We start from the raw sequence: 121,896 nt of genomic DNA, 5'->3' as shown, positions 1-121,896 counted from the left end.
TAGGGAAAGCTAATGGACATTGATAAATGATGCACAGAGGACTCAACTACAAGGGTTTTATATACTCAGTCTGGCCATCAACCTTTGCTGAAGAGCTGCATTGTTTAAAACCCACCTCCAGACCAAGTCTGTTTCTTGCCGTGCTCATCTTCACATTACAGCCAAACATCTGTTGCCTCAACTTGTAGCCCTCTGTTCATCCACTAAGTAGAGGTATTTGTATTTGCTTGCCTCTCCCACAGGCTTGCTTTCCTCATAGGTGTGACCTCCTACCCAATGAAAGTCTGATTCATCTATCATCCCCTAGTTAGTATGAAGTCTTTAGTCCCTTTGGACCAATTTTGCCCTCATACTGGTGTGATGTTTTCATGTGGACAGCCAGGGCCTAAGGAGCATTGCCCTGTCCCACTCTGGGCTTCCTTTCCACCCTTCTCCTGGAGAGTAATCAAGATGTTAAAGGTATAGCACCCTCATTTCTCGGGGTGCTAAAAGGTCTTCTGAACATACCTTGAAGGGCCACCAGGCTGGTGACCAGCATCATCCAGATCTTTTCTTGCAGGAAGCCTGAACTGAGAGCACCTTTACTGTGGCCAAACTTGGGATGTCCTGTTTCAATCCCATTACTGTGTAGTTCAGTCTCTGGTTCAGAAGAGAATCAATGGATCAGGAGAGAGTTTTGGAAATTACTAATACCTCCTTTTGCATAATCTCAGGACATCTTTTTTATGATCCCCAAGGATACCTCTCAGTAAAATCCGTTGCCCACATAAGTATTTTTTAACATTTGTGGGTGGTGATGATGACGTACTTAAGTGGCAATAAATAAATACAGAATCTATGTGTGTCACAGTGGGGATGCAAATAGGCCTACCTTGAAGGAACTCAAGTCTTGCCAGAGAGACAGCTAAAATAGCTTAGTTACTTTGGAGTTGGGTGTCTCCAAGTCTCACTTAAAAACCATCTTCTGGAGTGGGTCAAGCAGTTTAGTCTAAGTTAAAATCGTGGGTTTTGGGCTTCCCTGGTGGTGCAGTGGTTAAGAATCCGCCTGCAAATGCAGGGGACACGGGTTCGAGCCCTGGTCTGGGAAGATCCCACATGCCATGGAGCAACTAAGCCCGTGCACCACAACTACTGAGCCTGCGCTCTAGAGCCCATGAGCCACAACTACTGAGCCCACGTGCTACAACTACTGAAGCCTGCGTGCCTGTGCTCCACAACAGGAGAAGCCACCGCAATGAGAAGCTGTGCACTGCAACGAAGAGTAGCCCTGCTCGTGGCAACTAGAGAAAGACTGGGTGCAGCAACAAAGACCCAACACAGCCAAAAATAAATAAATTAATTAAAAATAAATAAAATCTTGGGTTTTGTAATAGATACGGATTTTTGTCCATTATTTACTAGCTGAGTGAACTTACACAAATTACCTTTGAGCCTGATTGTCACAGGACAAGAATAGTACCTAACTCAAAAGGCCATGAAGATTAAATGAAATAATGTATCACTTAGCACAATGCCTGGCACGCAGTAAACACTCAGTAAATGGTAGACATTGCTTATTGATATTATCTGTTACCTGTTTGGTCTTATTAGTTTCATGTTCCAAAAGGAACCTTATCTCCACATTTGGTGAGCATCCATATTTACTGACTCTAATACTTAAATATGCTGAGAGGATGATAAAGGCTTTCTATCTTAGAACCATCGCAAGTAGAAATACTTAAGGTGTATTAGGAGAACATCAATACTGGATTATAAGGAGCAGCGGCTTTGTCGTACTCCCATTCTATTCTCCAAGACTTAGCACCGTGCCTGGGATACGCAATCAATAAGTTTAGATGAATGAAAGAGGAGTTTCCATTAGTGAGATCAACCGGAACAGTATTCACATAAGTAGTAGAATGAAATTTTATAGAGCGCCTTCAGTGCCACGCTAAACTAATCACTGTCACGTAGACAGTGAAAAGCCATTAAAACTCTGGGGTGGTATGTACAAATCAGCATTTTAGAAAGATGTCTGGTGGCAGTATGGATTAGAGGCAGAGACAGTATCTAGTTGATGGACCACTTACTAGGCAATAGCTCAGTGCCAGACTCTGAGGTAGGTGTGGGAGGTATAAAGATGAGTAAAACATGGGCAGATTTGAGATCTGGGGCTTACCACTTAGGAGACTATTGGAATATTTTAAGTGTGAGATGATGAAGACCTGGAAAACACCTTTGGAAAGAATGGAATGAATGTGGGAAAGAACTAGTAGTACTTAGTAACTGACTGGATGGGGGAAGAAAAAAAGGAGGAACCAAGGTTTTGACTGTGAATCATGAACAGAAATATGGTCTCAGGAGGATAGGTTTGATTTTGAGTGATTTGGTTTTTTTTTTTAAAAGACTTTATTTTTTGACCCGGGCCCACGTTGGTGAAAGTGCTGAGTCCTAACCACTGGACCACCAGGGAGTTGCCAAGACTTTATTATTTTGTATTTTTAAATTTTGGGGGGGCTGCGCCACACAGCATACAGAATCTTAGTTCCCCAACTGGGGTCAAACCCGTGCCCCTTGCGTTGGAAGCGGGGAGTCTTAACCACTGGACCACCAGGGAAGTCCCAGGAGGTGCAGGTTTAAATCATGAGGGTAGATCAGAAATTGGGAGAGATAGTAGAGAGAAAAGATTGAAGGAGTGGGGAATGAGTCTTGAGGAATGAACTTTCATGTTTGAGAGGTGGGAGGAGGAAACAGGCAGAGAAGGAGAGAAAAGAACAGCCAGAAAAGTAGAAAAACCAGGGGGGAACAGAGTCACAGAAGCCAATAAAGATGAGAGTTTGATAAGGAAGAGAATGAAGTGCTGAACGCTAAGCTAGTTAGGTCAGATGGGAAGACACCAGGAAGCAAGGAAGAAAATAGAAATCAACCTAGACTGAAGTAGAAAATTTGGATTAACTACTAACCGTAGGTGATGATGAAAACATTTGTTAAAAGGCTCTGGGACAGGTTTTTATTTGGGGGTGGGTGGGTGTAATTTACATCTATTTTTCTTAAAGTCAAAAAGATAGTATTTGAAAGTTCATAAAAGGTAATAGCAGTGTCTTTTTATTCTCAGAGACAACCACTATCAACTCTTTGAGGTGTTTTACCACATTCCTACATAAAATGCTAATATTACCACTCTTGATGATAAAGTTTAGACGTTATCTATTGATTTTCTGTTATAGAAGATGAGGATATGGTTCTCTTAACCCCTACCCTTCTCTGCATCTTTCAAAAAAAATCATTATATTATAAATTTTAGTTAATTATTACATAATTTGGATTCCATAAATGTTACTTATTACAGAGCCAAGTTGTGTACTATGATTATGTTTCCTTTTGTAAAATTTAGTGTTTTCCCTGGAGATGATGATCACCTTAATTTTTTTAAACAGGCAGAGTTTTCCATATCCATATTTTTTTTTAAAAGAAAGTTAGACAACTGTGTTATTATTATTTTTTAAATGTATTTATTTATTTTTTATTTTTGGCTGTGTTGGGTCTTCGTTTCTGTGCGAGGGCTTTCTCTAGTTGCGGCAAGCGGGGGCCACTCTTCATCGCAGTGCGCGGGCCTCTCACTATCGCGGTCTCTCTTGTTGTGGAGCACAGGCTCCAGATGCTCAGGCTCAGTAGTTGTGGCTCACGGGCCCAGTTGCTCCGTGGCATGTGGGATCTTCCCAGGCCAGGGCTTGAACCCGTGTCCCCTGCATTGGCAGGCAGATTCTCAACCACTGCGCCACCAGGGAAGCCCTCCATATCCATATCTTTAATCCCTCATCAGATCTGTCATGGGCCATCAGAGAGATGATCTGTCAATTCCATTTTCACCCCCTAGAGATCTTTCAGAGTCCTGTATCTTTTGCTTTCTTCAGGACTAACTGCCCTTTTTGGCCCTTTTTAATTCTAGAATTTCTTTATCCCCTCCCCCTGTTAGATTTCTTGTTTCCTGGATCCCATTTTATCCACTCTACCAATTCACTTTCTTGTTTTACTGAAGCACATCCTCTGGTAGCTCCTTAAGAAAGGTCATATGAAAGGCAATTTTTTTTTTTTGGAGTCACTGTGTGTCTGACAGTGTCTTCATTCTTTCCTCATGTTTGATTGGTAGTTTGGGTATAGAATTCTAAGTAGAACATAATTTTCAATTTTGAAGACTTGCTCCATTGTCTAGGAGTATGAAGAAGTCATATACATAAAGCTGAGGCTGCAGTGGCCATATTTAGGCTGTGCCAAAGTAGTAACAGAGCAGGGGAGCATGCACAAAATGAGGAAATATGCAGAGATGGGAGGCCTTGCTGCCCCAGAGAGGAGACAGTGACTGTTTTGGGTTCTTTTGACTTTCTGGTTTCTGATTCCAGAAACCAGAACTCATGAGGGCTAGCTATACTTCTTCTTTATTATTTTTCCCCCATTAATCTATGGCAATTTGAGTGGGTTTCTGTTTCTTATGACTAAATGCTCTTTAAGACAACTATCCATTTTATCCACCTTTCTTTCCCAGCCTGAAGGCTCAGTGCCTATATTTAGAAATATAGCCACATCTCTGAGAGACTGAATTGGGAATCGGGAGGCCTAAATTCCAGACCTTTCTGCTTTTACTGGCACTGCTCAGTGAGTGGCTTTGGATAAGTTGCTTTTCCTGCTGTGATTCAGTCTGTGTCAATAAAAATGGGATGGCTACCTCAGAAGGATTTTTTAAATTAAAGACAAAATGAGATACCTTTGTATCCATGCTTTAGGGAAGGGCAGCATTTGCCAATGGGAGTGATGGCAAAGGATTTGAGTAATGGGAAGGACTCTTCTCCAAGGAGACTGCCTATCCAGGACCTGAAATAACTACTTCTGTCTTTAGCTGTTGACCCTGCTTACTGTCCCACCTGGTGGCATTGGGGATACCAGGAGACCACCTGTGACTCAAACAGAGAAATAATGGCCCTGAAGGCAGATATCCAGCTTCTGGCTTCTGGCACACCGCTGGTAGGTCTCACTGTCCAATGCCATGGCTTGGTTTATGGTGAACACCAACTGAGATGATATTTCACTGATACCATCTCTCCCAGGATCCAATTTAAGTCTCAGTTGCTCCAAGCTAGTCTCAGGGGAACAGTCTCAAGACTTGTCCTTGCACAAAAACACCATACCCGCCTCAGCCTCTTCTTTTTTAAGCAACACAGTTGCTTTCCCTCCTGGGAAGTTGAGCTGAGGATGTGCATTCATCCTGGAATAGGAAGGGAAGTGTTAGCCATGGAAGTCGGGTGTATACATGGTAATCTAAATTCACTCACATATAAATGTTGAGGCAGAGATGAGGGCCGCTCCATAGACATTAAATACCACCCTCTTAGAAGAGCAGCCTACAGGCTATACCCGTATCTGAGGGAGATCTGCAATCCCAGTTCTTCATTAATTCAGAATTGGTTTATATTTTGTTTCTACTCTTCAACTGGAACTTCTTTTGTATACATCTAATCTTTGGTATAGCCCTAGCGACAGGTATTATTGTTCCCATTTTACAGTTAAACTGAGGCACAGAGTGGTTAAGTGGGTTGCTAAAGTTGACAAATATTGTAGTATCTAGATGTCAAACCTGGATTTCATAAATTTATAGTGTGTAAGAGCCTGAGGGCCAAATTACCAGGCTTTTTTGCAACATATAGCAGAGGCAGAATGTCTGGTGGGGAGGGCAATAGTATTCGTTCTAACAAAAAAGAAAAAGAAACTATATTTTTCACCCTTTCATTAGTGTCAAGAAGAATGGGTCCTTTTCTTCCCCACCAGAAAAAAATCATGGGATCCATCCCTCATGAGCTCAGGATTTTCCCTGATGGCTGTCTCTGCTCTGGGGATCTTGGGATGGGCTGTCCTCACGACCAAGCTTGTTCTCCACAATTGCCAGCAGAATGGCCAGGGCAAAGCAGCCTCTGCCAGGTGCTGCATGTTGTCAAGAGCCCCAGGAACTCGAAGCAGATGTTGGCTCTGCTGATGTCCTTGGCCTCACTCTTCTGAAAGCACAAGGGGAACTCCTAGACAAGGCCTTACAGGGATCCAAGACCATCTCCCTAATTCAGGCAGTAGCCTCGGTTGGCTAGAGTCTAATGGAGGTGGAGGAGGGCTTGGACATGACAGTCCAGCTGACTGGGAAGTAACACAGTTAATTAAATGAGGTGTACTGGAGAGAAGATAGGGGAAAAGAGAGAAAGAGAGAAGAGGCATAGAGAGACACTAAAGGCTATATTTTCAGATTTTTTTCCCCTAAATTAAGTTGGGTTGCTGGGTCAAAGAATATGAACATTAAAATTTTTTTCTACTATGTTATCGGATTGCTCTCCAAAAAGATGGTTGAGATTCAGATGTTCAGCAAGAATATTTAATGTACATTTCTTCATGAACTTGCCAATACTGGTTATTATCTTTTACATTTTTGCCAATCTGATGGATGAAAAATTAGACCTCACTGTTGTTTTGCCTTCGAAACTATGACTAGTGAGGGTGAGGATCTCGTCGTACATTTATTGGTCATTAGTATTTCCTCTTCTATGAATTGCCTGTTCATATTCTTTGCATGTTTTTAAAAAAATCAACTTCTAGGAACTTTCTCTATATTAGAGATATTAACCTGTTGCCATTTTTTCTTTCTTTCTTTTTTTTTTAAACAGTTTCTTTCACTTCGTTGTCTCTTGACTTTATTTTTTTCCGTAAGGAAAATTTACATTTGTATGTAGTTAAATACAATACACTTCTTTTTCCTAAGTCATTTGTGTTTCCTTTATTGTTTAAGTAAGTTACCCTCAGGCTGAGGTTATAATTTTCTTCTAATATTTTTATTATTTTACCTTTATATTTATATCTTCTAATTTTAGCTAAGAAAAATTATTTTCACGTCAAAAAACCCATACTGAACAAAAACCAAAACCAAGAAAATACCTGAATTTTCATCAAAAGGGAAATGGTTGAATAAATTTTGATTAATTTACACAATAGAATATTATATATTAAAAAGAATGAGTTCTATAAATATGGGCCTAAAGGCAGATGTCCATAATATAACATCATGTCAAAAAAAGGCAAATTGCAGAGCTATGTATATAAAATAAATATTTTTATTTGAAAAAATCCTCTCTCTGTGTAGATGTTAAAAATATATTTAAGCACTTTTGTAGTTTGTAACCAAACTACAATGGGATAGGATTTTTGAATAGGTAATTACATCCACAGGGTTTAAAATTCAAAGAGTAGAGAGGGGTATACAGTTAAAAGTTTTCTTCCTACTCCCACTCCCCAGTGATCTATTATTGACCAATGTTGCTTTGTTGTTGTGGACCCTTCTACAGATATTCTGTGCATATATAAGCAATTCCTTATTTTTCCTTTTTTAAAACAACAACAATAATAACAACAACGAATGATGTTCTACATTTTGCTTTTTCTCTTACCAGTATGTCATGGAGACCATTCCATATCAGTACATAAAGCGCTTTCCCTCTTTAAAAATTGCTGCACAGTATTTATAATTATGTGAATTTATTGACATGGATTTCCATCAGTGAGCATTTTGATTATTTACAATTTTTTCTTTTCTAAACCCTACCCTGTACATACATCATTTTGCAAATGATGAATCTCTAGAAATGGCATTGCTGGTGAAAGGGTATATGCATTTGCAATTTTGAGAAATATTGCCATATTTTCCTCCATAGAGGTTGCACCAGCATACCTTTCCACCAGCAACATATGAAATGCTTCCTCATACCCATGCCAACAATATGATGTTAATTTGAGAAGTGAAAAATGGCGTTAATGTAGTTTTAATTTATAGTTATCTTATCATGACCGAGGTTAAGCACATTTTTACATGTTCAAGAGACATTTGTTTTTCCCTTTCCATAAAGTTGCCCGTTTCCTATTGGGTTGATGTCTTTGGTGGTGTTTTCAGATTGATTTGTAGGTGCTCTTTATATACTCAAAAAATTAGTCCTTTGTGATAGGAGGTAGAAATATTTTTCTAGTTTGCCATTCATCTTTCCCTATGGTAGTTTTTGTTTTTCAGGAATCTTTTTGTTTTCATATAATTATGTGACATGTATACAGACCATCTCCACCCCAAGACTGAAAAAATTCTCCCATGGTTTCTTCCAGTATTCGTATTTTTTCATTTTTTACGTTAAATTTTTTGGTCTTCATGAAATTTATTTTGGTGGAAGGTGTGAGGTACAGAATCAACTTAATTTTTCAAGTTGTCTACCAGTCATTCCAGTACCTTTAGTTGAGTGAAACTTCTTTTCACGGTTGACTTGAAATGCTTTGTCATATATTCAATACATCTGTGTGTATGCATGCCTATTTCTGTACATTCATTCTGTTTATATATGTGCCTGACAAATTTTAGATTTATATTTTAATTCCTAGAAAATAGTAATTTATATATTTGTTAATATTTTTAAATGTCTAATCATTTTTATAGATTTAGAATATTTTAATATTTAGTCCCCCTCTTTACTTTTTCAGAATTTTTCTATTAACTTAATTTTCTATCTAATTTTTATAATCTGCTTATCTGGTCTCTCCCTTCCCACCATCTACCAACAAGAAGACCTACTGGTATTTTTAAAATTGGGTTATGTTCTATTTATATTTTAACTTAGAATTGAAATTTTTGTGACATTGATTTTTTTGATCCAAGAACATGATATTCCTTACCATTTTTAAAGTCTTGTGTTTTGATACGTGTGTAGCTCGGCCATGTTTAGAAGTTTTTTCATAAAGGTCTTGTCCATTTCTTAAGCTTATTTCTGAGTATTTAATATTTTATGTCACTGCTGAAAATATTATCTCTTTCCCATTGCATCTTTTATGTTTGTATCTTTATATCATTTTAATTTATATCATTCATTATATCTTTAACTCTTCATTGTTTTTCACACCTGAAAGATAACTGATGATTAAATATTAATTTCATACCCAGTTATCTTCTCTTACTCAATTCTGTAATTGTTTTTAATAATTTTTCAGTTGTTTCTCTTGGATTTTCTAGTCATGCAATCATATTATTTGTAAATAATGATAATTACTTCCTTTTCTATTTTTATATCTCTAATTTCTTTCTCTTGTCTAATTGTATTGGTTAATATCTCCAGAAAATATTAAATAATAGTGGTGATAATGAGTCCTGTCTTTTTTCTTAGTTTAATGGGGGATTCGTCAGTTGTTTCCTTATTAAGCGTTGTGCTAGCTTTGGGGATGAGATATATTTTATTATGTTAGGGAATATATATTTATTTCTATTTTATTGAGTTTTTAAGATATCTAGAATAAATACTGAATGCTTTTAAATTGGCTTTAAAACATCAACAAAAATGACCCTATGATTTTTCTTTATTCACATATTAGTATGGTGGTCAATGTTAATAGATTTCCTAAAATTGATGCATCCTTGCAATCCTAAAAAACAAAACAAAAACAAAAATAACATTTGGTCTTGGTATATTAGTCTTTTAATATGCTGCTGGCTTCTGTTTCATAATATTTAAAAAAAATTTATTGGAGTATAGTTGATTTACAATGTTGTGTTACTTTATGCTGTACAGCAAAGTGAATCAGTTATACATATACATATATCCACTCTTTTTTAGATTATTTTCCTATATAGGTCATTACAGAGTACTGAGTAGAGTTCCCCGTGCTATACAATAGGTCCTTATTAGTTACCTATTTTATATAGTAGTGTGTGTATATGTCAATCCCAATCTCCCAATTTATCCCTCCCCACCTTTTTTCTTTCTCTGTCTGACTCACTTCACTCAGTATGACAATCTGTAGGTCCATCCATGTTGCTGCATATGGCATTATTTCATTCTTCTTTAATGGCTGAGTAATATTCCATTGTATATATGTACCACATCTTCTTTATCCACTCCTGTGTCGATGGACATTTAGGTTGCTTCCATGTCTTGGCTATTGTAAATAATACTGCAGTGAACATTGGGATGCATGTATCTTTTTGAATTATGGTTTTCTCGGGATATATGCCTTGGAGTGGGATTATTGAATCATATGGTAGTTCTATATTTAGTTTTTTAAGGAACCTCTGTACTGTTCTCCATAATGGTTGTACCAATTTACATTCCCACCAACAGTGTAGGAGGGTTCCCTTTTCTCCCCACCCTCTCCAGCATTTATTGTTTGTAGATTTTTTGTTGATGGCCATTCTGTTGATGGTGTGAGGTGATACCACATTGTAGTTTTGATTTGCATTTCTCTAATAATTAGTGAGGTTGAACATCTTTTCATGTGTTTTTTGGCCATCTGTATGTCTTTTTTTTTTTTAAAGGAGTACATACTATATCTACATCCCTCTCATAGGAAGTTCTAAACTAGGCAAATCTGCTACCTGGTGCTGGAAATCAGATCATGTTTAGCAGGGGTGGCAGTGACTGCAAAGGGCTTGGGCCTTCATGGGGGATTCTTGGCTCCATATGAACTCAGTCTTAATTGGTTTGTTTGTTTGTTTGTTTGTTTAATTTTATTTATTTATTTATGGCTGTGTTGGGTCTTCGTTTCTGTGCGATGGCTTTCTCTAGTCGCGGCAAGTGGGGGCCACTCTTCATCGCGGTGCGCGGGCCTCTCACTATCGCGGCCCCTCTTGTTGCAGAGCACCATGCAGGCTCAGTAATTGTGGCTCACGGGCCTAGTTGCTCCGCGGCATGTGGGATCTTCCCAGACCAGGGCTCGAACCCGTGTCCCCTGCATTGGCAGGCAGATTCTCAACCACTGCGCCACCAGGGAAGCCCTGTATGTCTTCTTTGGAGAAATGTCTATTTAGATCTTCTGCCCATTTTTATTTTAAAAGCATATGTACTGGGGCTTCCCTGGTGGCGCAGTGGTTCAGAGTCTGCCTGCCAATGCAGGGGACACGGGTTTGAGCCCTGGTCTGGGAAGATCCCACATGCCACGGAGCAACTGGGCCCGTGAGCCACAATTACTGAGCCTGCGCGTCTGGAGCCTGTGCTCCGCAACAAGAGAGGCCGCGATAGTGAGAGGCCCGCGCACCGCGATGAAGAGTGGCCCCTACTTGCCACGACTAGAAGAAAGCCCTCACACAGAAACGAAGACCCAACACAGCCATAAATAAAAAAAAAAAAAAAAAAAAAAGCATATGTACTTTTTAAAAAATTAATTAATTTATTTATTTTTGGCTGCGTTGGGTCTTTGTTGCTGCACGTGGGCTTTCTCTAGTTGCGGTGAGTGGGGGCTACTCTTTGTTGCGGTGCACGGGCTTCTCACTGCAGTGGCTTCTCTTGTTGCGGAGCATGGGCTCTAGGCACGCGGGCTTCAGTAGTTGTGGCACGCGGGCTCAGTAGTTGTGGCTCGTGGGCTCTAGAGCGCAGACTCAGTAGTTGTGGCACACGGGCTTAGTTGCTCCATGGCATGTGGGATCTTCCCGGACCAGGGTTTGAACCCGTGTCCCCTGCATTGGCAGACGGATTCTCAACCACTGCGCCACCAGGGAAATCCCTCTGCCCATTTTTTGATTGGGTTGTTTGTTTTTTTGATGTTGAGCTGCATGAGCTGTTTTGTTTGTATACTTTGGAGAGTAATCCCTTGTTGGTTGCTTCATTTGCAAATATTTTCTCCCATTTTGTGGGTTGTATTTTCATTTTGTTTATGATTTCCTTTGCTATGCAAAAGCTTTTAAGTTTTATTAGGTCATATTTGTTTATTTTTATTTTTATTTTCATTGCTCTAGGAGGTGGATCAAAAAAGATATTGCTGCAATTTATGTCAGAGAGTGTTCTGCCTGTGTTTCTCTCTAAGAGTTTTATAGTTTCCAGCGTTATGTTTAGTTCTTTAATCCATTTTAAGTTTATTTTTTTGTATGGTGTTAGTGTTCTGATTTCATTCTTTTACATGTAGCTGTCCAGTTTTCCCAGCACTACTTATTGAAGAGACTGTCTTTTCTCCACTGTATATCCTTGCCTCCTTTGTCATAGATTAGTTGACCATAAGTGCGTGGGTTTATCTCTGGACTTTCTATCCTGTTCCATTGATCTATATTTCTGGTTTTGTGCCAGTGCCATACTGTTTTGATGACTGTAGCTTTGTAGTATAACCTGAAGTCAGGGAGTCTGATTCCTCCAGCTCCGTTTTTCTTTCCCAAGATTGCTTTGGCTATTTGGGGTCATTTGTATGGAAACACAAAAGACCCTGAATAGCCAAAGCAATCTTGTTTCATAGTATTTTATTTAAGACTTTTGCTTCAATATTCTTCAATAAGATTGATTTTTTAAATTTTTGGTGTTACTTTTATTGGGTTTTGGAATAAATGTTATGCTCACTTCACAAAAAGAATTTGGAAACTTCTTTTTTAAGCTCAGGAACAATTTCAATAGCATTGGAATAATCTGTTTTTTAAAGGTTTAGTAGAATTCTCCAGTGATACTAACTGGGCAAATATTTAGGGGGAAAGTTAGGCCATAATAATTTTTGTCTATTTCTTGTTGAGTAATTATTCTATTTAGTATTTTTTCTTTACTGGAAACAGTTTTTGTGCATTGAAATTTTTTTTAGAAAATTATCTGCTTTGTCTATGATTTATATTCATAGAATTGAGAAAAGGGGTTTTTATGGTTCTTTAAATTTCCTCTGCATTCATAGTTCTTTCTTTTTATTTTTTTATTTTGTGTATTTGTGTTTTCTTTCCTTTTTCCTTGATTACATTAGTTAATTATCTATTTTATTGCTTGTTTTTCCTGAATAAACTGCTCAACTTACTTAATAGTTCTATCATTTTCTATTGTTGATTTCCACATTTAACTTGATTCTTTCCTTCTACTTTCCTTAGATTTATTTATTACAAAATTGATTATGTACTAGCCAATAAAGCAAATATCAAAGAATCTTTGTCAAAAAGATCACATTCTCTGCCATAATGCAATTAGCATATGGTCCCCTTTGGTAACCATAAGTTTGTTTTCTATGTCTGTGGGTCTATTTCTGTTTTGTAAGTAATTTCATTTGTATCATTATTTTTTTTAGATCTCACATATAAGTGATATCATATGATGCTTTTCTTTCTCTGTCTTTAACAAGACTTCTATTAGGACCTATAGGATAAAAACTATAAAGTACTATTAAGGAACATGAAAGAAAATCTAAATGGAGATAATTGTTAATTTTCTTTATATTTACCTATAAATTTGTCACAATCCTAATAAAAAATCCCAGCAGCAACAGCAGCTCAGTGATCTGGCCCCCAGTGCTGCTGCCTTAGCCTTGACCTCTTGTTCCCTCTCCTATGTTGTTACACTTTCGTGCTTCACCATGTCTCTAACAGAATGTCCTGCTGACTCTTGATACAAAACATGGAAAGTTTAGTGATATGCTTTTGTGTCTCACTACAAGCATTATCTGATTTGAAAAGAAAGAGAAAGAGGATTGCAATTATTCCTTCAGCCAAGGGGTGTGGTTAAAAGCATAGACTCTGGAGCCAGACAGCTTGTGTCCAAGTCCTGGTCCCAAAACTTACTTGGTGACAAGCAAATTTCTTAGGCTCCTGGGACAGGCACTATGCTCAGCCCTTAATAAATGAATGTCTTTGACAAACACTGGGCAACTATGACGTGTCAGGAGACACAGGGCACGGAGAGATAACTAAAACAGCAGAGACAGACTATTTTAGTGGTTAAATGCAGCCTCTAAAATCAGAAAGACAGGTTTGTAATCTGGCTTTGACAATTATTAGCTGTATAATGTTCGGCAAGTTTTTTAACCTCTTTGAAAATCTGCTTATTGATCTATAAAATGGTGATGATAATATTCTCTTCCCAGGGTTGTTGTGTAGGTTACATGAAGCAACCTATGTAAACTACTTAGTATAGTGCCTGGCATAGAGTCAGGGCTCAGTAAATGTTAGCTATGATTATTTTTATGGTTCCTCATATTTGAGACAATTTACAGTGTCTCAAGCACATCCACACACATGATTGTGTTTAGTTCTTATAAAACACTAAGCTATTATGGTTATTTAAAAATCTGTTATTTGAACTAAGCATATGGAGACTTAGGCATTGTGACCAGCTTAAAATCACAGCTTCTAAGTGCGGGAGCAAGGATTTTAACCCCCAAGTTATGGGGTCTTTCTCTTGGAATTTCCTTTGCCTCTTTTCTCACACCCATCCAGCCATTCAGGAACAGCTGCAACACAAGCTGATAACGATAATAAGGTCATAAAGTATATCAAGGAATAGGGAAGGAGAAATTCTAAATGAGGGATCTGGAAAGGCTGCAAGATGGCAGTGGAGTTAGGCCTTGACAGATGTTTGCTGACTTTGGGGAGCTGGTGCCTTACAGGCACAACGGTGGGTGTGCTGGGGAGATTTGGCTTCCTGTCCTGGCTCTGCACTAGCTAGCTGTGAGATATTGAGAGGGTCATATGCCTTTTCCCGGCGTGGTTCCTTAGGGACTGGTGCAGCGGGATGGGAGGGGGCAGGGTAGGGACTGCTTCCAAGAAAAGAGCGGCAGACAGGCTGGCCGTCTCGCAGGCGCTGATGCAAGAGTGGCCGGGCTTTGCGGTGCCTAGGGCCGAGCTGAAGCAGAGCGTGTAAGTCTGTCGTGGGCCGTTGTGGAGGGCTGTGGGCAGGTGGGGTCCATGGGACAAGGATGCTCCTGGAATAGGTGACCTTTGTGCTCCGGACGGGGAGCACCCTGGTGTGGTGCAGACTGGGCCCTGCTGCTTCTGCACTCTGACCGCTAGAGGGCGCTGCCTTCCAGTTGAAGCCTTCCTGAGACCAACCTTTGGCCCCCTGAACTGCCGGGGCTCGGTGGGGTGGGGGGAGGGGGGGCGGGCCGGCCAGGGAAAACCTAAACTAGCAGCGGAGGTCTGGGGGGTGCAAGATCGGGTCTGGTGGGTCCTGGGGTCACAGCCTGTACTAGGGCGGCAGCTGGCCCTCACTAGCAGGAAGAGGTGGTGGGGAGGGAAGTCTGGGGACTTTCTGGGTCCACCAGGCGCCGGAGGCAGTCTCCTCTCCCTCATAAAATGTGGCCAGCGCCGGAGCGGGCAAGGATGAGGGTGCAGACTAGGTTGGCACCAGGCTGGCACCCTCACCTTTCAGCCTTTTCCCGGGGATTCCGGAACTCCGTTGGCTGCCCGGGGCCTGTGGACTCTCAGTACGGAGAGCTCGCAGCCGCAGCCGACAGGACACGCCCGCCTTTCCCCGACCTTTTAAAGCGGGAGGCACCTGGGTTCAGATCCAAGCTTCGTGTGGTTTCGGGCACGTTCGTAAAATTGCTCAGCCACACATTCCTCTTGTGTTTAAAGCTGCGTCATGGGAATGTTGTGACGATTAAATGACACATGAAGCTGTGCCCAAGGGTTTCTGGTGGGGACAAGATTGTAAAGAAGAGGTTCCATTCTCTCCTCTACCAAAGCCCAGACCTAGCCTGTCAGAGGAGCTGGAACAGTAGCAATCCGCTCCACAAATACCTCTGTTTGCAGATCTCCCACAAAAGTGAAAAAGATGCCTCAGGCCCAGAGACGAGATCTCAGTAATCACCGGAACACCACATTCCTTAGAGTAGAGCCAGATTTGTAGGTAAGCCAAAGTTAGGGTCAGGAGGCCCTTGGAGCGCTTGTCTGCTTTCTCAGGCCTCCGGCCCTGACCCCTCTCAACACACTAGAGCAGGGCTTCTCAACCTTAACATAACTGTGCTGTGGACACTTCTGTTGTCTCGTGAAGCCTGTGGAGTCTCTTCTCAGAGTAACATTAAAAAATTCATAAAATAAAATACATAAGATAACAAAAGAAACAAATTATTTCAAAATCGTTGTCCAAACATTAGAAGAATGTGTGATAGAGTAGTATACATGCTTCTTTAGATGTGGCATCAACCTAATGAACTATTGTAATTTCATAGTAGTGATGAGCATATAGGACATTTTGAGAAATCTGTAACAACCGTAAGGAGATTTGAAAGTAACCAATTTCTATTGATGGCAAGTTCTAATGTAGTTTGTTGCCTACATTCATGGTTGAAGCAAATGCTTTTAACTAGAGACTGGTGAAAATAAAGATGTGATGTTTCCCCCCGATTCACGATCCCATGGACCCTCAGCTAAGAGCTCCTGAAGGACAGGGTCCTCATTTATATGTAGGGAAACTGAGGCAACCAGGTCTCCTGATTCCTAGGTAAAGGGTCTTCCCACTAAAGTGTATAACTCTGGAACTTGGGGAAAACTATCTCCAAACCATTATCTTCACCCTGGAATTCCCAGGTTTACTCTGCCAAAAACATGCCAGTGGCCCAAAGTCTCCCTTTTTTGCATCACCCCCAGAGCATGCATCTGGGATGTGAGCTTCCCTCAAGGTGCCTCACACACGGTGAGCACCAAGCTCCATGGAGCCCAGTGGCTTTTCCCATGCCAGGCTTTGAGGGATCCAGAGGAGAGCTGAGTCAAACCTTGGTAATTTTCCTCTGGTAACTATCTCCTTTTTATTGATAAGAACAACCATTTGTCATTCATCCTCCATGAAGACCGAACAGAAGAAAGTAGCCTGGAGGATTTAAAACAGCACAAGGAATTTAGGCTTTGTCAGGTACAGTTACTTCAAGGAGTTCACCTGGATTTCCCTCCCATGAACACACAGTCTGGTTCTTTCCCATTTGAGGATATTGTCAGAACAGGCTGTATCCCTGAAAGCCCCCTGGAGAAGAGCGAGCATGCCAGCCCCGTGGGCACAAGGAACACTTCTCTTCCCAGGCTCCTGAGGGCAAAGAACATTTCAAGAAATGGGGTTTTTCAGGGACCTCACTGGAAGCTTGTCCTTGCCTGAGCAGTCCTGTCAACTGTCCCATATCCCTGCTCCCAGACCCCAGGTCCCCAGTGGGGCTCTTTACCTCGGGACAGAAATTCTTCTTTCCTGCTCTCAGGCTGGGGGCTCTGGTGAAAGCACTTTGAATGAGCTCTCAGCCCTTGACTTGTTCTTCATTTTTGTTCAAACTCCATCTCCCACTTCTGTCATTGCTGGTACCTTCATTACTGGTAGTTTTGGTCTTTGAAAGCCAGAGAATGGGTTCTTTTTTAGCAGTCAGGGGTCTTCCTGCTGTTCTCCTCCTCTTCCACCCTCACTGTGAAATTTTTTCTCCTCTCTCTCCTCCACGTCCCCCTCTGCCACTTTCTCCTTTTCCTTTTCCTCTTTTTTTTTTTTTTTTTTTGTTGCATGTTAGAAATAGACTAAGGTGCTGAAAGGGCTGAGAAAAACCACTCTTTGAAATTGTTTTCTTCACCTTGGGGGAGAAAGCTTTTTCACTTGATAGTTCATAATAAGGATAAGACTGATAATAGAATAACTAGAAGATATAAGGACAGAATGTGCCCTCAAGTATAAAGAAAGGTGCCTCGTCTTTTCTTGAGAGAAGACTTTGCTTAGAAGTAGGGCAGAGAACAGAGCTGCTGCAGGATGAAGGGGAAGATGGGCTAGGAGCGATGCAGGGAGGCTGGGGGAGCAGGGGAGATGAGGGGTGAGGGCGGCCAAAATGGTCCTGTATGTACGGGTGAAGGGATGGATGACTGACCTTATTTCTTCACTTGTGACCCCCTCACCCATTTCTATTCTGTTCTGTTCCTCCTTGGTTGTTGATGGCTGGGGAGATTGCAACGATTATTCCTAAATTCTAGGGTTGCGCACTTTGGTGGAAAGAGCATTGGTCTGAGAATGAGAAGCTTTGGGCTCTAACCTCTGCAAGAGTGGGCCAGGCTCTCTGCCAGAGGGGACCCAGCATAACAGGAAATCTCCTGGTTCTGCAGCAAACACCTGTCATGATTGCCAACCAGTGCTGTGCTACCCAGGAGGCCAACTGGGGTTGGGGGAAATTTTTCATGACTAATCTGGAGTCCCTTTCACCCTTGTGTGGACAGGGAATTCCTGTTTTGTAGTGCTCTGTGCCCCCCTGCTCCAAAATTGTAACAGGACCTCTGGGGTTTGAGGTCCTTTCACGTGGCCCCATTGAAGTCATCATCCTAAGTGTTGTCAGGTGAGACAGACATCAGGAACACCTCGTTACTCCACCCAAGTATTCAGGTTTCACAATAGAATGAGTCAATTCCAGGGGCCTGGGGTATAGATACCCTTGTTGGGGAGGGGGGTCTTTCATCCCATTTCCCTGTCTCTCACCAGCATCCTGGTCACAGGGCCAGTCCACCACAGCCCACAGGACACCTGGCCCTGCCGACATAAGCTGTTCAACTGGGCCTGGTATCTGGTGACCCAGTATCCTTCTTTGCTGTCCTTACACTAGTGGTCTAATTTATGACCTCTCTGTTCTCTAAAAAGGAGCTTTGTCCATGCTTGTCTCTGTGGGATACTTGGAAGGTTGGCTGAGAGGGCATTCAGTATTTCACATCATCCAGGGATCATGCAACGAGGATTGTTACGAACATGAAGAGGAGTTGAAGATAACAGGGCTGTAGCTGCGTGAAGGTGGGGTACCTTCATCCCGGCGGCGCACACATGCATTCACAGTGGTTATTGCAAAAACCTCAAAGTTCTGCAAAGACCTCAGGCCTTGAAACTGAATCACAGAGGGCTCCCTTCTCACCAGTCAGGCAGCGTCGGTTCATCCTGTAAATAGTTGCATGCATCATTTTCCTAAAATGCTGCCTCTGACCCCTCCTCACTGAGCAGCATCGTACGGTAGGCGCGGGGGGGCTGACGTGACTGAGCGCCAGGACAACGCCGCTCTGCTGAGAGGCTCCAGCCCCGTGAGACGAGGCTGACCGCTCGAGGTGCTGCGAGGTGGCCAGAAGTGAGAGGACACCCAGGAAGGAGAGAGGGAAGGAAGGCTGCCCTGTGCACCAGATACTGTCGGCACCTTTCACGGACAGTGACATTTGAATTGAGCTTTCAGAGAAGGGAGGATTTCAAAAGGTAAGTGTTTTTCAGATAGAGGAACGATAGGAACGAACAAGGAGTGGGGACGTACGTACGGGGCTTGTTTGGAAACCCGTGGAGCGACAGGTGGCCAGAATGTAGGCTGCTTCCTGGTCGGGGTGGGGGTGGGGGACTAGAGGGGCAGCCCCTTGCCCACAGCCTTCCAAATATTTATTTTGTCAGCCTTGGGATGTCTTAAGTTACCTGAGTCCAATCACACAATTTAGCAGCTGGTATATTGTTTCCAAGATATTACTAGAAAGCGCTCAACGTTAAAAGAAAATCGGGTTAGTTGTTAAATTATATTTGTATCTCGCCTCTATAGAACTGTGAGGTCTTACAGACAGAAGAGACTAACACCGTCAGCCAGTCCAGTCCCTCGCCGGGCGCAGAAACTTCTACGCCAGTGGTTCTCAAACTTGAGCGTGTATCAGAATTACCTGGACGGCTTGTTAAAATACAGGTGTCTGGGCCCAGTCACTGAGTTTCTGATTCAGTAGGGCTGCAGTGGGGTCCAGGGATTTGTACTCCTAGCGAGTTCCCAGGTGCTGTTGCCGCCTCTGTAATTCTCCTTGCAAACTGTCTTACGTAACACCTCTTGCCCGCCCTGCTTTCATCTTTCTAGTGGTGTGTAGCTCATGACCACCCAAAGCACCCGCCCACTGTTCTTCGTTGCCTCCAGTTGTTTAAAAATTCTTTCTCATGTTGCCTTCAGATCTGCCTCCCTTTCACTTCCAACCACTGCGTCTCGCTCTGCCGAGGGCTCCACACAGAACATGTCCCTGGATGGTGGTTAAGTCGCAGGCCTGGCTCATCTGCTGCCTCTGCCACTAGGTATGTGACCTTGGGCAAGACTCTCAACCTCTCCGAATTTTCCTCATCTGTAGAGTGGGGATAATAATAGCACTGATGTTTAGATTAAATGACAAAATGTGTGTAAAATAATTAGCCTGGTGCTTGGCACATAGTAAGTACTCAGTAAATGTTGGCTATTAGCATCACCTGGTTTTCCTTTTCTACATGGGGTCTCATCAAATCTGTGAAGAAAGCTAATCATTCTAGCTAACATTTCTCCCTTCTGGGCTAAATATCCTGTTCCTTCAACTATTCCTTATGGCATAGTGTCAATATTTCCTTCATCCTGGTTACGCTCCTCCAGAGTCTAGTTTGTAAAGTTCCCTTGTCAAGTGTGTGTGGGCCTCAGACCTGCCACCGGCCTCAGCATAGTCAGAGCTTAGTATATTCACTGCAGCCAAAGATCACTTTAGCTTTGGTGACTAATTTCCACGTTTCACTCCACCACGTCAGACTTTTAGGCAATGAAGATGCCTGAGACCACATCTGCATGTAGAGGAAATTTTGTTATTCTGGCACATTTCCCCTTGAAGCTCACCTGGCTGCATCCACACGTGGCTCTTACCGTGTGTGAGTGTGTGGGATGTTGGGTGGGGAGAGCACCTCTGAACCTTGGTCTGATCTGGGGCTTACACTTGCTTTGTGACGGGCGTGACAGTCGGCAATCTGGGTGACAGGCCATGTAAGGAAGCACGTCAGAGGCTGACAGAGAAAAGGGATCTACTCCCCTTCTCTGCCTTGCCCTCAAGCCTTTCCTGGCTCCACGGGCCTGGTGGGAGACCCAGAGTCTCCCCTGGGAAAGGGCGAACTGACCCCTCTGGCACAGCCAATAGTTTTCTGGAAGGAAACCAAACCTCAGGGCCAGAGGGCACTTAGAACAAAGCCGTGTAGGCATTTCAATCCCGCCGCTGTCTCCACTGGCCTCTTGCCCAGAGTCCTTGGTAATATCATATGAGGAAGGAGTCAGGGCTGTGTTATTGTGGGGACGTGGTGGCAACTTCAGGGGTGTGGGTATCACGGCGACAGGGCAGGCCCTGAGAACAACACGTCTCAGTTTCAATTCTAACTTCCAGCCTGTAGTGAATGGCTCACTGGGAATATTGACCTCAAGTTCTGTCTTTTAAATAGAAGGCAGAGAAAAATCTGTCTGCCCAGCTCACTGGTATGCGGGAGAGTCTGTTTTGTCTCTTCCTGGTCACAGAGGACAGCAGCTCCTTTGCAGCCAGGCCTCCCTCCTGCAGAACTGCTGGCTCGGCAGCCCAAACACTGCCACCTGCTCTACACGCGGATCTGTGTGGGGCTAACCTGAGCTTCTCCAGGACACAACAGCTTGATGACAGAAATGGCTGCAGTTGCAGCTCTGTCTGTTTTCTGGGCTGGGATGTCCCCTCACCGCCACCACAAAGCCACACTGTGCTGTGTGAGCAAATAGGAAGATGGTTCCTCTCGGCAGCTCCCTGCCTGTTGGACGCCAACGTCATGTGGCACGTGGCTCTAGAGCTGCAGATCCCCGCCCTCCTCCGATTATCGCCCCTTGAGAGCTGCCCCACAAGCTGCAGGCTTGTGAGTCCCAGTGCCGATCTCCTCGCTAAGCCTCCTGCCAAGCTTTGTCTTTGGCCAAGGGAGCTGAGGAAAGTAGCCTCACACATTTTGTGACATCTGCACTTCTTCAGCCTTCCCACAGCTGCTAGGAATCCCAGGCCTTCCTGATGCCCAAGTCTTTGAATCAGGGACTTCACATTTTGTCCTCTGGAATATTTCCAGTCTGATGTAGGGGAAAGGAAAAGATAGTGTTTAGCAAAGGATCCACTGCTGAGGGTAGAATTTCAGCACTCCCGTAGCTGGCTGGGGACACAGAGGCTGTACTCCACCTTGAGGCAGATCAGATGGGCTCATCCTTAATCTGGCTTGGGCTTTTAAGAAGATGTACTGTCTTCAGTGGATAATGAGTATTGTGTTTTTTTGTTTTTTCTGGCATGTTAGAATTCTAAGCAATGGGGAAAAACAGGGTGTACATGAATTTGTTTGTTCTCCAAACTAGAGTGTCAGGAAGTCCTGGGACCACCCTGAAGGAGGCAGTACTTTGAGGCAGGGGTGTCTTTTAAATCATGCCACAGACTTGGGCCCACTAGGCTGTTCCTTGTCTTGATTCTCTCTCACTGACCTTTCACCCATGGATGGGATGGTCCCCAGTCTCTCTGTGAGGGCTGGAGTCAGGCTGAGGCTGTGGCCTTGAGATCCCTGGCACTTTCCTTGCTGTTTCCCTATCCCTAAGCTTGTCCCTTTGGGACCCCTGAGAAACTGGCTCTTTCAGACAGGGTCCGAACTTCCCAAGGACCATTGATCCTCCATTTCTGTGTCTTTCAGAAAGAGGCAAGTAGAGACCCTAATCCATACTCCGAAGTGCCCAAACTTTGGTACATTCCGGAACCCAGGACATGGCCTGTTCTCTCTCTGCACGTCAGTTTTTTTCCCCCCAGTGGAAAAATACTGTGTGTTCTGACCCCTCAGCTGGCAAAAGGAAGAGGGAGGGAATGACTACTAAAGTATCCTTTGCAGCCAGCTTGCAAGTATTAATAAGTCACAGCTCTCCAGGGGTCCTCATGCCTGCCCTGACCTGCTACCTGGTTGCTGAAAAAAACTAGAAAGTTTAGATCAGCAATCATGTGGGGCCACAATGTGTGAACCAGCTGAGGACCACGGCTTTGCCCTTCCTCCTGCCCATTGCCTCTCACTGCTGTAAAACATTTATCTCAGTTCTGCATCTGGACCCTGGCCTAGTAAATCCCTCCAAAGGCATGCAGACTACACAGACTGCTTCTTCAGAGTAACATAGGGAGTAAAAGGGGAGATTGTCATAAACATTGACTCAGGTCAGGGACAGAAAACCACTGGAGCTTAAAATGTCAGGCTCTGAGTAAGTTAATGAGCTACTAAAAAGACAAGGATAATCAGATCTGAAGTTGGAGTAAAAATTTGAGCATATCAGGGAATATCTCAAATGTGAAGGGTGGCGGCTAGAATCTTGTACTAAACCAGGCAGACTGGTGTAGTAGAAAGGGCATTGGCCTTGGAATTTTTTTTTTAATTGAACTACAGTTGATTTACAATATTATATTTGTTTCTGGTATACAACATAGTGATTCAATATGTTTATAGATTATATGCCATTTAAAGTTATTATGTGGGGCTTCCCTGGTGGCCCGGTGGTTAAGACTCTGCGCTTCCACTACAGGGGACACCAGTTAGATCCTTGGTCAGGGAACTAAGATCCCACATGCCGCCAAAAGAAAAAAGAAAAAAAGATAAAGTTGTTACAAAATAATGGCTATCTTGCCCTGTGCTGTATAATATATTCTTTTTTTTTTTTTTTTATAAATTTACTTTTATTTATTTTTGGCTTCGTTGGGTCTTCATTGCCGCGTGCCGACTTTCTCTAGTTGCGGCGAGTGGGGGCTACTCTTTGTTGCGGTGCGCGGGCTTCTTACTGCAGTGGCTTCTCTTGTTGCGGAGCATGGGCTCTAGGTGCGCAGGCTTCAGTAGTTGTGGTGTGCGGGCTCAGTAGTTGTGGCTTGCAGGCTCTAGAGTATAGGCTCAGTAGTTGTGACGCATGGGCTTAGTTGCTCCACAGCATGTGGGATCTTCCCAGACCAGGGCTTGAACCTGTGTCCCCTGCATTGGCAGGCGGATTCTTAACCACTGAGCCACCAGGGAAGTCCCTGTACAATATATTCTTGTCACTTATTTATTTTATACATAGTAGTTTGTAACTCTTAATCCCATACCCCTATCTTGCCCCTCTCCCCTTTCGTCTCCCCACTAGTAACCACTAATTTGTTCTCTATATCTGTGAGTCTGTTTCTGTTTTGTTATATTCATTTATTTGTTTTATTTTTTAGATTCTGCATATAAGTGATAACATACAGAATTTGTCTTTCTCTGACTTATTTCACAAAGCATAATGCCCTCTAGGTCCATCCACATTGTTGCAAATGTCAGAATTTCATTCTTTTTTATGGCTGAATAACATTCCATTATCTATACTACATCTTCTTTTTTCCTGCATCTGTTGATGGATACTTAGGTTGCTTCCATATCTTGGCTATATTAATAATGCTGCTATGAACATTGGGGTGCATGTATCCTTCAGATTAATATTTTCATTCTCTTCAAATATATGCCTAGCAGTGGAATTGCTGTATCATAGGATAGTTCTATTTTTAATTTTTTGAGGAACCTCCTACTGTTGTCCATAGTGGCTGCACCAATTTACATTCCCACCAACAGTGTAGAGAGTTCCCTTTTCCCCACACCCTCTTCAGCATTTATTATTTGTAGACTTTTTGATGATGGCCATTCTGACTGGTATGAGGTGACACCTCATTGTAGTTTTGATTTGCATTTCTCTAATAATTAGCGATGTTGAGCATCTTTTCATGTGCTTTTTGGCTATCTGTAGGTCTTCTTTGGAGAAATGTCTATTTAAGTCTTCTGCCCATATTTTGATTGGGTTGTTTGTTTTTTTTTTGATATTAAGCTGTATAAGCTGTTTGTATATTTTGGAAATTGAGCCCTTGTCAGTTGCATCATTTGTAAATATTTTCTCCCAGTCTGTAGGTTGTCTGTTCATTTTGTTTATGGTTTCCTTTGCTGTGCAAAAGCTTATAAGTTTGATTAGGTCCCATTTGTTTATTTTTGCTTTTATTTCTTTTGCTTTGGGAGGCTGACCTAAGAATACATTGCTATGATTTATGTCTGAGAATATTTTGCCTATGTTCTCTTCTAGGAATTTTATGGTGTCATGTCTTATATTTAAGTCTTTAAGCCATTTTGAGTTTATTTTTGTGTATGGTGTGAGACTGTGTTCTAACTTCATTGAATTGCATGCGGCTGTCCTGCTTTCCCAACACCATTTGCTGAAGAGACTGTCTTTTCCCTACTGTATATTCTTGCCTCCTTTGTTGAAGATTAATTGACCATAGGTGTGTGGGTTATTTCTGGGCTCTCTAGTCTGTTCCATTGATCCATATGTTTGTTTTTGTGTCAACGTCATGCTGTTTTGATTACTGTAGCTTTGTAGTATTGTCTAAAGCTGGAGTTTTGAGAGGCAAAGTAACTGCTAAGTGATAGAATCATTTCTGGAAACATGGCAGACTAGATAATCTGAAAACCCTTTCTCTACAAAGTTTGTAGAAATACTGGGTAAAATATACCAAACTTTTTTTTCAAATAGGTAGTTGAACGTGGACAAAAGGAAAGAAATCTCTAAGTTCCAGAAGTGAAGAGAAAGCTGAAAACCAGTAACCAAGCAGTCTGTTGTGCAGGGTCACTTTGGGACAAGAGAAAAGACCTAGAAACTGAGACCCTGCATGGACACCAGACCCTCAGGAGGCTACACTCTCAGTGAAAGGGTGGGATAAAAAGCAGTCCTGTTGACAAAAGGAGATTCATTTATTCACTCACTCATTCAATTCATTTTTGGAAAGCTTGCTATAAGCTAGGCTTATATTCCAGGCGCTTGGGATACAGTGACAAAACAAGTACAAATCCCTACCCCTGGGGAATTTATATTCTGGTGGGGAAGAGACAGAAAATAATTAATAAACATATTATAATAATATGATAAAAGGAGATATGTTTATGGAAAAAACAGGACAGGGTAAAGCGGATCAGGAATAAAAAGGAAACCATCTGTCTTGGCCTGGACTCTGGAGAGAAAAAAGAATCCTCTCTTGCAAATTCCTAACCACAGATCTGCCTTTAGGAGGTGCTAGCGCTGTAACTGACATTAATTATTTTCATGATCTGGAAACACTAAGGCAAGTAACTAACATAACTTGACCCCAGGTTTTTGGTGCCTTTCCTCATCATTCTAGGGGTATGGAGAGGTGCTGCTTGACAAAAACAACAGAAAACCCTCCACCCAAGCTGCCAAGGTTTCCAGAGATAAAGCCCAGACAAACTTGAGCTCACAATAAAAAATATAAAGCTATTAATGGCAGATTTAAGATCTTAAATCTACCATTAATGGCATCAGCATCTGATGCCGAATCCCATGCTCGTAACTCTTATCTGCATGTCCTCTACGCACACACCAGGGCAGGACTAAACTATACTGTCATGGGCAGGACCCACAGCATTTAGGTTCACAGAATCTTAAAGTTGGAAGCAATCCAAGAAATCACCTACTCCAGTCTCCTAACAATGCAAGACATCTTTCTGTAACATGACACAGGTCAACATCAGCCTCTGCTTGAGTACCTCTAGGGAAGTAGAGCACATTCCTTCCCTGGATAGTGGGAGGCCTTATTGTAGAGGCAAAACAGTACTACCTAAGGAGACAGACAGGCTCTTTAAGCCTTCTGAGCCAGGAGATCTCAGACAGGATAATTAACCAGATGAATTTAAGCCTTCTTATCTGTAAAATGGGGATATTGTCTCATAAGATCATGCTGAGTGTTAACAGAATAATAGATATAAAGGCTTACCAGACACACAATAGACAATGTTATTTTCCCTTCTGCGTTAACCAGATCAGAGCCACTGATCTGGTAAATCTCATTCAGTTCCACATAACAGTGGGAAAGAGTTTTGTCATTAAAAAAAACAAACAAACAATTGCTTATTTCTATTTAATTTTGAACCAGCACTGTCTCTATATTTCAAGGCCTCTTCTATTCCCAGTTTGAAGGCTTGTGGTTATTTATCCCATCTGGACTGGGGTAAAGGGTGAGTCTGAGAAGTCTCTTGATTGGGGACTGAGTGTAAGCTCCACTGTGAAGGCTGCCTTTTTATTTTTTTGACCCCGTGGCGTGTGGGATCTTAGTTCCCCGACCAGGGATTGAACCTGTGCCCCCTGCATTGCAAGCGCAGAGTCTTAAACACTGGACCACCAGGGAAGTCCTGCCTTTTCTTTTGATCATCCAACTTTTTTCATTTTAAAAGTTTCAAGAATAAATTCTACTGATTTCGGCTCCTTAATTAAAAAATTAAGGCATTATTTAAATGCAATACAATTCACCCATTTTAGGTGTATAGTTTGGTGAAATTTGGTAATCGTAGACAATTGCATAGGCGCCCCACACTCAAGTTATAGGACAATTCCCTCACCTTCAAGTTTTCCCTTTAGGCCTTTGACTTTAAAAGGGACATTGACAAGTTGGCTGGGACCCAGGGCAAGAAGTCTTGAAGTCATGACATAGGCAAACCACCTGAAGGAATGAGGGGCATCCATTGCTACCCAGAGAAAAGAAGGCTTATGGGGGATACATCAGCCTTCAAATAGTTGAAGAGCTGCTATGTAGAATAAAGAGTAGGCTTAGTGTAGCTCAGAGGGAGCCATCAGGACTCAGGGACAGAAGTGAGAGATATTTTGATTCAATATAAAAAAGTTTCTAAAAACAATATTATAACAACTATTTATAGATGATGAAGGTGAGACACAGTTAAAAATGAATTCTTCAGCGAAACTGGCACAGCAGTGTAAAGCAACTATACTCCAATTAAAAAAAAAAAAAAAGAATTCCTGTAGATCAAACACTTGGGAAGTGATGGAGTCAAAATTTGAACCCAGGTGTTCACATCTTTTTTAAAAATTTATTTATTTATCTATTTATTTATTTTTGGCTGCATTGGGTCTTCGTTGCTGTGTGTGGGCTTTCTCTAGTTGTGGCGAGCGGGGGCTACTCTTCATTGTGGTGCACAGGCTTCTCATTGAGGTGACTTCTCTTGTTGTGGAGCATGGGCTCTAGGCATGCGGGCTTCAGTAGTTGTGGCACGTGGGCTCAGTATTTGTGACTTGCGGGCTCTAGAGCTCAGGCTCAGTAGTTGTGGTGCACGGGCTTAGTTGCTCCGTGGCATGTGGGATCTTCCCGGACCAGGGTTCAAACCCGTGTCCGCTGCATTGGCAGGCAGATTCTTAACCACTGTACCACCAGGGAAGTCCCCAGGTGTTCAGATCTTAAATCTAAATTTTTCCCCTTCTACCCTCCACTTTGGAAGATATACAGGAGGCCCAGGGAGTATAGTGTGAAGGTAGAGGTGACCTGGTATGAGTTAGCTGCTCAGATGTTTGTCATTGACCACCATTTACCCCCTGGCTCTGGCCGTGCCTTCACCCGAGGGCAGCCAAGACCCAGCAAGACAAGAGGCCCTTGGAGCATGGGCCACCCTGTGCTCAGCCTGTCGCTCGCTTTGCTTCACTGCTTGGAGCAATCTCTTGCCCTGATTTCCAGTGTGGGCTGAGGATCCAGGTCAGTGAGAAGCCCAGCCCTAGGTTTGCCTGTGTGGGTGCTGCTGACAGGGGTCAGCTGCTCGTGGCTGGGACCGAGCACAGCTGCCAGCCCGCTGCCCAGGCACTGGCCCAGGAGTTGCTGCAAGTGCCTCCACCTGCCCAGCTGGGCTTGCCTGAGAGGTTCTGGGCGTGGACAGGGAAGGCAACTGTTGGAGAATAGAGACAGAGCACCCTCAGGTGAGAGAGAGAGAAAGAAAGAGGAGAGAGTGTCTGAGAAGAGGGAGGGAGCTGGGAAATAAGAGCAGGGGCTTTACTGGCTCAACTTCTAGGGAGCATGCAAGTAAGAACTCGCAGGCAGGCGGAGGAGGAGGAAGGATGGGCGCGAGAGGGGCTTTGCTCCATTGACTGGGACTCCTTGGCCTGCTGGCCTCCTATTGGGTGGGGGTGACACAGGTACTGCTCCCCAGGAAGACCTCAGGGCTCGAGGATGGTCAGGTGATGGTCCTCAGCCCTGCCCTCGCCATGGGGGATGGTGGAGGTTCCTGAGGCTTTGGGTGTTGCTTGGGTGTGACTGAGGCATCTGCCGAGGGGAGAGAGCCGAGGAAGGCCCCTCCTCTCTAGCTGGCCTCCCCCTCTCCCCTCCTTTTCTCCGGGAGGGAGGGAGCGGCGGGTGGGCCAGCAGGGCGCCCGCATCACTAGGCAGGTGGGCCAGAGCGTCGGGTCGAGTTTGCTGAGAGTTTTCCAGGTTTGCCCAGCTCAGGGCCCAGCCAGTTGGCAGGAAGCAGGACAGAGGTCACTTGAACTCAGACCACACGTCCCTGTTAAATACATCAGCTTTTAAATCAACCTTTGTTCAAAGTCCAGCGAGTTCTAAGACTAGAGCTCACCAGCAGAGAGAGAATTCCCTGGTGAACCCAGTGGCTCCTCTTCTTCCAGGACCCAGGTAAGAAATGAGTCGGTTTCCCTGTGACTGAGGGCACTGACCACCGGGCCCGAACCCCCTTCTTTTTCCTTTTCCTTTTCTACACAGTAGCTGGCTGTCCAGGGCAGAAGAAAGGCTGGTGGGGAAGGAGCCAGGTGGTGGTGGGGTTGAGGTGGAGGGATTCTCCACGCTCTGAGGTTCTCTCTGCTTGAGACGCCCCGACTCTGGCAGGCTGGGGTCTGCTTCACAAAGGAATTGGTAAACTGATCCTGAGAAAAAGCTTTCCCAGGGTTGCATGGGGGTTTGATGTGCAGCCAAAGGGAGTGAGACAACAGGCTTCACAGGTCGCGGGGAGATTCTGTCTCACAGGACCTTCCCACTGTACAAGGGCTTTGGGTAGTAAAGATTTTCTTCTGGAAGCAGCCCTTAAAGGATACAACCTAACAACTTTCTCACTGGATAATAAAAACATGCGTCTCTCATCTTTTTTATCACATTATAGTGCTGAGAATTGTGGAGAAACCAGTGGATTTCTAGGCTGGCTGAATTTTAAAACATAGATCCCCAGGCTCTGTCCTTTGGAATGTCTAGTTCTTCGGGTCTTGTGAGGTCCTGAAAAATCTTTTTTTTTTTTTTTTCCCCCAACATCTCCCCTACTCCCTCCCCAGATGATTCTTGTGGGCAGGTAGGTTTGGGAACCACTAGTAGCTTATTTCCTAAGCAGAAGTGGTCAAGGGACTTAAATGTGACTGTCATCTCAGGGCTTCCCAGCTAAGGAGACTCCTGATCTGGGCTGGCTCTGCAGGAACACGTTCCTCTTTAATTATAGTCCCTGCAATGCTGCACCCACGAGCTCTCAGTCCCCTTTCTAAAAGTCACAGGGGCTCTTTGTCTCAGGCCACGGTTGTCTAGTCACCTGGAATCACATGTTCTTTCCTGCAGCAAATAACTCAGGGACTTTGAGTTTGTGTGTTATGACAAAGTAAATTGTTTTTATCTTTGACTCTTTTGTTTGTTCTTTGTATCATAAACCATGAAGTGGCTAGTAATGATGTCCTATGTTCATAGACAACTGGCTAGACAGCCGTTTCTCATCCTGGGGAAAGAACATGGGACTGGAATACAAATAATGGGTTTTGATTCAGTTGTTTGTGACGGGCCATTAGACAAGTCGCTTCACCAACCGGAGCCTCAATTTTATTGTCTATCAAAGACTCTCATCTTTTCCCCAAGGCTGTATTGAAAATAAAATTATAAATATGTGTTCATGCATAACCACAAGTGTGCTTACATTTCTTTTTTTAAAATTTGTTTATTTAATTTATTTATTTTTGACAGTGTTGGGTCTTTGTTGCTGTGCGCGGGCTTTCTCTAGTTGCAGCGACTGGGGGCTACACTTCGTTGCGGTGTGCGGTGGCTTTTGTTGCAGAGCGCAGGCTCTAGGCGCACAGGCTTCAGTAGCTGTGGCACACGGGCTCCGTAGTTGTGGCTCGTGGGCTCTAGAGCGCAGGCTCAGTAGTTGTGGCGCACGGACTTAGTTGCTCCGTGGCATGTGGGATCTTCCCGGAGCAGGGATCGAACCTGTGTTCCCTGCATTGGCAGGCGGATTCTTAACCACTGCACCATGAGGGAGGCCCGTGTGCTTACATTTCAAATGTGTCTTTCCAAGGGCTCTGTGGAACAGTGGGGCAGCCTTGCCGTCAGCTGGGGGATCTTGTCTTGTAATCTCATCGAGCCTCTATTTACTCATTTATCAAGAAAGAGTTGAGACTATATGATCATGAATGTCCTTTTCAGCCCACCAAGTACAATAGATCCTGCAACTTTGAAGGCTGGCTCCTGCTTGTCATTTGGGTAGGAATTAAAATGTTACCTCCCCAGGAATAGCTTTTAAATTTAGCTTCCTCCCTCCACCTCACCACTGCATCTCATCATTTGTAACCTTTATCATCAGAAGTCATGTTCTGCACTTTTCGTCACCTTTGGCAGACGTTAAACTTCAAGAAAGCAGGGGTCTTGTTCTTTGTGTTACCTGCTGTAATCCCAGCTCTTAGAACAATACCTGGCATAGATTAGATGCTTAGCTATTATGATAAATGGAAGTTAGTGTGGCAGGGAGGGAGCTACAGGCATAGAGTCAATATATTTGGATAAAATGCTCTTATCAAAGACGAGGCTGAAGAACTCTGATAGTCTCTCAGGCACCTAAGGTCCCGAGTCTCATCAAGTGGGAATGGGTGTCTCTGGTCACACCTTGGTTAAATGATTTTCACATTTGTTGCATAGGAGTTTGATGAGAGTAGCAAGGTAGAGCTAGATGTATTTTCCTGGAGATCTCAGCAACTCCTTTCCTTGGCCCTTCATGATAATCTCTTTGCCTGGTGGGTATCATGGCTAAATGATTAAGAATCAGAAACCTGAATTCCAGAGCAGATGTATTCTTCCTCTCTTATTTCCTCATTGGTCAAATGGGCATAATAGAACCTAGTTCTTAATGAGGATGAGATTGGAGAAGCTCATAGTGTCTTGTGCACTTTAAGTGCTACTATCCTGATGATCTTCAGACAGCTTTATGACGGGCATGACCCCAGGTAAGGAAGGAGTTTTGATAAATATGAAAGAGAACCCCTCGTCAACTCAATGGCAACTGTGGTCTGAGATGGCCAAGCCTCACAGGACATAAACACTGAAGCGCCTCTGTAGTCTATAGAACTGAGTCTACAGTGCTTCCCAGTCTAACCTGACCTGCTTCTTACTTTCAACATATGCCTATTCTCTGGGCTTTGGGAACCAGTCACCATCCCTGAACATACCTGTGCTACTCCTTTTGCCTGGGATGCCTTCCTCCTCCAAGTCTAACTACTTGGGTTCCCTAACACAGCCCTCAAGGTTGGGAGGCTGGGGGGAGGAACCCAGACTCAACTGGGTTTGAATCCAGGTTCTGTTGCTTATCCAAATAGCTGTGGGAAACCAACTTATATTTTCAGGGACTTTTTTTTCTTGTAAAATGGACCATTAAGATTAAATGAGGGGCTTCCCTGGTGGAGCAGTGGTTGAGAGTCTGCCTGCCAATGCAGGGGACACGGGTTCGAGCCCTGGTCTGGGAGGATCCCACATGCCGCGGAGCAACTGGGCCCGTGAGCCACGACTGCTGAGCCTGCGCGTCTGGAGCCTGTGCTCCGCAGCAGGAGAGGCCGCGACAGTGAGAGGCCCGCGCACCGCGATGAGGAGTGGCCCCCACTTGCCACAACTAGAGAAAGCCCGTGCACAGAAATGAAGACCCAACACAGCCAAAAATAAATAAATTAATTTAAAAAAAAAAAAAAGATTAAATGAGAACTCATAAAAGGTAACCTAGGCTGGCGCTTGGAGCCTAGCAGGAGCTCAATAAGTGTGTATAACAATAACAAACATTTTCTTTTCCATATTCCAGCACCCGTGTTTGGTAGTTGTGTCTATAACTTTCTCCCCTTCACTCCGGGCTCTGTGAGGGCAGAACAGTGTCTAATCTGGGTTGAGCCTCAGTAGTAGGTACTCAATGTAAGTTATTGATTATATAAATGGTACTTGAAATTTAGAGGCTGGAGTGATTCCTCCAGACTGTGGTGGTTGGGAAAGGATTTGTATTTATATAACCTAAAATTTGAACTGAGCCTTGAATAGGTCTTGAATTCATTCACTTGGAAAAAATGTGACCTACTATAAATAAGTAATCGGAGGGTGGGGGGGCAGGTATTTCAGGCAGAGCATGTGGTGTGAGCGAAGGGCAGGCTGGGTGTGGGTGACCACATGTGGGCCAGTTTGGTGTCACTGGGGAGCAGAGGGGGATGGAGTCGGGCTGGATTATGTTGAGCCTCAAAGCCTGAGAAAGGGGTCTGGACTTTAGGTTCTTAAATGTTGTTTTTAGAGACTAACATGGTGAGAGTAAGATCAGGAAGTTTGTCTTGGGGCAGTGGCTGGGACAGCCTAGAGGCTGGATACATAGGAAAAGAGCGAGGGTGCAGAAATGCAAGTTCAAAGGGTCTTGTAAAACAAGATGCCAGTTTTGGGAGATACTCTTGTTCCAGCCAACCCTAGGCTATTTTCAGGTACCAGTTCTATCAGCAGCACAAGGATATCCTTTCTCCGAGAGCACCTCTGTTTCCACACGATATCGACTTCTTCTCTCTCCCAACTTGCAGAACTCTTAGATAAGCAAGTAGAGTGGGGAAGGTCTTGAACTCCAACCAAGAGTCCTACCATATAGGACAAAGTATCATTCATGATGCGTGGGTAGGGGGAAGCGGCATTTAGTACCAGCAGGCCAAATGAACTTCAAGATAAGCAGATTCCATTCCTTAACATAGATGAGAAATAAGAATTACTCACTGGTCCTATGATCACCCTTCTCCATTGGAACACATTTCATTAATTTCCCACACTTGAAATCTATGGCTACCTAAGACCAAACAGTAACCATCACAGTGGGAAAGTATAATTAGCAAAAACATATTTTGGAGCCCCACTTATTTTTCTATTTTTGATACTAATCATTTAAAATTAATAAACTTGAGTGTTTGAATTTCCACACCTCTTGCTTTAAAAAAAAAAATTATTTATTTATTTTTTGGCTGCATCGGGTCTTAGTTGCAGCACGTGGGATCTTTCTTTGCAGCGCGTGGGCTCTTTGCTTCGTTGTGGTACATGCGTGAGCTTCTCTCTAATTGTGGCATGTGGGCTTAGTTGCCCTGTGGCACGTGGGATCTTAGTTCCCGGCCCAGGGATCGAACTGGCATCCCCTGCGTTGCAAGATGGATTCTTAACCACTGGACCACCAGGGAAGTCCCCCACACCTCTTGCTTTTCAAAGGAGGAATCCAGGTGGCTTAAATATAATCTGCAGCAAAGATATTGGATCTGCTCTAGGTAAAATATTTTTGAAGAAGGATGAAATTGAATTGCATTTATCTCCTCCTAGCTCAAGACATCTGTCAACACCAGCTGAGATACACTGGGATTTCTTTTATGTTGTTGGAAGAAACAGCGTGTCCCAAGGCTCTGAGGCAGGCTTTGATAGAAGGCAGACATGCCTGGCCCAGGGCTGGAACCCCTTGATCAGGGCTGATGGTTGCAGGGAATTCACCATCTACAGTTGCTGACTTAACATCACCAGTCTCCACCAGTTGTATTTTTCCAACAAAAGTCTAGTGATTTCTCTGTCTTACTCATGACACGGATGCATGTAAATGCTGAAGGGGCAGCATTTCTCACAAGGGCACGATGTGCAGACATGCCTGGCCAAACTTCCTCCTTGCTGAAGTTCAAAGTGTTTTATAAACCAGCATGGAGTTTAGTGCAAAGTGAGTCACATTCAAGTTGAATGTTACCCGAGAATTCCTGCCCTCTCTTCCCCTCGTGCCTCAATGAAACAGAAATAATTTATCCTATGGTTACATCCTAGGTTATACAAATATCCTTCCCCAGTTGCAGTAACTAGGATTAAACATTATTCCCCACTGTCTTGCTAAGTTTTCACTGTTTAGTTTTTCATGGCTCAGGTGTTGGTTACATAAGTGCCTTGTGAGGAGAGGCTATGTTTTCTTTGTGGTCTGATAATGACTGCACCATTGATTCCTAACTATTAGATAAGATGGTGGTGGGTCCAGAGTACTTGTGACTAACAGTTGTAGGGTTACTGTATTTATAGAATGATCCACTACATCCTGGATTTTGGGAGACAAAGAAGACTATATTGGGGCATTTTCTTTCCTGACGGTAGTCATTGCACCTGGCTGTCACTGATGACAGTGCCCTTCTGATTTTCCCTCTCTAAGAAGAATGCTGTTTATCCCACATCCTTTCTCTAATCTTTTGGAAATCCAGTGATGTTGTCTGGTGAGTGAACCTGTTCACTCATCACTCCCCGGTGACCATGATCCACCCATACATCCGTATATCAGGTGATGCTTCCCTCACTCCATCTTCTCCACCCTTTTCTGTTCCTTGGGTCCCTTGGCTGGTGTATCTTGTACTCACATCTATTAGAGCTCATCTGCTCCAGGTGTTGGGACTCTCTGGTCAGCTTAGCTCTGTAAAAGCTCCCTGGAATCTTATACCTCCTCGCTATATGGCATTTGGTTCTATTTTTTTAATTCCCTAGCTTTCAGACTTACATGATACTTCTGGGTTTAGGGAAATCTGAGTTTATTATTTGAGCTTGATTTCATGGAGAAAAAAATCTCAGCCCTGACTTTTCAGCAGCTAAAACTAACGTTGCAGAGGTGGTCCAGAGTGAGGAGATAGAGAATCCCTGACCTGACAATCAAGATTCCTGCCCATCCCTAGTCCATCACTCAATCTCTTGACTGCTTCAAAAGGAAAATCAGGAACATTGCTCAAATGTCCTCACAGGAAATGGGATTCCCATTGACTCAGGACTCTCACAAGAGAGCAGGGAAGATGGGGCACCTGGAGTGGGCTTCTCTGCTCTACATGCTATGCTTAGATTGCTTTACATGATCCATCTTCAGTAATCTTTGCTGGGTCCATATGCATTTCCTATTTTAGGTGTACTTCTATCTCCAGCTCAGAATTAAGGAAGTCACGCATGTTCTCACAGCTAGCAAGTGGTGACACTGGAATCCAAAAGTGGGTTTGGCTTTAAAACTCTTGTTCTTTCTAATGTATTTACCCAGACTAGAATGCTGAGGGAAGATGGAAATAAAAATACAAACTCCCTTCACATCAGCTGCATACCTATATGGCCACTTTAGACTTTTTGTTAACTGGAAACTACTCTGTTCTAAACATCGTTTAAGAAGACTTTTCCTGTGTCAACCCCTTAATTTGCAAAACTGCTCCTTCAGCCCCTTCTTCTTCCCTCTCTCCATTCATCCTGCGGAGCCAGTCCCTGGAACACTTCATCTTTCCCAGGGGACACTTGTGGCTTGTCTTCCTCGAAATTCACACTGGCCCCACTGTCTCACATTCTAACGAGTTCTGGACTCACTGTGAACGTAGAAACCCTCACCTCCTAACCTTCTGTTTTTAAACATGTCACGCTCCAACTTGGGGTAAAAGTTACCACTTTCTCCTTCTATTCTTGATATATATTATGGTGAGAAAAAGCCATGAGAAACCATGCTGATTGTTCTGCTATAAATTCGTGAGATCTGTTTATCTCTCTAATGAAGAAATATATTTAGCCTAAGTTGTTTCTTAGAAGTTTTTATTCAATGTGTTGACTCATTATAGTGAAACAATGCTTCGGCTTTGGATAGTCTTTTTGCCAGGGTTATAACCTGCCCGTCCAGGGATTCAATTCTGTTACTTTATGTGAAGTTTCTTAAAACTTTGAAATAGCTGCCAGCTTTTAAAAATGGGGACATTTTGCATAAATCTAGACTTCCAGGTTCTCTTGAGACAACGGAAGATCTGGCACACTGGGCTCTTATTTCCTCATAGCAGCTGTCTTTTGGTGGTAAGTACAGCTAATCCACCATCCTCTCCTGGCCACCTTCATGGATTTATCAGTTTGAGCTCAGTGGAGATTTTGGTCCACATTCTTGAAGTTCCTGATTAGTCTTGGTAAATTGACCTTGTCTTCCTCTTTATCTCATTTTTTCCACTTCTCTCCTGCCTCGGTAGAGGTATTCCATCTCATCAAGGCCAAACCCATTTGCTGTGCTCTCCATATCATCCCTTGATATACAGACATTAAAAATAAAACCAGCCACCAACCCTGCTTTCCCTTTAAGCTGCTATCCCAACTCTCTCATTGATCTGTTTCAAGATGTAACTTTATTCATGGCCTCTGTTATTTACTAGTATTCACTTGCTTCTTAGTCCCTCATCTGTCCTGAACTTGCATTTCCTAAACTTAGTGGCATTTTCTGTTTTCATTCTCTTTACCTCTTAGCATCATTTTGCATTGTTAACTGTCCTGTCTTGAGATTCTTCTTTTAGCTTGCACTGTAAAATCTTGGCCTTCTGATCATTTCTTCTCAGCTTCATCTTCTTGTCGCCTAGATGTCGGTATCACGCAAGGCTTTATCCTCGGCTCTCTTCCTTTCATGTTCTCACTCCCTTGTGTCACCGAGCACTGCCATGAGGACTCTAGTCCATCATCTCCTGAGCTCCAGGCCCACACTTCTGTCTACCTGCAGGATGTTCTGCCAAGTCCTCTGATGTAAAACCACCTCAAACTGACTTTGCCATCTCATTCCTCATAACTACACCATCTTTTTTTTTAATTTAATTTTTAAAATTTTAAATTTATTTTAATGTTTATTTATTTATTCATTCATTCATTTTGGCTGCACCGGGTCATTGTTGTGGCATGCGGGATCTTTTAGTTGCAGCATGTGGATTTCTTAGTTGTGGCATGCATGTGAGATCTAGTTCCCTGACCAGGGATCGAACCTAGGCCCCCTGCATTGGGAGCATGGAGTCTTACCCACTGGTCCACCAGGGAAGTCCCAGCACCATCTTTTATCTTTTTATTTTTATTTATTTATTTATGGCTGCGTTGGGTCTTCGTTGTTGTGCACAGGCTTTCTCTAGTTGCGTCGAGCAGGGGCTACTCTTCGTTGCGGTGTGCGGGCTTCTCATTGCGGCGGCTTCTCTTGTTGTGGAGCACGGCCTCTAGGCACATGGCCTTCAGTATTTGTGGCACATGGGCTCAGCAGTTGTGGCTCGCGGGCTCTAGAGCACAGGCTCAATAGTTGTGGCTCATGGGCTTAGCTGCTTCGCGGCATGTGGGATCTTCCCGGACCATGGATTGAACCCATGTGCCCTGCATTGGCAGGTGGATTCTTAACCACTGAGCCACCAGGGAAGTCTCCTGCATCATCTTTTAATGGTACAACTTTTATGCCAGTCACCAAGGCATGAACTTGTGGGGTTTTGTGTTTTGGGTTTTATTTTGACCTCTTCCTTTCTAACACCCAGCCCAAGTGGGCAGCATTACTTGGAAGATGTATTAAGTCTTGAGCTGCTGTAACAGAATACCACATAACAGAATAACAGAAGCCCATGTGGCTTAAACAGAAATTTATTTCTTCACAGCTCTAGAGGCTAGAAGTCCAAGATCAAGGTGCCAGCATTGTTGGTTTCTCCTGAGGCCTCTCTCCTTGGTTTGCAGATGGTGGCCTTCTTACTGTGTCTTCACATGGCCTCTTCTCTGTGTACATGCACTTCTGTGTCTTCTTATAAAGATGCCAGGCCCCACCTTTGTGACCTTATTTAGCCCTAATTATCTCTTTATAAGGCTCTATCTCCAAACAGTCATAAGGCTTCAACATAGGAATTTTGGGAGTGACAAAACTGATTCCATACAGAAGGGGAGTCTAGGAAAGGTATCAAGGGTGGTTAGTAGAAAAAACTGAGCAAGGGCAATAAATCCAGGGAAAGTATACCACTTATGGGGAAACAGACAGAATGAAAAGATGGCCACAGAATTAGGGTATTCTGGCAACTCAGAGCTGAGAGGAGCCAAAAGCACAGCTATGTTTACACTGAGTGGTGACCTTAGAAGACTGAATTGTGCATGTACCACTCTGTGCAACGAGGCCTCTTGAACCCACAGCAAAACTGTGTGTGAGTGAGGTAAGCATTAATTAGGGAGAATAATAGGGACCTCTTGTATTTCCCGGACACTAGCCACGGTCAGTGTCAATAAATATTTTGGACATCTGTGTTGTACCTGTCCTGTCTGAGGCCATCTCTGCATGGAGAAATCTGAGAGGACAGGATTGAAGAGTTAATACCATATGTCACTCAGTCCTCTCTGTAGTTCCTCCACCTCTGTCACCTCCATTCTATTCTCACAGCTACCGGCTGGGGCAGGCCTTCGTTGCATGTGAGGAGGACTATTACAAGAGCCTCTTTCTTGACTTACCTCCAGTACGTCTTTGCTTCAGGCCATCCCTCTTGGAGCCCAACTCTGATCCTGTCATTCCTCTGCTTATAACCTTTGCGTGGTCCCTGACCACCAAACTAAGGCCAGATCCCTTGGGCTGGTATTTGAGGCCTTTACAGTCTAACTTGTCATCCATGACAAAAGGACATCTTGGTTGTCCTCCTGTTGGCTCTTCTTCAGTCATGTTGAGTTTTAGCTCTTCTTTGACCATACCCAAGAACTTTCCCACTTCCATGCCTGAGGTCCACACTATTCTTTGTGGCTAGAATGTTCTCTTTCTACTTCTGTACCTGTTGAAATCCTACCTATCTGTTGTCAATGTCTAAATCAAATCCTACCTAATTAGTGAAGCTTTCCTTAATTTGTCCCATGTTGTAGGTCTCATGGCACTTATACTCTGCTCATAGTGGTAGCTCTTTTTGTACTAAAACTTTTCCTTCACCCCCACTTAACTATAAAGTCCTTGAGGATAGAGCTGTTGTTTTACTTTATTCCATCAACCACTTAACAGTGTTTTGCGTATAAGTGTGAGGCAAATACTTGTGGCATGGACAAATGAAATCACATTTGGGGTAATATGTCTTCTTGATGTTCAGTAGAATTTTGAGGGACCTGTGTGCATGATCCCAAACAAGCTGCACCCACTCCTGTATGCTAATTGGAGAATCTAATTGATTGGCCTCAGACAGGAATGGAGCTTGGGTTTCCACCCATAGTGTGATGGAGGAGGAGAAATGGCCTCAGCTCTTAAGGTGGTTAGGTTTGCTGGCCAGGGGAGGGCCCCCTCAGACTTAATTCCTTGGACAAAGAGCCCATGGGAGCTGTTAAATGTTGTTTTCAGCTACTGGATTCTGTTTCCTGGCTCAGAACTAGAACGTGGGGAGGGAGGCAGGTCACAGCCTTTAGGTTGCCACACACTTCCATGCTGTTGGCCGGGCAAGACTGTGGGCACAGCTGGATCCTGAGGGCCTCTCCTAACCAGGCTGCCACCTTGGTTTCTCAAGTTGAGTAAAGGTGGGCTCAAGGTAGCCATTAATATTTCACCCAACCTTGACGTTCTTCTCTGACCCATGAGGGTGTTATCCCAAGACTGAGGGGAGAGAAGGGAAGCTGGGAGAAGCAAAGGGTGGTTTTGAGTACTAGTTTCTTAAACTCGTGGGGATTCTAAAAATGCTTATGTTCAGGTTTCAAGCCTGGATTGAGTCAGTAGATCTGAGGTGGGGTTTAAGCATCTGTTTTTATAAATCTCTGCAGGTGATTCTGTGGGCCAGCTGGGATTGAGATTAAATTTGTAAGGTGACTGTGAGGATTAAATGAGATAATGTAGCATGCCTGACATATGGTGAGTTTTTAAACGGTAACGTGATTTATTATTACTGGCATCACTTGATGGTCTATAGATTTATACTGTTAACTAAGTAGATCTGTTCCCTCAGATGAAACCAGCTGCTGACTTTGGGTAGACAGCTCCCAGGGCTGAGGAGACGAATAAATATCTTCTAATTCTTGCTGACTTCGCTTTTCCAGGAGTTGTCTTTTCCTTCCTCAGAAGAATTTGCTCTTCCCTGGCTTGTGTGTTAGCTGATCTATAGCAATTTCAGGATTCTTTTACAAAATAATACCTGGAAGCTTACAGGAGTTAGACAAATAACTCTGCTTCAGAGCAGGAAATAATTCGGAGAACCCTGTGTTCCATTTTGTATCAGGAGATGCTTTGTGTTCTTGTCAGGTTCCCACTGACCTTGAGACTCTCAGATATTTCTCAGGAGATCATGGATTTTTGATGAGCTAGGTGTCTTTAAGATCCCTTCACTCCTAGCCCTCCCCTGTACTGGAGGGGTATGGGGGGGCTTAAAGGCATTCACGCCCATGGTATTTTATTTATTTATTTATTTATGTATTTATGTATTTATTTATTTATTTATTTATTTATGGCTGTGTTGGGTCTTCGTTTCTGTGCGAGGGCTTTCTCTAGTTGCGGCAAGTGGGGGCCACTCTTCATCGCGGTGCGCGGGCCTCTCACTATCGCGGCCTCTTTTGTTGCAGAGCACAGGATCCAGACGCGCAGGCTCAGTAGTTGTGGCTCACGGGCCTAGTTGCTCTGCGGCATGTGGGACCTTCCCAGACCAGGGCTCGAACCTGTGTCCCCTGCATTGGCAGGCGGATTCTCAACCACTGCGCCACCAGGGAAGACCCCCATGGTATTTTTTAATGGGACCTTTCCACTTACAACACCTATCGGAACACAGGGGACTCTGACGTGCCGGGTGACAAGGCAGGCATGCTTCACTACAAGTCCCACTGATGTGGGAATCAACTGAAACGGAGTCTCACTCTTTCTCCAACTAGCCCTGCTGAGGAAGGTCCTGTAGGTTCCAGCCCCAAACACACAAACTGAGGGGAAAATGAGGCTTCCTCTTAGCCTGGGCCAACTAAGCTGAACCCTTCCAGCTGTTTGAGTCTCACTTTTGTGGTTGTGATCCTCTCAGGAACAGCTCCTGCCCAGACTCTTGGCTCTGTGCAGCACCGCTGGGGAAGGTGGGTGTAGACTCGGATCGTGTATGGGTCCATGTTGATGGCTGCCTGGAGCTGGGAGACCTTGGCTACCTTGGCCTTGGGAGAGTCCCCTGGGTCCCACCAGCTATTTTTCTCCTGTGGAAAATAGCCCAGTGGCTTCAGTTCTTTCTTCTCTGGTCACATTCACAGGTCCTACCTACCCTCCTCTGTTGTCATTAGCTAGCCTTCCTAACTTCTAAAATGTACCTACTTTTTCTTCTTGACCTTGGATATATTATTGCCTTTCCTGGTAGCAATCATCTAATCCTTTTACAAGAAGGTGGGGTCTAAAGGTATGATTAATAATAAAGTTTGATTAAAAAAATCTCTTTGGCTCTCACCCCTGAGTCTTTCCTGCCCACCAACACTTTGTTCTCCTTCCCACAGATAAGCAACTTTGTTGCCAAAAATTGACTTTTCCCCACAGAGCTCAGAAATGGTTAGAGCTTTCTTTCATTTCCAGTATTTTATTTTGGCTATTTGAACTGGGGAGTAAGGCCTGCTGAGGGTTTGATGGACTCCAGCTTGAATCAGAAGATCGCTGATATGATATTATGGAAATCCATAGGCCTTCACTAATTGCATATCTCTCCACCATAGGGTTCTGATCTCTGGATTCTCAGGAAGCAGGAGATGGGGGTGGGGGCTGAAGAAATAGGAAACAGTATCCTTTTTTTTTTAAAAAAAAACTATTACCTTACTTATTTTTAATTTTAAAAAATTGAGGTATATTTGATTTACACTATTATATTAGTTTCAGGTATACAACATAGTGATTCAAGATTTTTATAGACTGTACTCCATTTAAAGTTATTATAAAATAATGGCTATATTCCCTATGCTGTACAATATATCCTTGTAGCTTATTTATTTTATACATAGTAGTTTGTACCTCTTAATCCCCTGCCCCTATCTTGCCCCTCCCACCTTCCCTCTCATCACTGGTAACTACTAGTTTGTTCTCTATATCTGTGAGTCTGTTTTAAACAAACAAACAATTCATTTGTTTGTTTTATTTTTTAGATTCCACATATAAGTGATAATACACAGTATTTGTCTTTCTCTGTCTGACTAATTTCACTAAGCACAGTACCCTCCAAGTCCATCCATGTTGTTGCATATGGCTAAATTTCATTCTTTTTATGGCTGAGTAGTGTTCCATTGTGTGTGTGTGTGTGTGTGTGTGTGTGTATCACATCTTCTTTATCCATTCATCTGTTGATGGACACTTGTGTTGCTTCCATATCTTGGCTATTGTAAATAATGCTGCTATGAATATTGGGGTGTGTATCTTTTCAAATTAGTGTTTTCATTTTCTTTGGATATATACCTAGGAGTGGAATTGCTGGATCATAGAGTAGTTCTATTTTTAATTTTTTGAGGAACCTCCATACTGTTTTCTATAGTGGCTGCACCCATTTACATTCCCACCAACAAGTGTACGAGGGTTCCCTTTTCTCCACATCCACATCAACATTTGTTAATTGTGGTCTTTTTTTTTTTTTTTAATTAATTAATTTATTTATTTACTCATGGCTGTGTTGGGTCTTCGTTTCTGCGTGAGGGCTCTCTCCAGTTGTGGCAAGTGGGGACCACTCTTCATCGCGGTGTGTGGGCCTCTCACTATCACGGCCTCTCTTGTTTCGGAGCACAGGCTCCAGACGCACAGGCTCAGTAATTGTGGCTCATGGGCCTAGCTGCTAAGCGGCATGTGGGATCCTCCCAGACCAGGGCTCGAACCCGTGTCCCCTGCATTAGCAGGCAGATTCTCAACCACTGCGCCACCAGGGAAGCCCCTATTGTGGTCTTTTTGATGATAGCCATTCTGACAGGTGTGAGGTGGTATCTCACTGTGGTTTTGATTTGCAGGAAAAGGAGGAAGAAACAGGAAACAGTATCCTTAAATACAGAGATTCTTCCTAGTTAGGCCCTGTGTTCCAGAGTTCCAGGCATCCTTATCACGGAGCAGTGACAGAGTCTTGCTAAAGTGACTGATGCCAGCCCTGATTTAGGGGCCAGTGTAAACCAGGCTGTAGACTAGACACACCCAGGACTGGAGCTGGACCAGAGTCCAGCCCTCTTGATTCCTAGTTGAACTGTCTCTCTACAAGATGACACAGGAAACAAATAGTTTCAGGGCCCTATGTAAGGCCAAGCTTTGGGGGTTTTGATCAGCTTTCTCTATTGGTACAGTTGAGGGTGTTAAATATTTCATCAGTTTGGTGTGGGCAGCAGCATTAATCCTTTAGTGGCTGAATTGTGGGAAGAGCAGACAGGGTGGAAGGACGTAATCTGGGCCTGGGGACAGCAGCTGTTTCCCACCCAGAGTGGTAGCATTTCTATCAGTATTTTTATCGGTGTGAACTGGCTCTAATTCTCTGTGCTTCAACCATAGCTGTGAAAAGAAACTCTGACCTCGAACATCTGAGGCTTCAAAGACATAAGTGCAGATCTGAGTGATTACTGTCTGGCTGTTTGAAACTTTAAAGAAAGAAAGAAACACACAAACAACTTGAGATTTTGCCCAGAAACAGGGATTTGTGTTTCCTCGTATATCAGACTTTCAGGTCTCTGTTGAGATACAGGAAAACTTTGGCTCTTCTCCTCTCCCCAAACACTGGACCGCCCTACGAGCAGGGAGGATTCATCTTCCATCCTTGAGAAAGAGAGTGCGATCCTGAGGCTGCCACTGCAGAGTGTGAGATGGCTGAATTGTAGGGGTGGGCACCTTAGAAGCGAGCATTCATACGCCGATCACAAAGAGACTCATCTCCTGATGAAAACATAGCATCTAATGGCCCTTATTTTGAATAATTTTAAGGACATGTTTCAAATTTTGTAGGATTTGGATGAGGTTTCTCTATAATTATTGATACTTCCAAATTTCAGAGGGCTTTTACTTTTTTTCCCTTCAAGGCTTTTCAGGCCTATGAAATTGAGAGCTGATAGGGATCTAGGGGTAAGTTTCGACATAGATGTGGATTCCAGTTGGAAAACGGAATGCTTGCAGCCTGGATGATCAGCAGAAAGAAAAGTCATGGGTCAGAGTCAGAGGGGCCACACACAGGTTCCTGCATGTGAGGAAGCCCCACTCTGGCGCTGCCCTCTTCTCCCCTAACTCCCTATTTCCCCCCTTTCCTCCCAAAGCAGCATCTTCCTGGCGGTTGGTCATGATAAGGCAGAGCTTCAATGCTCTCCCAGGTGTGGACGGTGATCGTGGTGATTGTGGTTTCACTTTTCTCTGCCCTTGATCCTCATTGGGGTGGGCTTAGGCCTCAGGCCCTCATAAGAGATCACTTGAAACATTGTCTATTTATTTTTTCATTTAAAAAATTTTTTATTGGGGTATAGTTGATTTACAATATTGTGTTAGTTTCGGGTGTACAACAATGTGAATCAGTTTTACATATACATATATCCACTCTTTTTTTTTTATTCTTTTCCCATATAGGCCACTACAGAGTATTGAGTAGAGCTCCCTGTGCTATACAGTAGGTTCTTGTTAGTTATCTATTTTATATAGAGTAGTGTGGAAACATTGTCTATTTATTTCTTGTTTCCTTGGCTTCTTAGTCATTCATGCCCCTGGTGGCTTGGCTGCCAGACTCTGCTGAGAGCAAGTGCAATAGCCAAGGGATCGGGCCGTGGGAGGCTTTCTGCCCCATTTGTACCGTATGTTTCTGTGGGCACAGAAGTCAGAGATGGCCATCTCGAATCACCATGACGTGACTTCTAGGGAGCCTGGAGCACTTTGTTGTCTCTCCTCCGCCCTCCACCCCCATACCCTGTGCGGTCATCTGCTCCTGTCCCTCCAGGAGAAACGGATGGTTTATTCTGAGTTACTGGAGGGAACTGTGACGAGGGGAACATGAGGGCTTGCCGTGCAGGCAGTTTAACCAGCAGAGTCTAGCCTGCTGCTCTCGGGCCTCTGCTCCACACCAGCAGTTCTTGGCCTCTATTCTCCAGTGCTTAAGCCAGGAGGGGTTGGGGACCCCTGGCAGGAATCTTTTTTTTTTTTTTTTTAATTTTATTGAAGCATAGTTGATTTACAGTGTTGTGTTAATTTCTGCTGTACAGCAAAGTGATTCAGTTATACATATTTTTCATATTCTTTTCCATTATGTTTTATCACAGGATATTGAATATAGTTCCCTGTGCCTAGCAGGAATCTGACCCTTAATGACTGGGTGCCAGGGCCCCAAGCTGTTGGTTTTCACACTTTTTCTTTCCTCCTCCTGTGGCCCAGAGCCTTGCTCTTGCAGTGGGGTGAAAGGAGGGGCAGGATGGGTGGAAACGGAAGCGCTTCAGGAGGGAGAAATCTGACGTGGCAGCGGGAATCCTCTCTGTCGGGCATCCCTACTCGGTTCTGACTAGAACTTCAGCGTCCTAGAAACCACTTTTCTGTTTCCAATGTACCAGGTCAGCTCTCAGGCCTGGCTTCTCTGATTTTTCATTGTTTGAGGTCTTCCTTATCTTGTCTCACCTCACCACTCCTACTAATTCTTCAGGTCTTGGAAAAGTCATTTCTCCAGGAAGCCATTCTTAATTCTTCCCACCCCATTCCCTACTCCCAGGACACTGTTATATTCTCCCTTATCACTCTATTCTTCCCTAGTAGATCACTCATCACATGTTTCTGTAGAAACATGTGCTCCCTGATATGAGAGGCAAAGTATAGGTCTGTCTTGTCCACAGATTTATCTTCAATGCCCAGAACTTGGCAAGCTCTTCAAATATTTAAATGAAAGTGGACTTGGATTTTCTTAAAATTTTTAGGTAATGTATTTGGAACTAATTTCTTTTGGTCAGGGGACAAAGGGGAATTTGGTTTTGGAGCTATTGAAACGGAAGCATCTCTGTCCAGTACCTAGCCGAATACATGGGTCTGAAATTCAAGTGAAAGGTCATCTTTGGGGAGAAATAGATTTGGAAGTCACTAGCAAGTCCTGGAAGGTGGCTTCCTATACCCCGAATGTTGCTACCTGAACAGTCTGGATTTGGTGTGACAGAAGAATAGAGGTAGAGGAGATGGAGGACAGATTTCTCACCCCAGTTAGATTTTCTGTCTTGTGGATTTACCCATTTGTTTTTCATAACAGAAATGGCCTCCACCTTCAACCCCCGAGAATGCAAGCTGTCTAAACAGGAAGGGCAAAGCTATGGCTTCTCCCTGCGAATTGAGAAGGACACTGATGGCCACCTGGTCCGGGTGGTTGAGAAGGGTAGCCCAGCAGAGAAGGCAGGTCTCCAGGATGGAGACAGAGTTCTTAGGATCAATGGTGTCTTTGTGGACAAGAAAGAGCATATGCAGGTAAGTGGGACACTTGGGGTTCTTCTGCTTCTAGGATCTCTTCAGCTCCCACGTCTCTGCTGATTCTAGTTTTGGGGGTCAGTGGAGCCTTCCTGGCTGCCACTGGCAAGGCAGGACTCCTTTAAGGCTATGTTCTGCCGGCTAATCAATTCTCCCATGATTAACCAAGAACTGTAAAAATTATTCCTAGGTTTGAATAGTGTCAGGTCTAATATGCATTGCATATTTGCTACATGAAAGGAACTATGCTAGGCAATTTCATATTCATTATTTTGTTAAATCCCCACCACAACTCATGAGGTTCATGTTACTATTTCATAGATGAGGAAGTGGAGGCTCAGTCACCTTAGCTTGCTAATGTGTTCATGTAGTGAACATGGGGGAGGGTCTGACCTTACCCCAATTCTGTCTGCCTCTAAGTGGGTGCTCTTTTCACTGTACTATGCTGTCTCCATAGACCCAGGAGGACCTGTTGTGCTCTAGGGCAGCATTCGTCCCTGGAAAGGACCAGTCCTAGTAAAAGTCCCCTGGGCTAGGGTTGGGCTATACTCTAGATTACAGTAGTGCTAGAGGCCCAGCCTAATCTGTACCTGGATCTCGGGAGGGGCCTGGGCAGAGACGGCTGGGGCACGATCTGCTAACTATTCGGGTGTCAGGGGTCAGCTAGTAGAATCTCCAGGGCCAGATAATGAGCCAGATGGTGAGCCCTCCCCCGGCCCCCACCCCGGTGGTTGATAGAGGGTTATTGGTTAAAGTTAATCTTTTTCTTTCTTCCTCCTAGGTTGTGGATCTGGTCAGAAAAAGTGGGAATTCAGTGACTTTACTGGTCCTGGATGGGGATTCTTATGAGAAAGCTATGAAAAAACAAGTAGATTTGAAAGAGTTGGGTCAAAGTCAGGAGTCGAGTTTGAATGATAAGAAGCTGCCCTCTCTGATGAATGGAGGAGCACAGACTTGGACGCAGCCACGGCTCTGCTACCTGGTGAAGGAGGGGAGTAGCTATGGCTTCTCTCTGAAAACTGTCCAAGGTGAGCTTGAGGGTAGGGCAGGGACAAACAGCTTTCCAGAAGAAAGATACTGTTATCTGTTAATGACTCCTTTGACTAATTTTCAGTTGCTATGGAGATCCAACAGCAGCCTCTCTCTCCCTTTCCCTCCCTGGCCTTTCCCTTGCTTTGCACAGTTGTGCAAAGAGGGATCAGGACATTGGACAGCAGCACTGTGTGGGGGACACTGGGCACTCCGGCCCCCCAGTGTTTGTCAGGCTGAGCCTTTGAGGCCAGAGGGTTAGAGGGTTGATGCTTCTTCGTGGGTAAAGATGGAGGGGAGAATGGAGAAAAAGAGGCAAGAGAAGGGAGGTTCTCCATGATAGCCACTCTTGAATTAGAATGATATCTCTTTTCATCTCTCAGAATGCCCAGGTAGTCACTTATTCAAAAAATTCTTGAGTACCTATTTATGTATCAGCCACTGTTACAGTTGCTGAGGACACTGCAAAAATCCCCACCCTCCTGTGGCATTTAAATAGTACCCTCAGCTGTGGCCAATCTCTGAGGTGACTTCCTGACCTCTAGCTGAGAGGTACAGTGATTTGAGAAATCCCAACCATCAGAAAGCACTAGAAGTTCTGTTTCTAGAATTTCAGAGCTGCAGGCTGACCCACGCTCAGTTGACCATGGTTTTCTAATGATTCTGCTGGGATTGAGGTTGGAACCATAGTTGTGTTAGCCTTTTGGTTCCACCTCTAATGTTGTCCCTTCCCTGTTCTTTCGGGTATTGGAGAGGTACTGATAGTGGGTCATAATTTGGTAAGTGCTAAACAGCAGACCAATAGTAAACATAAAATAGTTCCCAAGGCTTATTTAACCTGTAGCAAGAGAAATAAACTAGCTATAAGAGGTATTTCTCAAGTTTGTCGGTTATTAAAACACAGTGATGTAGATGGTCAAGGGAAGCTTGGCATTTCTCAGAGGTTGGTTATCAGTAAAATGGTAAAAAAAAAAAAAAAAAAGAAAAGAAAAAGAAATTGTAATTCAGACTCTACTCATTTGGCCTTTGTGTAATGTCCATGGTGAATGGTTTAGGTTAGCTTTATGAAGAAAATCTTTTCTTCATGACAAATACATAACAAGGTAACAGGAGAAATGTTAAGTATTTAAGGAAGCAGAGTTTAAATTACTGTTATTCTTTGCAAATTGTTTATGTAGTCATTATGAAGCTACCCTTTGCCTAGGCTGATATATTAATATCTTGAAAGAATTGACAGCATTTCTTTAAGAAGCACCTAAATCATACCACCTACTAATACACAATGACTGTGTGGATACTTTCCTCTCCTCCTGTGTCTCTGCCCTCTTTAGCCTGCATCAGTGAGATTTATTCACTCCACTGGATGTGGTGGTGGGGATAGCATTAATTAAAGAGGACAGAATGGAGCAGACGCCTTCTAATTCTACAAATGCAAAGAAAGGGAGTATGACACAGTGATGCAGTGTGGGCATGATTTAGTACTTTCTGGTTCAAGAAGCCAGTGCTACCTGAGATTGCTTCTTTGCATTTAGTTGGGCTCAGAAATCCTATTCAAATCAACAAAAATCAACTGAGTAATGGCTCTGTCAAGCTTTGCGCTATGAGCTCTAATTGTCATTCTAGATCAGAAGCCAAAGTCTATTTGAGTTAGCCCTAAAATTCGAAGTTCTAATTTTGTATTATTGGGAGAAAACCCTTTGCTGTTGGACTTTCTGTGTAATGGAGTTGTGACGCTTGTTCACCTGCTACCCTCTTTCAGGTAAAAAGGGAGTGTGCATGACTGATATAAAACCTCAAGGTGTGGCTATGAAAGCAGGAGTCCTGGCTGATGATCTCTTGATTGAAGTGAATGGAGAGAATGTAGAGGATGCCACCCATGAGGAGGTGGTTGAAAAGGTATATCCCAAAGGAGTACTTTTCTTACCGTATCTTTCACTCTGCTCTCATTGGAAGTGACAGGAAGACAGGAATGGTAGCTTATGATGGGAGGACTATAATAATGGGAAGCTAACCCTTTGTATTAAGAGCAAACAGACTCACTAGTGGTATAAAGTGTTAATAGAGGGTTTTAGAATAAGGCCTTTGCTAGTTTCATGTTGTCTTGAAGAAAAGTGTTCTAAAGAACCATTAACTTTATCTTTTGGATCTTATTTGTAATTGATTGGAATTAATTCTAATTTGGGGGGGGTGGAATCCCCCTCTAAATTTATAATAAAGTGAATGTTGAGCCAATGTTACTAAAATGTTTTAATACAAGCTGGAAGATCACCAGTGTGATCTACACACTGAGCTACACATGGGGAGTATTTGAAGACCTGTTATATCCCAAATCTTATGTCTAGCATGGTTCCATGACACATGGAAAACACTCAGAGGTTTTTTCTTTTTATAAATGTATTTATTTATAAATTTTTAAAATAAATTATTTATTTTTGGCTGTGTTGAGTCTTCGTTGCTGTGCATGGGCTTTCCCTAGTTGCGGCGACTGGGGGCTATGCTTCGTTGCGGTGTGCGGTGGCTTCTCTTGTTGCGGAGCATGGGCTCTAGGCATGCAGGCTTCAGTAGTTGTGGCATGTGGGCTCAGTAGTTGTGGCTCGTGGGCTCTAGAGCACAGGCTCAGTAGTTGTGGCGCACGGGCTTAGTTGCTCCGCAGCATGTGGGATCTTCCCGGACCAGGGCTCGAACCCGTGTCCCCTGCATTGGCAGGCAGATTCCTAACGACTGCAACACCAGGAAAGTCCGTCAGAAGTTTTCCTTTGGGGTCATATGGAACCTTGAAAACTGACCAACTTTATCTTCTCTTGGTAGAAGGATCTTTCAAAGTAGACCTTTACTTTCTTTTTCAAACTCCTTTCCTAGTCTTCACCTATGTACCTTTCTGGGTACACAGCTTTCACTTGGGTTCAGTTAGCATCTGTGTGGGTGAGGTCATACTTAAGAAGGCGAAAAACAACAACTGTATGAGGGAAGATAGATGAATACCAGTGAGGTGGTAGAAAACAGTATTACAGCTTAAACTCAGGCCTCACATCTCATATTTCCTGTTGAATCTATAGACTATGTGCCTTGATACAGAAACTTTCCTATTTCCCAGTGTCATTCTTGGAGATTGATGTTGGTCCTCACCTGCGCATGTTGTTGCAGGTGAAGAAGTCCGGAAGCCGCATCATGTTCCTGCTGGTGGACAAGGAAACTGACAAGCACCATAGTGAGCAGAAGATAAAATTCAAGAGAGAAACAGCCAGTTTGAAACTGCTACCCCACCATCCCCGGGTTGTGGAGATGAAGAAGGGAAGCAATGGCTATGGTTTCTATCTGAGGGCAGGCCCAGAACAGAAAGGTAAGGCACTAGAAGACCAGAAAACCTGGCAGTGTAACCATCCAATTCCTCATCCCAGTCTGACTCTAGAGTTCCATTAGGCCCCCAACCCCCCATCAGATTCATGAAGGAAGTAGTAAGAAACTAGAAAACATAGCTGGGTCAGTTTAACTCCGTGCATATGGGGGCCTGATGATGGGCATCCCTAGGTTTCCACAGCAGGATTATAAGGCAGAATTTTGGATCTGGGCAGTAGTATGCTGGTAAATTGGCTCGCTGGAAAAAAAAAAAAAAAGCCCTAATTTGTAGCCTGTGTTGTTTTTTGTGGTGTAAATACTCCCATCATGTCTGATTTCAAGCCACCAACATGCTGTCACAGAATGCAAAGTTGAGAAGTGTTTCCATGAGCTGGTGTGAGGCAGCTCCAACACACCCCTAGATCTGAGGCAGAGGTGTGGGTTGGGATCTGGGACTTGAAGAGAACCAGGAGTCTTTCTGGTTCCTTGTAATTCAATAAGGAAAGAACTAAGGTCCTCCTACAGAAGCTGAATACATTAAAAAAATGTAGGTTCAGGCCATGCGAACTGTTATTTACCCAGAAGTTGCTATTTTCTTTTAATCATATATTTATATTAATTTATGAAACATTAATTTGGTTCATTTAATGTAAAAACATCCTCAGGGCCCTTGAGAATATCAAGTGAATCAGACAAGAATTCTTCAGTCAAGAAGCCTCTTGTTTAGTAGAGGGATAAGACATGTGTGTCCATAACTGAAGGTAGATGGTGAGAAGCACCTTAATACAGGGCAGATAGAATACTGTGGAAATTCAATGCTGGAGCAAGTTTTTCTCACTAAAAATGTACTGGGAGGCCTCTTAGTAAAGGCAGCACCTGAGCTCAGGCTTCGTAGTACGAATAGAATTTGGGCAAGTTGATGGAGTGGGGACAGGAAGGCCAGTCCATGAAGACAGGATTGTGTGAATAAAGCAGGAAAACACAGGCACAGTTTTATTGGCATCTAATGTGTAGCACAGAAAACCAAGTTAGAAAGGTTGGTTGGCGAGAAATAATGGACCTTTAGTGCGTGTTGAGGAGTTTGGACTTGTTTCTATAGTCAGTGGGGAGTTAAATGCTTTTTTGAACAGTGTGAGAGAGAAGAAAAATTAAGCCTACAGTGTCTCGGGGGCTTTACACATCTCAATTACTCCTAATAATTCTGCAAGAATTGCTGAAATTGAGGACTTGAAGAAGATAGGATAATTTCTATAAGGTCAAACAGTTAGTTGTGGTACAGCTAGGATCAAATTCAGGTCTGTTTAGTTCCAAAGCCCATGTTCATGCTGTTGCCCTGGGGAGTGACTCGGTCAGACATTGCATCAGGATGAGTCTGGAGGCAGGTCTGCATTGGAGAAGGCGAGCGTTAAGACAGGGAGAGCAACTGGTAAGGTCCTGTGGCAGTTTAGGGAGAATTTCAGGTAGAGGATCTAGGACTCAAGAAGAGGAGATGTATAAAAATATTAAGGTAGCACTGAAGGACTTGGCTGATTAGACACGGGGAGTGGATGCTGAGGAAGAATCAGTTGCTAAGTGTCAGTGCCTGGGGAGATGGTGCTCCCACTAACAGGTGACCAAGATGAGGGAGACGGGCCAAGATGATTTTTGGTTTGGATACATTACATTGGAGGAATCTATGGGATATCCAGTTGGAGATGTCAAGCAGCTAGCTGGAAAAGTGAAACTGGAGCTTGTTAAAACTGAATGAAGGACAAAAAAAAGTGTGAGAGATCTGGAGGCATCTGGCGAAGATAGTTTAAGTCACGAGAATAAGGCTAAAGACACATCCTTGTGGCGTGCACACACAAACACGTTCACAACTGAATTTGCCCAACTGCTACTAAAATGCCAGCATGGGTTTCCTAGGGTCTGAATTCTTTGGTGTTGTTCATCATTCTTCCCTTCCCCCTTTTTTCTTTACGGCAACTTCTACCTAAGATGTACAGATACAAGTATGCACACTGACTTCCTGGGGCCTTGCTGACCCTTCTTACTGCTGAGCATGTTATTTTGTTAAGATTGAATCCCAAACACTTTTAGTAACAACATTCTTTAAAACCCTTTCATTATTAATGGCTGGGTTTGTTCTTGGAATGAGTTCTGACCAAAGAATGAGGCTGGATAGGATGTGTATAGACATCCTAGGGTGCCAGTGGGAAGGACAGGAGTTGTACTCAGCATGCCTTTTATTATCTATTTTATAAGGGCCTTAGGTTCCAGCAGAAATCCCCCAGTTTGTTTTTTAGTGGTCTTTCTGATAATTTTATTAATTTTTTTTTGGTGGGGGGGAGTAGGTCAAATCGTTAAGGACATAGATTCCGGAAGTCCAGCAGAGAAGGCTGGCTTGAAGAAAAATGACCTGGTGGTTGCTGTCAACGGCGAGTCTGTGGAGTCCCTCGATCATGACAGTGTGGTGGAAATGATTAAAAAGGGTGGAGACCAGACTTCACTGTTGGTGGTAGACAAAGAGACGGAAAACATATATAAACTGGTAAGTAATACAAGGCCACATATTCATGAATTAAGGTTGGGTCCATTCAGTCATGCCCTCAAACTTTGGCTAAGTTACCACTTTGATCTTCATACTGGAAGGGGCATAAAATCATCATCAAGGCTGCATTGAAGCTCAAATTGGTAGAGATAAGAGAATGCCAAGTGATTGGTACATGAGTTTTAAGTCCTTAGATTCAAGATTTTGAAAGAATTTGCAAATGTAACTGGAGAATTTCTCTTGGTGACCTGGGAAAAGCCTATGAACAATAGCCTGGAAATAAGCAGATGTAGCCCTAACTTTCCCAAATAGGGAATAATTGGATTTTAAACTATAGACCAATACATTCTATCAATCCCGTGTAAAAGCCTAGAAAGGATTATTAAACAGTTTATAAGCCCTTAGCAAGGGAGTAGAAACACAGATTCACCAAGACCAGTTGGTGTCAAACTAACCTTATTTCCTCTAATCACAACAGCTATTATCTGCACATTTTAAGGTTTTTATAACACTTTTGTCACAAGAACTGAGGTTCACTCTAGCTTAGCAGACATTTGGGGGCCTCCTAAAGCACCATCTGCCTTGCTGGGTGTTGGTCACAAAAATGAACAAAGATGAACTTGTTCTATGTGATATGCAATAATAGAAGCATCCAAAGGTGTATAAGTGATATAGAGGGAGGAATATTATGAGAGGTGGTGGTAGTACTAGCCCCCCTTTTTAGATGAAAAAAATGGAACTTAGAGAGACTAAGTGATGATTGATTGGCGAAAGTCACACAGTTTAGCAGACTGAAGCTGGTGTGTGAATGCAGGTTTTATTATGCCATAATCCCTCCCAGCACAACATTTTGATTAGATATTTCAAGATACTTGTCTTGATGACACTCTGCCCCTATCCAAAAAATGCAACTTAAGGTTACATTAATTGACACTTGGCTTCTGGAGATGGTAGTGTTACTGTACTGAGTTGGTCAGACTATACCTGAAATTACCAGTAATGTAATCTTGGGTAAGTTACCCTCCCTGTGCCTGTTTCTTTCATTGTTAAGATGGGCATAGCTACAGTGAAGGGTGGCTATGAGTGTTAAATGAGTTAATATGTAGAGCATTCAGAATAATGCCTGGCACATATAAATGTTTGTTAAATCAACATTGTCTCCAGTTCTGAGAACCTCACTTTAAGGCCAGTGTCAAGAAAGGTAACCAGGGCAGAGGTTTCGTAAGACACTACGTGAATATTTCGCTTGAATAAGCATAGACTTTGGGGAAGAAAGAACATCTTCAAGAATTTGAAAGGCTAAATGGTAACTATGTAAGGTGATGGATGTGTTAATTTAACTTGATTGTGGTAATCATTTCACAACGTGTATGTCTAGCAAATCATTATGTGTACACCTTGAATATATACAATTTTATTTGTCAATTATACTTCATTAAAGCTGGGAAAATATATGAAGCAAAAATTGACAAAATTGAAAAGAGAAATAGTTCTACAATAATAGTTGGAGACTTCAATATCCCACTCTCAATACTGGACAGAACAACCAGACAGAAGTCAGGAACTAGAGGACTTGACCAACACAAACCAGCCAGATCTAACAGACGTACACTCTATCCAACAACAGAATCCACATTCTTCTCAAGTGCACAAGGGATATTCTCCAGAATAGACAATATGTTAGGCCACAAATTAAGTCACAATAGCCAAAAGATGTAATCAACCCAAGTGTCCACTGACAGATGAATGGATTTAAAAAATGTTATATATATATCTATATACTATCTATCTATATCTATCTATCTATCTAATAAATTTGGAAGGCTATTACGTGCAGGAAGTAGACTTATTTTTGAGGTGTTCTATGGGGCACAGCTTGACCAAACAGAGGAGGCTCAGGGAGCTAGCTTTTGGCTTAAGGACAACTGAAGCTGCCAGGAACAACCTCTGTAGAGCAGGGAGCTCCCAGTTGGTGGAAAAAATCAAGCAGAAGTCAGAAGGTCACTGCTGTAGCTGTTGTAAAGGGAATTCTGGCAACAAGTCCTTTTCAATGCCTCCTAAACTTATGACAGCATGACTGAACTATAATTTTAATGTTTTGGTTAATATGAGGGAAATTGGACCTAAAAAGATGCTTGTTGCCATCTTCTTCCTCCCTCCTCACTACCCCCTCCACCCCAAAGTAAGTTCCATAGATGGGTAGGTGGGAGGTGGTTGGATCTTTGATATATATCAGTGAATAAAACAAACACCTAAAACAGTTCCTGGCACATACTAGACACCCAAATATTTGAGTGAAGAATGAGTAAAAACTCATTAAGTGTTTCATGTTACTGTCCTCTGCCTCAAGATTAGCTGCTACTGTCAGATACAGTTGATTTGCTTGTTTGGGTAGTGACATCAGTGGTATTTTTGCATGTGATGAGTCACTTTGACAGTTTTCCACATTCTATTTTATTTTTTAAATTTATTTATCTTTGGCTGCATTGGGTCTTTGTTGCTGTGCACGGGCTTTCTCTAGCTGCGGCGAGCGGGGGCTACTCTTCATTGTGGTGCACAGGCTTCTCATTGTGGTGGCTTCTCTTGTTGCAGAGCATGGGCTCTAGGCACACAGGCTTCAGTAGCTCTGGCTTGCGGGCTCTAGAAGGCAGGCTCAGTAGTTGTGGCGCATGGGCTTAGTTGCTCCACGGCATGTGGGATCTTCCCAGACCAGGGATTGAACCCATGTCCCCTGCATTGGCAGGCAGATTCTTAACCACTGTGCCACCAGGGTAGTCCCAATTTTCCACATTTTTTTTATTATAGATTTATTTACTTATTTTTATTTTTGGTTGTGTTGGGTCTTCATTGCTGCACGTGGGCTTTCTCTAGTTGCAGCCAGCAGGGGCTACTCTTTGTTGTGGTGCGTGGGCTTCTCATTGTGGTGGCTTCTCTTGTTGCAGAGCACGGGCTCTAGGCACGTGGGCTTCAGTAGTCGTGGCACAAGGGCTCAGTAGTTGTGGTGCACGGACTTAGTTGCTCCGCAGCATGTGGGATCTTCCTGGACCAGAGCTTGAACCCGTGTCCCCTGCATTGGCAGGCAGATTCTTAACCACTGTGCCACCAGGGAAGCCCCCAATTTTCCACATTTTAAAGAGAAAGAAATGTGGGAAGATTTGCAAGTATATCATTGAAAGGTCTGAAGTTAGCTGAATTGGGTAACTAGCAGGTTCTGTGCTGGTGCTACTTTTGATGAGAAAGGAAGATGTGGTCTTGGGGTTAGTAAGACAGATGATACCAGGACCCCAAATCCAGTTTTATCCAGGTTGCTGAACAGCATGATTTGGGGCAGAGCACACGTACTCACCTTCAATTGCTTGATTTTCTACTCATTGCCTAACAAATGTCCTGGACGCTTGTGGGCAATAATTTAACTACTGATCCAAGATCTTACTATACCCAAATATACCCTTTTAATTCTCTCAACTAAAACCCACACTCAGCTAAACTCTTCATTCTGTAGCACAAACCAGTCATATATTTCCTGTTCTCTGCCTCTTATATTTGAGACCATCACTGCCTTCTTCACATGGATGGTCTGGGAGTTGAGATGGATTAGAAGTATTTAAAGATAGTGAGGAGTCTGGCTTAACAGAAGTGTCAGCTAATGGTTACAATAATAAATAGTAAAATAAATTGAGTGCAGCAGATACAGGACTGGAGGGGGAGTGGGAGAAGCAAGTAGCAAATGATTGGAATTGACTTTTGTTACCATATGTGATCACATGATTGCCAACCTCCTCTACCCCCTCCCCCCAATTAATTACTGCGTGTAATTCAAATAGTGATAAAAATAATGTCTCATGTTTCACTTTCTCTAATGTGTTTAAGGAGCTCTGAAGAGTTCTGAAGACCATCTTATTGAAGGGGAAGGGCCAGGTGAACCTGCTCTGCATGAGGTACTGGGCAAGTCACTCAATGTCTATAATCTCCTAACAGGGAGATTGCCTATGGTTTGTGCAGTGACTCGCTCACTATCATGGAATCAGAATAAACTGGCAGTTCTGTTAGACTTATTTTTGGATCCTTGTACAATATTCTATACTGCTTTTATTTTATATACATTTACATTTGTTTACATGTTTACACTCATTACTCTATAACCAAGCTCAATCTTCCTTTATACCTTTTCTGTTTGGGGTAGTAGAGAAATTTTACAGCCCACAGCCAGATGTATCTGGAAGAGGAGTGGAACATGGAGGATACCTTATAAATTAAACCAGCACATTTAATAAAGTGTAACTTCTCATACTTATAATTAATGGGTTTTTTTTTCCCTTTATTTTCAAAAGGCTGGCTTTTCTCCATTACTCTACTATCAAAATCAAGAACTGCCTAATGGGTCTGTCAAGGAGGATCCAGCTCCTACTCCTGCTCCTCTGGAGGTCTCAAGCCCAGATACTACCGAGGAAGTAGCAGATCATAAGCCTAAACTCTGCAGGCTGGTCAAAGGTGAAGATGGCTACGGCTTTCACTTAAATGCGATTCGGGGTCAGCCAGGCTCATTCGTCAAAGAGGTATGGTGATCTGGTTCCGGCAGCCCAATGAACAGTCACAATTAGGAGAGTCCCAGTTTCTCCCACTCACTGATGGCTCAGTAAAAAGGTTACATTGAAGGCTTACACTGAGGGTCTCACTTGGGTTCAAATAAATGCTGTTATGGTCTTGTACCCTTTAAGATAGGTACTAGTACATCCTAAGCTCACATCTTTCATTTCTTAAACATCTGTTCCACCTAATTGTCTCTATAGATACTTTCAAATCAAACACTGTAAACAGAGTGAGCTGACATGACTGTAGTGACAGTCACTAATGATTCTGGGAGTGATACTTGTTTGCTTTTGTGCATTTGGCATAATGCCCCTACCCTGCAGGGACTGACAGTGAGAAGACTATCTCTACAGTTCTCAAGCTGGGAACAAAGAAGGCGGACCTATGAAATCTAATGCCTTCAACCCAGAAGACATATGATATTCAACCACTGTGACACTATTCATTTGAGTACGGAAGTTGTAGCCTTCATAAGCAGAAAAGCAATAGAGCACCATTCTCAACTTCTCTACCTCAAGGAGAAATAATAACATGATTAAGAATAAATTCTCAACGTCCTCATCTCTCCTCCGAAGAATAGCTAGTCTAACATTCTGTTATCTGTGTTTGGAAGTGATAACTCAGAACCTCTGCCCACAGGTACAGAAGGGTGGCCCTGCTGACCTGGCTGGGCTAGAGGATGAGGATGTCATCATTGAAGTGAATGGAGTGAACGTACTGGATGAGCCCTATGAGAAGGTGGTGGACAGAATCCAGAGCAGTGGCAAGAATGTCATACTCTTAGTCTGTGGAAAGAAGGCCTATGATTATTTCCAGGCTAAGAAAATCCCTATCGTTTCCTCCATGGTTAATCCACTGGATGACACCCCTGATCCCGAAGAAGGAACACCGGAGGAATCAGAGCAAGACTCGCACACGGCAAAAGAACGAGTGAGTGGTGATACATTTCTTTTAGAGATCTAACTAACCAGAGTCTGGTAAATCCTTAATAAGTGCACCATGTGTCTATGTTTACCACAGATTTCCTAAAATACTAGAAAATTACAGTGTAAAGAGAACTAGCAAATTCATTTATCGTGGCAGAGAGGACATGGTATAAGAACAGCAAACATCTTATTTTTCATAGCATGGAGTTTGATGGTAACTTATCAAAATTATAATGGGAACCACCAGAAGAAACGGAATCAGACTATTTATGTACAAATTCTGGATATACCATTTATCAGCCTTGGGTAAATGGATTTATTCTCTGTGCCTCAGTTTCCCGACCTATAAAACAAGGATAATTTGTCAGATTATTATTAGGATTATATTAATTAAGACTGTTAAAGTGCTTTGAGCAGTGCCTGCTTCATAGTAAGCATGAAAATGAATGGTGGTGGTTAGTGACAGTATTGTTTTTAAAATAATTGGCAGATATTCAAGTTTTATTACTGGGGAAGAGTAAGCATTATTCCGTATGTATTTGGATTAGATAAATTCCTTGGTAAGTCTCAATTTCTTTTCACAGGTGAACTTGAGGTCCAAAAGTAAACTGACCTAAGTTCATAAAGAAAATGTATGGCAAAGCCAAGACTCTAAAAGTTTTATTCTTTCTGTTACATTATTTCTATTGATTGGTAATATAAAAAACAAATACTCATTTTTAATGAATACATGCTGTCTTAGTCTGTTTGGGCTGCTAAACAAAATAGCATAGACTGGTTGGCTTATAAACAACAAACATTTATTTCTCACTGTTCTCGAGGCTGGGAAGTCCAAGATCACGGCACAGACAGATTCAGTGTCTGGTGAAAGACCTCTTCCAGGTTGCAGACTGCTGACTTCTGGCCGTGCCTTCACATGGAAGAAGGGGCTGCGGAGTTCTGGGAGGCCTCTTTTATAAGGGCACTAATCTCAATCATGAGAGCTCTGCCCTCACGACCTAATCACCTCCCAAAGGCCCTACCTCCTAATAACATCACCCTGGGGAACAGGATTTCAACTTACCCATTTTAGGGAGATACAGACTTGCAGACCATAGCATACATGAGAACCATTGACCTTGTATTCTAGATGTCTTTAAAAAATTCTATAATAACTCTATAGGAAGTCATTATAGTACTATGCTAACTTTATAGAAAAGAAATTATATATATATGGACATTAAGAAATGTGTTAGTGTCAAACAGCAAACTGGAAACAAAGCCAAGTATAGAATTCAGGTCACCTGGCTTCTAGTGAGTGACTCTACTCCCTGATTTAAGTCATGCAACTCTAGAATAGATCATCCATCTCCTGATGTTCACACTCTTACCACTTATAGATCCTTTGTTTTCTTTTGCACAGGCCCACAGTACAGCCTCTCATTCTTCTTCCAATTCTGAAGATACAGAGATGTGATGAGAACAAGCAATAGCTTTGGCTGATAGCTGTTTCTGGGTATTTAATAGGAATCCTTTCCTAAGGAATGAGCTACCACCGGTTTACTGTCTCTGTTAGAGAAGAACTCCTCTGGAAACCAGTTTGTCATGTGTGATTGTCTTTTGTTGTCATCTGTTTTAGGGGCGGCTACTGCAGATAGCTTATTTATGGTCAACTTAGGAAAAGTTAAGGCAGGAGCCAGATGCTTTTCATTTGATTTCTTTCAAGCGTCAACTTAACTACATTTCTCTGTATGCTGTTACCTCTTCTGTAGGTTCCTAGAGCACCAAAGATGATTCATAAATTTGTATATGTGAGAACTGCTAATTAAAGTATCTGAACAGATAAGCCTATTAAAATTATCCTTTGTAAGAATGTTGTTGTTGCTAAAATAAATGCCATTAAAAATGCCTTTTGAGTATGCTTAAATTTTGCCTGTTAGCTGATGTAACCTTAATAGTGCTTTTGTTTTTGGTAAACTTTTTATGCTTTAACCTTCATGTTGCCTCTAGAAACCCAAAACACAATAAAACTCAGAATAAGATCTTAGTAATAAAAAGAGACTTCCTGGTAATAAAATTCAGGATTTTCTTAAATTGCATATCTGAGCGTTCTACAAATTTTCCAACAGCTTCCTTTTACAGATGAAGAAATTGAGTTGTAGGATAGGAAAGTGACTTATTCCAGTTAACAGTTATTCATTGTTTTACCCCACAGCACGAGGGGCAGATGAAAAGAAAAAATGAGATATCATCACTGCCTTGAATTTAGAGTAATTCACTTTTAAATAATAAGTTGAAAGGAAATCAAGAAAAATGACATACTTTGAAGTCTCTCTTGGTAGACTCCAGTTCAGTTGCATACCATTCCTTCCCCAGGACAGATAACCTCTTGGTTATTTTAAGGGGACAGGTGTTGGGGAGGAAGGGTGGGATGCCAATTCATATTAGATCACACAAGCGTAACTTTTTAACCAAGCTATCCTTGATAAAATGATGCTAAGTCCAAAGTGTTAACAATTTCTGATTTTAATGATAGTCAATCTCAAGGGAACGTCATAACCTTCTCCATGTGATCCTTGACTTGAACAGAATCTCGTGTTTGGCCCAGCTACCTTAGATCTCGCTTAGCCCAGAATTCCAGTGTATTTTCTCCCCTTAGTTTCTTGGCTCTGCCCAGTCCCGCCACCCAGCATACCGCACCAGCCTCAAACCCAAACAGGGTGCTCTTGGCTGAGTACTAGCTTGAGTTACTTCCCTCTCTCATTTCTGTGATCATGAGTAGCTGATGCTACTCATGATCACAGTATCATCTGAGGAGGAAGGTGTGAGCTGGAGGTAGAATATGCTACCACAGCATTTTGTTTGTTTAAAAAATGTTAGGCCCCGGTCCCCTCCATTTTTTCCCTCTTATATCCAAACTCTGACACCACTGGCCTGTAGCAGTCTGTAATAGGCATGAGTTCAAGGTGCCATATGCTTCTCTGGTGCCTGTTTGTGGGCCAAATAGAGGAAGAGTATGCTGGAGAGAGCACTGACCAGGAAGATGACATCAAACCACCGGTGATAGAAGTTGAACTGTAGCTCTCCAAGGACTTCGGTGATTATGGTGCGGTACTCCAGAGGCATGCTCATTCGGATCAGCAGCACAGAGGAGACGAAGTACATGCCCTGTAAGTCAGATTAATCCAGAAGTCCCTTTGAATGTAGTGACAGACAAGTCCCAGGACATTGTTAAAATATTTAAAAGTATAGAACACATTTCTGGCATTTTACAGCTGTACACATAAAGCTAGTTCCTTAAACTTACCATTATCTGTGCTAATAGCAGGACAATGACATTGGAGGACTTACTGCTGGATATGGCATAAAAGAACTGTCAAGAAAGGGAGGAGAGATGAATTTATACAGTACTGCTAGATTCCTGTGTCAAAAACATTAAGTAGTACAGTTAACATTTAATTAAAAATGTCTCTTCCATGCCACAATCCTGTATAGAACCATTCATATGATTAAGGCTATAAATAAGATATTTAAATAGACTGCCCCAAAAGGATCCAGTTATACTTTTCCCATATGGGTAAATTGGTGGTTTTAGGTATTATAACATGAAAGGATTCCACCTTATCAGAAACTATGTGATACATGTGATTTTTTTTTTAATTAATTAATTTTATTTTTTTATTTTTGGCTGCATTGCGTCTTCGTTGCTGCGTCCAGGCTTTCTCTAGTTGCGGCAGGCGGGGGCTACTCTTCGTTGCGGTGCGCGGGCTTCTCATTGCGGTGGCTTCTCTTGTTGTGGAGCACCGGCTCTAGGCTCGCAGGCTTCAGTAGTGGTAGCACGTGGGCTCAGTAGTTGTGGCTCACGGGCTCTAGAGTACAGGCTCAGTAGTTGTGGCACACGGGCTTAGTTGCTCCGCGGCATGTGGGATCTTCCCAGACCAGGGCTCGAACCCGTGTCCCCTGCATTGGCAGGCGGAGTCTCAACCACTGTGCCACCAGGGAAGCCCGATACATATGATTTTAACATCATTATAAATCATTAAAACCAATTACTCCAGGCCACTCCAAGCCCTTGAAATTGTTACTAGGCTCCTGAGCTCTTCCTAAAATTGTGCTAGATGCTTGGTGATCCCTTCTCCCCTCCCAACCTCTTCTCTCCTTTCATTCAAACAATTCTTGGATTTTGAAATCCCTACCTCTTCTACCAGAGAGGATTTACCTTCCAGCTCCATGAAGCCTTCCTCTGTTGATCAGAAAATAGCTGAACATTCTGCTTCTCCTACTTCCATATCCTCCTTACAAACAACTCTCACAGTTATTCTTCTAACCTCAAATACTATCTCATTTATTCATTCCAAATACCTGCTCAGTACCTACCATGTGCCACGTTCTGTTCTAGATGCTGGTGACATATCAGTGAATGAAACAGACTGTGATCTCATTCTATGACCTTTGGTAACTAACTGTACTTATCTGATTGGTGTATGATGCAAATACATCATCATCAACTTATGTATTAGTTTAACTTTTTCTTTTATTCTGTTGTATGTCTTTTAAATATTTGTGACTGTTGTTTAAAATCTCAGAAGGCAGAAATGTTAATTAGGTAAAATCATCTCACAGTGCCACATGTAATTAAATTAGTACTTTTAAACTCTGTGATACAACCTACCTTGGTAAGAGTGATCAGCAGTCCTCTGATAGACGTGACAATGATTATTCCAACCAGAATGAAGGAAATGTGTTGGGACCAGAACTTCACCTGTCCACACGACAGGAAGGAAAAATATTTGTTAAATTTCTGTTCAGAGATATGGGAAAGCTAAGAAGACGCATTCTTATCACTTATGTAGCTGTGAGAGGGAACTTCATTAGCAAGTAAGTGGAAGCGAAAACATGTACAGGAAGACTGCAGTGGATGTCTTAACTAGCAGACTTAAAACTTAAGGACAGAAGAAAGCAAGTGCAATGAAGTGATGAAAATAACTCTAATAACCAGAAGAAACACAAAGCTAATAACAAAGCTTCAAGTGAAAAGCATGAATTAAAAGGAAACTAAATAGCAGCCTGATAATTTTTAATATCTGTGAATGACAGTTCTCTGATCACCCAAAAGTATAGGAAACTTTTCTTCTTATAATAAAAGAATATGTAGACAGTCTCAGCTATAGTCTAGGAAATAGCTGACCTTCATCTGAATCACATGATGATACCTTTTTCTCCTCTTGGATTGCTTCAGAGTGACAGGCAGCTGTGATACCCTGTGCTTGATTGAGGGCTGAAAAGCATCTGAGGGGGAGCTGCATTGCTAACATCTAAGAGATGTTATTCAGAATTATGAAACGTGGAGCACATATATAGATGAGTTATAGATGGAATACATATACATACACAGCAGCTAGCCTCAAAGCACTGATAAGGGCATTTCTAAAAACTCACCCCAGTAAAAAAATTTAAAAGAGGAAAACATATGTGAAAAAAGAGCGAAGCATACTTTACCGTATAATTTATACACTACTTGAAGGAAAGATACCATGCTTCTTCACATGAAAAAGGATACACTATTGATCTATCATCAAAAAAATGTGTGCTTTGGGGCTTCCCTGGTGGCGCAGTGGTTGAGAATCTGCCTGCCAATGCAGGGGACACGGGTTCGAGCCCTGGTCTGGGAAGATCCCACATGCCGCGGAGCAGCTAGGCCCGTGAGCCACAATTACTGAGCTTGCGCGTCTGGAGCCTGTGCTCCGCAACAAGAGAGGCCGCGATAGTGAGAGGCCCGCGCACCGCGATGAAGAGTGGCCCCCACTTGCCGCAACTAGAGAAAGCGCTTGCACAGAAACGAAGACCCAACACAGCCAAAAATAATAAATAAATAAATATTTAAAAAAATGTGTGCTTTGAGCTGTTTCTCAAGGAGTGGAGCTCAATTTGCTCTGGTGCATTTTTATTTTATCCAGCTACCAGGGGCATGTCCAGCTGAGATGGCAGGCTGGGGGTAGCATGCAGTCTGTGGCCAGGATCGTAGCACAGCTAAATGGCACTCATGGGGACTAAGAACATGACATTGGCCTTATTATCAAAGTGCTAATCAGCTAGAATCATTGGCTATATATATATATACCTGGAAAATATACTATTCTACAAATAAAGACATTAAACTTAAGTTGGGACAAGAGTGTGTTTAGTAACAGTGGTATTATAAAACACGTAGAAAGATGATTAAAAAAACCTTTGTGCACAGATGACAGTTTACATTTTTAGCTCAAAACCCACATGAATTAATTGATACAGATAATTTTTTATAGCAGAAATCATTTCAGTTCTAACACAAAAACACTAATTAGTATTTAATTTTCTACCAGAGGAATCAAAGGTGAGTTATATTTGAAGATGTCATCAAGTATCACAGAGAGAAGTATTTGAATATTTGTTACGGAGAAGCTGGTGAATGGTAGCTGCTACAGAGACGAAGAGGAGGAACTACAGAAAAAATCACTATCCATGACAATAATAATTTCCAGTCGTTACTTATGGTTTTATGCCCTTTACGAATTTGCCATATGAATATGCCAAAATATAGAGGAGAGTGAGAAGAATGAAAGCAGAAGCAAGTACCTAGAATAAGGAGTTAGAATCTAAATAATTGTAATTTAGAGCAGATAAAATAGAAAGAAACATAACAAACAAGGATTTTGATATAACTCTTACATCAAATTGGATCCCCAGATAATTCACAGTGATCTCAATGCCTCTTGTGACTGGATCAGTTTTCCCAACTCGGTCAAAAACGATATTAATGGTTGCCTGCAGAGACACCGACCTTTACATTAGAGTATCTCAATAATCACCATTTTAAAAAATGATTCAAAATAATGAATTAATCACCAAATGTACCTTACAGGTGGATATTCCTAAAAATTCAATTCTACTCTCAATCTAAATCATATATAAGAAATCTATTTTGGCTATTCACACATAGGCAAACAAAAGTCCCTATCTACACTATCTTTCTTTTCTGTAGAGTACAAAGGTGAATAAGGCTATGACATATACAACTTAATTTAATAGGATCCAGAAAGGAAACATTTTGGTAGACGAACTCAGGGTAAGAGAATCAAGGAATGCCAGGGTCATTCCCTGTGGTTATTTTCTGACAGCTCTAATAGTAATCACTAAAACAACAAATAGAGAGTTATAGCTGACAAGCCAACAAAGAAGATCAAATGGAATTACGAAAAATACCCAATTAATCCAAAAGAAGGAAGAAAAAAAGGAAAAGGGAAAAAAGAACACATGAGATGAATAAAAACATACAGCAACATGGTTGTTTTAAACTCAGTCATATCAATAATCACATTAAATATAAATGGTCTAAACCAGGGGTTGGCAGACTCTGCCACTGTCATATAACTGTAGTTACAGACAATATGTAGATAAATGGGCTTGGCTATGTTCCAATAAAACTTTTAAAATAAAAGCAGGTGGTGGCTGGATTTGGCCTGTGGGCTACAGATGGCTGACCCCTGGTCCAAATATGACAATTAAATGGCAGAGGCCATCAGATTAGATAAAAAAGCAAGTTGCGGGGCTTCCCTGGTGGCGCAGTGGTTAAGAATCCCCCTGCCAATGCAGGAGACACGGGTTCGAGCCCTGGTCCAGGAAGATCCCACATGCCATGGAGCAACTAAGCCCATGTGCCACAACTACTGAAGACTGCGCTCTAGAGCCCATGAGCCACAACTACTGAGCCCATGTGCCACAACTACTGAAGCCCGTGTGCCTAGAGCCCGTGCTCTGCAACAAGAGAAGCCACCGCAATGAGAAGCCTGCACACTGAAACGAAGAGTAGCCCCCGGTTGCTGTAACTAGAGAAAGCCCATGCGCAGCAACGGAGACCCAGCGCAGCCAAAAATAAATAAATAAATAAATAAATAAATAAATTAAAAAAAAAAAGCAAGTTGCTTACAAGAAACCCACTTTAAATATAAAGATACAAATAGGTTAAAAGTAAAAGTATGGAAAAAGATATATTATGTTAACGCTAATCAAAAGAAAGCTGGAATGTCTATATTCATATCAGACAAAGTAGATTTCAGAGCAAAAAATAAAAGGGCCATTTCATAAGAATAAAAGAATCATTTCAACAAGGGGCACATAATGACCCTACATGACATACATGAAGCAAAAAAATGATAGAATTTAAAAAAAGGCAAATCCACAATAATAGGTGGAAATTTCAACACCCCTCTCTCAGTAATTAAGTAGTCAGAAAATCAGTAAGAGTACAGAAAACTTTAACAATACTATCAACCAACTTGACCTAATTGACACTTGCAAGCCATTCCACCCAACAGAAGTAGAATAAACATTCTATTCAAGTGTATATAGAACATCAACCATGGTTAACCATATTCTGGGTCAGAAAACAAGTCTCAATAAATTTAAAAAGATTCAAAGTATATTTGCAGATCACATGAAATTAAATTAGAAAGCAATTACAGAAAGATATTCAGATGATCCCCAAATATTTTATGACATACCTCTAACCCACAAGTCAAAGAAGAAATCAAAAAGGAAATCAGAAAGTATTTTGAACTGAATGAAAATAAAAATAAACATATCAAAAAAGTTGCATTTTGTGAGATGCAACTAAAATAGTGCTTAGCAAGAAATTTATAGCATTAAGACACCTATATTAAAAAAAAGGTTTCAAACCAATGATCTTAGCTTCCACTTTAAGAAGTTAGAAAAAGAAGACCCCAAAAAAGCAGAAGAGAAATAATAGTGGAAACCAGAAAAACAACAGAGAAAAATCAATTAACCCAGATGCTGGTTCTTTGAAAAGTTCAATAAGATTGATAAACTTCTATCAAGACTGATCAGAAAAAAAGAGAAAAGACACACATTATCAATATCAAGAATTAGAGAGATATCAATTCACACCCACTAAAATTATTATAACTAAAAAAGATAGATAATAAGTGTTGGAGAGGATGTGGAGAAATTGCAACCATCACACATTGCTGGCAGGAATGTAAATTGGTACAGATGCTTTGGAAAACAGGCTGGTAGTCTGGCAGTTTATTAGAAGGTTAAACAAATAGTTAGCGTATAACCCAGCAATTCTACCCCTACAGGTATATACCTAAGAGAAATGAAACATCTGTCCACATAAAAACTTATACATGAATGCTCACAATAGCATTATTTCCAGTGACCAAAAAGTGGAAACAACTCAAATGTCCATCAACTGATGAGTGGATAATTTAAATTAATGTGGTATATCCATATAATGAAATAAATATTACTCAGTCATAAAAAGGAATGAAGTAGTGATAGAGGCTACAACATAGATGAACACTGAAAAAATTATGTGAAGAAGCCAATCACAAAAGACCACATTGTATGATTCCATTTACATGAAATGTCCAGAATAGGGAAATGTATAGAGACAGAAAGTATCAATAGATTAGTGGCTGCCTAAGGCTGGGGGAGAAATAGGGAATGACTGCTAGTGAGTATGGGATTTCTTTTTGGGGTGATAAAAATAGATTGTGTTGATGGTTACACACTTTGTGAATATTACAAACCACTGAATTGTACACTAAATGGATGAATTGTATTGCATGTGAATTATATCTCAATAAAGCTGTTACATAAAAAGAGAATGAGAGAGGTGACATCATTACAGATTTTATAAATATTAAAAGGGTAATAAGAGAATACTATGAACAATCTTATGCCAATAAATTTGACAACTTCAATAAAAATGGATAAATTCTTTGTAAGACACAAGTACAAAAGTTCACTCAAGAAGAAATAGATAACCCTGAATAAACTTTATAAATATTAAAGAAATTATATTTGTAGTTAAAAAATCTCTCTGCAAAGAAAACTCCAGGTCTAGATGGCTGATGAAATCCACCAAACATTTAAGAAAGAAATAATAACAATTCCACACAAACTCTTCTGCTAATTAGAAGAGAAAGAAATACTTCTCAACTTATTCTCTAAGGTTAGACACCTAAACCAAACAAAGACATTAACAAGAAAACTACATTCTGGTATTCCTCAGAAACATAGATGCAAAAATTCTTAACAAAATTTTAGTAAATTAAATCTAACAAAATATAAAAAGGATAATACATCATGGCCAAGTAAAGTTTACTGCAGGAATGCAAGGTCAGTTTAATATTCAAAAATTAATGTAATTCACTATATTAGCAGACTAAAAAAGAAAAACCATATGATCATCTCAATAGATGCAGAAAAGCATCTGACAAAATCAAACATGCTTTCATGATTAAAAACACTCAAGAAACTATGAATAAAAGAAAATTCCTCAGCCTGATAAAGGGCACCTAGGAAAAAGCGACAGCTAACATCATACTTAATGGTGTAAGACTGGATGCTTTCCCCCTAAGATCAGGAACAAGATCAGGATGACTGCTCTATTTATCTCTGTAACTGGAGGCTTTGGTCAGTGCAGTAAGGCTGGGAGAGGAGAAGAAGAAAGGTAGAATGGAATTGTTTATGTAGAAAAATCCTATGAAATTTATAAAAAGCTTCTAGAAATAATAAGGGAGTTTAGCAAGGTTGCAGAATATAAGATCAATATACAAGAATCAATTGTATATCTATATACTAGTAACACTTGGAAATTAAAATTATAAAAACATTTTCATTTATAATAGCATCAAAAAATTAAATACTTAAGAGATAAATCTGATGAAAGTTTTGTATACTAAAAACTATAAAACACTGTTGAGAGAAACTAAAGAAGATCTAAATAAATGAAGAGTTGTACCATGCTCATGAATTGGAAAACTCATTGATCAAGACAGTGTGGTATGGGCAGAAGTAAATATATAAGATACATATAAATCTCAATAGAAAAAAAGAGAGTACAGAAACAGACCCACACACATATGGTCAATTAGTTTTTGACAAAATTGCAAAATCACCTCAATGGAGAAAGGATACTCTTTTCAACAAATGGTGCTAGAAAAATTGGCTATCTATATGAAAAAAATGAACTTGGATTCATACTCCAATATCATATTAGAAAATTAACTCAAGATGGATCATAGACCTAAATGTAAAACCTAAAACTATAAAATTTCTAGAAGAAAACATATGAAAAAAATCTTTGTGAAAAATCTTTAGACAAAGATTTCTTAGATACAACACCAAAAGCATAATCCATAGTAGGAAAAAAAAAGATAAATTGGACTTCATCAAAATGAAGAATTTCTGGTTTTTGAAAGATACTGCTAAGAGAATGAAAAGCCAAGCCACTGACTGGGAGAAAATATCTGAAAATCACATATTTGATAAAAGGCTTCCAGACTATATTGAAAAACTCTCAAACCGAATAAAAAGAAAACAACCTAATTAAAAAATTGGCAAAAAATTTGAATAGATACATTGCCAGAGAGGATATACAGGTGGCAAAAAGGCACATAAAAAGTTGTTCAGGGCTTCCCTGGTGGCACAGTGGTTAAGAATCCGCCTGCCAATGCAGGGGACACGGGTTCAAGCCCTGGTCCGGGAAGATCCCACATGCCACGGAGCAACTAAGCCCGTGCGCCACAACTACTGAGACTGCGCTCTAGAGCCCACGAGCCACAACTACTGAGCCCACGTGCCACAACTACTGAAGCTCGTGTGCCTAGAGCCCGTGCTCTGCAACAAGAGAATCCACCGCAATGAGAAGCCCGCGTACCGCAACGAAGAGTAGCCCCCACTCGCCGCAACTAGAGAAAGCCCGCGCGCAGCAACGGAGACCCAATACAGCCAAAAATTAAAAAAAAAAAAAAAAAAAAAAAAAGTTGTTCAACATCATTAGACATTAGGAAAATGCAAATTAAAATGATTCAATACCACCTCATACCTATTAAAACATCTAAGATTAAAAAGACTGACTACACAATGTTGGTGAGGATGTGGAATAACTGAAACTCTCAAACACTGCAGGTGGGAATATAAAATGGTGCAACCTCTTTGGAAAAGTTTGGCTATTTCTTCAAAAGTCAAACATACATCTGCCATATGATCCAGCCATTCTATACTTAAGTGCTTTCTCCCAAGAGAAAAGAGAGCGTATGTCCAAATACAGACTTGTACACAAATGTTCACAGCAGCTTTACTGTAATATCCCCAAATTGAAAACAAATATCAATCAGCAGGTGAACAGATAAACAAATTGTGGCACATCCATACAATGGAACACTACTCAGCAATGAAAAGGAAGAGAGAGGCATTACAAAGGGGCCTGAGGAAACTTTTGGAAGTGATGGATGGATATGTTCTCTATCTTGATTGTGGTGATGACTGTTGCACAGGTATATATATATATATATATATATATATATATATATCAAAACTTACCAAATTGTATACTTTAAATATGTACAGTTTGTTGAATGTCAATTACATCTCAATAAAGCTGTTAAAAATGTTATGCTCTCCTAAAGGCTGCATCTCAGAAAAAGCCTTTAGTATCTTAGTTAACTGAATACACTATCTTCATTTATCCTCTCCCACTGAATGAATCAAGATTTAAAAACGTCATCTGAATGGGTATTAACATCAATTTATTATAACATTAGATCTGTTAAATCCAGAATCCTCCATTCATCTACACTGATCAAAATTAACTAACAAGCTGACAAAGCTCCTCTTTGTGCAAGCACAGCCCCAGTGGGAAAGTCACCAAACTAGAACGTCAAATCAGCCTTTTCTATAATCACACTGAAATCCATTAATACCTGCAGATGAGTCACAAGTAAAGACAAATAATGCAGTACATAAAATGCACATGAAGAATAGAGCGTTAAGGGAGAGCCACAAAAGAATAAGAGCTGTCGGTGCTTTGTGACCACCTAGAGGGGTGGGATAGGGAGGGTGGGAGGGAGGGAGATGCAAGAGGGAAGAGATATGGGAACATATGTATAACTGATTCACTTTGTTATAAAGCAGAAACTAACACACCATTGTAAAGCAATTATACTTCAATAAAGATGTTTAAAAAAAAAAAAGAGTAAGAGCTGTAAGCACAGAAGATGAATTTATCTGTAGAAATATGTTTTAGAATTTACTTTTTGGGTTATATACAGATTATTAAAAAGGACAGGTGGTTTCTATTCTGAGCTGAAGGTAGGAATTGCGTTATATGCAGTCACGTACTCATGCGTAATATGGAAAGCAGCATGTAAAATAAGAAACTTCAATATTCACTCTTCATATATTTCATAATCTAAGAACTTATTCATGATTTCTGACAGAAGAAAAATGCAACCTCCCTCTTCTAGGTGACCCAAAAAGGAGAGGGTGAAAAAACGAGGCTCAGAGATGTGAAAGATCACATTTTCTATTGACTCAACTGGATTTGGAATTTAGTTCAATGCCTCAACTGAACCCAATCTTCTCTCTCTGCCATTACCAAGGAAAATCACCTAAATCCTGACAATTAAAAATAATATACTTACCATGAAAATTTTCCAAACACAGTAAATAGAGAAAAAGTAACCCAGAAAATTAAAATATTTCCCCTTGAAAGTTTTGGAGTATTCTATTCTCTCCTGAGGGAAAACAAACACAAAACATGGTTAGTCTCAGCAAAATTACATTTATATTCCACAAAATTCCTGCCTCTATGAATCACTGTTCAGGCTAAGAATTAAAACCACACATGATAATAATAATAATATTAAAATAACAGTAATAGTAGTAGTGGGAAAAATTTATTGAATGATTACTTTAAGCCAGAAATTAGGATAAACACCTTCCATGCATTATCTACTTTAATCTTCATAACAACTCTTATGAGATATGTTCTCTTTAATTTTACAGATGAGAAAACAGAGGCTTAGAGAGGCTAAATAACTTGCTTAAGGTTGCAGAGCTAGTGAGTAAGAGAAGTTAGGCTCAGGTCTATCTGTCTTCAAAGCCTATGTTTACCTCTATCCTACATGGCTATTCCTGTGAAGTAATCCTCAAAAAGGATTAAAATAGTTTGAACAACCTTAACTAATAGATTTTGCATATTTAAATTACATTGCATTTTAGGTGTACAAAGGAAAGTTACCCTTGTAGTTAGGTCCCTTCTTGATCCGGATCCTTTAAAATAGGGCTAGACCACGGCAGATTGGTATCTTACTGCTCTTACACTATTACTAACTTGCAAGAGAATAGAAAACAGAGGAGCTACCACAGGAGCTACCCTCTTGATCCTGGATCATCAGTAGGAAGTGGTGTGTGCCACCTTCCTAGATGATTAAAAGCCTCTTCTGACTATCCCACTAATTTCTATTTTTGAGAGCATTCCATTAAGGGTTTTGCTACTGGTAGGAGCAATGTCACAAAGACTGCAGCCATCAGTGCTTCATGGCTGATACTGAAGCTATGAGGTGCCTCTTACATGGCTTGGCCATAGAGGATGCTAAAAAGCTATTCAGTCTTGTTCTCTCTTCAATCATATTAGTAAAAACCACACTTCAGTTTCCTTGCTCTGTACCTTCGTAGCATATAGATCAGCCGTTTCCAGAAAAAGCTGCCTGCTTAGTTCTTCCAAAGCATCCACTTCCTGTTGAATAAGAGTAAGATCTGGCACAAAATGGGCATCAAGATTTAAATCACACAGAAGTTTCAAGGAATAGCAATGAAGAAAGCATATGCTTTTGGTTTCTTCTACAGTGGGTCCTAGGAACTGCCCATATTTTCAATTTCCTGCTTATAGCCAGCAGTACTACTTTAGAACAATTTTTCCAACCTCAGACACAGGTGTATAAAAGCTTTTCCATCAAGAGCATCCCCACCAACCACCTACCACTCAGTTTCTCACTAGCTCAAGTGGCTCAGAGAGATGGTTCTGTTTATCTTTGCTTTATCTAGTTAGATTAAGTCAAATGTAATCTTTGGAATCTCAAAAGGTTACATAGTAAGAGAAACACCTATAATATAGCAAAGTTTTCTCCTGAAATATCTGAATAAATACAATGTTAGTGAAGGGAACTAATGTTTCCTGAGTTCTAATACAGGCTGGGATTTATAGACATTACCTTCTTTAGTTCTTTACAGATATTATCTTCTATTATTTACAACAATCCCATGAGATAGGTGTTATTATCCATTTTGCAGATAAGGAAAGTAAAGCTCAGAGAGTCAAATAACTTGCTCAAAGTCACACAGCTAATAGGCATGGAAGCAAAGTCAGATCTGCCTTACTCCAAGGCCTGCTCTTTCCATTACGCTATGCCACTTTCGAAGAACTCAGTGAGGTCGTGTGATTATCCTCTCCATTTAGGAAAGGACTCAGAGATCTTAAATAATCCTGATACTTTTTTGACTTGACTTAGTGTTGCTAAGAAAGCTTAAACCTAAACTTTGGCCTTTATGAATTTTTAAGTAATAAAAACAGTAAAGACAGCCCCTTCTAAAACAGAAGCATTGGCTTTACTCCAAATCCTCCCTCCTCTCTGTGAGTTTTCCACTATTACCCAAATCAGCAAATGCCCTTCAGCTCCTTCCTCAGTAGTGGCTGCTGTTGGCATGGTCCAGGCCACTGAATAACGCGGTTTAACGAGTTACACGTTTGGCTCTTCCATGATTAGGCAGTAAGCTCCTTGAGGAGAGAGGCTATCCTCTGCTCATCATTTTTCCCCTTAGCACCCTGTCTGGAAATAGGAGACGAGAAATGAATTTAAAGTCATCTTTTTTTTCTCTCTCCTGTGGTCATCCTACTTCTTTTTTTTTTTTTTTTCTAATTCTTACCTGCATTTCACACCAGAAAGATATATCATAATTTATAGCAAGAATAGGTTACATTCTTTTCCTCCAATTGAGGCACAGGGGAATTTGTTCTTCCTCAGGCCAGAAAATGAAGCAGGAATATGCTATTTCACCTCTAGTCCCCCACCCCAAATTCCAGCTTAATGACCTGGTAGCCACAAAGAGATCTGGTTACTCAATTTGGGAATCAGTTTAACACTGCAACCAGCTGGGCCAAGACAAGTCCATTATCCCAATCTCCTTGATTCTTTAAACCAAAAAGTCACTGGAGATACAGAGCTGCTTAAAATTTGTTTGTTTCTAAAACTGACTGCTTTAGAAATGGGCCCTTACAATCCCATATACAAACCATCCATTTGGGGGAGCCATTGTTTTGTGGTGGTTTTTCAGAGGTGGGAAATACAATAGTGTAGTGGAAAGAACTGAGGAGACCACAGTTCTGGTCTTATCTTTGCCACAAGCCACTGTGTGACTTAACTTCTCTGGGTCTATTTTCTCATCTGTAAAATGGAAAGACTGACATGTTAGGACCCCTTCAGTTCAAAGACAATGGTTTTATTATTTTATGATCTTCTATGGCTATTGGAAAGATGACTGTACACATTGTATTTCCTAAGCCCAGCCCTGGCCAGCTGAACTCTGATGCAGTCAGGTATCTTAGAAGAGAATATCCCAATACTATTTTTTCTTCTGCCCTTGGTCCAGAGTTGAGAAAAAGAATCAAGCAGAGGGATAAAGGATACTTTCACTTCCTGTGGCTGAAGTGGTAACACTCTTTATCATTCCCCAGAATCCTGATGGTTTGTTATGCACCTCCCCCTTCTGGAACATAGTCCTCCGTGTCACTGCCATCCTGAAATAAAATATAAAACCTCAGCAAGGAAGCATGGACCCTCGTAGTCCATTCTCATCTGCTTTCCAGTCTCATCACTGCTCCTTTCATTTGCTGAGCTGTTCGGGGAAGGATTCGAATTCTGGAGTCCCACTTTCCCACAGCTTACAATTGAGGGAAAAGCATACACTCCCGGAAGGAATGTGGAATAGGTGAAGGAGCACAGAATTGGAGTAGGCAATAAATTTGAGGACTGGCTCTACCACTTGGAAACTGTGAGACCTTAGAGTTTTCATCTCCTCACCTCTGGATGATTGTGAAGATCAGTGAAATAATATATTTAATTATTACCATTATCATTTAAAAACAAAATAAAACAATAGCTAACATGCCTAGCTAAAGGATCAGGTACAGGGTAGGAACTCAATAAATGTTTTCTTCTTTCCTTTTTAAAAGCAGACAGAAGAAAAACAAACAAACAAAAACCCCAGAAAATCACATAAACCTGGCCTCTTCTAAAACACTATTCTCCCTTTAATGACGGTCTCCCCCTACTACCGAATATATCAATGGAAAACTTGTCCTTCCTCTTGTCCTGTCAGTCTGTGGAAGGACCTACCGCCTCAGTAGTGGCTGCTGGCATGTTCCAGCCCACCACATAGAATAGGGTCCTTGTGAGGAAAAACAGATCATTTGTGCATAAATGGCTACTTGAAGAGTACAATAGGCCAAGGCCTACAGGCTTAAAATAAACCAGAATGAGTCCAATAAAAAGAGTTGTAGAACTAAAGAAAAATTTAACTCAAGGTTAACCTCAAAAGGATGACAAGAGATAGAAGTGGTAAGGATAAAGAAGCAGCACTGGTATTCATGGTTAGGACCAATACAAATGGAACCAATGGTACCAAATACCAAATGGTAATTTTGTGGGCTAAATTCTTTAAGCCATTGGTTAAAATGGTATTAATAATAAAGAATATTAAGTGTGTTAGCCACAATGACTTAACTGTTTCCTCCTTAAAATGACCTTTACCGGGATACTGAGTAAATGGAATATAGCTCCCAAGTTGTATTAGCTCCTTCTGCCTTTTCCTTTAATTACACATGTTCACTGTAACTCAGCATTATTGGAAGATGTAGAACAACGAAGAAGAGGCTCAGACCTAAGGAGATTTTGACTTGGCAAGACTCATAAGTCTTAGTTTTCCTATTTTCATAGTTGGGAAAGCTGGAGCAAAAGGGAAGAGGTTCTATCCCACTCATTTACATCAACCTACCATGCTGGATTAAAGGAAGGCAGGGGGGATAGGGCGCACAGAAGCACATTTCTGTTGTCTTTAGTTTCAATGTCTATAATACAGTAAACATGATGACTGGCTGTGGAGTGGAACCTCTTGAACATGTAAAGATGACAGACACTGCATTGTGGTCTCACAACAGGCAAACAGGTAATCACTAGAAGAAGTATGTACTTGGTGGTAGTTTGCACATAAAGAAGCTGAAAAATGTCTACTATGGTTTAAATACGCCATCCTACAGTTTTCTGGTATCCATCGCTTCTGGTTGGAAGTCAGCAATTACTTTTTAAATTAAACATTTTCTTTTGAGATAACTGTAAATCCACATGGGGTTATAAAAAAAATACAGAGATACCATGTACCCTTTACCCACCTTTCCCCAATGGAAATCTTGTCGGTACAATATCACAACCAGGATACTGACACTTATAGAGTCAAAATACAGAACATTTCCATTACTACAAGGATCCCTCATGTTGCCCTTGTATAGCCCACTGCCCTCCTCCCAGCCCCAGCCCTTCTTGAACCCCTGGCAACCACGAATCTGTTTCCACTTCCATTTTGTCATTTAAAAAATGTTATATAAATAGAATCATACAGTATGTACCCTTTGTGGATTGGCTTTTTTACTCAGCATAATTTTCTGGAGATTCATCCAGGTTGTTGCATCTATCAGTAGTTCATAACTTCTTATTACTCAGCAGTATTCTGTGGTATGGATAAACCACACTTGAACCATTTATCCATTAAAGGATATCTGGATTATATCCATTTTTGGCTACTATGAATAAAACTGCTCTAAACATTAAGGCATAAATTTTTGTGTGAAGATAAGTCTTCATTCCTCTGGAAAAAGTGCCCAGCAATGCAATTGCTATGCTGTGTAATAGTTGCATGTTTAGTTTTTTTAAGAAACTGCTAAACTGTGTTCCAGAGTTACTATACTATTCCACATTCTAACCAGCAATGTATGAGTGATCCAGTTTCTCTGCATCCTTACTAGCATTTGTTGTTGTCACTAATTTTTATTTTAGTCATTCTAATAGGTATATAGTAATACCTCACAGTTTTAATTGCATTTCTCTAATGGCTAATGATGTTAAAAACCTTTTCATGTGCTTAATTGCCATTTATACAACGTGTACAGTGAACGTCTGTGCAGGTCTTTGGCCCAACTTCTAACTGGACTGTTTGATTTTTTTTTTTTTCTCTAAGTTCTGAAAGTTAGTTCTTTCTCAGATATGTGGTTTGCAAATACTTTCTCCCAGTCTGTAATTTCTCTTTTCATCCTCTTAGCAGGGTCTTTCACAGAGTGAAATTTTTTCGTTTTGATGAAGTCCAATTTATCAATTTTTCCTTTTATGAATTGTGCTTTTGGTGTCAAGTCTAAGAACTCTTGTGTAGCCCTAGATCTCAAATATTTCTCCTATTTTTCTACCAAGTTTTATAGTTTTACATTTTGAATTAATTTTTGTATAAGGTGTGAGACTTAGATTGAGATTCATTTAAAAAAAATCTATAGATGTCCAATTGTTCAAGCACCATTTGTTGAAAAGGCTATCTTTCCTCCACTGAATTGATTTTGCAAATTTGTAAAAAAATTAGTTGGGCATTTTTCTGTTGGTCTGAGTCTTCTATTCTGCTCCTTTGGTCTATGTGTCTATACCTCTGCCAATATAATCCTTGATTATAGCTGTATAATAAGTTTTGAAATCAGATAGACTGATACTGTTCATTTTACTTTTTCAAAATTGTTTTAGCTATTTTGAAAAAGTGTCTAGTACTTTTGTGTCTCCATATAAACTTTAGAATAATTCTGTGTGTGTCTACAAAAAATCTTGCTGGGATTTTGAAATGACTTACATTAAACGTGTACATCAATGTGGGGAGAATTAACATCTTTACTACGTTGAGTCTTCCAATCTATTAAACATGGTATGTTTCTCTATTTAGACCTTTGATTTCTTTCATCAGCACTTCATAGTTTTCAGCATATAAGTCCTGTACTTGTTGTGTTAGATTTATACCTAAGTATTTCATTTTTTTGGAGTGACTGTAATTTGTACTGTATTTTTAATTTCTAGTAATATAAAAATACAATTAATTTTTGTATGTTTACTTTGTATCCTGCAACCTTGTTCAGCAACCATTACTTTTTTTTTTAAACATCTTTATTGACGTATAATTGCTTTACAATGGTGTGTTAGTTTCTGCTTTATAACAAAGTGAATCAGTTATACATATACATATGTTCCCATATCTCTTCCCTCTTGCATCTCCCTCCCTCCCACCCTCCCCATCCCACCCCTCTAGGTGGTCACAAAGCACCGAGCTGATCTCCCTGTGCTATGTGGCTGCTTCCCACTAGCTATCTATTTTACCTTAACCATTATTTTTTTGTTGCCCCCCCTATATTTGTCATTTTTCTCTTGATGCTTTCAAGATTTTTTCTTTATCTTTGTCTTTTAGCAATTTGACTATATGAACCTAGGTGTAGTTTTGTGGTTCCCCTACTTAAGCCTCTTAGATCTGTAAATTAATGTTTTCCACCAAATTTGGAAGGCTTTTGGCCATTATTTTTTCAAGTACTTTTTTGGCCCCTTTCTCCTTCTTCTAGGACTCCAACTACAAGTATTTAGACTGCTTGATATTGCTTCATCCTGAGATTTTGTTCATTTTTCTTCCATCTTTTATTTCTCTATTCTTCAGACTGAATAATTTCTATTGATCTGCCTTCAAGTTCACTGATTCTTTCTTCTGCCATCTCAACTCTGCTAAGCCTACATAGTAAAATTTTCATTTCAGTTACTGTAGTTTTCAGGTTTGAATTTTCTTTTGTTTCTTTTTTAAAATATAGTTTGTATTTCTCTTTTGAGACTCCTTTTCTGTTCACTAATTAATATTATGCTTCCTTCATTTCTTTGAATGTATTTATAATAGCTGCTTTCAAGTCTGTTTGCTAAATCTGTTATCTGGGGCCCCCTGGAGTTAAGTGTCTATTAGTTGCTTTTTATCTTGAATATGGGTTGCACAGTTCTGTTTCTTTGTATGTCTAGTAAGTTCTGATTGAAAACTTGACATTGTAGGTATTATGTTTTAGTGGCTTTGGAATCTGTTTTATTTTTCTGAGGACTGTTCTTTTTTTGTTCTAGTAAGCAGTTAATTTACCTGGACTCGAAATGTGAAACTGTCATACTTACTGTGTGCAGTAACTGACGTTTCTACTCAGTTTTTCAACTCTTAGAGGCTCTTTCTTTAGCCCGGCTCTCTGGTGGTTTCCTCTGAGCCTGAGCAGGTTAGTGGTCAACAAAGAATTTGGGCAGATTTTATAATCAGATTTTAGGCCTTGCTTACCCTCTCTGTGGTCCCTTTGTTTCTAGGGATCCCTCCTAAATTTCTAATGCTTTTCCAGTCTTGAGTTCTACCTTCTGACACCTCAAGCCAGTAAGAATTTCACTGTCTGTCATCCAAGTTATGTGTCTAACTTACATACAGTTCAGACAATGCACTCAGTCAAAGACACAACAAACTTGCAAATCTCATTAAGAGGCAATGCTGCCTTTCAAGGGTAGACCCCTTTCTAGTTTCTGCCTACTTCTCTGGTATTTCCTCTACACATGCATAGTTCAGTGATGAGGCAGGGATTTGGGCAGAGTTTATATGTAGATTGTAGATCTCAGTCCTTCCGCATCTCTTTTGCTTCCAAAATTTTCCCTTTAAATTTTCCAGTTACTCTGCTGATTTGAACTCTATCAATCTGTATACTTGAGTGGGCAGTGGTTGAAGAGCACCCCGAGGCAAGAAAACCACAAACGTCCAGTTACCTGACACTCTTTTCAAATTTCTACCTGTCTCTGCTCATTTTCCATTGCCTTTGAATATTTGTTTTTAACAATTTTTCCTGTTTCTAATCCAAGGGTAGAGATAAGGTTCTTCCTCATAGTAATAGCTTGCATTAACTTTTACATACTCTACGTACTCTAGGTTTTTTGTTTTTGTATGTCATAAGCTGTGTGAAAAAGTATAAATTCAGAATTTGTGGGTTGAAAGGGATCCTAGAGACCCTTTAGTTAACCCCACCATTTTACAAATGAGAAAACTGAGACAGTTTAGTATTTGCTCAAGATGACTTAACAAGTTTCTTGTAAAGTGATTGTCTAGTTCAAGTTCTTTTCCTTATACCATGGTGTGTAGTTGCATAACTGTATTTTCTATCTTCTACAAAACTACAATTTCAAAACTAATATTGTTTGTGAAAAGAGACTATACTTCAGTTATATCATAGATCTCCAAAACAAAAGCTTTAAAATCTAAGTCAACAGAAAAATAAAACAAAATAACAGGTCACTTAATTCTCTCAAACTGAAAAAAGCTGAAAGGCTTTGATCACTAACTCAGCATATTCATACTATCTGAACTAGGTTTTTGATGAATATTTTCCAAATACTATAAACCTTATCCTCTATTCAGTGTTCCAAGTGAGAAGATAGTATGCCTCTTTCCTGTCCCCATTTTCAACCATTAACTTTTCTGTACATAACATGCTATTTTTTGTGTATGTCATCTCACTAGGGCCCTCTGCTGTTAAATTGAAAGATGGTTTTCTGGTCACTACTCTTCTGCAACTATGAGTGTTTCTGAAAACATTTTTTCAATATTTTGGTAAATAGCAAGGACATTGTATGAACCTCAAAGGTCGCAGTGTTGTCATGTTAGCTGTCTATCTGCCCTGTTAGCCCAACTGAGTAAAGAACTGTGATAATTAGGTCAAGTTGGGAGGCTGATTCTTCTGAGAGCCACTCAAATTAGTAAGACCTACTGCAGGACCACAAACCATCCCAGATCCTGACTTAACAAGGTCTATAGGGGTATATGTATAGATCAGAGCCAATTCCTCAGCATGACTAGTGATAAAATGGCTTAAAAGTGCACATCCACAATGACATGGGTCATGACTTTATATTCATCTCTCTATATGAATAAAATAAATATAGTACAAGGGAGAATGATCATGGGAATCAAAATAGTATGTTCCTATACAAGTATCTTTTAATATTGAACAATGTTGCTCTTGTTGTTATATTCTAAAAATCTACATTCATATTCATTCATGTAAAATAAACTGTAGAGCATGAATGTGAACAAAACATATATAAGTAAACAAATGTATACACATGTGTATCTACTTCCACTCCCTTAGTAAAGATGTATACAAATGGAGATAAATAATTAGTTGGTGAATCTGGACCTCTTTATCATTCTAATGTCTATTGTTCTCTCTTGTATTAAGTCTTCTTTGACTTGATTATGTATCTTACTACAGTAAAGTGTTGAAAGAAGAAACATGAAATGGAAAAACACTCATGCAATTTAAAACTTCTGTGACATCATTTTTATATGAGTACTAATAACTCTAATAAAATCAGTAGACCAATAAGCTTCATGAAGGTAGGAACTGATTACCTTGTTCATCATTCTATCTCTATGTAGTATTCAGCATTTAGTACAGTGCCTAGCATAAAGTAGGCTTTCTATATAATTATTAAGTCAATGACTATATGGATGAATAAATAAAGGCAAAGTATTAAAACCAATTGATTGTCCTGCCGAGATTATTATTATTATCTGATTATAAGTCAGATAGTTTTCCTTGGCTATGTATAGTTCATTGTTCTAAGAACTCTACATGTTAGTCAACTCATTATTATTATTTCCATTTTACAGATAAGGAAACCAAGACATAAAGAAATAAGGCAACTAGCTCAAAGTCACACCGTGAGTTGTAGGCCAAAGATTCAGATTCAGATAGTCTGAATCTAGAGCCTATGCTTTTACCTGCTGTGATACAGATTTCTAGAAATGCCACCTCAAAAACATACATTTTAAAAGTACTTTTTAAATAGTAAAAACAACAACAATAGCTGGAAGACTTGAAGGATTTTTTAAAGTAGTTGGAGAAAGGGAAGTTGAAATAAGGCATGAAAAAGTTTGTAAAAATGCAGCACAATAGACTTTTTAAAACATCCAGTGTAGAATACCCTCAAAATATAAAAGTTATTCTAAAATTTATCTCAAGAGAATTTATCTAAAGTTAAGAACTAAGGTTGGATTTGAAAATTTTCTTTCACATAAGATTAGACACTAAGTCTTTGATGGTTCCCTAACTTAAAAATGAAATGAGATGAAATTCCCTGTTACCACCAATTCATGTCAAATTTCCTTGTTGAGAAATTCTAATAGCATTAATGTGCTGATATCTTACCTTTTCTTTTTGCTTATGATCATATCCATGGTTTGGAGTAGTCGCCGTTCCAGGGCTACAATATCTGTGTCAGTCACATTCCTATAACAAGCACAAGCTGTTAGCAAAGTTTTGGGTTCCATCCCTGGGCATAATACAAGGCAGCTGGAGAAACACATAAACCTCAATTGTTACCCTATAATTCAAGGAACTATATTTTTTCTGAGGAATATTAAAATAACTATAATAAGCAAAAATGCTTTTGTTGTCATTTTTTAATAGCTAATTCTTCTGAAGCCTCAGGGAAGTGGAAGGTAACTAGCTCTCTTATAGACTTGCTTAACTTTGATCCAGTGACATTTAGGATATACGTGTATGCACAGTTTTAACTTGGCATTGTCATCTACTGTTCTACTTCTGGGAGGAACTGATTTGCTGAAGTTGAGACTAGCTCACATGGCTGTCCACTAAAAATGTGTCTTTAAAAAGCGGGGTGAAAAGGGGGTGGAGAAGGTAACACTGAAATTGCCATTTTAAAAATAAATAAATGTAGGACAAATAACAAGGGCAAGCAATGTAAGTGATAAGACTTATCTGAAAGATTCCTAGGTCAATGCCCATAAGGACAGAGAGGAATAAAAAGGCAGTGTCATAGATCTAATGTTTAAGTATTAATGATGGTGGCATGATGTGACATACGTATTCAATAAGTAATGGGAAAAAAGGAAAGAGACAAAACTCTTGTTACCTGAGGAAGTAGGACAGGTAAGTGTATGGGCAGTTGACAGCACCAAATCCAGAAAGAAGAGCCATGAGAGTCACCCCAATCACACCTACCCGGCTGATGAGTTGTTCTATGGACAAGATCCCTAAAAATATCAAAGCACATCAATGCCAGGTGACACAGGCAAAACGGCTTTCATCTGCACAGTGAAAGGGGACATCACTGAAAACAGCAACCATTACGTTTAGCTAACTTACATAAGCTAAATTTTACTTATTAATATGTAGATTTTTCTGTAATAAATATGTCTATTGATTTTCTTCTTATCCCAAATGCTTCCAGAGTCATCTCTATTCTTGGGTAACGGTAATAGTAAAATAATAACAACAATTATAAATAACACTTATTGTCTATTTATTCAAGGTAGTGTGAACTCTAACAAAGTAAGGTAGTACTTTTAGTAAAAGGTTTGGCAAAAAAATTAGGAAAGCAAATCTGCTGGAAAAGTATAAAGAGTAGATACCACTTCTTACTATAGTTAACTTCAATCTATACATTTTCCCCTAATGTCATAAGCTCTTTATCTACCTTTGTCTTATTCATTTTTGCCATCAATACGCACATAATGCATCTAATAAATGGGCTGAATTTATAGAATGAGTAATTCAAATGTAAGTACGTGAGTTTTAGATACTCAGTTGTATTCTAATTATCAATAGTTTCCTATTATTTGAGAAGGCTGAAAATCAACTTGGTAGTTAAAATAAATGCTATTGTTGATGCATTGGGGATATATGAGAGAAAGCAATGCTAAGAATAACTCAGGAAGTTTGGTGTCACAGGAAAAAACTAGTTTAAATTTGTTTTCACTTCTTATTTCTAGGATAGAATCACTTCAGCCAACCACTCCTAAGGCCTAATGCCAGAGCTGCCGTTCAGGAATTCTATACTAGCTTTGAAGCTGAACTTCCAATATTTGAGTCCTCTTGTGCCTGTATTTCCACTACACCATTTTAGAGGTCATTATGACTGCTGGTCTCTAGTCTTTTGCCTCCTCCGACCTTCCATTTCCTTCTTTGCTGAGCTTGGACTCCAAGCTTGTTTGCTTTAACTTCTCTCTCCAGGACTTTCAGTCCTCTACTCTCCTCCTGAAGCACTGGTCCTGCAAACTCCCAACTCTGGATCAGTCTAACACTCTGCCTTCCCTGTGCCCATGACTGAGCTGCCCCAAACTGCTAGAATGCATACTGACATTGATGCCATTACAGGTGTATGGTCTCCAGTCTTAACAGAAATCACACACTACTAAGGAATCCTTTTCTCGCCCTTGGTCAGCCATTTCTCCCCCTACCCCTCAGCAGATACTCTTTAACTCATTTTTCCAATCTGTTCTTTTTAGCTAATGTGCTTATTATATAAGAAAGAAGTTATTAGACATAAACTACCTTCATTCTACTATAAATATTTACATCTGTAATCATCCTTCCAACTTGCCCCCCTCAGAACAAGATGGTGTCCGAAGCTAAGACTTCTCTACCTGCGCTTTTGATCTAATTCCCCTTCCACCTCCTCCAAAATCTTGTTCCATTTCCTGTCCTCTATCTCTCGTATCTTCAATCTTTCCTCCTTTGCTGGTTCTTTCTTTTCAGTTTCAAGTCTCTTTCCTAAGAAAAAGTCTGTCCTTGGCCTTGAGTTTACATCTAGTTACCAATTCTCTCTATCTACCCCTTAATAGCCAAGCTTCTTTCACCTCCATTTATTCTTCAATTGGCTGCAATTCAGCTTTTAACCCATTCTTCTACACCTAATGAAAGTACTTTCATTAATAATTGTAATGGCAATAGAATAGGTAACACTCACCAAGCACCTGTTATATAACAGGTACTGTTTTAAGTATTCTACTTACAATTAATTTAATCCTCATAACAACCCTATGAGGTGGATATTATTGAATATCACATTTTACAGGTGAGGAAATGGAGGCACAGAGAGGTCAAGTAACTTAGTCAAGGCCACACAGCTAACAAGGGGCAGAGTCAGGATTCAAACCCAAACAGTCTAGCTCTAGAGCTTGGACTCTTAGCCATTATTATAATATGGTCACGAATTTTCTTCTGGTTGCAAAATTCAACAACATTTTCCAATCCTTGTTTTATTTAATCATTTATGACATTGAATCATTCTTATTTAAAATTATTTTCCTTTCTTGGCTTTCATACCACAATTTCCCTTGGTTTTCCCATTTCCTTCTCTACTTGCTTTTTCTTGGTCTTTTTTTTTGCTCTGCATGGGCCAGAATTCCTTCTTTCATTTCTGTCTATACATTTTCCTAGGGTGATCTTGCCTGTTTCCCCAGTTTCACTTAATGGCATTTAGCTGATGTCTAACTTTTCAGATTCCTGAAATTATCTCCAAGAGGACAGATAAATCCATACCTTTTTCCTAAGTTCCTGACTCGCGTATCCAATTACCTACTGAATATCACTTAGATGTACACAGGCAACTCAAATTCAACATATCCCAAACTAAAATTATCTTCCTTCTTCTGTATTACTTATCTCAGCAAATGACATCATCAACTATCTAGTCACCCAAATAAAAAATCTATACCACTAGTCTCCATTCTGTTTCTTACTCACTCTTGAATACACCAGTCTTTTTTACCTCAGGGCTTTACATGATGTTTCCTGTGCCTTCCTGCTGGGTCTACCTTTGATCTTGTCCTTTAAATCTCAGCTTGAATACCACCTCCTCAGAAAGGTTGATGCTAAGGACTTGCATTAAATTTGATATCCTTATCTGCATTATTCTCTATCATAGCAACCTGTTTGCTCCGTGATGACAATAATCACAATTGGCAACTATGTGTTTATATATTTACCAATTTACTGTTTAGTCCCTCCTTCTAGCCTGTAAGTTTCATGAGGGCAGAAACCAAGTTTATTTTGTTCATGGTTGTATCTCTAGCACTTAATATAAACTAGGTGCTCAATAAATATTTACAGAATGTTAAATGAATGAATAAATCCTCATCCAAATTCTGTTGATGCTACTTTCCACATATCTCTTGAATTTGTATTCTCTTTACAGGAAGGAATCATGTCTTATTGATCTTTGCTTTTCTTACTGCCTGGCACATGGAAGGTGTTCAACAAATGTTTGTTGACTGTGGGTACATTATTATCGCCCAGTAACATAAAAAAAATCCAAGGGATTAATACAGGTTGTTAAATATAAAAAACTGAAAAAAAAGTCCCCTCTCCTTTTATTCTCTTAATAAAGGTGATGTCCCTTTACTAAGTATCTTTTTCTGGTTTAAAGTACCTTTAGATACTACCTACTTAATCTCAGCATTTCTATGAAGTAAAGGTTAATTGTTATAATTCTTGTTTTCCAGCTTATAAATGGAAAGTCAGATGGATAAGTGACTTGCAGAAGACCATCTCACTGTTGCTATTTACTCACAGAGATTCCTTCTAGCTTCACATGATTTCTTATTCTCTCTTACTCTTTCCCACTAGGGAATGTCTTCCAACCTTCCTAGGTTCAGGCACTGCACAAGGAATACTTTCACAGACATTTTTTCATATAGGTAAGGATTGGGTCTTACAGTTTTTTTGTGGTCTCCATAGCAACAAACCATATTGGTTGTTGGGAGAGTCCTGGGAAAGCTCTAAAAAGGCATCTGGCTGCTTCTCAGCTACTGCCTAAACTTTTCTTCCTATTTATTTTTCTTACTGGGTCAAATTAATTAGATGCTTGAACATTCAGAAATAAAACCAAAATGCTTATTTACCAGAGCACAAAAGAAAGACTAATACTGAAACTATCTTCTTAGCTCTTCTTCTCGGTGTATTCTTCAGGACATTCCCACAGAATTTAAAAAAGGGATGGAGGAAGGTACAATAGATGTGATGGTCTTCATCTCCCCTTGGGCATGGTCTGGCTGCACTGCTCACGTGAGCCAACTGCTTACAAGAAGAAAACTGGAAAAAGGTGTCAGAGTCACATCTTTGGACTGCATGTGCGCTTGCGCTATCGTTGTAAGCAGCCCTGGGGTCCTTTTACAACTACTGTCCCTCATTTCTAGTATCACAAACAAATCTGTCTCTCTGGGGGTTTATTTGAAATAGTTTAAGAGTTATATTATCAGGGCATCTCTACCCTAAATCTTTCCATACAGTGACATGGGCATGCTGACCATATTAGCAAATCTTAAATTCCTACCCAGAGTGTTACATTCTTGAGCTCATCTACCACCTTGGAGAACCGAACATTTTTTTTTCATTCACTAATTCAATAAATATGTTTTAAACACTTATTATGTGCTAGGTTCCATGCTAGGCACTAAGGATACAAAGATAAATAAGATGTAGTTTCTGACCTCAGGGAGCTCACAGGTTAATGAGGAAGTTGGAAACAAGTAATCATAAGTTTTAAAGGTGATATAAGTACACTGAGGCAGGAGCAATTAACATCTCCTAATGATGGCCAGGAAAGTCTTCTTAGAGGAACTGACAAGAGTTGAATACTGAAAGAATAAATAGGTATTTTCCAGGTAGACAAGAGGTGAAGCATTGTCCAGGCTGATAGAACAGCTCTAGAAACTTCAAGTAATTTGGTAGGACTGGAGGACAGATAGAGAAAGAGAGCAGTCGTCAGGACTTGGAAAGTCTGGTATGACATGATAAGAGTTTGAATGTTTTTGATATGCTGGTGCTTCTTAACTTTTGGGGACTTATTTAATGTTATGTGAAATTTCAAAATAGCTATTTTTGTTTTTAAAATATACAGTTATTTATGATGTTGCACATGCTTTTAAAAACTGCACATTTCCTCTGACACTCCTGCAGGAGAGTCTTATAACCTCTCTCCCCCAAATCCCTGCTCTAGGCAATGAGTAGACACGGAAGGACTCATGGGAGGTAGGTACGGCAGATTCAAGACACTGGTTTATTAAACATTCATTCCAATGCCTTTCAAGCATGTCTTCTTGTACTATTAGAATCTGGAAAGCCAAAAGCTCTTTCCCAGATTTCCTTGAAGCTAAGGTTCTGAATGTTACCTAGGTTGCATCATATTCACTTGCCCATGTAAAACCTCAAATACAGACGTGAGTAATGTGGGAGTGGTGACAACACTTGGGAGCTGGAGCAGCTGAAGCAGTTTCTAATGTCTGGTCCCTGATCATATGTCCTGAGTGGCAGGTGACAACTTTCATGGTTTTTAACTCCCTAATACACTGTAATAAATCACTTTCTGCTTTAAACTAGTTAGAGTAGAATCTGTTTTCTGCTATAAGAACCTTGATAGATATAGCAGGATAGTGAAATGAAAAGATGTATATTTTTTTTAAAAAAAGCTCCAGTATATGAAAGTTCCAGTATGTTTATTACAGGTAGGCTCTAATCTATTTTTTTCCTATCTTTATAGGAAATTTAATTGGTTTTTTTGTTTTGTTTTGTTTTTTGTTTTATTTTTTTTGGCTGTGTTGGGTCTTCGTTGCTGTGCGTGGGCTTTCTCTAGTTGTGGTGAGCGGGGCTACTCTTCATTGCGGTGCGCAGGCTTCTCATTGCGGTGGCTTCTCTTGTTGTGGAGCATGGGCTCTAGGCGCAGGGGCTACGTAGTTGCAGCTCGCAGGCTCTAGAGCACAGGCTCAGTAGTTGTGGCCCATGGGCTTAGTTGCTCCACAGCATGTGGGATCTTCCCAGACCAGAGATCGAACCTGTGTCCCCTGCCTTGGCAGGAGGATTCTTAACCACTGCATAACCAGGGAAGTCCTATTTTATATATATTTTTTGGAGTAGTATTTATTTCTGGAGTAGTTCTAGAAGAACTTGTTAGGTGAGAGATTTTTGTTCATTGTTTTTAGCACAGAAATTAGGGCTATGTCCATGACCTGTTCTTGTATGTAAGATGAACTTTTCTGTGTGAGGAGAGACACTGACTCCTAAAAAGCTTTTCATCTACTAATTGTGTTTTATGTCATTGTTCTTTGCCAAAATACATACATTCCCTAAACACGATCTTTATTATCACTTAAGCAGGGGCCATTTCTTCTGGGCCACAGACCCCTTTGGGAATCTCATTAAAGCTTATGGATCCCTCACTTTCAAATACACATACAAATACATTCCCGTAATTCTGCATAAAATATTAGGAAGTTAAAGTTAAGGATACCTTTCTCTACCCATTACTCCCTTAAAGTTCATTCACTAACCTAAAGTCAAAACTCCTGCTCTAAAATGATAGAAATCTGTTCCCAAACCAGCATTTGATACCTCCTAGGACGAAAGAAAAATTCAGTTCAAAACCAGACGTTTTTTAGAGAAATAACTTGCTATGTTTCCCATAGTAAATAGTTTTAATAAATTGATTTTTTTCAAATTAGAAAATTATAAACAACACTTTCTCTCTCCCCACCACATATACACTCACCATGTTTTGGGCTGAGAATTGGAAATGGATCTCCTAGTTTCCAGAAGAAATACATAAAGGTCAACCATAAGAGACAGGAAAAAAGCAGTCGCTGTTTATGCACTAAGAAAGAGGAGACAAGGTGAAATAGATATATGTTAAAGAGCTTTCTCTGCATAAGTTTATGGGATCATGCTAATTAATATGTGGCTGGCTTGCTCACTTGGCAAATGAATGATGGAACAATATAAGTTTTAGAAATTGTTTTCTAAACCTCTTATCATCATAAGAGAAATTTGGCTGAAATTAAGATGTGGGTTGAGTTAGGGGAGACTTCTTTTTTTTTTTAAGAATGCAAGAAGTCTTGGGCTTCCCTGGTGGCACAGTGGTTAAGAATCTGCCTGCCAATGCAGGAGACACGGGCTCGAGCCCTGGTCCAGGAAGATCCCACATGCTGCGAAGCAACTAAGCCTGTGCACCACAACTACTGAGCCTGTGCTCTAGAGCCCGTGAGCAACAACTACTGAGCCCTTGCGCCACAACTACTGAAGCCTGTGTACCCTAGAGTCCGTGCTCTGCAACAAGAGAAGCCACCACAATGAGAAGCCCCTGCACCGCAACAAAGAGTAGCCCTCTCTCCCCGCAACTAGAGAAAGCCTGCGTGCAGCAACGAAGACCCAATGCAGCCAAAAATAAATAAATAAATAAATTTTAAAAAAAGAATGCAAGAAGTCTTTTAAAATGACAGTTAAAGGGGGGAAAAAGGTCATTTTCTGATAAAGTACTAATAACAATTCCCAGTACAAATCAGAAAGTACAAATAGTACCCTGCATTGGAAAAATGAAAGGAAAGATATTATAGTAGAAACAAATAAAGCTGTGGCAGGACAAATAACCTAATCATTCATTCAGTATTTATTTTGTACCAATCTTTTAAAGATGCTGTGTATGAGATGTCCTCAAACAACAGTAGCTACTGAAAGTAATATAGAAATGAAGCTCTCTACAGCCTCAATCCCTAAGAATACTCATCTTAAGTGCTGACACGAGGGTAAAATACTCACATAGTCGGATGTTGCTCACAATAAAATAGCCAATGTAAAAAGGCACCATGAAAACCAGGATCAACAGAATTACACACAGGTTCATTTTCCAGTGAAAATAACGGGAGCTGAAACAAATGTCAAAGAATATCACTAGGAGGGGAAGAGGGCAGCTACTTTCACTCTCTTTAGTCTTCCAAAGGATCTGTTGCTCTCTGAACTCAATACTGAATATATCCCATCTAATTAGTCAACTAGGTTGTTACTATCTGCTCATTTATAGAGATTAAAAAATACAAAGTTCTGAAAGGTATATATGGCCATCTTAACCTCCTAAGAATTTTACTTATTAAATTGAGAATGTTAATACTCTAGTTATATTCATAGACAATGTATAATAACATTTATCAATATATATTATTGGTAGAATGACTTGTTTCACTTACTACTGGGAGTCCTATTTCAATATGAGTTAAAAGAAAATAAATGTTAATAATAATATGTGTTATAAAGACACACAAATACTTCTTCTGCACCCTCAGTACAAACATCTGATTTGCATGACCACTTTTACTACTGCTTATAAAATATATTTTACTTATTGATTAAAATATTTTTAGGGCTTTTTCTTTTTATAACAATTTATTGAGACATAATTCACATGTTTAAAGTGTACAATATAATGGTTTTTAGTATATTCACATCATTGTGCAACCATCACTACAATCAATTTTAGAACATTTTTCTCACTCCATGATGAAACCCAGTACCCATTAGCAATCACTCCCCTTTCCTTTCAACCTCCCCAGCCCTAGGAAACCACCAATATACTCTCTGTCTCTATGGACTTGCATATTCTGGACATTTCATGTACACGGAATCATGTAATATGTGATCTTTTGTGACTGACTTCTTTAACTTAGCATAATGTTTTCAAGGTTCATCCATGTGTAGCATCTATCGATACTTCATTCCTTTTTATGGCTGAATAATATTCATACCATTGTATGAATATACCACATTTTGTTTATCCATTCATTAGTTGGTGAACATTTGGGTTGTTCTACTTTTTAGCTATTATAAATAGCAATGCTATAAATATTCATATAGAAGTTTTTTGTGTAGACATGTTTTAATTTCTCTTTAGGTATCTACCAGGGAGTGGAATTGTTGGGTCATATAATAACTCTATATTTAATTTTTTGAAGGCTGCCATTATTTTGCAAAGTGGCTGTATCATTTACCTTTTACCCATAGCAAATGAGGGTTCCAATTTCTCCACAGCCTCGTCAACACTTGTTATTGTCTTTTTGATTATAGCCATCCTAGTGGGTGTCAAGTGGTATCACATTGTGGTTTTGATTTGCATTTCCCTGATGGCTAAAGGTGTTGAGCATCTTTTCATGTGCTTATTGTCCATTTGCATATCTTATTTGGAGAAATGCCTATTCAGATCCTTTGTCCATTTTTTTTTTTAAGGATTTTCTTATTTATTTATTTATTTATTTATTTATTTTTGGCTGTGTTGGGTCTTCGGTTCGTGCGAGGGCTTTCTCCAGTTGCGGCAAGCGGGGGCCACTCTTCATCGCGGTGCGCGGGCCTTTCTCTATCGCGGCCCCTCCCGTCGCGGGGCACAGGCTCCAGACGCGCAGGCTCAGCAATTGTGGCTCACGGGCCCAGCTGCTCCGTGGCATGTGGGATCTTCCCAGACCAGGGCTCGAACCCGTGTCCCCTGCATTAGCAGGCAGATTCTCAACCACTGCGCCACCAGGGAAGCCCCTTTGTCCATTTTTTAATTGTGATATTTGTCTTTCTATTATTGAGTTGTAAGAGTTCTTTATATATTCTAGATAGAAGTCCCATAGCAGATTCATGATTTACGAAAATTTTCTCCAATTTGTGGGATATCTGTTCACTTTCTCGATGGTGTCAAGTTTATTGATTTTAAACTTACTTAAAACTAGGCCTTGTTTCAAAAAAGGTTAAGTGGTTAAGTGGTTTATGAGTACATATAAAATACAGGATGATGAAATAAACTATAAGGAAATAAGAAAGGAAGGAAAAACAGTGGCAAATATAGGTAGAATATCAGGCCAGGCCTGATGGTTATTATGAAAATGCTCACCATAAAGTTCTAGAAACTTGCTACAGGTGGGTCATAAATTTAGCTTTACGTTTTCTAATAGTCAATGTAAAATAGAAAAATTGATCAGTTAGATAAATCATAGTGTATGTAAGAAAAACAAATTACATAAAGTAAGCATAATCATTACTGATTTATTATTACTGAATTATTACCACGATCATATTGAAATTTCTCCAAAGATTTCATAAAGAAGAAAATATGAGGGCAATTAACAATGTTCTGCACAACATCCTTTCAAGAGAAACACTGATGAGTTTCACAGGGCTATTTCTTACTGCTTACTCCTTAGTGTAGATGGCAGGAAGCATAAAACAAAGAGCTATTCAGTAAAGGCTACCCTGCAGAGAGCCAATACCATTTGGTTTAGATAAACTGACAGCTTTTGCTCATCTGGATTACCCACTTCTGAGCATCTAGAGAAACAAACAATATGCACATCCTCCAGGCAATCATACTTAGTATTTCAGCTAAATTTCTGAAAGATATTGGGAGGCAGTGGCTTTGAAATGACAAGTGTAATCCATATTGCCAATTAAAAGCAAACCATATATTTTAACTGTCATTTGAGCTGAGGGTAAAGTGACATTCTCTTGAGAAAATTAAGGATACCAACAAGATTACATATTTGAATAGGAGACTATACCACTTCTGTTTAGAGAGGAGCCAAAAGAATACTCTTGGTCAGGTCCAAGATTTTCCTTTGAAAAGTATTCTGCATAGTCAATGCACAGGTAATAATATATGATCACGGTCCATAATTCTGTTACATAGTAGGACCAAATGTTAGTATGAAAAAGTAGGTATAACTGAAGACATGTCTCAGCCTACCCAATCCCCGAAAAAGCACCTAAAGAAGAACCAGATTTTAGCAATGCTACTTCCATACTCTTTAAGATAAGCTATTTGAGGAATATAAATCCAAGTAACTGAGTGAGGTGTCTTACTATATGGGATTGTTAATTATAAATGAGTCAAAAGTTGGGGGATATCAGCTACCAAAAACAATAATTTTGGTTTTGGACCATTTGAGTCATAGTCCTTTCTACACTACTTAGATCACTACTTATGGCCAGCCAGGCACCTGTTTTTATAAATGAAGTTTTAGTGGAACACAGTCACACCCATTTGATTACATATTGCCTATGGCTGCTTTGGCTCTACAACAGCAGGGCTGAGTAGTTGCAATAGAAACGGTGTGGCCCACAAAGCCTAAAATATTTACGATCTGGCTCTTTACAGGAAAGGTTGCTGACCTCTGCTTAAATATCAGTAAAACTTCCAGGTTGTGATAATAAATTTTTTTTTCTAGTTTTATTGAGAAATAACTGACATAGACCACTGTATAAGCTTAAGGTGTCTAGAATGATGGTTTGACTTACATATGCTGTGAAATGATTACAAAAGGTTTAGTTAACATCATTCTCTCATTATAGATACAAAAAAAAATCTCCTTGTGATGAGAACTCTTAGGATTTACTCTCTTAAATTTCCTATATATTACACAGCAGTGTTCTAGAACTTATTTATAACTGGAAATTTGTACCTTTTGACCACCTTCCTCCAATTCCCCCTCCTCAAACCCCCCACCTCTCACAACTACCAATCTGATCTCTTTTTCTATGAGTTTGGTGTTCTTATTTTTGTTTTTAGGTTCCACATATAAGTGAAATCATACAGTATTTGTCTTTCTCTGTCTGACTTATTTCACTTAGCATAATGCCTTCAAGGTCCATCCATGTTGTCACAAATGGAAGGATTTCTTCATTTTTTATGATTTAATAATATTCCATTGTATATACATTCCACACTTTATCCATTCATCCTTTGATGGACACTTAGGTTGTTTCCATATCTTGGCTATTGTAAATAATGTTGCTATGAACATGGGGTGCAGATACTCTTTCGAGTCAGTGTTTTCATTTCCTTTGGATATATTTCCAGAAGTGGAATTGCTGGATCATATGGTAGTTCTATTTTCAATTTTTTGAGGAGCCTCCACACTGTTTTCCATGGCAGCTATATCAATTTACAATCCCAGCAGCAGTGCACAAGGGTTCCCTTTTCTCCACATCCACACCACTATTTGTTATCTTTTGTCTTTTATTTTTTAATTTTTTGAAAAATTTACTTATTTATTTATTTTGGCTGTGTTGGGCCTTTGCTGCTGCGCGTGGGCTTTCTCTAGTTGCGGTGAGAGGGGGCTACTCTTCATTGCAGTGTGTGGGCTTCTCATTGCAGTGGCTTCTCTTGTTGCGGAGCATGGGCTCTAGGCACACAGGCTTCAGTAGTTGTGGCATGCAGGCTCAGTAGTTGTGGCGCACTGGCTTAGTTGCTCCATGGCATGTGGGATCTTCCCGGACCAGGGCTCGAACCCATGTCCCCTGCATTGGCAGGCGGATTCTTAACCACTGTGCCACCAGGAAAGCCCTCTTTTGTCTTTTTGATGTAGCCACTCTAACGGATCTGAGGTGTGGTTATACTGTTTTCACTGTGGTTTTAATTTGCATCTCCCTAATGACTGGTAACGTTGAGCATTTTTTCATGTACCTGTTGGCCTGTAAATCTTCTTTGGAAAAATGTCAATTCAGGTCCTTTGCCCATTTTTAAATTGGATTATTTGGTTTTTTTGCTATTGAGTTATATGAGTCCTTTATATGCTTTGGATATTAACCCCATATCAGAAACATGGTTTGCAAATGTTTTTTCCCATTCCAAAGGTTGTCTTTTCACCTTGTTGATGGTTCCTTTTGCTGTGCAGAAGCTTTTTAGTTTGATATAGTCCCACCTGTTTGTTTTTGATGTTGTTTGTGCTTTAGGTGTGATTTCCAAAAAAATCGTTACCAAGACACATGTCAAGGAGTTTTTTTACTATATTTTCTTCTAGGAGTTCCATGGTTTCAGGTCTTACATTTAAGTCTTTAATCCATTTCTAGTTAATTTTTGTGAGTAATGTAAGATAGGGGTCAAGTTTCAATCTATTACATGTGAGTATCCAATTTTCCCACCATCATTTATTGAAGAGACTATCTTTTCTCCATTGAGTATTCTTGCCTCCCTTGTCAAATAGTTGACTGTATATGCTTTGGTTTATTTCTGGGCTCTTAAATAAAATTTAATAACTAGCATGTCTTGACGGTCATAGGATCTGTATCTAGCTCATCCAAGAAAGGTTTGGATTATTAAAGAACAAGTTTAAAAGCAGCCGAGTCAGAACATATTCCTGTTTTCCCATACTACAAGTTCTTAATTTATCTATCAAGAGACCATAATTATCAACTCTGATTCTCAAAAAAAGAATTTGAGAATATAATCTCTCTGTAAGTCTCAAGTATCAGAGGTCTATAATGAGTTATACAGCTTAGCTCAGCATTGATTCCTGACTACAGAGCCAATGCCACTTTATTCTTAAAAGACTTTTCCATGTAGTGATAAAAAAGTACAAGACGCTATATAGAATAGCTGATGTTCTCTACACACAAACATTGGCCGCCAAAAAACTCAAGCTTGCAGTTTAACAAGCAAGAAATATTTTGGATAGACTGTTCAATAAACTAAACAGGTCTGTTATTTGGAGGAGGACAGGAGTTGCTTTTTAAAAAATGCTTTAAAGAACGCTCTAAGTTCAATCAGACTTGAACATGCCTATGAAATCAACAAAATTAACTTGATTAGTAAGAACTAGAGTTCAGTCTTCATAGAAGCCCTTAACTAGCTCTGAGAAATTCCGATCTTTTCAGGTAGAGCTTTTTCAATCAGCAGGACAACGTGAAGGGCTCTTACTGGGATTCAATCGGAGAGCAGCCTGAGAAAAATAAAACTTCTCAGAGTGAAGCCTGGGACCTAGGCTCTCACAGCCTCAGTCTCAATTAGTACTTCAGAACTAATGATCAGACGTGTTTTCCTGCTATTTCATAATCTTTGTTAAGCCAGTTACTAGGTGCCAGGGACCTGTATTTGCTATGATTATTACAGTTACTGAGACTAAACTAACCACATGGTGGATTTTTTCAGATATGGGATCCCAGCAAATCTTCCACCATAAAGAAAGTAACATAGGTCTCTTTAAGAGGAGAGCTAATTAGTACTCTTACTCACCTGCTATTCAATACTCCTAAGATTTCAAAGATGATGAGCTCAAACATGGTGCAAGAAAATGCAAAAGTCACAGAGAAGATCACCTGTACCACATACTGACGCACCTGTTAAAAGTCAAATAGAGACTAAAAGTCATTTCCTTGTGTGAAATATTGAGTTGATAACTTTCTGGTTACAAGTCAGAAAACTTATATTAAGGAAATTCTTAAGTTATTAGAAACAGGGCCATGACAGTAACTTGTCTGGAGCTAAAGAAATAGATGAAAGTAGGTAGTACTTTTAATTCATGGGTCACTATTATCATCCTCCTCCTGTGGATGAAAAATTTAAAGCACAAGAAGATGAAGTGACAGGGTCAGAAGTAGCATTTAGAATTCCTGATGCACACTGACAAAAAAAATTACAGATTTATATATACAGGTTAGTGCTAAAAGGGTTTCTTCAACATTCGGCAGACCTTGGACCAGTTTTAGAACCTCCCCAAGGAGGCCTTAAAGTATTGAGCAGAACAGAATCTCTGGAATTCTGGGCTCTTTCAGACAACAACTCAAACTCCCTGGGGAAGTTTAATGGAGAACATACTAGAAATGACCCCAGATAGTCCATAACCATTGAGCTTATTACTAAATGAGAAAGATTAATTAGGAAATGTCCCATGTAGGCTGTTGTCTTTCTGAATTCAAGGCTTAAGATACGAATCGAACCAGCCTTAGAATTTGGTATTAACTTAGGATGTAAGATTGGTAATTAACACTGAAGGCCAGATACCAAATGAATGAGCACATTTATGAGACATTATAAGTTAAATTCTCTCCCAAGGAATAACTATCTGCTATTGGTATATATGCTGATATGACTAAGGCATGATATTTCTTGATCCTGGCTTCTGGGCTATACACGACTTGCCTAAAAAAAAAAAAAAATCAACTAAGCTTAATTATATTCTCCAATTTAAGAATTATATAGTGGCAAAAACTTCCCATCTTGGGAGTGAATATGATTTTTCTTTTTTTTTTTTTGACCATCACAGGTCATGGAAGTTCAAGCATAACTCATTTTGTTTTTAATTGAAGTATAGCTGATTTACAATGTTTCAGGTGTACAGCTGATTCAGATATATATATATATATATATATATATATATATATATATATATATATATTATTTATATATATATATACGTTTTCAGATTCCTTTCCATTATAGGTTATTACAAGATACTGACTATAGTTCCCTGTGCTCTACAGTAGGTCTTTGTTGTTTATCTACTTTATATATAGTAGTGTGTATATCTGTTAAAACCAAACTCCCAGTTTACCCCCCCAACCCCCACTTTCCCCTTTGGTAACCGTGAGTTTGTTTTCTACGTCTGTGAGTCTACTTCTGTTTTGTAAATAAGTTCACTTGTGTCATTTTCTTTAGATTTCACATATAAGTGATATCATATGATATTTGTCTTTCTCGAACATGATTTTTCTTTAATGAAGGTATTTTTCTTGTCTCATTTAAAACAATCTAAATTCATATAATACTAGCATAATCAAAATGATCTCTTCTCACCTCGTAGTCCTTAAACAGTTGTCGCATGAAAAAAAGCCACCCAAATCCAAAGAAAAGTATCTGGAGGAGAAAGAAGATAGAAGGTCAATATACATAATCTTTTGAGAAATGCCTTCTACAGACTATTTTACGATAAAAGGTCGCCTAACTAAATAGCTTATTTCAGAGATTAAAGACGACATCCACCCATATAAGATCTACTTATTAAAGTCCTCAACACTGGGACTAGATGTTGAAATGCTCTTCAATTTTTGAAATTATCCTTGTTTAAGTTAGACAAAAAATTAAAGTATATATTTTTCCTGTAATCTTATGATAATCATTTTATGAGCCAGAGAAATTAGCAAATAAAAAAGGAGTCACTGAAACTTGCTTCTTACAGACGATTCCTGCTTGCAAGTATTTAGAAAAACAAAACAAAACAACTTCAAGGAAAAGGAGTTTTTTTAAAGATTTTTTTAAAAAAGGAAAGTAGTAGAAAGAGTGATATTTTCTATATGTTTTCCTTCATGGACCTTTCTCAGATTCTCCACCATCTTGCCTAATCCACTAAAGTGGTTTCCATCTCAGTATAAAGCCAAAAGATTGCAGGATCTCACTCTGTCAGTTTTAGTTCAAGCTGGCATCAGAGACAGAAGCCACATGACAGCTCTGTTCAGCGTTCTAAAGCTCATTTGTTTTCCACTGGCAAATAGAACTTTCTCTACATACACACACCCTGACACAACTCCTCTTTTCTTCTTATATTGGCTAGGAACTTTATCGAAGAATAACATTCTTTTTTTTTTTTAAATTATAGTTGCTTTACAATGGTGTGTTAGTTTCTGGTGTACAGCAAAATGGTTCAGTTATACATATATATACATATTCTTTTTCATATTCTTTTCCATTATGGCTTATTACAGAATATTGAATATGGTTCCCTGTGCTATCCAGTAGGACCTTGTTTACTTTATATACATATAATAGTTTGTATCTGTTAATCCCAAACTCCTAATTTATCCCTCCCCCACCCTTTTTCCCCTTTGGTCACCGTAACTTTGTTTTCTATGTCTGTGAGTCTGTTTCTGTTTCATAAAAAAAGTTCATTTGTGTCATGTTTTAGATTCCACATATAAGTGATATCATATGGTATTTGTCTTTCTCTTTCTGACTTACTTCACTTAGTATGATAATCTCTAGGCCCATCCACTTTGCTGCAAATGGCATTATTTCAGAAAACAATTCTTGTATGCCTTCCCACTGACTTTAGGAGCAAGTGTGAACTTCTGAGCATGGTTTAGCAGACTCCCCCTCCTCTTGTTGTGTCCCTCCTACCCACCAAATTCATATTTTCAGCCACATGGAACTGCTTTTGCTTTTTTAGATACAACATTCTTTCATACCAAAACCTTGGCAGATGTTATCCTTTGATGGGAACTTCTCTCCAGTCCCCTCCCTACTTATCCTACTGATCGTAACTTAATTATTACTACCTCTTGAAGGCCTTCTCTGGCCTCCCAAATACAGATAACTTGCTCTTTTTATATAATCCTATTCTACCCTGTATTTCCCTTACCAAAGCTCTCACCACACAGTTTTTTAATGTCTAATTTAAATACACGCTTTTTAAAAAGGCATTAGACTGTAAGTTCTGTGAGGATAAGGATCACGTTTGTCTTGTTAATCTTTGTATCTTCAGCACCCAGCACAACGCCTGGCACACAGCAGGCTCTCCATAAATGTTTGCTGAGTGGATAAATGGTCCACAGTGAAAGATGTTTTGTTCTTCAGGAACATTCAACCTCAATTTTTTGGTAATAACTTCTATGTGCTGTGCTAGGTGCTAGGGACAAAAAGATGAGTAAGATAGTTACTACCCTCAAGGAGGTAGAGTATAGTGGCGAAGACACTAAATAATTATAATGTGAGACATGCACATGATATTGTAAAAGAATATGAAAGGGGGAGACTAAACCAATCTGGCAGGGGGTTAGGACAGATTTTTCTGGGGACGATAATATCTTAGATGAAGGAGGTTTTAATTTAGGGTTAAAACCTGATATCATGTGCAAATTTGGGGGCTGTATGCATTTCTCTAGAGAGAGGTTCCAAGGTATTCACCACACACTCAAAGGTTTCCACCATCCCTAAAATATTAAACAAACAAACACTCTTAAAAGATGAAAAAGAATTAGGCAGGTAAAAGACAGGTAGTGGGGGTAGAAGGACAGGGCTTTCTTTTCAGACAGCAAAGGGCATGAGTAAAGGCACAAAGGTAAGAAATATCGGGTTGGCCCAAAAGTTCCTTCGAGTTTTTCCATAAGATGTTATAAGATGTTACGGAAAGACCCGAACGAACTTTTGGGCCAACCCGATAGTATGGTATATATTGGTAACTACACACGGTTTAATGCTGCTGGAAGATAAAATTCAAAGAAAGAAGTGGTTAAAAATAAGGCTAAGAGAGGAGGAACAGAGGACTAATGACCGAAAGCCCTGGAGGCCACTGTAAAGAGCTTGGATCATAGTCTGTAGGTGATGAGGAGTTATTTAAGTACAGAAAAGACATGGCTGGGTTTATTTTGTATAGAGCACTATGGTAGCTATTTGAGGGAAACAACACTGTAGAGAAAGAAACATGATAGGAGGTTGTTGCAGCAGTCCCGATGAGAGACGATAAAGGCCTGAATTAAGACATCAGTGGTCAGAGAGGAGGCAACAGGTCTGAGTACTTAGAAGGTAAAATCAGCAGGAAGGAATCAAGGATGACTAGTTTGGGATACAGGATGAAGAGTGACGCCACCCACTTTATATAAAGACTACTGCAAGAAAACAAAGGTTTGGGAATGGGGGTGGGAGATAGGACGATGATGGATTCACTTTTAGATGTGCTAAGTGCTTGAGGGCAATCCAAATTGACATAAAAGACAGATTAGGAAGGTAGGGCTGAGATGCACCTAAGAGCTGAAACCACCAAAGAATATGAGATCATCCAGGAATAGTACATAGAGTGAAGAAGGCAATATGCCAGGAAGAAAACAGTAGAGGGAAGGAATGGGAAGAAGAGACCAGGAAGGAGACAGAGAAGGAATGGTCAGAGAAATAATAGGCACCAGGACACTGTGGTATCCTGAAACCAAGGGAATAGAGTTTAAAGGAGTGTTAAATGAAGCAGAGACAGGCAATAGAACCAGGACTGAAAAATGCTCAAAGGATTTGGTAACTTGGAGGTCAACGGTGACCTTCAGCAAAACAGTTTGAGTAGTGAGGTGGAGGCAGCAACCAGACTCTAGTGGGCTGGGGATGCCCGGGGTGGGGGTGGGGGGGCGGCGGCGGGTAAGGCAGTAGAGACAATAAGCACAAATCACCCAAGGGACAGCCAAGAATGAGACAGAGACAAGACATTAGAGAGTAGCCTAAAGAAGAATGTGGGGTAAAGAGAAAAATTTACAGGCCAATGGGAAGAAAGCAGTAAAGAGATAAACAAATATGATAAGGAACTGACAGAACACTGGAGGTGAGTTGATGATGCTATTAATTTATTATTATTAGCAACAGCTACCTTTTACTGACCATGTGGTATATTCCAGGAACTCTAAGTGCTTAGCCTTGCAATCTCATTAATCATGAAAACCAGATAAGGTAGGTTTGATTGTCTTCATTACAGAGAAGGCTGAGGCTTAACAGAAGTTAACCCATTTATAGTAAGTTTCAGAATCAGGATTCAAGCTGAAGTCTGGGTGGCTGACTCCAAAGCTTGTACTTTTAACCACTTCCCAATAAGCTGCTCCATGATCAAAGGCACGGGTGGAAAACATCGCCTTAAACAGGAGTAAGGGGCACCTTATTTTCTCACATGGGAGGAAAGGAATTGGGAATGGTTGCGGACATAAATAACTGCTTAGATTAAGATGTAGGAAATAGAAGAAGCTCATACCTCTTGGCCTCAGTTTTGTTGATAAAGTAGGAGGCAAGGTGATCTGCTAAGAGTAGGAGAGGCGAAAATGGAGAAGAGAGCTTTGAAAAGAGGGATAAAGACTCAGAGAAATTGTGAGGGGAAGGGAACAAGCAGTTGATTAAAGTCAAGAAAAAAAACGATTCAGTGAGCTAAGGGTGTCCATAAACTTATGGCATTGGCAATCTGCACAGTTGTATGATTTTCTACAGAAGGCTTTAGGCCCCTGAGTTGGTAGTAGACAAACTATAGCAGTGATCTGAGTGTGGACTTTTATATGTAGGTAAAGAAACAAGAGGGTATGAGAAAGTAGCTTGGATCCATGAATCCAGACCGAGTAGAAAAGGAAGAGGGTGAATAGATTAGGAGAAAATACCCCTAGACTACCTGAGAGATCCTTTGGCTATTATAAATCATTACCAGTGGAGACATTTAAATTTATAGTCTAGAGGTCATATTTAAATGAATTCTGAAGTCATAACTGCAGGTGGAGAAGTTAGAAATTTAGGGAGTAGTGTATATGGTGGAGATGGATGAAAAAAGAATAAAATATTTCACTAAGAGCACTCTGAAATGGGATTTAGACAAGGAAAAGAAAACAAGTGAAATTGATAAGTCTATATGAGGGGGTGGGAAACGGAAGAAAAAGAGAAAAAGATACATACCTTTATATTTCATTGTGTGTTCCTTTCACATTGAAGAAAAGCTTAGGAAGAGTTTTACACAACTAATATGAAAAAAAATACCAGGAGAATTCAAGAAGTCCAAGATTAATATGAATTCTGGCAAGATTACAGAGGATCTAAAAAGCATGCAAAAGGGAAAAGCGATTTCAAACATTTTTGCAAATAAAATAGAAAGTGCACAGCTCTTATTCAAAAAGAATATTTTTGAAATTGTGCAGAGTCTTGACCTTGGGACTTAAGAGTGTACTTTGGAACTGATAAGTCTTATGACTGTAGAGAAGGCTGAAAACAGAGGTTAGATAACAGTTGCTTTTACAAAAAATAACTCCTACATTGAAAATTAGCTACAGATTTGAAAAAAATAGATGGCCATTGGCAGGACAGTTATTAAAGAACTGACAAGAAAAGATCCCTTTCTTGGATCATTTATTTACACTTTTATTTATTTAACAAATATTTATTAGTGTCTAATATGTGCCAGGTCCTAGGGGTAGAATGGCAAACCAGAGAGCATAGACACTGCCTTAAGGAGTTTATAATCTATGGAGGAGATAGACAAGTAATTACGAAACAATGTGATAGTGCTGTTATAAGTGAAGTGGGCAAAGGGTACTAGGAAAACATGTAAAGGGACGTCTAGTCCAGTCTGGAAGAGGTTTTTTGGATATCCATGTTGAGATCTGAAGGCTGAATAGGAGTTAGCCAGGAGAAAGAAGTGGAGGGATATGGGGAAAAGGTCCAGAAAGAGAACAGACTGGTGGAAACCTGGAGGCATGGTAGTAGCATGGCCAGGTTAAGGAACGAAAAGAAGTTTAGTAAGGCTAGTGTGTTATAAATTGAAGTGAGAAATGGTGAGGGCCAAGGCTGACGTTAAGAGGTAAGAGCTGGGTCTCATCATAAGAGACCCCATAAGCCACATTAAGGATGTGAACTTTATCCTGTGACAATCTCTACACCAGGATGTTGCCTGAGGCAGACCAGCTTCAATATGTGACCTCTGATTTCAGATTTCGTTTCAAATAAATCTTTCAGTTCATAGAAAACAGGACAAATGAGGGGAAGGTGCTTCTAAGGTAATCACACCTCTCCAGAAAGTTGCTTTTTATTAAATATTTACTAGGACTACTATGTGCCAGAAACTGATCTAGATGCTGGGGAATACAGCAGAAACAAGACAGAGAGTATCCTGGACCTCATGGAGTTTACATCTAACAAACACAAACAAACAAGTGATAGATATGAAGAAGGAACTAAAACTGGGACATGAGACAGAAGGTGGCTGGAATGGAGGCTACCTTGACTGGGGGTAGGGCATCAGGTAAAGCCTCCCCACAGTGACATTTTTACTGATGCCTAAATGATGATGAAGTAGCCACATAAATATATGGACAGAGAACAATTCCACGCAAAGGATTCTTCGGGTCTTAGTTCCTCACTTGTAAAGAGCAGGTTTGAGAATTAAATTTAATATTGCCTGTGAATGCGTGTGTGAAAGTTAAAGTATTATATGGCATACAAGATCAGAAAGCCACTTTCTTGGTTCAACTTGTCAATCAATTATATCCACGTTAAAAATGGTTATAACCATCTTAGTGGTTATAATGTAACGCCAATTTCCTCATGACATTCTTATTTTTATTCTGAGTGAAAAAAATGCTACTTAAATATTGTCATTTTTCTTGAGTTGGTACTAGGGCTAAAAATAACCCGGAGTTGTCATAAAGGGCAACAGGAAGCCTTGGAAAAGTTAGAAAAGCAAGAGAATTACATGTCCAGATTTTTGTACATTGATGCATTTGAATATTATGCAGCCAATAAAAACTATAGTTATGAAAACTTATAAAGAATGGTAATTTTAAAAACAAAGAATTTATCATATCAGGATGTTCCTTGTTTCATGCTCTCTAAAATGTTTTAATAAAAGGTTTTCAAGAAACAAGGACAATGCTCCACTCCGAAGACAGAAGCATTAGGATAAAGCAATATAAAAACAGAAAAAAAAAACAACCCTAAGATTTAGTTTACTTTAAACCCCCAGAAGGAACTGTTTCTGTCATGTGCCACTTGAAAAAAAAGAACAATGAAGAAAGAATACTGGGGCTTCCCTGGTGGCGCAGTGGTTGAGAATCTGCCTGCCAATGCAGGGGACACGGGTTCGAGCCCTGGTCTGGGAGGATCCCACATGCCACGGAGCAACTAGGCCCGTGAGCCACAACTACTGAGCCTGCGCGTCTAGAGCTTGTGCTCCGCAACAAGAGAGGCCGCGATAGTGAGAGGCCCGCGCACCGCGATGAGGAGTGGCCGCCGCTCGCCGCAACTGGAGAAAGCCCTCGCACAGAAACGAAGACCCAACACAGCCATAAATAAATAAATAAATAAATTAATTTAAAAAAAAAAGAAAGAATACTTTAAATTACTGGAAAAATGGGGGGGGGGGGGCGGTGGTAGAGGGAAGATCAGTAATTAGGTAGTCTGAGCTTCTACAAATTTTAACAGTTGGCCAACAAATATTTATTGAGTGCTCGCACTTGGAGGGAGGATAGAGCTATGAAGAATTTATCTCAAAAAATAAATTCATAAACAAATACATAAATGATATCAGTGCTATGATAAATGCTGTGAAGAAAATAGAGTAACTCAACGAACTGACATGGTAAAAGCAAAAGGCTCACTAGACGAAGTTTCTATAGAGCAGGGACAAGTCAGTGTCTTATTTTAGGTTTGTATCCTCAGAACTTTATATAATGCTCGATAAAAGTTTGCTGACTGTACGAATGAATGAAGGTGGCCAATCGGGAAGGAAAGAGGGTTAGAAAAAGATCCGAAAGCGTGGGCAGCAAATAGAGGATGAAGGATGGAGGTGCTACTGTACAAACGAAACCTGATACTTATTAGATCTCTGAAGTGACGGCGGCAAATTTCTCCGCATCCTGATTCAGGATTTGACAGCTAAACCAGCAAAGCCCTCACGTGTCCCCAGGAGCCAGCAGGGATTGGCGAGTCGAGCCCTCCGCTCCCGGAACCACACTCTTCCCTAATCCATGAATCAGCGGCGCAGTCCAGAGCTTCGGGGCACTTTGGGGTCAGCTCCCTTCTCATGGCACCCGCTCTGAGCGCTAAGGCCACCTGACCTCTCTCAAAAGTGGACGGAAAACCTGGGGGTGGGGTGGGGTGAGGAGGAATGGAAGCTGGGCGGGGGGCGCGGACCGCCGCAGGACGCCTCCTGACAGCTAGGCGGCAGGGAACCGGACGCAGCAAATCCCACACCCTCCCCGAGCTCTGGGCACGGGTGAGGCGGGTACTGGCCGCGGGCGAGAAGACCGAGAGCCCGGGCCAGCCCGCATCGCTGAGGCCCGGAGCAGACGACTCGGGAAAGGGAGGCTGAGGGGTCCTGGGGCGGAACGCCGTGGCTCACCTGGGAGGTAATCATGATGCTGGAGTCGATCAGGAAACTCATGGCGAAGTATAAGGAGGGCTCGTGCCTCCACTTCCCACTCCCCGAGGCCACAGCACGCTCTGACCACGAGCCCCCTCACACCGGCAGCCGTCGCCCGCAGGCCACAGCCAGGACCTCTGCTCGCCAGCCCGACGCCATCAAGCTGCGCCCCAGCCAGCCAATCAGCAGCTACGTCCAACGTTTCCCGCCTCGGGCTAGGAGTGGGCGGGTGCTGAGGAGCTGAGGGCCAGGGAGGGGCCGCTCTGGGGGCGGGGCTTAATTAGAGGTGGCCTGGCTAAAAGGGGCGGGATACAACAATGTGGTCTGAAAATTCAAAAGCACATGTATTGGGCTTCCCTGATGGCACAGTGGTTAAGAATCCATCTGCCAATGCAGGGAACACGGGTTTGAGCCCTGGTCCAGGAAGATCCCACATGCTGCGAAGCAGCTAAGCCCGTGCACCACAACTACTAAGGCTGTGCTCTGCAGCCCGTGGTCCGTAACAAGAAAAGCCACCGCAATGAGAAGCCCGCGCACCGCAGCGAAGAGTAGCCCCCACTCACTGCAACGAGAGAAAGCCCGCGCACAGTAACAAAGACCCAACGCAGCCAAAAATAAATAAATATTAAAAAAAAAAAAAGCACATGTATTGCAAGGTAGCATTTCTATTTCTGAGGCTAAAGGAGGTGGGGCCTGAGCCAACATTTTAAGTGGTAATTTTATTTTATAATGGTCATAGCTAATAAGATGAAGTTAATAATAATGATTATTATTATATTGAGTTAGACCATTAAAAAAAAATGAGTTAGACCGTAAATCAGGCATTGTGTTCTAGATGTTACAACTTATTCTTGGCTCCACAAACAACTGCATAAAGAGGGAAGAGTGGAAAGGCAGGTTTTAGCAAATATAGCTAACCCAGTAAATTTCTGATGTGATAACAACAATAAAAGCACACCATCTTTAACAAGGGAGTGATCCATCTCATTGTACTTGATGCCCATCAGACCACACCTGGAGTATTGCATTCTTTTACCACGCTTTTAAGAGGCAAGTAGATGTATTGGAGAATGCTCAGAGGTGAGTCACCAGGTGAGGACTGATGAAAGGAATCAAAGAAAGAAGACTCAGGAACATTGACAGCTGTCTTCATTTGAAAGAATGGATAGACTTGATATGGCCCCAAGAGATATTTGTAGGACAAAGGACTGGAAGTTAAATGAAGATAGATTTAATTCAAAACAAGGAATAATTCTTTAAGAGTCTGAAGATGAGTTATTTTAGGAAGTAATCTCCCCCCACCCCCTCAACCCATGTTGGAATTGCTCACGTGTAGACTGAATCACTACTTCATTCATTCAATACTCATTGCATGAAGGCTTAATGCACTGCTGTAGGGCTTATCCTTTCCCACCAGGACTCTACCTATTCCTTGTAGTCCCTGTAGTCTTGTCCTGAAGCCGGCTCCAGCTGAGGGCAATCACCCAGTGTGGGATTCAAGGCTGCAGTCAATACTGGAAGCACAGCCTTGAGTGGAACTGCATCTTCAACCAGAGTGCTTAGATTACTACAATCTGAGTAACTGAGACTCAGATTTATTACACACGAGGGAATGTGTCTTTCTTTCCTAGACTTGAACTCTACTCATACTAAGCAGCACAAACTACCTATCAGGTGTCCAATCCCCAATCCCGAAGGCCAGGGAGCAGTGGAGGCAGCCCTACTAAGTGAGAGTCTTAAACCAGAGAACTTTGTGTCCCTGGCTACATCTGTCAGGGAACCAGTAGCATCTGTGTAGGCATATGATGAGTTAGACTGTCCTCTATCAAGACTGTGTGATAGTGCAGAATGCTGGGTTAACCTATCAAGGCAAATAGTTTACCTTGGTGGCTTACTGGAGTGCATGGTGGGGATCAGGGTCTCAATGAATCTGGCAGCAGAAAAAGGTATGCAATCTCATTGGCCCCAGGGCTGTGTAAAACTTTGAAAGACACCATTCAGGATTCTCCCTATTGTTAACAACTGTGTCCAGGTCAAGGACAGGCATGGGTGACCCAAAGAACCACTGCCCCCTGCTTTTGATGGAATGTCTCCAGAAAACCTTTACACTAGATTAACGTCCAATTGACTGTTCTTTCAAAGCAGGTCTCTTTCCTGGTGGTGGTGGACTCCGTCACCAAGATGGCTTGTCCTCTTTCCCTTACCTCAGTACTGTTCTCCGAATTCACTCTAGCTGCCGCAGTCCTGTTCAACAGTGAGATCTGCTTCTTCCTCCATGGACTGTCAAGCTACCTGGGCTCTAACTGAGCCCCCTGTTTGTATCCATTTTCCAAAGATGCTTTCCAAAATAGTTCATGTTCATAGTTGCTGGCCATTGTTTACCATTCATCTGGAGACTGACAGCCAGACAGCCACATACATCTACTCTTAAAGAGTCTGCTGACAACATGACCAATCTGTGTCCCTTGGATCAGTGTTTGTTCACATCAATTTTTTGCACTCTTTTTCATAGCAGCTACAGCATCTATCTTCTCACACCGTCCAGCACCATCCACATCCTGACAGCTAACTATATTCCCCTCTTCCTCCAAATTCATACAAAAGACTGAGCCCAGGAGCTGACACGAACACTAGATCCTTGGGAAACATCCTAGCACCTCTTCTCCTGCCCATGCCAGTGGCTGGACGACTTCTGTTAGGAATTTTCTTTTTAAACTTTTTCTTGTGATATAGTAGTAGATTCACATGCAGTTGTACGTTTAGGATCTTTTGAGATATATGACATCACCAATTCCATGGCCTCCTACTCCAGTTGTCTCCCTCCATGTATAGCCTTCCTACAATGTAGCTTTCCTTGCTATGTCAGGTTCACTGAGACCTTGAACCCCACTCTATACCCCAGTAATCCACCAAGGTAGGCTGGCCAGGAAACCCCAAATATTCAGAGAAGAGGCACTTCCTTCCCAGTGGTCCCATGGACAGCATCTATACTTGGTACCTAAAAAGTGTATAGGTGCAGTTTTCTCAAAGTGTGGTGCTGTAACTGCTTGGGAAGCTTGTTTAACATGTAGATTCATAGGCCCTAAGGTAGACCTATGGACTCAGGATTTCTGAGGGTGGCTCCCAGGAATCTGCATTTTTAACAGCTTCCATACACACTGACAGAACTGGAGGACTGGTTGTGAGACTCTGCTTCCCACCTCAAAGCCCTTCTAGAATGGGGAAAGGTCAGCTCTGATTTGCCTGGAGAAAGGGGACCGAGGGCCAGAGTGTTTCTTGTGTGTGTGTTTTTTAAATTAATTTATTTTATTTTTGGCTGTGTTGGGTCTTCATTGCTGCGCGTGGGCTTTCTCTAGTTGTGGCTAGCGGGGGCTACTCTTCGTTGTGGTGCGCGGGCTTCTCATTGCGGTGGATTCTCTTGTTGTGGAGCACGGACTCTAGGCACGCAGACTTTAGTAGTTGTGGCACGCGGGCTCAGTAGCTGTGGCGCACGGGCTTAGTTGCTCCGCGGCATGTAGGATCTTCCTGGACCAGGGCTTGAACCCGTGTCCCCTGCATTGGCAGGTGGATTCTTAACCACTGTGCCACCAGGGAAACCCCTACTCATTATTATTATAATGAATTTACATTCACAGTTTTCCTTCATTATTACTCTGTTTAAACGTATATTTAAAATTTCTGGTTGCCAGTTATTCCTGTTGGACTGAAAAGACTGATGATTGTATATCTGCCAAATTTGGAAAGACTCAGAGGCATTATTTAAAATATATAACATTAACTCTTTCACCATTTATTAAAGCTAATTTGGGGATTCCTTATTAATATAATTATAATGCAGAGTTAATTTGATCCATGTAATTTGTGAATAAAAGGGAAGAATATATAGAGAGGAAATTTAAAATTGAATATATAAATTGGAATTCATGAAAAAAAGGTAAAAGATGTGCATGCTCTTCCCATAAGAACTGTTGTGAACTTCTCCACACTTAAATTTGGGTTTCCTGTCCTCTGGGCCTGCGCAGAGCAGAAAACTTTCCTTATCTCCCCACCACTTCCTGCTCCAGGACTAACTTCTTCTCTGGATGACAGCAAGAACATTCCCTCATTTTAGAGAAGCCCCCGCCTTTCTCACTGGATTGTGATTTACCATCAGGACTTTGGAAAGACAAGTACCAAGGAGCTCAGTCCCGGCATATTTCCAAAGTCTGAGATATTCAGTCTTATTCTTGGTTACTCTGTTATATGCCCACACTTATGCAGGTATACTTTTTCATTTTTCCCACAATGGATACAATGAGCATGATATTTTGTTATATACTTTTTCCACTTAGAAATAAATCATGAACATATTTTCTCATGCCAAAGATCTTACATTTTTCATTGATTCAATAATTCCAATCATCTGATTATGCCATGATTTATTTAACCAGTATGCTTTTTTTTGTTTTTGTTTTTGTTTGTTTTCTGTAATAAAATAATAATGTGGTGAAGAATTTGGCCCACAAGAAACACTTACCCAAGCCCTCAAGTTTCCCTGGGCAGTCACCATGTCTGTGACTCAGCAGATCTGAGGCCACACACATTAGCTCCTCCAAGGTTGGCTCCTGTGGCAGCCTGAGGTGGGCCTGCAAACTTCTGAAGATTAGTAGGTGGCTAATGCCTAGTAAGATGTCAAGCTTCCCTCCAAGCAAGTGTTTCCCAGAAAAATCTCAGAGGTTTACCTTGAACCCGTATTTGGAGGGGACGGGAGGGGAAACATTGCAGCACTTTATTTTCATCCGACCACTCTCTTCAAAGAATGCCCTCTCAATTAAACCTAATCATTCTCTTAAATAATCTGGAGTAGATGGTGGATTAAGGGTTGCAAGACCATTTGGGGGGCCACTTTTTTTTTTTTTAATAGCAGTTCTGGATCGTTTTTGCTTTGTTTCACTTTTCAGAATGTATAGGCACTGAGCATTCATGGTCCTTGGTTTTGCAGCCTTGGCTGAAACTCTAAGACACATGAAATATTCCATTTAACATTCTGTTACATATCCACTAAGTCGGACTTGTAAATTATATTCAGGTCCTCTATATTTTCGTGTTCTATTTATTTGTCAAGAACTGAAGGAGGCATGTTAAAGTCTCTAACTACTACTATTTTTCTGTCTATATCTCCTTGTATTTCTGAGGGCTTCATATAGATGCCATATTTTACAGTGCAAAATGATCCACACTATGTCTTTGTTCCATGTTATATTTTATATCAATACAAATAAATATTTGGTTTGGTTTAATGATTCTGCCTTCTTGTTTTGTGTGTCTGTTGTTAATTTTTCTTTTTTCCTGTTCTCTCTTTTTTTCTGTATGGACTATGTGTTCCTTAATTTTTTCCCCTGGTACTTTGGAAGGCATACATTTTGTTTTAAAATAACACACACAACCCTATATTTTTCTAACTGCTAAAATAGAGAATAAAATAATAACTTTGTAAGTAAAAAATATCAGGGCACTCTACTTTCTCATATTTCTCCTTCTCCCTTACTCCTTCCACCTCACACAGTTCCCAAGTTTATGTTGGTATAACCTGGGATTTTAAGCCTTACTTTTAAAAAATTACTATGTGTTAAGAATTATTTATGACATTTGTATTCTGTTTTGTAGCTATTCTTACTACAGTTACATTTAATTCATTTTATGTTTAATGTCTTCAGTATTCATCACCAGCCTCTTTCATACTTGGCCTTCTTAAATTCTTTTTAAAAATTCTTTCTCTTTTGGCTTGAGTGAATCATGAGATAAATTTTTCTTTAAAGAAGGGTTTGCAGGAATTTTGAGTTTTGGCATAATTGAGAATGCCTTTCAATTGCCTTTACTCATGAATGCCATTTGGCTTGTTGTGGGGTTCCTGGCTTAAACTTTTCATCCTCAATATTTTACAGATGTTCTTTTCTGAAATTCAATATGTTATGGAGATGAATGAAGCCAGCCTGATATTTTCTTCCTTTGTAGCTAACTTAATAAATATCCTGTTAATCAAAGTTGGCTCCGGAGGGACTAACTCCACACTGGGAGGGATGAGATGGCTACAATTGAGAGCCAAGGGTTTTGCTTTCTTGTCCTCACCCTAGCTTCTCTTTTCCTTTAGAGCTATCACTAATCCCCATGGCCAACAGTGGTCTCTGAGAGAGAGGGGAGATTTCTCCTTCTTATCCCTCTAGACCAAGTGCACAAACCCTTCTCTCAAATCTCTGTATCCCAGTTGAGTCTAAGGTGTATCATTTAATAATAACACTATACTAAATGACAGTAATTAGTCACATAGAAATAATATTTATGATAATGATAATAGCTAATACTTGCCAAGTGCTTACTATGAGCCAGGTAATGTTCTCTGATCTTGACAAGTACTAAATCACTAACTCCCTAATTTAGTCCCTGACTTGCTTCTATATGACACATGCCATTGTTCCTTTATCTGTTGGAAGCATATTGAGCACATTGGAACTCTTTGGATTCCAGGCTTAAGAGAATGAGGGTCAGGCAGAGAAAGGAATTCCCTCTTCTTCCTATTTAAGGCTCACCTTCCAAGTCCTCTTTTCTCAACCAAGATCTTTCCCTTTCCAGGATTATACATTGAAATATATATTTTCTTCACAGGAAGCCTCAGCTCCTATTGACAGGGTGTGATCCTAGTCTATGTTCACAACTGGGCAAGAATGTGAAAACGTAACTGTTCATTAGCAGTACACAAACCACAGCAGGAGTTGTTTCTTATATTTCTAAAATTGTAGAATTATCTCTTTATACTTGCAAATCACATTTATCTAGTTTTTTTTTCTGGGTACATGGTGAATTCCTTCCAATTTGTGGTTTCAGGTCTTTTATCAGCTCAAGGAAGTTTCCTCCCATTATGTCTCTGATGATTGTGGTTCTCTTGTCCTGACTCTCCTTCAGGAGAAACAATACCTATGTATTGGATTTCTATTGCCTTCTCTCCATATCGTTTATCTCCTCTCCGATAACTTTCATCTCTTTGTTCTTCCCCTTGGCATTATGGGAGAATTTCTGATGTTGACACTTTACAAAACTGATTTGGCTTTATGTGCTGTTAATTCTGCTCTTTATTCTTCTTAAATTCTGCCATGACATTGTTTGCTAACTCTGCTAGCTCCTTTTCCAGTTCAGTTTGTTATCTTATTATCCTGTGTTTCATCTCTTGTTTTATAGAGCCCAGGTTTTCTTTACATCTTTTTGAGAGCATAAAATAGATTTCAAGATTATTTTTGTTTTCTTAAGTAAATATCTTTGAAATTATTCTATTCTTTTACTTTTGGCGACCGCTGTTTTCTTCTCATGTCTCCTATACCTTTCATAGATTCTAGGCTGTTAGTTGTCTCTTTGTTGTTGTTTTCCTTGTCTGTTACTCATCTGTAAAGATGAGAGTCTCATCTGTCCCGGTCTATGTATAGGACCTAACTAGGCACAGTAATTAGGTCAACAGGATTTTTTACAAGTCAAGAAGGGTCTTTGACTACTGGATAAGTATATAAAAAATATTTAAAGGGAGGACAAAGAGTCTGTAATTCATGGAAGATAGAGTTGTCCTGGAAATTATTGCTTCATTCTGATACAATCATGAAAAAAAGAAATTGGAGAAAGTTGAGGTTCCGGTCTGAGAGACATTAGAGATGTTCCTATTTGTTGTAATGTCATAAGAATGTCCCTTGTCATAATGTCTGCCTTAAAGATGTAATTGGGGTTTTTGTTGTTGTTGTTGTTACATTATATTCTGCTGGTTTAGCTCACTTGTGTTTATTTGATCTCATCCATTTTCTGTTGGTTTTATTAGCCTAACTCAATTCCGGAGGTGCCTTGTTCTTTGTTCCATCTACAGATCTAGCCAGTGTGGAGATGACAACTGTAGCAAATGAGAAAGATAGAAAAATGCATTTGGAAAACTTAGATGAATTAGAAAAGCTGAACAGTTTTCAGGAAAGCTGAATGTTAGAGAAGAACAGAAGCTGGAGGGGGAAAAAAAAGAACTCAAAACTCTGTCCTGGCCAAAAACATTATCCTTGGCTGAGAGCTTCCCTGATGGTGGCAATTGTACTGTGGTCTGGGATTTGCATTATAGTTATCATTTATTATTCCAATCCTGCCTACTTCCAAGAAGCATTTGGAGAAGATTACAATACATATCATATGTACAAGGAAATCATTAAAACAGAGAAAAAGGAGCCAAAATTGGCATCTTTATCTCAAATCTTGCTCCTCTCTAGTTTATTCTCTGTACAGTAATTGGAGCAGTCTGAGGGAAAGTGACTAATAAAATGCAGTGAAACTGATGGTATGTGACTTCCAAGCTTAGGTCATAAAAGACATTGAAGCATTTGACTTGATCTCCTGATTCAGTTGCTCTGGGGGAAACCAGACACCAGGTCATGAGGACACTCAAGCAGACCCATGGAGAGGCCCAAGTAGAGAGATACCAACTTGCCAGCACCAACCTTCTGGTCAAGTAACCACGTGAGTGTGTGGATCCTACCACCCCAGTCAAGTCTCGGACGACCGCAGGCCCTGTCAAAATCTGACTGCAACCTCATGAGAGACCCCAAGCTGCTCCAGAATTCCTGACCCTCAGAAACTATGAGAGATAATACATGCTTATTGTTGTTTCAAGCCATTAAGTTTTGATATGTTTGTGATATGTTACCAAGCAATAGATAACTAATACACAAATCATCACAGGCGACATTTTTACTAAATATTTGCATGGTATAGCCTGAGGCCCTATCCTTGTAACCTTTGATTTTCATTTCTTCACCACTCACTGTTCAACTGTTAAGCCAAAGCCACATAGTTTAGGTTTTTGTTATAGCCACACCTAACCTCAGTTTCTGTAAACAGATGAGATAATGCTAGATCCTGTAACAGATAAATCTTGAGAGCTCAGAAGATTAATACAATAAAAGTTTATTTTTTGTCTCATGTAAAGTCCGGAAGTCCAATTAGTGGGAATTGGTAGGGGTGTCGGCGGCAGGGGGTGGGGTGGGGGGGTGGTGGGGGTGGTGGTGGTCCTCTAGTCTACAGTCATTCAAAGGCTCTGACTGCCATCGTCAACATATGGCTTCCAAGGCTGCTCTGGGAGATGACATCCAGCAACTCATGTGAAAATTTCCCTGCCTTCCTCTACTTATGATAAAGCAAGCCTGCCTGCCTTCAGCCTGGAACTCTTGGGACCTTCACGGAACCTCTTCCTCAGATATATTGCCATGTAGTGTCAGCATGCTCTGGTGCTGGAGAGTGCTTAGCCAATTATCTCCTTCCTGCCCTGGGAGATGTCTAAGTAGTGTTCATTCATTCACCAAATATTGCTATGTTCTAGGCACTGTGCTAAGTACCGAATATTCAGAGATATATAGTATGAAATCTCTTTTTGAAATCTCTTTTGATAAGTGCTATGATAGAAGTGTACACAAATACTGAGAGATCGCAAAGGAGGGAGCAACTCACTTTGTATAGGGAAGTTTGTGAAATTTCATAAAGAAGACAACTGAGCTGAATCTTGAAGGATGAGAAAGAGCTGATTAAAGAAAAAAGGCAGGACAGGGCAGAGTCCTGAAATACCATGGAATTTCTTCATCACTAAGTGCCAGGCTTGTCCATATCTGGGGACCAGCCAATGTTTCTGTAAGGCTGGGACACATGCATATGTGGATGAATGTGGGAGACGAGGCTAGGAAGGTGGTGTACCTACCAGTCAGAGGCTTGTAATTAACAGAGACAATTTTGGCAACATTAAATTGAAAAAAAAAAAAAAAAAAGGAACTCTAGGCTGGCTTAGCGAACTGAAGGAAGGCCGATGAACCATGATCTGAAAAAAGAGGAACTAAGCATCTCCCAGAAATCTAGGTAAGCAGGAACTAATTGTGAGTATCTTTAAGGGCTTCTGTCAAGATAAATGAATCTCAGCCAAGTTTCGGCCCCTCAGTTACTCCACTCAAGATTCACATTCCAGGGAGTGAGTGTATAGTTGGCCCATTTGAGTTAAAAACAAAAAACAAAAAACAAAAACAAACAACAAGACCTGACTCTTGACCAGGGGAAGTCAGGGTAAACATTACTAAGAGTCCCACCAAGACTATATCCAACTGAGGAAGAGTATTTCCCAATAGAAGATGTTATTATAGAAGAAGGGAGAATAGATTCTGGGCAAGTAAAAATAGACATCCTCTCTAGGTGGGTTACAATCAGTTATAAAGGCTTTGTAAGTCATGTTAAGGAATTTAGAATTTTGGGGTAAGCAATTGTGTCATTGAAGGATTTTAAGCAGAGAAGTGACATGATAAATCTCAGGCAGAATCTTTTGGCTAATTTTATTTTATCTATTTTTATCTGTAATGAATAACTTTAACTCTTTCTACAGTTCTCAGTGACATGGTAGAGAACAAATCCTATTATTTTGTCTCTTCCCAAAGCGCCAAAGAAGTATACTTCGATTTTTCCTGAGATTTGTGTAGAGAAAGAGAGGGGACAAACTGACCAAACCTCAACTGATAAGGAGAGTTTCATGTTCTTTCTAAATCAGATTCTCCTCCATTCCACCCAGCTGTGTGCTGGAGCTGGCTTGTACTGGCTCGTAAGAGCCATTTGCTAAATTTCTTGGAATTTTGTGAGGCAGTTTTAAGTGTACAGTCATTATTAACAATTAAACTACATAAACTTAAAAATGAAACAAAGGTAATGCACAGAGCTCAATCATTTCTTAATTATTTTACTATTATCTATGCTCTTGAGGTTATTTATATCTATTGTATGGTGGAAATATTTATAATTTTGTGCTACTGTACATCTCTTCTCATTTCTGTGTCTAGTGACATTATGTTGGTAGGTTGAAATTGGTGATGGTGGGAGAATTTATAGCAAGGAAATTGGCAAACACTACAAACCAGGGCCTCTTTACCCTGGAAAGATCTGGTTGTTACACGTTTACCAGCTTATCACGGCCCCTCCCGGTCCCCCCAGTGCTCTTGTCCCTCAACCCCTTAATTTCAAAGGAAGAACACCAGAAACTACTCTTCACAGGGTAGCATGACTGACAGGTCAAAAGAAAAAACAAAGATGGTGAAAAGTCAAGTTAGTTTTATTGTTTTGTAACAGTCTAACATGTAACTATTAGCTCTGACATAAAGATGTGGAAGGTTGGAGAATTCAGGACACAATCCCAATAATGCCTTTGCCAGAGATTTTCCCCAAGAAGTTTGTTGTGAACATATTTCTTAGCTGAGTCTTTATTAATCCTGTTTCATAGATGGAAAATTTGCAGAAAAAGGCAGTGACGCCATCTATTTTTCCCTCCAGGAGACTTTATGAATTCTTCCATAATATACTTTGTCTGCCCAGGAGAACTTCCAGAATGCGTGGGGCTGGAGGCTACAGTATATCCCACTCTTACCTCATTGGCTACAGTGGAGTACCGCTCTCTCCTGGCTTTGGGAGCAGCAATGTCTAGGGCAGTGGAGATGACTTGTCTTTCATAAAAAATCTTTCCTCTTATTTAACTGCTGAACCTAGAATTTTATTTCCTTTTTCTCCTTCCTCCCCCAATTACATATTTAGTTGTAATATGATAATTACAAGACGGAAAACTCTCCGTGCCTATTTCACTATCACTTCTAGGTACACACCTACTTCGCTTTACAGATTGTATTTATGTTTAAGAGTAGTTTCCATCCAACCAGGCAAACGTTTTTCATCTACACTTTGCTACCTTGGGTTGTGTGATCATTTGCGCACAATATGCGTAGAGGGGTAACTCAGGGTTAGAGGAAGGAGAGAGGAGGAGGTGGGGGGGGATGGGAGGTGCTGTGTGGGTGGTATGCTCATTCTTACCTGGGCATGCCCCAGTGACCCTCCTCAGGAACTCAGGAACAGCAGCTGTTTACACCCGTCTCGCCCCAGGCCTTCCCCATGGCCTGGACTAAAGAGCTGCTGTATGTAGCCCTTTCAGCCTCCATGAACTCCCTTCTGCCCTGAATCAGAGACTGTCTCAGAGGCTGGTGCATCTCTATACATGAGTCCTTAGTAAGCAGAGTCCCTGCAGCACCACTTTCAGCAATGAATTTCTTGCATGATTAAAGATGTTCTTTTTTTGCACTATAATTCTCAGGAATTTAAAACGACAGAAGAATTGACCTCCCCCCACCACTCCCATTTTCTTCCTTCACTTTACTCACTGGCTCACTTTTAATCAGTCTCTTAGCTAACAATCTGTGCAGTTTATGAAAGTGGTGGCTGTTATTGCTTCAGTATACATTTTACAAAAAGGACTTACAACAGATTTGGATAACACCTACTTCCCTTTCCTTTTATTTCCAAATGAGTGAGTTTAAAAAAAAATCACTTATTTCTTCTAGCATGTTCCTAGTGTTTCTTGCATATCAATTCACTTGATCTATCTTGTGGAGGAGGGGCAGAACTTATTACCCACAATTAACCTAAGGAAAATTGTCATATCGAGCAGGTAAATGACATCTTGGGGTTCCCAGAGTCAGAGAGGTGCAGCCCACACTTCTGATTTGAACATCAGTGTTCTTTGTGGGAAAATCTGATCCCCAGGTTGAACTGATCTTCAGGAGTATTTGTCCAATTCTGTGTTGCATGCTTCCTCTGGGTGCCAAGTAACAAAGTCATGATGAAAAGCAGACAGGCCTTTCTATGATGCCCCAAATATGAGGCCTAGGGATTACAGAGCCAAGCTTGAAACTTTCTAACTGAACTTGAGTAACTCTATCCCTCCTGGTCATAGACCTCCCCTGATGGAGGTGTTATTATAACTGCTATTAGGCAATTAGCCCTTTTATTCTGGAGAGAGCTGCACTTTTGATGCCATGCTGTCCAGTGCTTTTTTTAAATTGGTAGATCCACATACTGTAAAGGTTTAATCTAACAGGGGCAGACCAGGATTAGGATTTAAAGCTTGGCCTTCATGCAGCCCAGGGGCGATTATCATCTTGAGTCAGTCATAATTATTTGCCTCAGAAGAGATACTGAGGGATCCAGCTGCACAGGGTAAGGTCCTCCACAGACACACCACTGCCTGTGAATGGAACCTGGCAGCAGTTGTGTGGCAGCTTAAGGTGAGGCATGAAGCGACATTTTCCATGGGTAGAAAGTGATTACCTATCTGTCCCCAGCCATTTTTCAAGGTCAAATAGGTTCCTACCAAACATATGGTGTCAAGATTCTGTTTTGAGCCTTCTCTGAGAAAACGGATCTCCTGAGTGTCTATTCCACATTGAAAAACTCTCACCAGATAACTGCAAGGCAGGTTGGGAGAGTCAGATAGAAGCTACCCACCTGCCCTTCTTCCCAGTCTCCCTGCTGCTGGAGGAATCTCTCAGACACCACTCAACAGGCTCTAGACTTGGCAGCTAACTTATTAATCCTTCTGATACCCCTGGAGGTACGTTGGTGGTAAATGCCATCTCTAGTTTGTAGACAGAAAACTGAGGTACAGAGAGGTTAAGAGATGACAATAACACAGCTACCAAATGGCAGAAATAGAAAAAAAAAAATCCTGGTCCCTTGAGGCCTGTGTCTGTTTCTTCCAAAATAAGTTTCCTTGTTTGTTGGGAAGACTGAGAGGGAAAATGGCAACTTCCCCTCTGGTGGGGTAGGTACAGACACTGAAGCAGGATGCAGCTTCCTTCAAGGAAATACACTCACACACTCAAGCCCCAGCAAGACAAGGAGACAAGCAGCCCTCACCTACATCTCTACAGCTGGTTCCAAAGAGCACCAGCAGTTTTGACTTGGAACAAGATGCAGTTTTTTTCTTTTCTCTTTTGGATTAAGTCCTAGTTGATATAGACACTTTATTCTGGTAATGATCAAGCTATTTTCAGGCTCTGAGTTTACATCTTCTTAAAATGGGTCTTCAGGAGCAAAACTGTAGGAGCAATAGTGCAAGCATTAGGGAGAGTGCAATGATGTCTGGTTCTCAGGCCTGGGATTTTGTTACTTCTGTCATCATACTGAAGAAAGTCTGTCTGGAATAGTGTTGATTGCAAGGGGAAGGAAGATTCAAGTAGTAGCCAGAACGTCACCTGTCTACAAGACAAATATACCTCTTCTATTCAACTGTCCATTGCCTGATACATTCCTTTACTGAAAGTTTGTCACTTCGGATTAACCTAGGTAAAATACATTTTAGGCTTTCTCTTTTAAAATGTAAATTTTCCCTGGATTAATTACAAAAAAAAAAATCTACCTTAGAATGAATTTAATTTTTAGACCATTTTGCTTTAGAATGGAGCATCAAGGAATGGGAATACTGTCACAGGGGAGGAATAGTTTTGGAGGAGGCTTTGCTCTAGAAGAGCGTATCTAGAGTGAATATCTTAAAAGGAAGGTGGTAAACAGAGGGCAGCACAAGGGATTTGCATTCTTTGGGATGGTGCTGGTTGGGGGGAAGATAGAATGAAGGCAGTTTTTTCTGGGTACCCTGGTGGTCTCCTATCCATAGCCCAATTGTGGTTTCTCTCCCTCCTGTCTTAGCCTTGGCACTGCAGCCCATGAAGCATAGCTTTGTTTT

The 121,896-nt window shown here is 40.7% G+C and overlaps 3 protein-coding genes across 8 annotated transcripts; 1 reads left to right on the top strand and 2 right to left on the bottom strand.

Annotated features, from left to right (window-relative positions):
* Positions 1-385: 385 nt before the first annotated feature.
* CD160 (CD160 molecule) lies at positions 386-39,062 on the bottom strand. The gene is given in 7 exon segments (XM_057553017.1): positions 386-606; positions 4,061-4,099; positions 4,929-5,201; positions 5,204-5,239; positions 5,890-5,952; positions 15,122-15,235; positions 38,831-39,062. Coding segments are annotated over 7 exon segments (978 nt in total).
* On the top strand, positions 19,660-61,016 carry PDZK1 (PDZ domain containing 1). 5 transcript variants are annotated; one of them, XM_028166497.2, is made up of 10 exons: positions 28,150-28,269; positions 28,897-28,975; positions 46,507-46,718; positions 47,500-47,746; positions 49,507-49,643; positions 50,892-51,087; positions 53,417-53,613; positions 57,945-58,169; positions 58,843-59,133; positions 60,532-61,016. In XM_028166497.2, the coding sequence occupies exons 3-10, from the start codon at positions 46,509-46,511 to the stop codon at positions 60,583-60,585; spliced, it is 1,557 nt and encodes a 518-aa protein (XP_028022298.2). In that variant the 5' UTR covers positions 28,150-28,269; positions 28,897-28,975; positions 46,507-46,508; the 3' UTR covers positions 60,586-61,016. The 5 variants fall into 5 exon arrangements, with proteins under 5 accessions (XP_057402428.1, XP_028022298.2, XP_007182200.2 ...); XM_007182138.3 differs by having other exon boundaries at positions 28,892-28,975; XM_057546445.1 differs by lacking the exons at positions 28,150-28,269; positions 28,897-28,975 and adding an exon at positions 19,660-19,778.
* A 600-nt stretch (positions 61,017-61,616) lies between these two features.
* GPR89A (G protein-coupled receptor 89A) lies at positions 61,617-107,507 on the bottom strand. 2 transcript variants are annotated; one of them, XM_007182137.3, is made up of 14 exons: positions 107,295-107,507; positions 99,257-99,316; positions 97,697-97,800; positions 91,477-91,583; positions 90,434-90,535; positions 84,020-84,140; positions 83,293-83,373; positions 75,644-75,753; positions 73,627-73,715; positions 72,599-72,691; positions 65,817-65,912; positions 63,781-63,870; positions 62,416-62,481; positions 61,617-62,276 (listed from the first exon to the last, which is right to left on the bottom strand). In XM_007182137.3, the coding sequence occupies exons 1-14, from the start codon at positions 107,334-107,336 to the stop codon at positions 62,070-62,072; spliced, it is 1,368 nt and encodes a 455-aa protein (XP_007182199.1). In that variant the 5' UTR covers positions 107,337-107,507; the 3' UTR covers positions 61,617-62,069. The 2 variants fall into 2 exon arrangements, with proteins under 2 accessions (XP_007182199.1, XP_028022299.1); XM_028166498.2 differs by having other exon boundaries at positions 62,177-62,303.
* Between the last annotated feature and the right edge of the window lie 14,389 nt (positions 107,508-121,896).

This window comes from Balaenoptera acutorostrata, chromosome 1 (assembly GCF_949987535.1).
Source record: "Balaenoptera acutorostrata chromosome 1, mBalAcu1.1, whole genome shotgun sequence".
Lineage (NCBI taxonomy): Eukaryota > Metazoa > Chordata > Mammalia > Artiodactyla > Balaenopteridae > Balaenoptera > Balaenoptera acutorostrata.
Note: the sequence above shows the minus strand (reverse complement) of the source record. Positions and strands in the feature narration are given on the sequence as shown.

What these genes read in the sequence shown, in the direction of transcription:
- PDZK1 (XM_057546445.1), top strand. Translation starts at nt 46,509, where the DNA reads ATGGCCTCCACCTTCAACCCCCGAGAATGCAAGCTGTCTAAACAGGAA. An exon ending in ATGAGGAGGTGGTTGAAAAG is followed by an intron (nt 49,644 to 50,891) that starts GTATATCCCAAA and finishes ATGTTGTTGCAG; the next exon opens with GTGAAGAAGTCCGGAAGCCG. An exon ending in CAGGCTCATTCGTCAAAGAG is followed by an intron (nt 58,170 to 58,842) that starts GTATGGTGATCT and finishes CTCTGCCCACAG; the next exon opens with GTACAGAAGGGTGGCCCTGC.
- GPR89A (XM_007182137.3), bottom strand. Translation starts at nt 107,336, where the DNA reads ATGAGTTTCCTGATCGACTCCAGCATCATGATTACCTCCCAG. An exon ending in TGTGAGCAACATCCGACTAT is followed by an intron (nt 90,536 to 91,476) that starts GTGAGTATTTTA and finishes CCTCTTTCTTAG; the next exon opens with TGCATAAACAGCGACTGCTT. An exon ending in ATCATAAGCAAAAAGAAAAG is followed by an intron (nt 75,754 to 83,292) that starts GTAAGATATCAG and finishes ATTTTATTTCAG; the next exon opens with GATGGCAGTGACACGGAGGA.